The 104,929-nt window shown below is 40.5% G+C and overlaps 4 protein-coding genes across 5 annotated transcripts; 2 read left to right on the top strand and 2 right to left on the bottom strand.

The window, feature by feature from the left end:
* Positions 1–4,023: 4,023 nt before the first annotated feature.
* LOC104550521 (leukocyte elastase inhibitor) lies at positions 4,024–15,122 on the bottom strand. Its single transcript, XM_061995829.1, has 8 exons — positions 15,076–15,122; positions 10,577–10,757; positions 8,828–8,941; positions 8,335–8,466; positions 7,647–7,764; positions 6,332–6,474; positions 4,551–4,721; positions 4,024–4,428 (listed from the first exon to the last, which is right to left on the bottom strand). Exons 2-8 carry the CDS (start codon positions 10,742–10,744, stop codon positions 4,024–4,026), a joined length of 1,251 nt encoding a protein of 416 aa, XP_061851813.1. The 5' UTR covers positions 10,745–10,757; positions 15,076–15,122.
* Positions 15,123–20,603: 5,481 nt separating this feature from the next.
* SERPINB5 (serpin family B member 5) lies at positions 20,604–78,505 on the bottom strand. Its single transcript, XM_061995831.1, has 8 exons — positions 78,420–78,505; positions 56,703–56,774; positions 29,705–29,879; positions 27,133–27,270; positions 25,981–26,098; positions 24,553–24,695; positions 22,405–22,572; positions 20,604–20,996 (listed from the first exon to the last, which is right to left on the bottom strand). Exons 3-8 carry the CDS (start codon positions 29,876–29,878, stop codon positions 20,604–20,606), a joined length of 1,134 nt encoding a protein of 377 aa, XP_061851815.1. The 5' UTR covers position 29,879; positions 56,703–56,774; positions 78,420–78,505.
* Positions 48,220–69,246, top strand: VPS4B (vacuolar protein sorting 4 homolog B). Of its 2 annotated transcripts, none has more exons than XR_009818688.1 (11): positions 48,220–48,342; positions 51,593–51,704; positions 53,072–53,222; positions 54,564–54,631; positions 57,499–57,618; positions 57,852–58,008; positions 59,458–59,606; positions 59,783–59,864; positions 62,653–62,872; positions 65,009–65,212; positions 65,809–65,894. XR_009818688.1 is itself a non-coding variant. In XM_061995828.1 (11 exons), exons 1-11 carry the CDS (start codon positions 48,316–48,318, stop codon positions 67,842–67,844), a joined length of 1,326 nt encoding a protein of 441 aa, XP_061851812.1. In that variant the 5' UTR covers positions 48,220–48,315; the 3' UTR covers positions 67,845–69,246. The 2 variants fall into 2 exon arrangements, 1 of the variants encoding a protein (XP_061851812.1); XM_061995828.1 differs by lacking the exon at positions 65,009–65,212 and adding an exon at positions 67,743–69,246 and having other exon boundaries at positions 65,809–65,946.
* Positions 78,506–80,005: 1,500 nt separating the features above from the next.
* On the top strand, positions 80,006–104,642 carry KDSR (3-ketodihydrosphingosine reductase). Its single transcript, XM_061995620.1, has 10 exons — positions 80,006–80,346; positions 87,507–87,596; positions 88,696–88,752; positions 92,856–92,921; positions 93,054–93,149; positions 94,212–94,403; positions 96,209–96,292; positions 98,949–99,032; positions 100,840–100,941; positions 101,274–104,642. The coding sequence occupies exons 1-10, from the start codon at positions 80,239–80,241 to the stop codon at positions 101,391–101,393; spliced, it is 999 nt and encodes a 332-aa protein (XP_061851604.1). The 5' UTR covers positions 80,006–80,238; the 3' UTR covers positions 101,394–104,642.
* Positions 104,643–104,929: the final 287 nt, after the last annotated feature.

Here is a 104,929-nt window from a genome sequence, read left to right as displayed (position 1 = left end):
AAGCAGATGCACGAGAGGCTGGGAGGAAGCCTGGCCAGGACAGCTGACCCGAATTAGCCAAATGACTGCTCCATACCATAAGGCATCCTACCCAGTATAAATATGTGGGCAGTTGGTGGGGAGGGGTGGATCACTGCTTGGGCATCAGTCAGCAGGTGGTGAGCAACTGCATTGGGCCTCGTTTGTCGTTTCTTGGGTTTCATTTATCTTTTTTTTAATCTTCTTTTCCATAACTTATATCATAATATTAGTATTGTTTCTTTTATTTTACTTCATTTTATTTCATTTTTATTACACTATTTTTATCTCAACCCACAAGTTTTGCTTTTTTTTTTTGTTTCTCCTCTCTATCCCACCAGGAGCAGGAGAAGAATGAGTGCGTGGTGCTTAGTTTCTGGCTGAGGTTCAACCATGACAGTCAGCAAGAGCCAGAGAGCAGAGGGAGCTCACAATGGCCTTCAGCAACACATTGCAACCTGAGTTTTGAGCATCTTCCAGGCTGTGGGTCAGGAGGTCCCATGTCTAGCCAGCTGCTACAGGACCTGAGCTGGAGTAGCTCCTTATTTCAGACTGATGCTCCTTGCCCTTCCAAGGCTGAGTGTGAATTTTCCTCATGACACCACAGAGAACTAGACACTGCAATGGGAGCAGTTTCAGCTGAGGTGCTCATCTCTGAATACTTGCTTTTGTACTCTTGCTAGGGACTTAGCTTCCTTACCCTGAGGTCTAGCCAACACGTTTCAGCAGAACTGTGTGGGGAGCTTCAGGCATCAATGTTTTTGGCTTGGAACATTTTGGCTTGGAATGCATGGGGGACTCATGAGGCATTTAATGAGCTCCATAGTCATTGTCAGTCTGCACCCCTGGATGAGGCACAGGAGATAGACCAAAGCTCCCTGATGTGCTTGGGACTGCTTCATGCTAATATATTGCAGGGGAGAGAAGGGGCCAGCAACAGAGTGGGATGGAAAAGGAGGTGTCAGGGGTGGGAGGGGAGGCAGAGCTGCGGACGGTGCTGGGAGGCCACCAGCTGCATGAGTGCTGTGGCAAAAGCTAGCTGTGTCAGGAGGTGATGTAAAAGAAAAGGAGACTTCCATCAGGATATGCAATAGAGGTCCTTCAGCAGTGCTTTCCCAGCCTGTTTAAAACTGTCAGTAAGTATATGTAAAAGCCAGACTCTGTTTCCTAACTGCAGCAGTCAAGAGGAGGAGTAACGCAAAACAATCTTGGAGCTGTGCAGGTGGCAGTGCTCTCGTACAAAAGCTGTGAGGCACCATCTCATCATCAAGAATATATAATTTCGTGCCTGAGATGAAAAAGCTGCACAGCAGCACCCTCTGAAGCTCTAAAAGGAAGCTCATAATCAAAGTGCTTCATTCACTATTTTCTTTTCTAGGCAGGTACTAAAGAAGTGGGGAGAAATTCATGCTCTCAGAAAGATGTAGACCAGAATACTTTTTAGTCATTATGTTAGAACATCCACCTGCATATAGACACCTTTTTTGTGTGTGTGTTACTGGATTAAAACAAGAGCAGTCCCAGGAGTAGAGGTTGGAAATCAGAACTCATCTAAAATGCAGCTGGTGAACTGCAAAGTTGTTGGTTCGTGAGTTCTCCTGTGTCATTAAGCTGCATTCATTTGAGAAAGGGCTTCAAAAGGAAGGTGGGTAGTTTTCCAACCCATCCTATAGTAAAACCTAGTGCTTGATAGTGCTTGATAGTTTCTCCTGGGAGATACAAGATTGAATTCTGGATTTAAGGGATAAATTGTGGTCCTTCTCTCAGTTAATACTAGGGAAGAATTGAGTATCTAATTCAGTGAGATGATTAGCACCACTGGTTTGACATTAATAATATCTTCCAGACAGGGATTCTGTATGAGATTTAACAAATTAACATTTTCAATCTGCTTTATGACCCTTAAAAAGTTGTGCGATGAGCCCTACTTGGTGTAAGGGATGCATCCAGGCCATTTCTGGTACATGCAATAGCAGTAGTTTTACTACTGCCACAAGCTCATGAACTATTTTAAAGAAGACTAACCTTGTGAAGGAAGAAATGTCTATGGAATATAGTTTTTTCACTTTTTTTTCCCCCCTCAGTACAAACTTTACCAAAGGCAGTGCGTCACTCCACTGATCCTCACTGTGCAAACAAGGTCCAACACTTCTTCTCTCCCCACAGCTTGCAGCTCTTCAGAGGAGCCAACAGCCCCTCTACAAATGTCAGGGTTTGGATGTGTTTGCTGCTCTGCCCTGAGCCACTGGGCTTGGGCTACATGATCTTTAAAGGTCTCTTCTGACCCAAACCCCATTCTGTGGTTCTGCATCTTGTACATTAGTTAGCTAGATTTGGTTAACTCCAGAAAGCTCTGATTGGTTACTGATTTACATCTGGTCAAACCAGTTTCTAGTAACCACGTTGTATCACAAAATATATGAGTCAGAAAAACAAGAAAGAATTGTTAAGTATTGTGTCTTAGGCCAGAAACATACATGCAAATTCTAAAACCTCAGATTGTCCTGGTTTTAATAACCTGTATTACACTTACTGAACTGTGTAAGGTCTGCCTTGTTTTCCTATTTCTGCCTGCAACTGGAGGTGGGAGAAACTTGACTGTGATTAGAATAATGGTTATTGAAAAAAATTATAGCTTCTAATCTATAAGGTGAAGAAATACTTTTTTTGGTTTTTTCCCATGCTTATGGCCTGAGACTGGATTTAGAGATGAGTTCGGTGTGGAAAGTTTCACTTTTACAGAATCACATTTAGTATTTGTGTTCAGTCTGAGCTAACTTTGCATGTGGTTCCCTCTCTGTGCAAGGCAAGAGGTGGCAACAGTTGTTTATACAGCAAATCTCTTGAAAGTTTTCAAAGTACATTCAGCTTTTCAGCTTTCTTCTTCAAGTTGCAGGGCCAGAGCCCTTCTTACAGGATTCGTTAGCAGCTGTGGATGTTCTGGATTGCTTTACAACCAATTATAAGGCAAACAGCTAATGTAGGTTTCTTTTTCATGGGTCATAAAGCAGATTGAAAATATTAATTTGTTAAATCTCATACAGAATCCCTGTCTGGAAGATATTATTAATGTCAAACCAGTAAATTAGTAATAATGTCTCTGTAAAAAATAAAACTCTCTCAGCAGAGAGCTTTATTTTTCTCCCACAGACTAAAAACCTTCCCAGGTTACCTTTAACTGTGGTTCCCATGAGTTACACCACCCTTTACAAAACTTAACTTCACTTCTCAGAGCCTGGAGAGCATTCTGTCTTTCAGATTTGCATCTCAAATCATTAAAATTCATTACACCAGCACACAAGGAAGAAAATATATTTCTTGGAAGTTCATGGCTACAAGTTTTCCACATCAGTAATTTCAATGGGGTATTTTAGACCATTGTCCTCCTATTCTTTGAGACTGAAATCACTTGATTTATCCCCACATAAAAGGCAGTAGTCTTTACTATGTCAATAATTAACTGGTTTTAGAAATGTGGATTTTCTCATCCTATTCCTGCAGACATCATGCATACAAAATTCTCTTTGGAATCATTTGAGAACTTAAGACATAGTTAGGGGACATCCTTGGAGATATCCAAAACCCATGTCTACATGGTCCTGGGTAACTGGCTGAAAGTGGCCCTGCTTGAGCAAGGGAGGTGGACCAGCTGACATCCAGAGGTCTCTAACCTCAACCCTATCATCACCATCATTAATATACAGGAATGCAATTGAATGCATAAAAATAGGAATATATGTGAGCATCAAGGAAACAAAATGTTATTCATATCCCATGAGGTTAAGGCAAACTTTACTCCTCTCCTAGATTCAGATCAATATTTGCAATTCAAAGAATCTAGTGGTGGAGTATTCAATTGATGGGTTCTCAGCTACACTGGTTGTAGTGTTTCCTTTGAAATACAAACTAACTGTCAATAGATTAAGAATGCATGGGGGGGAAAAAAACCACAATTTTTTACTTTCATCCATATATTTCTCACAATGTTAGAAAATGGCCCCAATTTTAAGGTGAACAGAGTTTGCCAAAGAAAAGAATGGTATTGCTAGGATTGTGTCTAATAAAGAATAAGAAAGGATGGTCAGCCAGAAACACCTCTGTGAGAGGAACACATCTCCTCACAATGGCAGCTCCTGTACTAGCTGCTGCTACCGTGCCTTCTTCATTGACTTCCACATATGTCTTATGGACAACATTTGACAGGACCAGAGATTTTGAAAATGACATTGCAGAAAGATCAGCTTTTGATTCATTGAAGATATCAGTCATCCCCATCTCTTGTAATACCTCATTGAGGTTAAAGGTGCCTTCAAGCTTGAATCGAGGCAGGTATACCTCCACTGTTGTCTCAGACATGTGCTCTGAAGAAGCCCACAGTATTAAATTTTCATAGGTCATTGTGCTTTCAATCTAGAAGATGGGCAAAAAAAAGAGCTTAAAATAGGTGGGCAGCTTTGTAAAGTTGAGATCTTTACCCAGCCTTAATTGAAACAACCGATTGTTGCCATAGTTCAAGATATATACTGCCTTACCTGCCCCAGATCACCAGTAGATCCATCAGCCATGTCCTCTGGCAGCAGAATGATCATGCTCAGTGACTTCTCGGCATAAGGGAGTTCAAGGACCTGAGCACCCATCTCCTCAATGTAGCCAAATTTAAATCTGCCTTTCTGATACATCATCTGCACAGGTTTTTTCTCATTCTATGTAAAAGAAAAATTATACAGTCACTTAAGCAATACAGCTCTTAACATTTAAATTGATAATAAGTGTAATATCAGTCGTCAAGGTTGTAGCAGTAATTGTTATCAAGCTGAAGATTTATCTTTATTTTGTTGCATCAACAGTGAGTCACAAAATATCAGCTTTGCCATGCATAAATAAAGGGGATAATTCCTTGAAAAAAAACCAATTGTCCTGCAACTGATAAGACAGTGAAGTTGCTTAATAGCATCACACTTCTGAACAAGTGAATGCTGGTTGGATTTGCAAGTCCTAATTTGGAAGGTTACGTAGAAATAGCACTGCAAGAATCAGTCATTTATCAAACTAGTAGTATCCTCTTCTAGGTCTTGTTATCTTGCCTTGTTTGTTTGAAAGCTCTTTAAAGCCTCAAGTTTCCTTTCACAGTTAGCTAACTTCTAAAGCAGAGAAAGAAGATTTTTGGCAGATGACCCATTTTCAGCAAAAATCCTGATAGTATTGATTAGCATGTGAAGAAAAATCTTTACAGCTTCTCCCTGTCTCATGGTTTCTCCTACTGCAGTAGTGCAGCAAATGTTCTCAGCTTCAGACCATTGTCATTATCCATATTCTAAGATATATTTGAAGTCACAAATACAAGTGCACAATGTGGCAGTTTCTTACCTGTGTCTTAACAATGGAATGCAATACAATAACTACAAATAGATGTTTTTTCTGACCTTCTCCTTTGATATGTGAGGAATACTCAAAGATGCTTTTTCCCCATACAAAGCTCTGCAACTTAAGATCAGACCTAAATCTGTTGGGTTCTTTTTTCATGGATGAGAACTAATGGAATATTGGCACAATATATGAAAAGAAGACAAAACTACATGAAATGAAAGTAAATGGTTTTGATTATCTGTTTTGATAGTATCTGTTAGACTTAAAGGGCATGCACGACGCTTGGAGGACTATGCTTGTTAAAGAACTAACTTTGCATCCATATTGACAATACCTTAGTTAGAAAAATGAAAGCTTTGCTGATATTCCTATGGCAGAAAAAAAAGGCTAAAAAATAAAGTGTATTTAAAATTAACTTTAAAATGTTGCAAAAACTATAAATAATCCAAAATACCCTGTAAGAAATTCTCCATTTTCAAATTTCATCTATCTGTTTTTAGTTTGTTACTATCTGGCCTAGTTTCTTCGGCTTGTTTTAATCTCTGAAATGCATAGCTAATTTTAAAACATATTGAACATATAAACGGCAGGGTGACCCCCTGGATTGTATATGAAAGGAGATATTCAAATTTACTTCCATCCATGACAACTATCTGTAATGACTACCATATGCAAAAGCACTGGGCAAACACTTGTGTTTTGCCAGTCACCAAAGCAAAACTCTGAGTTGTTGCAGCTTCTGAGTCTTGAGTATTTTTTTCAGTAAAGATTATGGTTTTTGATGTTGAAAAACCCCTCCTGCCTCCAACAGGAGAAGCAGGCTAAGTTCCCAGCACACACTCACAAGGCAGCTGAGCCCTGGACATTGTGCTTCTTTGTAATGCATGCTGCAATACTCACAGTTTCTAGGGTAAATAATGTTAAGATCTACAGAATGCAGATGTACCTGATTCAGTTTAAAATCCCTCTGCACTGTTTTTTTTTCCTCAAACTTTTGCTGCCAGGATGCTTTGAAGTAGATTACATTCACCAGAACCAGCAATGCATGTCCATCAATCACACCAGGGGCAAAGAGTTCCTTGATTTTACCTGAAAGAAGTTTTGAAATACACAAATATTTGTTAGTTGTCATTGTCTGGACTAAGGCTCAATTACTTGTCTGTAAAGTTAATTTTAGAGAGAAACTTATAAATTCAATCCTTGGTTTATTGAAAGGACAGGGACAATATAGGCAAACAAGTAGTAGATTCCTCTGCACTGTTACCAGCCAGGGAGGACAAGGGTGAATGAAGGTTACCAAATTAGACAACTGTCAGTGTCAGTGACCATTTATACATGCCAAGTGACATTAACCATGACAAGGGAGGCAGCAGTTAACTAGCTGTGAGGCTTTTGACTTTCTGCACAGAGGCTGAAATAGGACTTAGCATGACCACAGGATTCATATGAGCACCTAGAGCAATGATGGCTCTTAAACCCATGCAAGGTGACTCCTGAACCTTGAGTCCTTTTACCAGGAGCCAGCTGGGGTTAACAGCTCTTTCCTACACCAGTCATGGACTGCTCTGTCAGTACTTAGACAGGTTTGTTCAGGAGATGAGAAACTACAGAAGCCTTCAAATGTATTTAGCTGTCCTCCAGTAAGGTCTGGTTTATGTTCAGCCAGAAGATTTAGAAAGTTTTCACCCCACTGCTACTGGCAAAACTAAAGGCAAATGGCATATATCATGGCTAGAATAACCAAGAGCAAATGACCCCTGATAGCCTGTTAAGGGTAAGAGCTGCTTGACTGTCACTTGTGATAGTGAGTCTCACTGGCAGTCACATCTCTCATCTTTGTGGGCATTGCTCTATGTAAAGCCAAGTCCTTAGTCATCCTCTCCCACTCTCTATCTGCCTGTTCCCAGTCTCACCATGAAGCTCACAGCTTCCATTCCCTGCTGTCCTGTGTCCACATTTGCGGTTATTCACGGAAGCTATTTGTCTGGTCAAGCCTTACAGGTATTGCAATTATCATGACAGGCATAACGGTGGGAATACAAAAGTATTTGCCAACAAACACATGTTTAATTCAGAAAGAATTCTGCTAATAACTTACTCTAATATTTCAAGAGTGGATAGGAAGACAAACTGTCTTTAAACAGCATAATTGAACAACCAGAAACATGAACAAGTCCTTGCTTTTCATAGCCTAGAATTTCTTTTGTTGAAGCAGTGTTAGAAGGCAGACATAGTAAGGCTACACTTTTGCTATATTTTACCTTGTGTCTCACTTTCAACCCAAGTGTTAATTTTTCTTCTGGCTGCTTCAACAGCACCATGAAAGTCCACTGTTTGCAGCATTGCTCCATACAGCTCTTTAGCACACATTAGAAATTGCTGTAAAGCAAAAAAAAAATCATGAATTGGTCAAATCTGTTAAGCACTTATTCCCTTTTGAGAGAAACCAGTGGTGAGGGACCATTCAGCAGAAATAATTGACAGGAAAGCAAAGATGAGATTAATAAGTTATTCATATGAGGTAGTCTAGAGACCACTCTTATTCAGCAGAAAAGGAGTAGGAAGTTCAGCACAGCAGCCCTACACATAAAACTGTATAACGTCTCAGGTAATAAGCCCAAGCTCACTGCTGTCTCAGCCACACCACTTGTGAGCTCAGAAGTATACAGACAGCATGGATAGGCCATTTTATTGGCTGAGTGTAGACTTACATCAAAAGCAAACATTTCTGCTTTGTTGTTGCTCTATAGCCACTGATATCTGCAGAGTGGGTTTTTAAAAACAAAAGAATGTGAAGCTGACGCCCTCGTCTCTATTCCACCAGCTCCAAGAGATACCACTCCAAGAAACAGACCAAGTCCCCCTACACGAGGGGATGAGAGCAATGCTCATGGGGACAGGGAAGCTTGAGGTCAGGGCCACAGCAGTTAGTAGATCCAAGTAACTTACCTGCTGGAGTTCAAATCCTTGTTGTATAAAGAGATTGTTGGCCAGGGATAAAACATATCTTTCACCAAGGTTCTGTAGTTGGACAAGCAGTGCCTGGAATGCTTTGTGGTTAAGGTCCTCATCCTTGTTACACTGGGAATATTACAAACACATCAGTTACAGTGATTCTTACACAAAGCTTTGGTTGTTGATTTGCATCCTAACTTGATGACACTTTAGGGCTAACTCCTGCTGTGATTTTTAAAACCAACTAGTCTAAGCATTGTAGCTGGATCCTCCTTCCAATATGATCCCTGAGGCTTTGGTGTTGACTTCGTGGTAGACTTGGCCCGTAATTAAACACTAGCCTGTATGAGGCATTTCCTAAGGTACCTAAGGCAGAGTCCATGTGTGTGATCTTGACTCCCTCCAGTGGCAAACCCAAGTGCTTTGTACCAAGTAGCTGATCGTGCAGTGAAGAAAAGGCTCTAGTGCTCCCCACCCAAGGGCACACCTGTGAGAGTGAAGGCTGTCTCTCCGGCCTTAATTCTGTGTCCATTCCTGGGGCTGCACTCCCATGATCAGGTCCAAAGCTCATTCCTCCTGCAGCTTTCCTGACATGGAGTACCTGCAGTTGGAGATACTGAATTATAGCAATTGTAACTGGGATAAAACCTTCTTCCTTGTTTAAAAAAATTGCTATGCTGACCAGGATAAATGGTGCAGGTTTATGAAAGAGATTTTCTTCACTTCAGTCAGGCTGAAGTTACAGGCTTGAAATTATACATATACTCATGTTCAAATTCACAAATTTCACATAGCAAACCAAGCAGAACTTGCACTTAATCTCTCAAAAAGTTACTCTCCATTACCTGGAAATGTTTGTATTTGTTTTTTATTCTGATTGCTACAGTTACCTGGAATTTAAAAACAAGAAGTTGCCTCAGGCAAAGAGATAAAAAGAGTTTTATTTGAAAACATCAAAACTGTCTTTTTGCAATCATTCTTAATATTTATATCAGTTTAGGGAATATATCAAAACCTCAGTGATCTTAATAGAAACCAGAATTTATTTCTGATGTGCAAATATCTCACTGAAAAAATTCCAGCAGCTTCTCCATTACCATAATGTTACGTCATACATAGACAATCTTTTTTTCTGGTGAGGATACTGAATCTCCATTGCTTTTTTTAAAACAAGCAAAAGCCCCTGTATACTTGGTTTGTGTGGCAAGGTTATGGTAGCCAGGAGGCTGCAGGAAGTGGCTTCTATGCAAAGAGACCAGGAGCTGCCCCTATGTCAAACAGAGCTGGTTTTAGCCAGCCAGACTCAAGTCTGTTTTGTCATGATGTCAGCTGGTGCATGATGTCCCTTGTCTTATCTCAATCCACAAGCATTTTTATATTGTTTTCTCTCCCTGTCATTGTTGAAGAGGAGTGGGCACCTGGCAGCCACCAGCCAAGGTGAAGTCACTACAGCCTGGAAACCTCATGAGGAGGGAGGGCACAGCTACCTCAACTGAGAGTGGCCTGGCAGTCAGACTATGCACACAGTAGTGTTAGGACATGGTGGATGAAGATCTATCAGCACAGACCCAGCTACTGACAAGAACCTCTGCCTTGGGATTTTTGGTCTTTTACAGCTCATGGGCACAAATAAGAAAAGAGAAGATTGCAGAAAACAGAACTTGTACTGTGGGGAGAGAAGGTGCAGTGATCAGAGAGATTCCTTTTCACCTCCTCCCTGATCACCTGGGTCCCTGTGAGCTCTGCAGGTGAGACATTTTGACTCTTGAATGTCATAAGTAGTAAGTGAACTAATGCCTCCAGCCACCCAGATACACCTCTCCTCACTAGTCACCCAGACTCACACTTTCAGGATTCTCATAACAACCACAAGAGGAAGCACCTGCCCGTAATTTTGAAACAAAGTCTGATATTCAGGCAGCAGGCTGGAAGAAAGCCAGAGTGCTCCACTATGATGTATCACCTCTTCTCATTCAGCTCTTGCTTTGTGCCCTTGATTCTGTTTGGTGCAACTCACACAAGCAGATGACAAGGATGATAGCGTACCAAGCATGAATTAAGGCAGCGCCCGTGCTTGTATTTGTGCTTGTATCCTATGAGACCCTTGCACACACATTGTGCTAGCATTGTTTCCTACAAGATCCTTGCACACACATCATGCCAGGATGCCCAACATTTCCATTAAGGAAACAGCAAGCAACACAGAAGCATCTCAGCATGTTTCATTAATACTTACTTTTTCTATCTGAGCAGCAGTGCTGTTCCTTGCACCTAGATGGACCAGGGCCAGAGCAACAGAGATGCTCACTGGAGAGAAGATGATGTTTGTGTCCTCTGCATTTCTGTTGAGTTTATTGTAGAGATCCAGGCAAAATTCGGTAATTGCTCTAGAAATGGAGCCCATCACAAAGCAGCTGCTGACTGGGAGCACAAAAGAAAGAAGAAATTTGACACAGCATATTACCCAGCTAGATCACATTGTGAAGCATCTCTCTGCCCTCAGATAATACCATCATTGCTTGCTAAATAATAAAGATCTTCTAATTTCCCAGAGTTCAAAACAGCCAGCCTTGCACACATCTGTCAGTCCATGCTACACAGTAGAAGCAAGGACACAGCAGGTCTGTAAAAGAAGCCCATGCTCACCACATATGCGAATTCTTCAGAAAAGACTCTTTTTCTGTCTTATCCCATGGTGTATCTTATTTCAGACAAAAAAAAAATGAAATTCAGAAATCAGACAACTGTGGATTAACATTTTCCTTCTCCAAACTGGTTTGATGTATACAGTTAAATCAACTCTTTTCTAACAACATACGATTGTTGACAGAAAAGATGGCAGAGATTAAACCTGTATATACCAATACCTGGTAACCAGAGCTGTGCTATGAGGGTTTCAAACAACAGGTTTATAAAAATAAAATAGTAATGAAATGTTTTTATGTATTAAAAGGGACATTAACAGCCATAGAGACTGAAGTACGTATGGAAACATGAACAGTTTTAAATACACTTTTTCCCTCTTCATGAGTTTTCCAGGAGCCACAGATTCAGGCAAGGTATATAATCAAAATTTCCAAACAGACCAGTAGCTCAACAGCCCTGAAAAGAAGTCCACAAGTCTTTGCTCAATGATATCATAAAATCTGTATCACTCTTTCCTTTCGTACTAGAAACATTACAGTCTGATACCTTTCCCGTGGGTCATTTACATTAAATCCACTCTGCTGCTAAGAGCAACTTGTGGCCAAATTCCAGTTTGGTCCTGGCAAGCAGAAGGCTATCTGACAAAAAGTGGTCTAGAAACAGCTTTCCTGTCCTTAGGAGAAGAACTGTAAAGCTGTTTTGTGGATACCAGTGAGCTCATGTGGGCTTTTCTAGAATCATTATACCCAAAAAACCCACATGACTTTCAATGTCAAACAATATTTTGAAAAGCACACCAGAAGACTGTGTGGAAAGCAAAACATATGCTCCTGCCTGCTGGCAGACATAGAGATGAGTTGCTTGGCTTGTGTTCCAAAAAGATACTTGCTTTAGAGGAAAACACACAGCTATAGTATGGAGAGAAGGCCATGGTGTCTCCCTTAGCACAGATCTGGCTGGCTCTGGCTCTCAGCCTGCACTGAAACAAGCATGGGTCAGGTCCACAGCAAGCTACCAGAGCTCCTCTCTGTTGAAGAGGTGATTAAGTGCCCAGCCAGTTATTCCTGCTGCCCACAGAAGACTACAGCACAGCAGACACTCTTTCTCAGCCCTCTGCTACCTGGCTGCTGCCACCTGCAAGGCCAAGTTATGTGAGCTCCAGTCTGTACTACCGAAAGGCTAAGAGTGGGGAGAGGGTGGTGCAAAGCTGAATTTCAGGATCTTTTGTCAGTAGAGTCCTTGTACAGCCTGCCCTGGGTTGTAGGTGTCCAGTAGCCTCTTTGAGGGGGATCTAGAGACTGTCTGGGAGGGGACTGCCTGGTGTTGGGGACTTCCATCCCCTTTTAGCCAAAGCTCTTCTACAGAGGCCCCCACTCTTCTCCCACAGCTACAGTCCCTCCTCACAGAGACCCTGCCCTTCACAGAGTTTCCTTTACTCAAAGACCTACTCAAAATGTCTTGCATTGTCCTCAAGAAGCAGAGTGCATGCTACATCTCCCTCAGCTATAAGCCAGACATGAAGTTTCCATGAAAAGCTGGGGCTCGGGTGCCAGAAGTTTTCAGGTCACTGGGAGTTGATGTGGCTCAGCTGAGATGCAGCATTTGCCTGCACAAAGCATCTTAGCCTGCAGTAAGTGTCAAACAGCGGGAACAAACTCAGCCCACAGGAAAACACGCTTAGCATGAGACAGATTGCTGCAGTGCCTTGGAAGAGCTGAAAAGTCAAGTTGATGAATACATGAAGGTGCCACACGTGGCAAATGCAGAAGTTTCTTGTCTTTTGACTAGCTTGAAAAACACAGCAATAATCAATGCTTCATCACTTTTCTGACAGATGCTCTGTGGAAATAACCTGTAGTACTGAAAGAAAAAGTTCACATATGTTTCATATCGAGACATTTGTTTTACTCTGAAGTCCAGAAGTACTTCACCTGAAGACCTAATACAAATGGGCAGGACAGAGGAGAAATACACAAAGGTTCACTGAGCAAAAACATCAAAGATGAGTTATATCTCATTAATTCTGAAAACAGCTGTTCTCGTTCTGTTGTTTGTGTGTTTGTGTGAAACACGGGTTTCATTTTCCTTTTAATAATACAGTCATCTTACCACAAGAAAAAGACATTGCACTAAGTAGTAATTTCTTTTTTCTTCCACCTTCATTACCTACTACACAGAACCTTCCAAAAACAAATCTCAATGCTTCTTTAGTGCTGAAGTTTGTATTGCTCCACTTCCACACCTCTTCAAAGATCTGAAACGGGGCTGTGAAATTGTTCACAACAAATGTAGGTCAAGAGGCATATTGTAGGTGTGCCCAACCTCAGAATAAGTCAAGGGGGAAAAAAAAGAGTTAATAAACTTCCTCATCAGGAAGGAGGCACCTCCACCCCACCCCGCAGGGAGAGGACAGACTGCCAAGCTTAGAAGAAGAGGCCAGCAGCTGCAAACAGGTTTTAAAAGTGAGTGCCTAGGTTGCTGAGGTGGTCACTTCTTTAGAAGAGGCATCAGGCTGTCCTCAGGGAGATGTCCAGGTGTAAATACTACAGCCAACTCCATGATTTTGTGAGTGTGAACTACCTAGAGAGCTGTCCTGGAAACTCAAACCAAGGGAGGGGGTGAGGTTTGAGGAACTTTCTTGCTGATGGGTTATTGAGTCTTAAGACATTCAAAACCCCCCTGAGTGTGTTCCTGTGTGACCTACTGTAGGTGGTCCTGCTCTGACGGGGGTGTGGACTAGATGATCTTTCGAGGTCCCTTCCAACCCTTAAGATTCTGTGATTCTGTGAATGAAAGGATGCAGTGACCTTTCTTAATCCAAATCAGGGCGAGCACAAGTGTATGACTGATTGCACATCCTGAAGCCATGTGTGTAATCTGTATAATCAGTCAATCAGTGAGATTTTTAGAGTTACTGTGAAGACAGTGGAATTTGGAGAACACCTACATGGTGGACAATAAATGGTAGTTACTTTTAAAAGGTCTTGGTATGATAAGAAGAGAAGATATAAGAACAAAAGGAAAATCATAGCTGCTGTTCTGCACTAACTGTCTGCACTGAACAGTAGTAATAATGCAGAGGCAGCAAGCAGAGTTGGGCCTTTACAGCTAAGGAAGACAAATGCTTTACTTGATGGTTCAGTAGCTTTTAACACAGTCTAGCAGATGAAAATCACTGGTGCTGTTATATGTGAGCAAGAAGCTACCCAAGAAAAGAGCTTTCTTCAGATGAAACCTCTGTTTACCTGTGACCTTATCAAGACAGCAAACTTCTTTCAGAGCTGTATGAAGAAGACTCTTTTTCTATAACTATTCATGATCTATTCTCTCTTTACAGTTTGTTTTTGTCTAAGGGTAGATGAAATCAAGGCAAAAACTCCCAGAGAATAAAAAGCTGTGCTTAAAGCTATCATAATTAATAGGTGTATTAGATTACATTATACAGTCAGCAGGAGGAGATGGTAAATAAGGTGGAGAGGCGAAGAGAGCTGTAGCCTTGTTTATAAGGTAATTCTGTATTTAATACAAGGTAAGCAAAAAGCAACCTGTTTTCCCTAATGCCATGCGATAATTCCCATTGCATGTTTTACTTATTCAGTCTGCCTCCCATTAAGGTGCTTTAGTGTACATTCATTTCTCATACACAAAGGAAGACAAAATTGGCAGAAATTACATGTGTCTACCCTAGAAAATAAGCACATGCCAGATAGTGCTGTATTCCTCACATTAAATATCTGTGATTGATAGAAGTTACTTTCTTGTTTTTCATGACCATTCATACAAGAAGACAGTTCCAAGCATTTCTGTGGTGATTTGGAGTGAAAGATACAAACAGCACATAAAAAAATGACATTTCCTCCAGCACAGAAATTCTAATCATCCCTATGTGACACAAAACACTTCCAAAGTAACAAGCTTTAAATTAAAAAACAATACAGTTCATCACAAAATAATTTTTCAAGGGAAATGGTGCCAAATTCATTTCCAAAAAAAAACTTAGCCTCTCAAGCTGCTACTTTTATTCTAGAAAGGGCTTTTTTTCTAACTGCTTTTGTTATTTTGCATCACTACTTGCAGTATTTTTTCTACCTCTTTCTTGGTTAATTATTCCCACATAAACAGATGTGAATGTACATTGGCTTGTTGCAGGCTGTACAGTGGCAAGTTATTTGCTGTGCCTGTATGCAGCTGCATAGGCTTCTTCCCCATTAAAAAACAACATCTGAATACCACTCCACCCTTCCTATTTTATATAGTCACTGTTTAATAACACAAACAGTCCCCTGGCAGCAGGGATCAGGGTGCAAGGGAAACGCCTAAGCATCCATTCAAAGAATTGCATGCTCTTGCTCTCATTCTCTCTCATCCAGTGAGTATTTCAAGGCTTTTTCTTGCATGACAGAAACCTGAGTAAAGAAAGGAATTCACCTGCATCTCACTCGTCGTGGGTGAATTTGCCCAAGTCATCAGCACCATCCGTTCACGTGAAACCCATTTCTGCCAGAGTGGGTAGAGGTGCTCTTAAAGAGCCAGCTCTTCAAGCCCCTCTGGAGATGTAGGCAAAAATCCCCATCTACTCTCTGGTATAAGCCACTGAGGTGATCAGACCTGTGGGAATTAGTGTTTTATGGATGGGCAGAGAAGTCCTGGGAAAATTTTAGATTCAAAAGTCTGTGAAATTTAGGCAAGAATCTTTAGATTCATTGGACATATGTTTCTAAATTCTCCTAAATCTATGTCCAATTGAAGACCAGCTCCCCTGGTGTGAGCTCGTGAGCCTCTTCAATTTTAGCAGTGTGGTTTTATTTCCTTGCAACCTGTAAAGGTATCTGCCCTTCTGTCCCATCTATAAACATGACGTTTACTACTCTGTTGACTGCTTTGGATCTGCCAAACAAAAGATCACAAATTATTTGGGGGGGGAGGAAAAAAAAAAAGAAGAAGAATTGTTTACCTTCTTGCTCGAAGAGGTTAAATGAAGAGCACAACAGCTGAGCTCTGGAGCATGTTCTTGTGAATACTGTATTACAAATACTTCCTTGCTCTCTTGTGGGAAAGTTCAGCCCCCAACCAATTGTCGATGATAACAGTGTGTTGCAACTTAATGCAAATGCCACCAACATGAAGTTACCTGCAGAAAACTGGGAAACCTATATCTAGCAATATGCTAATAACGTTTCTCTCAAAGCTGCCCAGCAAGTTTGGCAGGCAGTATGTGCTGGCAACATCTCCTAATTGCAAAGCCAAGTCATTCTTGGCTGAAGGACTGGGCATTAACCCTGGAGATCTGTGGCTGTACTGCTATGCATACTCCCTTTCAAATTTGTTAGGGTCTGGCCTGGACACAGAGGTGTGCAGAGTTCGTGACAGAATTCAGAGAAGCCTTGTTTGAAGCTGAACTTGCTTGCAGAGATAGGGCAAATTAATGGCAAATGCATGAGCTTTATGTTGCCTACAGCCATCTCTCACTCTCAGGTGAAGAGTCAGCTTTATGTGTACGGAAGGAGATTAATTAGAGAAGGGAAGAAATATTTCCTTCAACTACATCAGGAATCCCCAGCCAGGGGGTATTCTTTTAAATCATTGGAATTAAGAATAAAAGGAGGCCAAGAGTGGTTGATGTCATAGGTTATGTCTCCAGCATAAAGTCAGATGGCAGTAAAGAGATGGGAAGCACAGAGCAGTGTTTTACCTGCCCTAATCACCACTGCTGAGCTCGGGTGGATTATGGCAGTTGGATCCAGAGGTAAAAATTAAGACCTCTAGGGTGGTAGGTGGCTTTGCAACCCTGAAAATTTTGTCTTTACTTTCTCATCTCTTTTTTCTTCCTATAAAGCATAAAACTAGCTTGGTATTCATGGGATATTTGAAGGATCAGACATGGTGAGAGGAGAAAGAAAGGAATACGAAGAAGATTTCCCAGTACCGTCTTGCCCTTCTCACACTTCCCTTCTAGTGTTGAAGCTGAGCCACTCTCTTCTTCAGGCTCAGTTCCCATCAGTTTTGCTGTCCCCTGCTCCTCTGCCAAGGTTTCAGTCTAGTTACCCAGGTTTCAGTGCCCATTCAAAGAGAAGGATTTGTAAACAATGCAATGATAACATGAATGCTTGTTACCCCTGTTCTTTTCCATATTTTTTTGCTTCCATTTGCTTTTATTAGTCCTAGCTTCTCTTCAGTGACAGTCTAAGTAATTTTTAGTATCTTTGAAGTCTTTCCTTCTTCCAATGTCTATGCTTTGCTCCTCCCTGCTATATTAGCGTTGTTCCTTCACAGATTCATTTTATTTGCCCTGTACATGTATTCCCTCAGAACTTCCTTGACATCAGTTTAACTGCATTGCCTCAGGAAATGTCAATGTATGTGCAATTTCTGTCTTTTCTAGGCCCTTACAAAACTGTTCAAAAGTATCCTTTTCCAGTGGAGTCAATTGGCTCTATGTAGCATTTTTCAAGTTTCAAAACCAAACTGCTCTTTCCCACAACTTTTGTTGCCACAAGACATTAAGATGTACCCCTCCTTTTCTACAAAATGCTGGGAGCAGGAAGTGGGCAATGACTGTGCAGCTGAGCAAGTGATGAGATGACTAGCCACATAGCACTGCAGTTTGCAAGTGCCTGCAAAAGCCAGCCACAGCTTGCTTTTTTCCATCAAGGCCATCATCCGTCACTGGATAGTAATGCTCTGTTGAAAGGTGAGGTGGAGCAGCTTGGAGATCCGAACAAGTCCTCACCTATGTTCACTCTCTCCATGGTAACCAATACCATTCAGCACACAAGAGTTCCTATACACAAGCTCCCACACACATTTTCCCATGTCCTCCCATGCAATTTCTTGCCCAAGGCCCAGAGGCCAGCATGGGTGGAACCAGGCAACAGACAGTAACAGCGTTTTTCACACTGGTAGGAACCTTACTGATGCTTACTGAGGAAGTGGCCTCAAGTTGTGCCAGGGAAGGTTTAGATTAGCTATCTATTTAGTTTAGATATCGAAACATGATACTATATTTATGATTCTATGATTTTCCCTTTCATGCTGCAAGATGAATAGATTTCATACTGGGACTGGTACAAAGAAGAGGCAGAAGTGAAAAATGAACCTGAGCTCTTCACGGGCAAGCTATCCTATTCATAAATGGGTTTGCCTTCTGGAGACTAACACATCTTTGTATCTCTAACATCTGCTTGCCTTGCATAGGCTGGAATACCTTGACATTAGTCAGGAGATGAAGAAAGACAGGCTCCACCCTGAGGTAGTGTTTCTCTTTGCTTTCATGGGATCACCCTTCCTAGCAAAGCTATCATAAGGAGCTCTCCTAGAAGACATTCTTCCTTGAGTTTCTTCAAATGTGCTAAATGCTTTCATCAGCATTTAAACAGAGTATGACCTCCACTGAATGAATACTGGCTCCTCAAATGGAAAGTTTTCAGAACCTAAAAAAGCTGGAAAAGTGATGTCTCAGCTTTTCTCACTCATGAAATGTCATCCAGGCAGACAAGGAGGGATGGGACAATCTGCCAGAGGTTTTTAACAGCCTAATAGACCAGCAGAGATGTAGTGATATGGCCTTCTGGACAACTGGAACTACCTGACAGTCAGCGCCAACACACAAACAAACTGTACAGACTACAGCAACAAGTCCAAATTGCCTATGTATGGACTTGGACTGCCTGTGCAACTGCTTAGTCAGTCATCAGCCTCATGTGCAATGCCCTGACCCATCTCCTACAGAGGAACCAGTGGAAACCACAGTGATGACAGCTCTGGATAACCCTGACTCCAGCCTCCACAATAAATTAGACCATGAAGGGGTGTACAAAATGTTTACCAATAAATCAGCTATCGCTGAAGTTCTTGGGCAGTTAAAGATCTTTACAGGTAATTTTTTCTCAGACAGGGTGGCTGCAAAATAATTGTTGTATTTTGCATTCTTCTTCTGACTGCTAACCATGTATCAGGAACTCCAGAGGACTTCAGGATCTCACCTTCCATTGTTTTTAGTGTCCCTTCAGTACCTTCAAAGATTACTCCAGTTAACCCTCTGGTATCAAAATGTATTGGAGCCCATTAAAGATCCACAGAAAGAAGGAAAATGACAAAACCACTGAATCATTGTGACTAAAGGTTTTTTGTGAGTTCAAACAGAAATCCTGTGTCTAAATTCACAATAACTACTGTGCTGTTCTCTGGTACTAGAAGAGAAGTAAGAGTATTAGGGGTTTCATGTTCTCACTTAGAAATCTCTTTCCATTTTTTTTTAGACCTGAACCACCAAGAGGATTTCTCAAGTAAAATGCTTGCACTTTTTGAGGATACATCATTGAATTCTCTGTATATTGTGACCAGCTAGTAACAAAGTTCTTACTGGGGTCTGCCTTCATGTGTCCCAGAAGGGCCATCCAGACATTGATTGTTTTGACTTTGTGGCCTAAGTAAATCTGTTCGTTTCCATTCTTATCATTTATTGGAGGTCAAGAGTGAACACTGTCAGTGAACACACACTGACGCCGGAGGTACTGCACACATCTGATACAGATTTTGTAGTGCTTTATTCTGAACAGTAATTAGGTAAACCAGTACTGAACATATGCAGCAGGCAGTCTTAAATAGAAATGAAATCTTATTACCATATTTTCATATGGAATTTGAACACTGGTAATTAGAATGTTAATCTCACTCAAATTAAAGTCCTTATTTCTTTCTCATGCCTCAGACATTAAGTATGGAGTCTCCTTAATGCTGAATCCAGAACTAGAAATGGAAGATAATCTGTGAGTGAAAAGTGTGTCACTTCCATAATGAATCCAACTGTTTTCTATCCTAGAATTGCATAATGTTCTTTTTCTCAGGATATATATAACAAGGTTCCTTGTAGCTGCAGTGAACTGGTCCCATCTTCTATGTCTGAAGGGCTATGAGTCAAAAAAATCCCATGCGCCAGTCTACAAAGTGATGTAGCTCATACTGAAGAGTCTTCTGGGTGTACATTTTGTCACCATGATTATCGCCTCTTGCATTCATAGGCCTCAGTGCAGCTGCTGTTTCATAGACATGAGTTCTGATGGCCTGAATAGTTTAGCTCCACTGCAGAACTTGAGCACTGTTTCACTGGGCATTGACAGGATCTGGTAGGGCATCCTGGACCACCAGAGTGTAGCCAGGAGCAAGGGGACACCACAAGTCTACATTTTTCCCTTCTAGGCTGTAGGAACCAACGGGACGTGTGTGACGAGAGAGAGTGGTTTAGCTAGAGAACAGAAATGTAGCTCTTTCTCCTAGGACCCTTTTCCAGCTCCTGGTCAATCTATAACAGGCTCTCAGTTCACTTGTTTTGGAGAAGAAGATGTCACAGAAGAACAAAATAAACTTGCTGCTGAGGCTGGGATACTTCTCAGTAAAAGATGATGTGTTCTTCTCACAGTGCAAATCTTTCCACTTAAGGGCAACAAACATAAGGAGATCAACTACTTCTGCTGCATATGTAGAGTACATTGTATTACCCAGCTGATATATGAACCTCTTAGATTTCCTTTCAAAGGTGATAGTCAGGATGCCAAGCTTTACAGGAACATGCAACACCATAAATGTAATTGTGCATTTTCATCATGTACACGCCCTGCTTAAGGGGAACAGAATCGGCCTGAAAGAATCACATTGCGAGTTTTGTTGTGCCTGAACAAGAAGATGAATGGATGGTCAGCTTTAAATTCATCTTTGTGTTGCAGAATTCGATATCCTGGTACCTCCCGGGACTCTCCACCTTGTTCGTTTACTTCCAAAGAGACTTTATGGATGATCTTTGATAAAACCACACCTTTTGTCTCACACATCGCAGAGAAATCTGATGCACTCTCATCAAAGACATTTCTCATTCCCAGGCTTTCCAGAAGTGGCTTCAGGTCGTAATCACCTTCCACACTAAACTTTGGAAGAAATACATTTACTTTGGTGTTGGCCATCATGCTGGGATTGGTCCATTGTAATAATGTCTCAGGGGTGAGTGCCTCTTCCAGCTGAAGGCATAAAGGTAGAAAGGAAATTAATGAGCAGTCCAAGGAAAGAGATGAGGAAAAAAGACCATTCCCAAACTTCCCACTCCTATCAAGCCCCTCCAAAATAAAGGTAACCTTTGCTTTTGAATTCGCAACCATACCATTCAGAGTTAACACACTCTCAGTTATATTGATACAAGTATGATTTAATCCATAGGACAGGACTCTAGAGCAACTCCATTGTATGTGCATGCTGTGACTCTTAGCCCCTTACAGGGTTTTGATAGGCAATCACCTGAACAACCAGACAAAGGAACCTAAGAAAGACAACTTATGTCTGGCCTAATGGTAGATCCAAAAGTCTTCATTCCTGACTCTACAGAGTAATAAAATTGCTTGTGTTTGGAACAGAAAAAGACTCCCAATCCAGAGCCTGATTTCAAACATGCAGCTGTTTGAGCAATTTTTTTAAAATGGAAAAAAGAAAAGAAAGCAGAATTTGAGGCCACAACAACTTGGTATCAGGAAGGGCTTCACTTGCATTTTAAGATAAGTGTACTCTAAAACTTACTCCTACATATAAAAGTACCTTACAGCTGCAAAGGCAGATTCCTCCTGCCTTTAAAATTTATGGCCAGTTGCAGCAAATTACAAAGGAGAATTGTGTGATCAACTGTCTCTTAATCCTTAAATTCTGAAGAGAAGTGAAAATACATTCTAAAATTTTCATAGAGAAATGACATAAGAAATAGTTGTTCTTTTGGAAGTGCCTTACTCGTTTTCAAACTTACATGCAGTTGTAACAAAAATTGGCTTATTTTCAGGCACCACTGCTCAAATTTAGAACTTAGACAAGTGCAAGACCTTAGTAAAAGAAATCAAGCATACACATCAACTAGAAAAAATGAGGACACCAGAGTAAATAATTTCAGCTTAAATTTCAGTTTAAATAATTTCATTTTAAAGTACTGAGAACCCAGTACTTTAAACAGTTTACTATAAGAAGTACAAAATTCTCAAGATGAAAACTATTTTGGGGCTCCAGATTTTCAAATAGGTACAGATCCCTGAAGAGCACCACGAGTATCTCCTGCACTTTATACTGTCTGCTGAAGTCTATTTAAATAGATTATTTAATTTATCTATTTAATATATTAATATTTAATATATTATAATTTAATATTTAAATAGTCTATTTAAATAGACTATGTAGTCTATTGTTCCCAACCTCACACTTGGCCACAGTGGAAACAATGATGTCACAAGTATGAAATCAGGAATAGACAGGCAGAATGAGAAGGTAAATTACTTACTTTTTGTTTCCTTCTATATAGCATGTAAATAACAAAAACCTTTCATAAGCATATGGCATTGTAAGTAAGCTGTTTCCAAAGGAAGCATCATACCAGTTCTATTTTTTTTCTCTCACCTTCTCCAAGCCAGTGGTCTCATCTTGAATCTCCTTGGGGAGCAGAATGAGCATGCTTATATGTTTGTTAAGGCATGGAAGCTCAAGGATGGCAACATTTAATTCCTTTACATAGCCCAGGCAAAAAGTAGCTTCCAGATTCATCATTTGCACTGGTTTAGTTTCAGTCTGCAAAACACAAAGGAAACGATCTAGCATTCTGTTTAATTCACAAATAAGATGGCAAGAGGGGAAAGTTTGTAAGCTTTCATGGAAGTGGTTCACTGAATTACCATCAGAAGATTTGTTTGTAATAAAACCACCTCTAAGAGATCTTGTTGGCTTTTTGAAATAGCAGCTTTTGGAAGAAAAGTGGAGCAGAATTCTACTTAATATAATAGCAACATATTGGAGATGTGCCTTAAAAGAGAAACTTGCATAATATCAGTGGCATTTTGTGCCTATTTCACTGAGTTCTACAAACTATACTGTCTACAGGGCCAATAATGCCAGTAAGCATCAAGTACTGAGTAACAGTGAAGGTCAAGCTATTCATTCAAATAATTGATATTTTTGGCTCAGGAGCTGAAATAGAATAAGAAGAAATGTCAGGCTTACCTAAAGCCCTATGTCTTTGATTTTCATGAATGAAATAAAACAAAACAAAACAAAACTCTTTATAGGGAATGTTTACAAACTGTTCTGTTCACCATTTAAAATGGAAATTCAGTAGCAAAATGTTGCTTGAGAAAAAAAGCCTTGAGAATTTTCACTTTAAAATTTTAAAGTTGATTGTATAATTTTAACTGAAACTGTTAATTAATTGCTATTAATATTTTCAGTGGACTGAAACTCCAACTTTTCTCGTGCACATATATACATGTATGTATGTATGTACGTACTTGGACCATAATCCCTTTATCTCACAAACATTGCCCAGCTTTGTATCTTGGTTTAAAGCTGACTATCTGATCACAATACTCATCAATGGTCACAGATTCCTGAAGGTAACAGCTGGTAAGTGCAGCACTCACTTGGACCTCTTTGCTAAGCAGTACTGATGTGCAAAGGGTTGCAGTCTGCAGTCTGACTGCAAAGAGAGAAACTGAAGGGATGGTATCCCTGACAATGAAAGCATAGGGCCAGGAGCCTCAGGAGTATACTCAAAGAGACCCTATGGGTGTCAATGTTTCCCTAGCTCTGTGACTGTGAGAAATAGAATGCTTTGTGCTTCACTGCTGCTGTTTTTTTGGATGCAGCCCCTGGTACAGGCTGAAATCACAGAATTGCAGAATGGTGGGGTTAGAAGGAACCTCTAGAGATCACCCAGTTCAACCCTCTGTCAAAGCAGGTTCACCCAGATCAGGTCACACAGGAATGCATCCAGGTGGGTTTGAAAATCTCCGGAGGAAGAGACTCCACATCCTCCCTGGGCAGCCTGTGCCAGGGCTCCCTCACCTGAACATCAAAGAATCACAGAATAACAGAATCTTAAAGATTGGAAGGGACCTCGAAAGACCATCTAGTTAAACTCCCCTGCCAGAAGCTTTGCCTCATGTTGAAGTGGAACTGTGTTCCAGCTTGTGCCCATTGCCCCTTGTCCTGACACATGGCACGAGAGAAAAAAAGACTGTCCCCATCCTCTTGACATCTGTCCGTTAGATATTTATAATCATTGATAAGGTCCTCTCTCAGTCTTCTCTTGTCCAGGCTAAACAGTCTGAGGTCTCTCAGCCTTTCCTTGTAAAGGAGATGCTCCAGTCCTCTGATCATCTCTGTAGCCCTCAATCATCTTTGTAGCTCTCCAATCTCTTGGAAGAAGTTGCCCATGAGAATGTGCATCTCCTTGTAGGCAGTGACTGCTTCTGATCACCTGTACTCAGCTCCTGGTGTTTGAATATACTAACAGGATAATCCACTTTCACTCTGAATAATGGATGTAAAAGCATCAGCAAGGTCTTAAAACAATATGATAAGCAAATGGGTTTAGGAATCCTTGCAGCAGTATATAGGTTTAGAGAGAGACTAAGAACTTCATCGTAATAAGGAACATTTCTCACTCACTCTTGTTGGTATTTCCTTAGATCAAAGTTTGCATTTTCTTAAGTGGAAAGAGTAATCCCTTTTTTTGTTGTTTTTTTTTGTTTTTTTTTTTTCCCCAGAACATACCTTGTTGATTTTAAAAGGACATTCTTTGATCTCTGCCTCTGGGAACTTCTTCATCCAGTTTGTGACAAAATAAGCTGTGTTAACTAGGAGGATCTGAGTCTGGTCACTTACACTCTCCTCATTCAAGATATTCTCCATTTTGCCTGTGAACAGGTTTAAGATAGTCGTTAATACAACAATACATTATTAATTACTTCGTCCGAATATGGAAACATAGCACTGAATTACAAAATTTGTGTCCTGCACCTTATAGATAAAAGATTTTAATTCTAATGGAAAACGCTGCAAAGAAGCACTTACTTAAAACTGCAGCTTCATGTTTGAAATGGGATTTGGGATCAAGGTAAATCTTTCAAATGACTTGTTTCCTTGGCTTAGATAGTATGGAATCAAAAATATGTTTACTACTTTTGTTCACGACCTTAAAGAAGATACTGAATTTTCAGTGAAATTCAACAGATAAAAGTGAAAAGCACTTGTTATTTGGAGAGCGATACTTGAAGGGAAGTTTGGATTACCAGCTGCTCATTTCTAAACTGAAACATGAGAATAAAATAACCAGAATAACATAAGAATGCTGCTCTGATTACAGTTTGTGACCAAATATCACTATAGACTTGGGAAAGTTGTCCCTTCACACAGCATTAGGCCTGGTCAAGCACTGCTGTAAAAGACACTGAATTCAGAGCACTGGGGAGGCAAGTCCTACCTTCATGCACAAGTTGCACAGGTCGGGTGAGATGCTTCCTCAGAGGCACCTTTGCCAGTCTGGGAAGAACCAGACTCATATGCTCATGCTTACATATTTGTACTGCACGAAGGGAACAGGCAGCAACCAGCCCCAGAACCACCTCTGCACAGGCTGCATGCTTGTATGGGCCACAGCAGGACCTCTGTCCCCCACAGACTGGGCAGGCTCTGCCTGGGGACCCTCATGGTCACTGACCTGTGACTCGGCCCAGGAAGGCAACTGAGGCACTCTCCCGCTTGTGCTACCCTTGCTGGCAAAAGCTGAGCTGGTAATTAACAGCCTGGAACTCAGAGTCCAGCAAGTACTTCTCATTACAATAAAACTTCTAAAGGAAATCAGGCTCTAGGTTAGATCTCTTGATGTTAGATGTTTGTGAAGCTCCACAGCCAGGAGCTGTTGTTCTTCCAAACTGTCCTGCTGCATTCACATGTGAGCAGCTTTCCCCAGGGCTAATTAATGCAAGGTCAGTGGTACATTGCTACCTTCAGACATGCTGCAGTAGTAAAGTTAGTGATTTCAAAACATGCTGACATTGCTAATCCATTAATCCAAATAGCAGGTCTAGTACCATTGCTTTCACTGTGTATTTATAAAAGCATTAGTAAAGAGGTGTCATGAGGGCAAAGACTTCTTTCTCCAAAGAGGCAAACAGCATCCCCAGATTAAGCTGTACTCACCATCAGTTAGCTCTGAAAGAGATTTGTTGATCTTTTGCCGGGTTTCCTCAGTTTTTTCTTTGAACTCCACCAATTCCAGTTCAGATGGAAAAGGCCTCTTTGTGGAGTTGACAAAGTCCTGAAAAACATAAGGTACCAAAGTTGTAAATGCCACCTGCTCAATGACTCTTTACAGAGTCTGCAACATCAGCATCCTGAGCTTCACCACAGGGTAGCTGGGGAGTTTATTATAATGGACAGCTATCAAATAACAGCTGATGACAACCAGGAGGCACAATTGCATTCAGCACATCGCTCCATTGTCTTCAGTCCAGTGGTGTCAGCAGTGACCCTGTTGCCAGATTTTGAAAGAATAAAGCAACTCCAAGTCTAGTCCCAAGTAAAAGACAGGACTGAGATAAACGTCACAGGCTGTTCACATCATATCTCTCTGCATCAGATGAGACATTTACTGCACAGATGTGTACTGGCTTTTGTTACAGTAGAGGATGAACAGCTGGCAACCTGATTACAGCATCATTTAAACATAATGAGTTTTCTGAAATGTCACAGTTCAGGCTGATGTTGCCCTTGTTTGGGGCCTTATTCAAAGGCAACTTTGGAATTTAAAACCAAAAAAACCCAACCCAATATTTTTCCTCAGTTATTTGTGATGTCCATAAGTTATAAGGCCAACCACCAACTTCCTTACTTGTGTGGTTTCAATAGCCAGGCTTCTGATTCCTCAGAGACATTAAGAAAACTACAGCTTGTGCAGTAATTACTTGGGTGTGTGGACTGTGTGAACTGGACACTCACTTGCACTGCCAACATTTTTTAAAACTCCTCTTCTCTCATACTTAAAATGCAAAGACCTTGATGTGGCATAGAAGTTATGTTGCATTCAAAATCTACTGAGCTACTGACCTAAAGGATATTAATAAAAGAAGTGTTGTAATAGCTGGATAGCTTGATGTCAAGAGGCACACTCATCCATCCTCCTACAAACTTCTATGGCAGCAGAGAATATGATGTTGTTCATCTTCTGAGTCTAGTGAAGTAGCAGCCAGAACTGATAGAATTTATTTTAAATGACATTGCAGTCTGGCACCATAACCTGTCACCATGCTGGCCAAGGAATTCATAGCATCAGTGCTTTTCTGCAGTACTTACTGTGGTAGGGTTAAGAGACTTGTCTACAAAGAGCCGTTTGACCATTTTCAGTGCAAAGAAGGAACTGAGCTTGGAAACATCTGAAGTTACTGTTTGAAACCCAAAAGAAACATCTTTGACGTCTTGTAAATGGAGTACCTGTTAAATGAACATCATGAAATACTAAGCATCTTTATTTGTTATTGTTATTATTACCTAGACATTCCTAACAGCTTAGCAAAAAATAACGCTAGTTTCTGACCAGAGCTCTGGCTTTTCATATTTAAGCTAACAACACAGCTTCTCACTGTTGTTACTCAAAAATCATTTATTTATTTGACATCCTCATGTGAATACCTGATCCTACCAGAACTTTAACCATATGCATTTCTTTGCTGTGAGCAGTCCAAAGAAATCAATAGAGCAGTTCATGCTGATGACGTGGTTTAGTTGATTAAAACTCTTTAGTACAGAGTCATAAACAAAACTTTGTTTTGCTTAATGCTTTCACCAAACTTACATTCTTGTCAAAAAACCTGGAGTTTTAAAGTCAGACAAATGAGTGGCCCCAGTTGGTCTGCTTTCCAGAAGTGAGATAAGCCTTTAAGAATACTTAAAGGATCATCAAGTTTTCTGATTACTGTGACTGATATTTGACATCACATTTCAGCAAAAGTCAATCAAATAAATATGCCTGGTTTTGACAGACAAAGTATGAGCTGGAGATAGGGCTGTTGACCCCCACATGGCCACCTTCCAGCTTCCAGAAATAAGAAGTCCAGTTCTAGGAAGTGTTGGAATGACCTAAAATTTGTTGCTTTAGACAGCAGGGGAGAGAAGATGCTGCTGGTTTTGTTCAAAAATGAACCTGTAAATATTAATTGAACTTCTAATGCCTGCTTTATTACAGGGTCTTTGATGGTGGCTGTTTCGTTATATGCATCATGCCCAACCCTCCTCATCTGTCTCAAATTCACACGTGAGGGATAGCAGGCTCCAGCAACTTTCTTTTCCATTTGTCCCTCACTTTTGTCTCCTACTCTCCATTTGTCTCCTGCTCTTTCTTCTCAAACACATTGTATCTTCACAGACACAACATGTTGCTGCTCTGCCTTAGCCACCCCTCCATGTCTTCCCCTCACCTTGCAGAATGAAATAAAGTTCAAGGCACATAGCACCAGCACAGCTCTCAGCCAAACTCCACAGTCATTTCCTCAGAAACAACTTTCTCAACTTACTTCCTTTTCCTCCAACAGTTTTATTTCTTAGCATAAAAAGTTCAAAAAGCTTCTATGCCTGGAAACTGTTTGGAGAGAAAGTTATGCTATTGCAACTTCTCTGCCTGGGAGAGCTTTTGTCACAAATTTGTTAATTGATATTCCAGACTAAGACTGCCAATCTGCTCCTTTTTGTATCTAGTATTTAAAACCCAAGCACAAACTCCAGGGCATGCAGAAGCTAGTACAGACACAGAAAATAGGAGATATTACATTTAAAAACATACCAACTTGTCTTTGGTATCTGTAGTCAGCAGTTTTTGTATACCACTTGAGAAATACGAAACACAAACACATTTGTGTAACAGAACTCCATTTATGGATGTGTACATTAATTTATTGTGGGATAGTTCAAAGTAAATTGCAGACACAAGCGAAAACTAAATGAAGGGCAGGTTAATATTTTGAACTCTTCCACTGGAAAGTCAATGCTTGCATTTTGAAATGGTGAGGAGGCTGCAGGGTGTCATTTAAATTTTAAAAAATCTAGAGGTAATTTTCTCTTTTTGTTTTAAAACACAATGCTGTTTGGAAAAATCAGCCTTGCCTAGAAGATCTTCACGGATATACTGCTCCACAGTTCTGTGAATAGCACAAGACTGAATTTGCTTCTCATTCATCTTTAAGAAACTGCAGGAACTGTGAGGACTCTCACTGGGATAAAAAGGAACTATGCAAATCTCTGCTTACACAGAGGCAGCAGAAGAAGCTGCAAGGCTGCTCACCACACAGTGAGCTTGATAAACTGATTGCATTGTGACTGCCACGCTGCATCATGGCATTGAAAAGTCTTTGAACACCATGAGCTGCCTGTCAGGGGAAATGTAGCTGAAGTTGTGCCCTCTTCTACAGCATCCACCTCCTCTTAGCAGTATTGCGGGAGAAAAGGGGAAATATCAGTGACAGGGCTGCTAAGCTTACTTGCTGCTGACAGGTAACAGCAAAAGTATTTCCAGTTCTATAAAGCTTATGCATTCTTGAATAATGAAAAAACTATTACCCAGGAAACGTAGTGATCTTGACTGTGACTTGCAGCCACAATTAAAACCATGTTTGGGGTAGACAAGGCTTTAATGCAACCTGCCATGTCCCCTGCCACCTTGTACAGGCTTGAGAAAGCTTTTTCTTTATGACAGATCTTCAACTTCTTTTGCTATGTGGGGCCATGGAGTGTGGAATCATTCAGGAATTTTGGATAGATCGTTTGCAGCCAAGGGAAACAGACATCCAGGAAAATACTAACAAGAATAAATAAAAAAGCCACCTCTGACAGACATATAATTTCAGAGCCACAAAATAGGATGCCTACAGCTTACCTGTTTCATTTGCTCTGCAGTATCACCTTTGGTAGCTTTATATGCCAGAGCCAGAGACGTTGATGTACACAGTGGGGCAAAAATAATATTGGCTGTTTTGTCCTTCTTGCACAGTTTTTTGAACATATCAACTGCAAAGGCAGTGTTTGCTAGTTGCAGTGCATCCATTGTCATCCTGAAAGAGAAAAGGGAAAAGATAGATGACTCAAAGTGTAACTCTAGCCCCTGCTGTTGTAAGGCTGGGTCAGATCACTGAAGGACATCAATATGGGGGCTGGGCAGCATGAACCATCAGAGAGGGGAAAGGAGCGCCTGACAGAGCCCACTCAGCTTCAGAGCACCCTGGCAGCTCCTGAGAAGCAGGGATGGTTTCATCCATGTCCAACCAAACAAATGTGAGTTGGACTAGTAATAGCTATTATCTTCAAATGACAGCAGGCAATGCCACGTGGGAAATCTGGGTAGGTCAGGGTGACCCATGCATATTGAGTCAAATTGGATCGCATATGAATTTAATCTGTTTTTAATTGATACTCTTAAAATGTGCCAACTTATAAGGTGTTTTGCCTATGCTCTGGGCTCTCCTGGCTCTCAGATGGGTGTTTATAATCTCATAATCTTTTCTGTCTCTTGCTTCATGGCTAATTGTTCATTAAGGCTTCAGTACGTGTCTGGTCCTGTAGGTTGAGATGGTCCTGGAAACTTAAAGGAGGCTTCCTAAATAAATACTGCTGTGTGTGCCCACTCATCACTTTCACTGTCCCAACTGCAAGTATTTCCTAGTCATTCTTAATAACTACATTGCCACAGCACTGTTAGATGATCAGGAATGGGAAGGGTGGTGCCCAGGAGAAGCTACTGCAGAGTATTTGCAACCTCTAGACTGATTTCACATACCTGAAACTGTACATTTATGTTGTTTCAAGCTAGCAAGGGTGAACCACAGAATTTCAGTCAACAGCACAAGCTTTAAACCAGCAAACACACAGAAGACAACCTCTTTGGCATGGCAGGCTTGACACCTCTCTCCCCCCAATATTATGTATCCCTAAAAAAATGGCAATCTGTTTAAATTGGTGCTGAACCATTCCATCAAACCTATTGGCAGAGATAGAAAGGAAACAGAAAAGGTATTATGAGAGACTTATAATAAGACTTAAAGGCATAAGAACCTAAACATAGAACCTAAAAGGTAACTCCAGCATTTGCTATCTCCAGGAAAAAGTGACAAATTATATGTGATTAATAGAACTGATAAATTAGAGAATAAATATGATGGGGGGGGGTGATTTTAAAAGGTGCATTCTTATGCAGACACATACCTATCTACATTTACACTTCAGTCTGACACTGAAGATCTAGGGGTCCTATTTTATCCTGTTACAAAAAGGAAAGTCGTTTATTTCTTAAATTCATAGGAGGTTTGCTAATATTTTGAGAAACACCTTAAGAACAGGGATTTCTCTCCAATAATTCACTACTTAATACTGCAGTTTCAAACATTTACTTGCCTAGTTCATATTATTTTCATTCTAGCCTGGAAACATCTCACTGTGTGAGAGCAGAAACGTATGAGAAGTCAGGGAAAAGGGGAAGAGGAAACATACGGGCACTGAACTGTATCCAGCAAGGTACCTTTCTTTACCATTCACTCTCATCCCAGTTTGAAAAGGTGCTTTGAATTAGAACAATCTCCTGTTTGAAAGCACGTATCACCCTGCCTAAACTTAGCTGAACATCTGATATCATTGTACTGAGAGTTGTGGAGCAGTTGTGGTTCTTGACAATTGCAAATGACTTCTAAATAATCAGTGGGATTTATAAATTTTTATGGGAGTACTAGAATGCATGTATAATTTGCCTGTGGTGGAGAAAACACTTTGATTTACTCATCAGGCCCGCTTGATTAGAAAAGGCCTTTCACAAAATAAATGTCTTTATTTTTATTTTAATTAACTTACACGTGTTCTTGGATCTGTTTAGTAAGGCAACTGGTTTATTTGGCAGCTGATTTGTTTGGGGCTGGAAATTATGTGTAAAAGGTTACTGAAATGCAATGCACTGTCTAATTAAGCTTTTTAAAAAAATATATACTGGCTTAAAAAGATACTGGCATAAAACCAAGGCTTTTTAAATCCATGTTTGAAAAGCACATCTAACCAGCTTTGCATTCTTGCAAAATATTCTAATTGTTGGTATAAGCATCAAACTGTTTGCTAACAAATCCCCTCCCAATGGAAAAAAAAACAAACAAAACAAAACCCAAAAAAACACAGGAATTTGTCTTGAAGGGGGGAAACATTAAATATATATCACTGAAGAAAGTTATGCCCACATAAAACTATAGAGTATGCTTTGCAGCATCTAGAGGTTTTGTCAGAACCCTGAACTCAGGATGGGTCTGGCTGAATTTGTCCATCTTCCAGGAGCCTGGCAGTGCCCAGGAGCTGCTTTGTAAAGAGAGATTATCCATCTGAGGTCCCATTTTACAGTGTCAGCAGGCATTGAGCTGATGTCAGAGTAGGGTTCAGGAAATACATCTCAGAGATCTTAGGGTTGTAAAAGGTGAAGAACTTAGCGCCAGCCCAGCACTGCAACCATCTGTCTCATTGACGTAGTCACAATTTCTCAAGTATGAAAGCAGATAATTACCAGAAAAGTCAAGCTTGCCAGAAACCATGAGCTCAGCAGACACCTTAAAGGAGGATAGCTTTGGGCAGAATGGCGACCAAAGACAGTTAAAACAAAATTGAAGGACTGAGACTGCTGATGAGAGAGTAACTTGGAAGAACAGAGGTAAAGGAGCAAACACAAAATCATGCTTTAAAATGCCTCTCTGCAATTGTTCATTCCAGACATGCAGCTTTGTGCCTGTGCATGTCTTAAACTCCCTTGCATAGGCTACCTATCTTATCTTGCCTGTTGACTCAACCTAATATTAATGCATGAACACACAATACATACATATACTTTGTTTCTCTCTCTTCGTGTCCCCCCACCTTCACAAGACTTTGAATATTTGGGCAAGTACCAACTTCCCAGGTATTTCTTAACAAGGAGATGGTGGGAAATCACCCAGGGAACCAAGAATGTGTCATTTGACATCTACCATCCTCAAGAAGACAAACAATATGAAGAATCTTACAATGCAGAATGAATGATGCATGCAGTTCACCTTAAAAAAACTCATTTGCTAGTCAGGTAGAACATCATTGTTTAGTGCTAGCTGTCTTTTTTAACACTCTGGGTCTTCCTAACAAGCTGAAAATCAATATGCAACCATCATTTCTTAAAAATACTTCTTATTCCTTTCTGTCTTACTATTGCAAGCACTGTGCTGTCATTCTAATGTTAGTATTTTCAGTTGTGATGGCAAACCCATCATTTTATGATGTTTATGTGCTACCTGTGTTCCCATTCCTTGGGTTGCATGAGACTCAGAGTAAGAAAGTAAAAGAGAAAAAAATTGAAAAATTGAATAAAACTCTTCTTTCTCACTTCGGTGAAAAGATGTATCATGGCTTAAAGCCTCCTCTTTTCTGACCTCATTGATAATTCTGACACTTCTCATGTCGGATCATTTTCTATAAAGTTTTGATGTTCCTTATCAGTGAGGAAAACAGGACAGATTTTGTGGTGAACCTTTTATTTACTTTTTGTTCATCCAGTAACTCCTGATACTCTCAAAGCTTCTTTTGTGCTGAGTGAAATTCTTTCCAGTAGTGGTAAAGATCTCCTTTCTTACAATTTATTTCTTTTAGTGATATTTTGAAATAATACCCATTCAAGACATTTTCTTGAGAAAGAAAAAAAAATGCTCTGTTGCACCCTTAACCTTGAGTGATGGGCTGGATAGCAAAGAATAATCTCTATTTCATCAGCTTTTTCAACTGCGCCTGCCCGGTCAGGTTTTTATGTTCCGTGAATTAATGAAGTATGATATTTAGGAGCTTATGACATTCATATACTTGAAAAGCAATTACCATATTAAATATCACAAAATCTTGAATGTTGTTAAAGCCTTGAGCCTTCCAAGACTTGTGAATCCATTAAAGCCAGTTTCAGTCAAGAATAGCTGAAGATCCCGTCAAGAGGAAAGCCCCTGACCTGCCCACTAGCAGCCTTAGAAATCAGACACAGCTCCTGGGAGTCAGTAATCACAGGGAACCCTCAAACAGGGAGGAGTCAAAAAGTTGAAAATGAAATTTTCAAAAGACCTTGTTGCCGAGTGTCTCCTTTCCCGGGAAAGCCGTACGTCAGCATTTCCAGAGAGGCCCGCGGCACTGGGGCACCTTCTAAGCACAGGAAGCTTGTGATCCACCCAGCTTTGCTTGAAACTGCCACTCTGCCACAGCGTTGCAGAAACACTTTTTCAGGTACACAAGAGAGCTGAAAGGCTACTGAACCAGTTTACAAAAACCTGATTTAAACTTGTTTATTGTGTAAGATGGAATTTTTTGCGTAGTCACTCTTGAATGCAGCAACAACAACACAACAATAAAACAACAGAGAGGCTTTGTTGAATATCTGCTTACTGAAAGAAAAGATAAATATAGCTTATCTTTTAAAAAAGTAACCAGGAGAAGACCAAGGTCTGTGTGGAAACGTCTGACGAGGCAATTTAGCTAAATAGTAGGGATAAACTGATAATTCGGAACAAGTATTTATTTTATTCTTGTCTCAGTTAAGGAGTCCTTCCAGAAGACATCTCTGGCAGATAAAGTGTGGACAGTGCTGGCAAGAGGATAAATAACATGAAACAACCCACATACGTGTTTCAGGAAAGAAGCTTTAATATTTGAAAGTAACTCAAGCATTTAACATAACCCTACTTCATCTTTTACTCAGCAAACTTGAAACATTAAGGAAATAAAAGACTTCTTTGAGTGTTTTCTTCTTACTTCTATACAAATGATGACTCTCCACCTGAGAGACTACCTGGCAATTAAGCAAGGACAAAATTTCCTCTGAATTGAAATGCTGTGACGAACCCAAGATACCAGACTGATGTGTGACCACAGCGTCTCATATCGCTGGGGGAAAATCACTGTCAGCAATGTAGAAGGGAAAGTCACTCCAGAAAGAAACAAGCCACCACAATATGCTTTGTTGTGCTTCAATAGCCAGTGAATTCTTCAAACTAAATGGTCACAGTGAAAATAAATTGGTAATTACTGGACATAGAGTTCCTGCCTTTTGCTTTAAACAAGCGAGGATTAGTCACTTGATTAATAATTCAAAGCAAACAGAGCAGAACGTACACACCTCTGCAGAAAATGAGAGGAATACTCCTCTGTAACAGAGACTTACAAACCAGTCTAAGTCCTACTTTGACACATGGAGTATTTTCACAGCACCATACACAACCTGCTTTTTGTGACATGGGGAAAGCCATTTGCAATAAGCCACCATAATTTAGTAATTCCTAACATCCTTGACATCTCACCTGCCAGAACTTGTTAACTGCTTCCAATGAATCTTTTCAGGGAGAAGAAATACAGCGTAGCAAATGCTGCAATTTGCAGTGCCACTGAATTCTGCCTTTAATTCCACATGATCCTTTTTTTGCACAAATTTCCTTATCCCACTCCCTCTATGTGATGAGGTTTCAGGATGGAGATTTGTTAACTACTGGTTAGGCTTTAATTAAAGTATCAGAGGAAGAAAAGGGGGAAAAAAAAGCTGTACTTACTTTTCAAGGCTGTAATCCCAGTAAATGAATCAATGAAATGGGTACAGCAAGAAGAACTAGCTACCCGTAGTGAACCCTTGCTGAGCAGAAGACTCTGTTACCTTGCCTGCTCATTGACACCCCTCCCACTTTCCCAACCTTAATTTGTGCACACACACACACTCCCTCATGCTTTCTCTTTTTTTTTTCTCCCCTCCCTTAATCACTCTTCAGGGCAACTCCTACATTGGAGGAGCAAAATGATTCACACCGGAGTTGTCTTTGCCTGCCCAGCTACTGAAGACAACAACAAGCTCCGGCAGGAAAAAGACAGCATCTGTGTGTTGCCTTCAGCTAGCACAGTACAAAAGGCACCAGACAAGAAGGAACTAAGATGATGAATGAGAGAATACTGGAGTGGATGAGCAATTAAAAAACCTTCTGAGCAAAACCAGTACTCCAAGTGAGATTGGAATTGCCGCTATTTGCAGAAAAACTATAATTGTGTAAAAGATTCCCAGGAAGACAACTAAAATGTATAGGAGTGCCTGGCTTGGCACGTTGCATTTGTATATGCATTAAGACAGTGTCTTAACTCTGTAAGGGGCATATGTGTGTATTTGCTTGCCCAAGGCCAGACTGGAGTTAAGGCTCAAGGAAGAATATCTGTTCTTGTTGCTGTAAAGCAAGAGTTTCCTTCCATAGGCAGCCAAGTCCTCTGCAGAAGAGCAGCCCTCCCTGCTGAGACTTGTCCCCAGAAACATGAGTAGAACAGAAAGTGCCATGCCTTCACCTCCAGGATGGGGACCACTGCATTCATGTCATGTAGTCCATGTTACTCCTGATGAACGCAACAGGATGGGAGAAGAAAGCGAGAGGGAGATGTGATGGTGCAGCCCACTGGGTCTATTTTGATTTGAAAGATGTATGCAGGGAGGGAAAAGCTGGCCTACTCCTGCTCCACAGCACTCCCTAATCAGGCAGCTGAGCCCTGGCAGCAGACAGCAACAACTAATACTCCCTGGGAGGCCATGGCTACACTTCAGTCCCCATAGGGAAACTATGTTCCACACCACAGGCACAGCTCAGGTTCACACCTCAGTAACCCCAGGTGGCCCTGCATACAGGCCACAAAAGGTAAATGCAAGATAATTGAGTTTGCTTTCAGGTTTGCAGTACTGATGTGCCCATCTGCCCAAATGAAAGGGGTAGGAAACCAAAGGATCTGTTTTCCTCAACATGGTGTCTCCTTGGTGACAATGGGAATTGGGGAGCTGTTATCTCCTAATAGAATAACACATTCCTGTGTTGCTTTGAATACAAATCGTGCCACGACATGGTGTCTTGATCAGGTCCTACCCATGTTTCCTTCCAAAAGGTTCCCAAGCTCTTATTATCCAAAGGAAATTACATTTTACTTTCTGCTGTGATGAAGATGGGGTTCACCTTCCATCATTACCAGACAGCAAATTTCACATTTGTATGCTTTTCCATAAGTGAATTCATAACAAAGACAGGGTGTGGATATGTTTAAGCAATTAAAATGATACAGGCTGTCTGATTAAACTGTGCCATCTGAGCCATCATTGCTATGTATCTATGGCTTCTGTATGAGGGTTTTTTTTGTGAAAAATCCATAGTAATGTTGGCTTCCAGACTTTTCTTGGATGTCTGCAGGTAATCTAAAGCCAAACATTGCCATCTCTGCAGGAACAAACTTTCCTTCAGACACAGGTCTGTCAAATATGGTCATTGAGAATTAGCTCAGGAGTTTCTGGGTAAGCTGCAGGGAAGAGAACAGACAGACTGCCTTGACAGAGACAGTGCAACTCCCCAGATTCATTCTCTTGTTAGTGACAGGTGGGAAATACAAATATAAGTAGGTGCATCAATTTCTTTTAAAGGCTGGACAGAGGAAAAGGGGAAAGGAAATTCTACATTGCCAAACTGTAGGTATGTAAACATCACTTATCCTCCTCTAGACAACTGTTCAGTGATAGCTGATGTCCAGCACTACATAGCATTAGAGAACGCTTCAGCCTGACCCAGTTGCTGCTAAAAAATTAATCATTTCTGGTCACAGTGCTGTGAAACCAAGAATCACTGTTGTAATTGTGATGGTTCAAATGAAGGAGGCCACACTTGTGCCAGTAACGGAGCAGCTCAGAGAGCAGTCCTGTTTCCCCTGAGAACATATATTTTGGACTCATTTGCTGTTGGAGGTGACTTTCCACAAGCTTCTTATTCATATTTATGGGAATTTCTGACATATGACTGAGTCTTACTTATATTTCAAACAAGAAGATGTGGAAAAGCAGAAGGTGCTTAACCTCAGGTAGTTGAGGTTTGCAAGGGACTCCAGGAACATTATTTCTTAGTCTGACTGAATGCATCAGCTTCCCCCTCTCCTGCATTTACATTTCACTAAATTAACTCAGTTTAATCTCAAAGTATTTTCAATATACACCTGTTATCACCTGCATTTCTACAATCAAGTTAAAAAAAAAAACATAATAAGACCAATAACAGGATTTTTTTCCTCTTAAAAAGTCAAAACTATTTTTAAGCCCCCTGTGAGTTGAACACCTCCTACTGCGATACTCCCTCAGAAAATAAGGTAAATAAATCAAGTAGAAACAATGCAGGAGTGATGTGGATACTCTGAATAATAAAGTCTGAAGCCTTCTAACAAAGACAAGTTACAGTCTACTGACAAAGTAATTACACTCTTGTCCACACTCTTCCAGGTCTTCAAAAGCCCAATAAAAGACACAAAATAAGATGCTGCTGAATGCTAGGATCTAGCAGTTACATATGTGTGCTTTCACCTATGAAGTGACAAGTCAGACATACTTCATTGCAAAGAGATGCAACCAGGCAGGTGACTCCCCTGTTACTCAGGCTGCTTTTGGCCCTTGCTCCTCTGGCTCTCCCTGCCGCTCCCTCTGAACACTTCCTTGTAATACGGTTCCTATATGCTGCTGGAAAGGAAAGAAAAACAGCTGCCTTCTCTCTACTTTTTGAACAAGCTCATTTGTGGAGAGGGAATACTCTTGCTGCTCAACACAACATGAAGTACCATTTCAACTATTTAAAAGATTCAAAGTGTCCACTGAAGTCTTTTGGGGTTTTTTTTTCTTCCCCCAAGTTCACTAATGCTCAGTGCATGTCTAATTGCAATTAAAGCTGTTGTGCTTTGGAATCCATGCAGGAAATCATCTATAAATGAGACTGAATAATGAATAAAACAAACTGGTGCGTTCTTTCTATGCTGCCAGTCATTAAAAGTGCAATTGAGTTACAGTTTTCACAGTAAGATTTGGATCATGCAAGGAAGCCAATGATAGGTGGTCATTTGTACACATATATTTTGATTCAGTGACATACAATTTTAGCACAATTAGAAAAATTCAAAAGGGAAGATTGCAGTGTCTGTAAACAGGTATACACAGCAGAACTTTTGATAGTCCTCACATAACATGGATCTAGATCACCATTTAGCAACAGGAATAAGCCACAGCAAATATATCCCTCGTTTTCATAAGAAATGCTAGCAAAGATCAGACCTACAGTTATAAACCACAAGTTAACTTGAAATTAAAATAACACAACAAGAAAGCGTTATTCTATGGTTCCACTGAGAGAGACACAAACTGAACAATAACAAGCCATCTCTCATTCTTTTCTCTTTCTTCCCAAAGTGTTTGCACTGATAAGAAAAAGGGATGGTGTCACATAGCAACACGCTGATTCAACCCGTATGGTAGCAACACAGTTTTCTTCAAACATGTCTGCTGACGTAAAAGTATTACTCACTGGTGATTACTTCCAATAACAGGGAACTAATTTCTCATACTTAGATGTGCTCATCTGTGGTTTTTTGGGGGATTTTAGCAAGGCTGTTAAGGACAGGGATATGCATTTCCTTGGGGGGGAAAAAAAAAGTTAAATAGGCAAGCAAACAGCTGACATCATTCAGTAAGAACAAAGGCTTTAATCTGGTGAGTGGGAAATGAATAATCCCATGTGCTGGAATCTAGTTGTTGATCTGACTATTTTCCCTAACACTAGCTCCCAAAACTTAGCACTGGACATATGCTTGGAATCATAGAATCATACAATGGTAGGGGTTGGAAGGGACCTTTAGAGATCATCTAGTCCAACCCCCCTGCAGAAGCAGGTCAACCTAGATCAGGTCGCATAGGAACATGTCCAGGTGGGTCTTGAAGACCTCCAAGTAAGGAGACTCCACAACTCCTCTGGGCAACTTGTGCCACTGCTCTGTCACCCTCACAGTAAAACAGTTTTTTCTTATGTTTAAATGGAACGTTTTGTGTTCCAGCTTCATCCCATTACCCCTTGTCCTGTCGCTAGATACCGTAGAAAAAAGAGATGTCCCAGCCTCCTGACATCCACCACTTAGATATTTGTAAATATTAATAAGATCCCCCCTCAGTCTCCTCTTTTCTTGCTTGATGTAATACAAATAAATCAGCTTGATAAAGAGATGTATTTGATTCACTACTTGCAAGAGTCTGTGAAATAGCCTCACAATATGACTAGGAAGCCAAAATATAAGGGGAAATCCATACAAGTAAAAGAGACAAAAAACCCTGACAAGTTATTCTGAAAGCTTTTCTTTTTCCCTACTCTGCAAAGACTAAGATCAACTTCTGTGAAACAAAAGCTGAGAGACAATGCTTTGGATTAATTACTTCTCACCAAAGCACATGTGATCCACTCCTTCCAGGCAGAAAAAAGAATGCTGAACCCGTCCCTCTGTGTGCTGCTGGTTCAGGGTGCCACCTCATGGGGACACAGATATTCTTTTTTCCTTTGTCATGGATGCCCACAGTTGTTGCAGCAGCTTCCTTTGCCAGTCTGGAACTGTGACTCAAATTCATCTGCCTTATATTTGTCCCAGAAAAAGTGCAAACACACTCACATTTGTCATGTCTCCTCAGTCACTTTTTTTTTCCATTTAGTGGTATTTTCAGGTATTGGAAATGCTACTCTCGAGTGTTGTTTAGGTGAATAGATTCACCTTGTTCAAACCACCTTACCCCAGGTGTATCGCTACTAAGGATGCTTTCTCTGCACAACCATGATTTATTGTTCTTGACTATAGATCTATGCAGGACCTCAATTAGTGAATTATTGCCAGCATAATAATCCATCAGTAAATTCCTAACTGAGCACAGGAGCAGTTTTAGAATTATCTTCCTCCACCCAGTAAAATAAAATCTGTATGGGAATAGTATTGATCATGTGACTACATCAATGTGAAAACTCTACAGAGATCACATTGACATAAGGTAAATTAGCAGAAGCACCTCTCAAGAACAGTAAAGAGACCATGTAGCCCTCTCCCTCAGACATCAAACTAGTTTTAACTCAGAGCTCCAGCATGTTCTGGAAGAGATTACATGGCCCTCAATGCCCACCATAGCAGACCTGGACTCTGACACAGAGATTTCCTTCCAGCTCTGTGTATTTCTCCCTTATGTGTCTTATAATTTACAGAGGAAGGAGGAATAAGAAGTAGGGGTTTTTTTGCCTCTCTTTCTTTTATCCATTGTCATCAGTAGATGAGCCACTTTCTTCTATACTACAAGTAGTCATGCATCTCTGTGATTAATGTGGTTGAAGGCAAAGATTTTCCCAGAGTGTGGTTTCACAGCTGAATACATGTGCATTAAAGGAAAACAAAAGCTTAGATTCAATATTTGCTGAAGATTTCACAGCAAATGGGTGTGCCCTCCCTGGCTGAATTTTCTTCTGTGGTGTTTTCAGTGCAGGGTGGCATGAAGGCTTTTGTTTATCCCTGAATGCAGATAAGATGAGGTTCGAGCATGTTAATTCTTGTTTCTCCAGTTGGCATTTGGCAGATCTGTTAAACACAACCAAATCACAATGTACATTCTTAGGCACTGCTTGAAGGAACACACCCTGCACATTGTCTATATAACTGGTAAATTATAGAAGTTATACCTGCAAACCTATCTTGAATTCCAGATGTAGAATTTACAAATAATGGTCAAAAACTTAAACTAATGTAAACTGATTAGTGCTCATGAAAGCAAGGGAGTTATTCCCATACTCAGCAGGTTATTCAGCTTAAATCACCACTAACCCAGGACCACTAGACTTGCATCACAAAACATATAGAAAATAATATTATATCAGCCTATCATCAAAAAAGTATAAAAAGCTTAACTTTTAAAAATTATTCAAAAGAAAGTGCTAGGACATGGCAACAGAATGCTTCCTTTTTACTTTCCTGATTACTTTCACCCTGGTGATAGGTAATCTACTGAGAAGTAGCTCAGTAGCTCTCTTCTGAGATCTAATAGTCCCATTAAGCTCTATGGGGAAACTTCAGGAGTTATTGCATGCATATTCAAGCTTATTATTGTGCTTATTAGCACAGTAACATTAACATTTATATAACAAGTGTAGGGCATAAAGACGTAATTAGGAACTTGTGGTAATGCAAACACCTATCCATCTATCTATCTAATGTCAAGATTCAAAGCCCACTGCGAAGGTGGGGCTTGGGTAAAGTAGGGCAACAGACTTGTTAGTGAGAATTGTGTTGAAAGATATAGAGAAAGTATTGTACATGTGGAAAGATTACAGAAAGTTTATGGCAGAATAATAGCCTGGTTCAAAGAGCTTCCTGATTAAGATGGAAATTATTCTGCTCAGAGTGGCTTGGCTGAAGAGAAAGTTAAACTACTTCTCTGCTGAGCTTCTGCTCCTTTCCATAAAAGACCTAATTAAAAGTCTTAGGGATTAATAAAGAAGGATCTAGAAGAGAAATGCTAGCCCAGAAATTTAGTGCAGAGTAGATTACACTAGCTGCACAGCCTGCTACTCCCAGCACAGCTGCTGGCCTTCAGTGGCTGTGGAGCTTCCTTGTGCTCTCCTGAGCCTGTATAAGTGAGAGGTGAAACAGAAAGTGTCTTCTCACTGCAGTGCTCATCTTCTGGTACAATGCCATTTCATCTTCCATACAGTGGAAAGAGGGAACATATTGGTTGGAAGATGCCTTGGATGGCCCCATTTCTTCCTATCCTTCCATGAATTAACAAACTATGTGAGTTCTTTATTTAAAGTTTTCTGCAGTTTGGAAGCAGAGAAAAGGTTTAGATTTGTAGTTAAAGTATCATTTTGAAGAAAATTACAAGACAAACCACCATACAGAGGAAAAATTATTTGAAGGAGCTGCAGTATGGTCTAATCATGGACCAGTTCTCTTCCATCTCCTTATTTATTCAGGCTACAAGTCATTCAGACACATTGTAAACAGTGCTCTCTACAGTCAAAAAGGCAAAAAGCACTTTGAATTTATCATGAGAATAAAGCCTGCTGGAAGCATCAGAGGCAGCAGGTCAGTTTTAAAAGTTACTCATGCAGTGAGACTGTTTTGCAACAACTAAGTTCAGCTATTCTGCTGTACATTGGAATGGCAAGTTATTCCCCTGGCATTTGTGTAGAGTCTGGAAATACTTTTAAAAATGCCTACTAGAGTGAAACTGCTTTTCTGTTTCTCATTGCCTAACACAATTTGGTTTTCTGGTCTCTGGCAACAGTAAACACTACAGGCTTCCTATTGCACAGGGGAGCAGATTCCCGGAAAGAAAATCTGGGTCAACTCACAGATTTGTGTCTTTTTAAGACAGTAGGACACAAGCTGTGACAACCAGCTGGCTTAAACCCTGCATAACACAAGCCGTAGAACCTGATCTATTGATATCATGAGACCAATGATTTCTCTTTGGATTACAACATTTATTTTTTTAAAATCTGGCAGTGACTAAAAAAGACTCCCAGGTGATGAGAGTGTCTACAATATCCTTAGGAGTTGTTCCAAAGATTCTACAGGTCATCAAAATCTTACAGGAAGGCAATGTGAGGCAATCCAAAGTGCATGGGTTCAAGCTTGAATAAACATTGACTTGGGGAATGTTTTTAACTTTTTTTAACATTAAAAATCTCTGAAATGAAAAGGGCTGTAAACCTGTTAAAAGCTGTGGCTGTTAAGACATTTCAAGGACAGATGCTGCTACACCAAACTCAACAATGCAGAGCACAAAATCCCTCACTGAACTCATACATAGGTAGAAGAGTTGGCAGACTCAGCTGACAAAATTTGGTATTTTAAATGGACATGGGTCAACCAATACAGCCCTGAAGACACATCTGCTCAATAGTGCATGAAGAGATTTTATCATGAAGAGTGCATCAAAGAGATTTTATTCCATTCAATCTCAATGAGTTAGCAAATACGTATGAAATACTATGCAGAAAAGATCTAGGTGAAATGCTTATCCTTGGCCTGTATACAGAATGTCAATATGAGTTTGACTGTCTGGTAAATTCATGATAAAGAAAGCTTCAGAGATTCACAGACACTATGTAGAGCAAATATTACCTTTGAAGACAATATAGATCAAGCTAAGAAAAACTATTGTTCCAGATTTCATTTTTGTTCCTGACATGTTCTGGTATTCATGCAAAGGTATGAAAAAGTCCTGAAATTCACTATGCTAAATGCTGCTCAAAGAACTTAGAAGTAGTGATCTGTGTATTTCACAATTTAAGAAAATAAGCTACATTTTAATTACTGTGCTTTGTCGAAAGATCAAGTGAACGGTTTCAAAACACGTCTTCAGTTATATCTGCCATCATTTTCCCAGGCTATTTTCCTGATGTGCTGGATTAACCTCACCGTGAAGTACAAGCATATATACCTGGAGTCATTTCATTGCCTAGCATAAAGTAACTTAATCCAGAAGAGAACACATTTCATACATAGACACACCTGACTAAAAATTGTAGTGCATCTTCAAGTACTTAAATATTTTGTGTTCCCAAGGCTGAGAACTAATCAGAAAAGGAGTGAAAAGTAACATAATTAAGAAATCCAAAGAGTTTAGCTCAAAAGGTACAAATTCAATTTTTCTTTTCCAGGGAGACACAACTAGATCCATTACTATACTATGCCATGTGGCTTCATGTTCTCTCAAGACAGACTAAAAGTAGGAGATGGAAGAGAAAATGTGAGGTTTTGAATGCCAGTTTTTTAGAAACAGACAATCCATCCTCCAAACTTGGTTTAAATGGTATTCCTCTCAACAACCTACAGCCCCATGGCCTTGCCCAGCCATGCTAGGGCTGCGTCTGACCCTATTTACCCTCATAGGAGCTGACCCTAACTGTTACTCATGGGCCCACATTCCAGCCTGGCCTTGGCCTGTCCCCAGCTACCCTGCACCTGGCTGGGGTCATGGGACAAGCCATGGACATGCCCTGATCCACCCAAGGAGTTGTCTCAGATTTGCTAAAGAACTGATTGGTCTCACAGAACAAAATCTAAAGCCAGTGGCTGGTGGTGACAGTAGCAGGTTGTGCCAGTTGTGAGATAACAGCTCTGGTATGTGGGAAGGGTGGCACGTGGCTGCAATGTGTGACCAGTGACACTCAGGTCAGGGAAGAGCCAGGCATGGACAAAATCCATGCCCAAAGGACACTTCTCCCTCCTCTGTTCCTGTGCAGAGCCTTCAGGCTTTCCTAGAAGGGCTGTTTTTGTCCAGGGAAGCCTCTGCCTTTTCTACCCACTACTTCTACCTACACAGATACAGGGGAAGGTGAGAAGGGAACATATCAAATCCGGAAGGTCCTACTTTCAAAGCAGGGCTCTATTTTCCTTCAATTGTTGCTGCAGCTGCTGAAGAAAGTGGTGCAAAGACCAAGGACTCTGAGAAACTGATCCCTGACCTGTGGCGGAGATGCTTGGTATGGGATGGGATACAGAATCTGAGGACAACTTACTCCTTAAAATCCAGTGTTTCAAGTCTTGTCCCAAAGCTCACCTTTGCCTCTAGTGCCATAGATGTAACATGGCTTTATTTTTACTTCAGTCTTTCTGATCCCAAGTACAGTTTTTGCTCTTTCCCTCCTGGATTCCACAGCTGTATAACACCTTCTATACAACACCTTCTCTGCACCCAGACCCTTGAGTGCACAGCCCTCCTCTGCATTGCTGGCATGGTTTCAGTGCTATTGAAAGTGGTTATGGATGGCAGCCATCCACCTGGGAACACTCTGGGAATGCTAGGAATAGGTGCACTTGCACGTCTGTTAGAGGTCCAGTCTCAGGTATGTGAGCTCATTGCTTGTACACCAGACTAGATCAAGGTATCATAATAGGATTTCGACAAGCTGAATTTTTCTTGCTATTTTGTTACTGACAGCCTTCGTTACCTCAGTCAGATTGATCTTTTCACGGCATTTGATCAGGACCTTTTTTCTCTGCCTTATCTACCTGCATGGTTGAATTTTCTAAGGCAGTGTCATCTAGTTAATACCAAAGTCTCACACTGATACTAACATTAGTCATCCCTAGCTACCTCTCACCTGCCAGAGGAGGAGAATCATAGATAATGAGGATGTAGACATGACGTATTTCATTGATGTATCTATCTATTCTTGGCCTAAGGTGTGCACGCAACGTGCAGCATGGACCCCTTCCTTCCTTCCCCACCAAGAGATGGTATTTCTTGACTGCTTACTCAGCCTTAAGAAACACAGATCATGTATGCCTGTGCCACCTAATATCACAGCAATGTGAGTAACATTGCTGCAGGCAAATAGGAGATGGGCTTAGCTGAGATCAATAGCTACCTATATTAACACCTTTAATATGTTTTATTTCTATTACACTTGACAACAATCTTTATGATATGGATTCTTAGAGTATGGTAACACGGAACTTCAGTGCCAGAAAGTATTAGATAATGTGACAGTACTTGTCCCTCAAACTGAAGTAATGCTCTTGAAGTGACACTTCATCAGCTTCTCTGGAATTAATCCTGATTTCATTACTCAGCATTCAGATAGTCTTTCCTCAGGCAAAACCATCTGCAAAGTTCAATTATTGTAGGAATGCTGTATGAGTAAGACTTAAGTAAGGAGAGCAAGATTTAGCCTGTTATCTGTAGACACAGATGCTTTTCTGGTTTATTTTTTTTAAAATCTCAGTCACATTTGCAGGAACCAGATGCTTTTTTGTATGGAGTTTCAGAAGCCAGTGCAGAGAGGCTTTTACTACTTACACATGTGTCACATACTTCTTTAGTCCTAAGTCTAAAAGCTAAATATAACACCACAGATTTTAAAATCACAGGTACAGATGACACAGGCAGAAACTTTAGCAAGAGAAACGTGTCTGAGAATACTCAGTTACACTAACCAGAATGGAGAGGTACAGAAAGAAAGGGAATTATATCCTTAAGGAAGCAGGGTGTTTTAAACAAAAAGGAGGTTAAAAGTCGAGCAAAGGTTCCATGGTGGCATAATCAACTGTGAAAAGCTAAAAAGGGTATTTTTTTTCAACATGCTTTGAGGAGGGAATAAGAGTGGGAAAGAAACAGATATATGTGGTTTAACTTCAGCACTTCACACCACTAATACTATGCTTGAGCCCTGATGACAACACAGCTGAAAGGTTCCTTTAGAAAACATCATCTGTCCCGTTGTTGTGCCAATTTCAGTTTTCTCTTGTGACAAGCTCAATCTGCATTTTCTCCACCATCTCTCTTTACTATCTCATTTCCCAAAGCCTGATTACATTATTTAATCATAGGTACATCATGCCTTTTCACATTTGCAATTGAGCTGAGAACAGCTGTTACTGACCATGCCTAAAAATCGGCCAAAGCGTCCTCCAAAATGTGGCTATATGAAGACACCAAAATAACCCACCAACAAGACGACTTAAGGAAAAGATTACCACAACCTTCTCAGGTATAGGGATGGCTGTGGGTGTGCCTTTCATCCTCAGCCTACTGACAGTGCCAAAAAGCAACGGTATTTATTACAGAGCCAAACCAAAAAGTGACACTGAAATTGTTAAGTCAAACGTGCATTTGTGTTAGTTGGAGGTAGTGAGCAGAAAGGGGTTTATTAATCTAGTGAAGTTTCCCAGGTAGTTATTTTGTACCCTAAAGGAATTGCAGCAGCACAGGGAAGGATGGGGCACTAATTTGGCAGAACGTTCATAAATCCACACAGCAAGCTAACTCCACAGAACAGGTTTATAATTTACCATGTGTTCTGAGTCACTTCCTCCGTCGCCCTCTGCGGGCATCGCCCATAACCTGAGTTTTATTACTAACCCCCAGGTGAGCAACACTCAGCAGCACATGGCTTATTGCGAACACACTACGACGTGGTTCTGTGAGTAAAAAGCACTCAGCGCTTGCATCAGATTATGCGACAGTGCCAGCGATGGCAGCCGAACCCTGGGGGAAGGTGGGTGCAGAGGTGTCAAAAAGTTTATTGACTCTTAGCGTGAGAGGGGAAAAAGATGAATTTTACCCTAAGTACCCTGCAACCCCTCTACTACACACACCCCAGCAGCGCGAGCGCCAGCCTCGCAACTCCGCATGCGCAGAGAGACCGCGGCGCCGGGCCGGGCGGGGCTCCCCGTGAGGGGCGGGGATCCCGGGGATGGCGGGACTCCTGTGAGGGGCGGGGATCCGGGGGGCGGGGATCCAGGGGCGGGGCTCCCGGGGCGGGGCGGGGCTCCCCATGAGGGGCGGGGCTCCCGGGGACGGCGGAACTACTGTGAGGGGCGGGGCTCCCGGGGGGCGGGGATCCAGGGGCGGGGCGGGGCTCCCCGTGAGGGGCGGGGCTCCCGGGGATGGCGGAACTACTGTGAGGGGCGGGGCGGCGCGGGGCGCGGCGGGGCGCTGACGTCAGGGGAGGTGCGTGGGGCGGTGCCCGGAAGCGGAAGCGGGGCGGCCGGTGTTCGGGGGGCGGAAGCGCGCGGGGGAGACCGCGGTTCGGGGTCTGTGGGGGCGGCGACGGCGGTTCCGTCACCGGCGGGCGCGGGCCTGCGCTCTCTCCTCCATTCCCCGCCCACCGCTGCGCTATGGCGGGTAACTCCGGCAACCTGCAGGTAGGACGACGCCGGCCCTGGTTGGGGCGAGACGAGGCGAGGCGGGGCGGGGCGGGGCGGCGGCCCGCCGGCCGCAGGCGGAAGGGAATGGGGTTGGGGTCAGCAGAGTATCCTGGACCGGAGCTGAGGGTCAGGGAAGGGGAGCAGGGAGCGCAGGCGTCTCCCTTCTCTCCTCGGGGCCGCAGGCGGAGGGCCGCAGGCTGCCTCTGCCGGCAGCTAGGGAGGGTGTCGAGGGGGCTCGGCGGTCATGGATGCCGCAGGTTAATCCCTTCACCGGCACTGGTGTTGCCGGCGGCGAGCGCAGGGTTCCCGGCGAGCGACAGGGACCGCTGGCCAGCGGGGCTTCACGTCGGCCTGGGAAGCAATGTTGCCTCTTGTGGTCTGTACGCATAGTTGGGCCTGGGTTTCTTCTGAGGCTGTTCACTGTAGGAAGTCTGCTTGCTCTGTTTTTTTAGTAGCGTTAACGCTCATTTAGCCTTGTGTAATCAGTTCTGCATCTACTTGGCAAAACAGATCGAGAAATGACCTGTTAAAAGTAATAATTTTTTCTTCATCTGTTTTTGAACCATGAGACAGAAAACTACTAGAGATAGCCCAGTGGAATGGCTATGGGACCTAGGGCTGTCTACTCTAGAAAAGAGAAGAGAGGGGAGTTTATCAACACTTATAAATAACTGAAGGATGGATGTCAGGAGAATGGGGTGAAACTTGTTTTTGTAGTGCTCAGAGACAGAGCAAGGGGTAATGAACATAAGTTGGAACATGTGAAGTTACACTTCAACGTCAGGAGAAACTTTTTTGTTGTTCAGGTGAGGGAGCCCTGGCACAGGCTGCCCAGGGAGGTTGTGGAGTCTCCTTCTGTGGAGGCTTTCAAAACCCGCCTGGACACGTTCCTGTGTGACCTGATCCGGGTGAACCTGCTTTAGCAGGGGGTTGGACTGAATTATCTTTAAAGGTCCCTTTCAACCCCTAGCATTCTATGATTTTGACATCTTTTCTGTAAGCTCATTACATTCATGTGAATGCTTATACTGACAAAGCCAGGGGAGATACCATAGGATCTGAAACACAAATAAAACCTGTTTAAGCTGACATTCTTTTTGATGTTTATCAAACTGTCAAACCATAGCCCGAGAAATACCATTTGTGCCACATGGATAGTTAAAGCTGACCTTCTACACCTTAGTTTATACAGCTATCTGATAAATTATTTCATGTTTTGTCACAGAATTATAGAATGGTAGTGTTGGAAGGGACCTTTAGAGATCATCTAGTTCAACCCCCCTGCAGAAGCAGGTTCACCTAGATCACGTCACATAGGAACGTGTCCAGGTGGGTCTTGAAGACTTCCAAGGAAGGAGACTCCACACCCTCCTTAGGCAGCCTGTGCCAGGGCTCCCTGTAATAGGTTCGGACACAGCTATGCTTGATAGCTGTGTTCTTCATCACAGTGACAGGCTAAGATGCCAGCTGATGTAATGGAGTACCAGAGATGGGAATCCAATATCCAACTAATAGTCATTGGGTATTTACAAGTAGAGTATACCAAAACCAGTCAAAACATGAGTAGACTTCTTTCTGTTTCAGAGGAGCAGGGATGCAGCATGCTCTGTTTTCTCACAGTTCTGTGTTTATGTCATTTATTCTTTGATTTAGTATCACATACATCCCTGTCTCTGTTGAACTGTGTCCAGGAATCGTTAAACTGTTCTATGTTAATCTGAGTCATTAAAGGGACTTAAGCACTTAAAGAAGAAAATCATTTCCTCTGGGGGTTAATTTTTGCTCTTTTGCTGTGTTTGAATGGCGTGTAGAGGGGCCTAATGGAACCAACACAGAGTGAGCAGCAAGGAGGGAATTGCACCTTCCTACTTGGTAAATCAACTCATGGGGTTTTTTCAAAAAGAAAAGACTTAAGTTCTGTTCCAAAGAAACTGATGCTTTCAGTGTTCCAACACTTGCCATAAGAGCACTGGAGAGCCTGCTTTATTGGATCATTGGTTTTAAATAAATTACTCTTTGAATTCTGGTAGATCTGTTGAGGTGATCCAAGACAACAACACAGATAAAATTCTATTGCTCATTCTAGAGAGATTTTGCTGTGTCTTCTGTCATGGTTACTGTTTACTACCTTTGTTTTGCCTGAAACACAGACTATTGGGATAGTGGCAAGGGTATCTGTACTGGAATGTCTAGTGAAAACTCCTTACTGCAGTTGAAGCTCTCCACTTTGCTCTCTGACATAATCAACCAGAGCATACTGACAATGCTTAGGAAAAGAAGCTGACTGAATGTGGAAGAACGTGTGAGGAGCAATAGAAGATTTACTTAGTGTTGGTTAGCTAGCTACCTGACTGCCTTTTTCAATTTAACACAAAATGGTCATTAAAACTGACAGTTTTTATTGTCCTGAAGTGATATAAGCATTCCAAGGAGCAAAGTGTAATGAAAGGTAATAACTACTTCAGAGAAAAGGAGTTAGCGGTGACACCAAGAAATCCCCAGGCCAGTGTGTGCAATACTGTGGCTTAGGCCACAGTTCTATCTGGAACTAACTCAACAAATAATTTGAAAATCCAGCCATAACATCTCCTAGAACTTTTCTTGAGGCTTGTAATTTGGGGCCATTCTGTGGCTGGTGAGGGTTTTTTAAGCCCTTTCACTGGAGTGGTAATCAGAACCTGTCACTGAGAGACAAAGAACGGAAGTCATTCTAGAGAATCCAAACAACTAGTTAGTGTTTGAGGATGTCTCCCAGCACAGCATTGAAAGAGTGGTAGTGCTAGTTTCAGTGCACTGAAATCACCTACTTCCTGTAGCAGCTCTGCCATTGACAGGGTTTGTTGATGTCTTCAGTTATAGCTCAAAGTCTGTGATTAGAAAAAAAACCCCAAACTCAGAACGGATTCCCAAATCTTTCCATAGTAACTGCAAGAGGAAAAAGGAAAGTAAGGAAAACTTCCCAGAAGAACCAGCAGCAGTTTCAGCCCAGTACATTCTTCTCACACTTTTTCTGCACTAGTAAATTTCATCGGCTTGTTTATCAGTGTTCATAAAAGGATAGAAATACTGTGTCACCTTCAAAACCCCACCAGAGGCTTGCAGTCACCTCACGTTCAACTTTTTGGGGTAAACGTTGAAGAGCAGAAAAACTATCTGCCAAAAACCAGTCAGAGCAACAGCTTTAAAATGTCTCTTTGGTCATACTAAATGCTCTCATGCAGCACTTAATGATTTGCTTGTGTTACAGAAAGCAATAGACCTTGCTAGCAAGGCAGCACAAGAAGATAAAGCAGGAAACTATGAAGAGGCCTTCCGCTTGTACCAGCACGCTGTGCAGTATTTTCTTCATGTTGTTAAATGTAAGTGAAGTGTATTGGATGATTAAGTAGAGTTTAGTAGTCAAATTGCAGAGAGTAACCTCTTATGGAGACAGTAGTATTTAAATTTGTACTATCATCATCAGTTGATACTTGCTAATTGTAATTTGACTGAGATCATGTATTTTGCAGTTTTTGCTTTTATTAGGTTGTGTACTTGCTCCAGTCTCATAAGAAAGCAGATGATTTTTCACCTATGTTTTGTTTTAGGGCTTTTTAAGGCAGGGATTTGCTGTCTCTCTTGGATTTCTGTAGCAGTGTTTCAGGCTGGCCACTGTCCTAAGAGATGTGACACAAAGTACAGGAACCCCTGTATTTCTGTTGTGCTGAACACCATGTCACATAAGAAGTCCTTGCTGTATCTACAGAGACTTTTTTGCTTCTTAACTCACACCACTTGCCTTTCTACAACCTCTCTGCTGGCATTTTTTACCTCTTTAATGTCACAGTCTTGCTGTTCATTTTGGCCAAGAAAATGTATGAGATGGATTTGTATGTTGTAATTTTTCTTCAGTTTCCATATTCTCATTATTTTATGCCATGTCACACTTCTGTGGAGCTTTTGTCAAGTGTATATATGCAAGAAGTGGGCTTTCTTATTGTAGGTCCAGCCCTAATGGAAGTGACAAAAGTGCAGTTACAGATCTTCATGATTTGAAAAAATCCCACTATTTTCATTAGAGTTGCTTAGGATCGTTTTTGTTTACTCTTCCTATCCATTTATATCTTATGCACTTTACCAGAAAGCACTTTCTGTGCTTTTAACAATACTCATGTACTTTTGAAAGCTTTACACTTAAACTTAGCATTGTTAAGTTTTGAAATAGTGATTTGAAATACAGTGATAGTGGCTAAGAGAACAGTGTGGCTGTTGCACCACAGCTGACTCTTTCAGATATTTTATGGGTTTTTTTTCTTTATGAAGTGAACATCTTGTAAAATTAGCAGGCTTTGGAAAAACAAAGTTTGCTTCTAACTATAAGTTGCTTAGCACAAGCAGATTCTCCATGAGCTGTTTTAGAAAGGGTGCTATGGAAACAATGTATATCAGCTTGAAAGGCTGACAGAAAAGCTTCCAGTGCCATTGCCCTTAATGCTTTACGGTCCAATTTTAAGCCAAAGGTGTAGGTTCAGGTGTATGTTTGATTTCTGGTAGGTGGTGACACTCTTCCTGCCACTTCTTTTCATGCCTAGTATAGTGGAAAAACAAGTGATTGAGGTGGTTGGTTATGTGGTGAGCTCTCAAAGGGTATACTGATGAGATATAAAGAAGAGATTTAGTCTTGTTTTCTGATTGATGCACTTGTGTTTTGCTGTTAACAAAGCGTTGTTTCTCTTCAAACTCTCAGATGAAGCACAGGGTGATAAAGCAAAACAGAGCATTAGAATGAAATGTACAGAATACTTGGACAGAGCAGAAAAGCTGAAAGAATATCTGAAAAAGAAAGAAAAAACTGCACAAAGACCAGTTAAAGAGTCTGGTCCTACTGATGGAAAAGGGTATGTTTTTGGAGAAGGTAAAGCAAAATACTTTAAGAATTCAGCTTATTCTAAAATTCAACTCTTCAATTCTCCTTTTAAATAGTGTTATTTAAATGCTTCAGATAACTGCTAATGCTGAAATACAGTGGGCTAACAAAAGGAAAATAACATGAATTAGTATCACGGGCATTTCTGTGCTTTTTCTGTAAACTGTATGAACATGTGCATAGGAAATTCACCGAGGGATGAAAGCTGTTCCAGACTAACATCGGCACTTATGACAGTGAGCCCAATGACCCTTAAAAGTTTTCTGCATTTAAATACTTACAAACAAGAAAAGAAATTCAGACTGATGATTACTGGGGCCTAAGTCTGGGCTGTTTCTCCCTTGATAGGATAGGGTGAAGATCTGGAAGATGGACTGAATCACTCTAATGCCCCACTGCTGCCTAGTCTCTCTGCTGCTTTCCTTTTATTAGATTTGTTTTTCATTTTGCATGGGACCTGAACAAATAAAGCCACCTGAACAAGCAGAGCCTCTTTTGCATTTGCCACTGGCTTTATGGGGATAAAGGTTGAGAATGATACCTTCTGGTGGGATTGCCCTCTTTAGCAGTCCTGAACAGCTCTCATTCCTCAGTTGTCTCTTGATCTTCACTTAATTTTCAGTCTTCTCCATTGTCTACTTGTCACATCAATTTTACTTTTGCAGCTGTACTGTGTTATGATGGTTTATAACAGAGGGAATTGGTAATATTACAGAGGCTACGTGTATTTTCATGACCTCCGCTTCAGTTGTTCACCGTCTAGTCTCTTTTACTTTCAGTTTTCTTTGTTCTGACAGGATGGGGATGTAGACTTCCTTAGTACTAGATGGAACTGACCAAGTCCTGTTGCAATTCCAGATATAGGACAAGGGCCAATATCTACAAATGAACCATTTTAGCACTTCCATGTTGCTTAACACAAGAGCTTCTGTTTCTTAAAATCTAGGTCAGAGCATGTAGAAATGTGTTAAGAGGGCTCAGACCCATAAGAGGAAGTTGGGTCACAGAATCACAGGATGGCAGAGGTTGGAATGGACCTCTAAAGACCATCTAGTCCAACTGCTCTGGTCAAGCAAGGCCACTTAGATGAAGTTGCACAGGAAAGTTGAAAGGGTGTGGAGAGTGAATTAGAAAGAACGTGGCACAGAAAAGCAGGAGTACAGTGATGTCATTTGTAGATATCTGAAAGCATCTCAAGGTTTCTTTCGTTCCTCAGACTGGTGGTTTTTCTGCTTTTTGCATTCTGATTTTTATCCGGAGACAGCAATCTCTTTTATTGTATTTCACTATGTGTTTCTTGTTTCCCAATCAGGAATGAGAGCGATGGGGAAGGGGAGTCAGAGGATCCTGAAAAAAAGAAGCTACAGAATCAACTTCAAGGTAATTTTGAAGTGTCCTTCAAAGTGACTTCAATCAAGCAGACTCCTATATTTTTGCCACCTAAATGTTAGAGATTAATTTCCTGTCTTGTGAGCAGCTCAACTAGTGTGTACTCTTCACATACAAAAGCATGGTCTTTATGGAAGCATGAGTTTGTGTGCCATGAAAATATACAGTGAGGATGTTGATATGTGTCTCCTCTACCCTGTGCTTCATGTTAAAGTTGTACCTTTTATCAGGATAGCATTTTCCTGCAGGAGAAGTCGCAAGATCCCAGCTACACTGAGTCTATACTCTTAAGCACCTTGGAATGTTGCCTAGAGGCTAAGGTAACAGACATCATACAAAGAGTGTAAGCAGAACTGTTTTAACAGAAAAGCTTGTGCTCAAGTTTAGGAGTTGAGAACGTGGGTTCTTACCCGTTTATAGTAATGGGCAGCATTTTTTCATAATCAATAATGATGCTCTTCCAGCTGAGTAACAAAATAGTTTGAGATTTTGAACTGAAATGCCAAGTACGGTCAGTGATGCAGTGTATAACAGCTACCAGGAGTTTTGTACACAGCAAAAAAAGAGACTTTGTTTGATATTTATTAACCTTTAAGGATGAAGAACTGTTCAGAGCTTCCCTGTCAGAAGGTGTTCATAAACCTGAAGACATTTTTTTGTTCTCTCCCTTACAGTCTGTGTAATTTAGGAGCTGTTGTATCATGTTTGGAAATGTGCCATGCTTTTTCTATTTCTCCCCACATTTATTTAATTCAATGCACAGTTACATGGGACAGTTTCTTACATTTTAAAATGACAAAGTCCCATCTCACACTATAAAGACATTGCTTCTTGCCACATTAAGCAACAGTTCTTACTTAAATAAATAGTTTCTTGCACCCACCACTTCTTTAATACTCTATAAAATGTCAGTGTTTTTGCTTGTACATTTGATTGCTTGAAAGTCAGAGATGTGAGATTCTTAGTACTTTTAAACTTAACATAGGGCTGTTACTCAGAGAAGACAAGCTCTGGGCAGCCTTCTGAGTACTCATTTTAACTTTGCTTTTCACATCAACCACAGAAATTTCTCACATTTAATTTTGTTGCCTTTTTACTCCTATCTGACTGCCTTGTGGAACTTTCCCAAATCTGTGGGTATTTATGAAGATTTTCATTACAATAGCAACTTGGCTTATTGCAGGAGAAGAGATCAGTAAAATTCAGACTGGATAGCAGTTGTGGGTCTGTTGTTGAGTATTATTGTTCAGATTTTTAAAGGCTTCTTGCAGTTTATTGCTTAACCTTCCAACTATTAATTTATACTTAAAGAATTAAAAAGCTTACTATTCCAGTTCCGTTTGTACTCTGGTACAGGAAATCAGTGCAGTGATTTCAGTTACCATGCTATGTCTGGTGCAGGTATCAGATATTTCAGTTTTGAAGTAATGTCCTGTTCTTATCTGAACTGTTACCTTTTCTGCTAATTATTTTAGTGATGGAGCCCATAGTTCTGAGAAACTGAAATGTAATCAACCTTGCAAAAGAATTTAATATGTTGGTAGTGGGTGGTTGAATTAATTCCAGTATATAGATTGCAAGCTAAGACAGATTGCATTCAGCTTTCTCTATAACATTTTTAGCATCTTTAATAGTATGATGTTGCTTTTAGACTCTAATTTACAAATTATTAACAGCTGCAATTGGTAACCGAAATTGTTCAATCTGACTTCAATTGTTTCAATCTGAAATCTGTCAAATTTCAATCTGATAGGAAAGGAATGCAGCAAAAGAAAAAATCTCAAAGGAGACACTTAAAAAGTAAGCAAGTGTTGTTTGCTTTACTCATTAGCCAGTGACCAACAGTAATTTTTCGATCCTATAGAAGAGAAAAAGTCTTAAATAACTTCAGAGCTCTGAAGGCTGAAGGTGAAAGTGTCAAGAAAATAGTGAGTGAAAGCCAATTGTGAAATTACAGAAAGCTTCTTGTAGAGAAATGAGGCAATCAAAACTTTCAGTGTATTTCAGTACTTTGATAAGCATTGGGTTGTTTGTCTTTTGATCATCTGAGACTTTCTCTTACCTTTCGGATTTGCCTTGGCTAGGATTACATGATCTAATATGCAGTTACTTGCTCAGATCCAAGTTGTCCCATCTGAAAATAGTCAAGACAAAACCATTTTTAGTACATCAGGATAACCAACCTGAAGTCTGAAGAGAAGGCTACACTACAGCTCACTGGCTAAAATCAAGCTGATGTTCTTGATTGAGCAAGATGAGATTTAGTGACAAACTTTGAGAGAATGTGGCTAGACTAAAATGATATTTCTGCACCTAAGCAGGCTCCATATAACCTTTCTGATGTTTGCAGTCCTAGCTCTCAAAGCTCTTTACCATTAGATGATGATTGTTTGCTGCACATCTGGAGACAGCCAACAACTTTCTTCATCTGCTGGAGAATCTTATAAATCCTGGACTAGTGCAGCTATGTTGCTTCTCTTGTTTAAAATGGCATTTCAGATTTTGTGGGTGATTTGGTGAGGAGATGGTGCCTGTGTACCTATTAGAGAAGGTACTGCGCTGTGACTACTGAACATACTTGTGTTGGTCACTTATGGACTAGCTTTGACCATGACAGGACTTCTACAAACTCTTGAATTTTCTGGTTATCCATGCTTTGTTGTGGTAAAACTATGTGATAGATTTCTGTAGAAATAACATGTAGAAATGACAGTATTTACTGTTTATATCTACTTAGAAATGCCTTGGTTTTATTCAGTATGGACATGGACATTAATTTCTTCAGTATTTTGTGTTTTTTCAAACATTGATTGTGAAAAGATATGCACATCACTGATTTACACAGTCTTTTCTTACAGGAGCAATTGTTATGGAGCGACCAAATGTCAAATGGAGCGATGTTGCTGGCCTTGAAGGTGCCAAAGAAGCACTTAAAGAAGCAGTGATCTTGCCCATTAAATTTCCACACCTGTTTACAGGTCAGAATTACAGCATTTATTGCTACTTGGCTGGTCAGGACTGGCACTGGGGGCAGAGTGTTATGCTAATGTATTAAAGGCTCAAGCTGAGCTCTTAACAAAGAGTTCGTGACACATCTGATGAAGTTTCATGGTAGATGTGGAAAATCTCCTGAGTAAATCAGAGAGGCTTCATCAGAAAAACAAATTCAGTCTTTCTGCAGAATTTTGAAGACCTTATGTTTCTCTTGCAGGAAAGAGAACACCCTGGAGAGGGATTCTCCTGTTTGGACCACCAGGAACAGGAAAGTCTTACTTAGCAAAAGCTGTGGCAACAGAAGCAAACAACTCTACCTTCTTTGCAGTATCTTCCTCTGACCTTGTCTCAAAGTGGTTAGGTGAAAGTGAAAAGTAAGTCAGAGTTGCCAGAGGTCCAGGAAAACATTGTCATGAAGAAATTAATCTAGAGCTAGAGAAGTTGCTGTATAGAAATTGAATTTGAGGGAAGGGTCATGTCTTTTTTAAAGAGAAACTCCAGGTATTTCTATGCTTCATGCTGCAGTGCCATATAAAAGTGTCATCGTGTGCTGGATTTTGTGCAGCTGCAGCTGGACCTCTCTTCGTGATAGTTTTTCAAACTAGCACAGAAATTTCAGGAGTGCAATGGAACTCATTCCCTTTCTGAACTCAACTCTGGTTGCACACTATAGCGGTCTGAAGCGTTGGAGTACTCTTGGCATCTCTCCACTCATCTGTCACAGCAGCTGTGCTGTCAACGTGACATTTCTTTGTCCATACAGAGGTGATTTTTCTTTATCCCAATTTCAAACAAAATCTAGAAGACATAAGAAATTTGCAAAAAGTGAAAGGAGGGGAGCAGCCACAAAACAAAATTTCATGGTTCCCCATGTTACCTCTTCATTTGTTGTTACCTGATATGTGAAGAATATGAGGAAGTTACGTGTTGGCTGCAGTCTAGAAGTGCAGGAATTTGTCTGGCCTTCCAATGAAGATTTCCTGAGCTGAGGAAAAGCTTTGCCCTTGTTATACAGCAGGGACTTTCATTTCATGATGAGAATACTTGTCAAAACCATGCTTTAGTAGTTTGAAGTGTGGGACAACTGAGCAACACTATTTAAAGTTGACAGGATGAGGAAGAAAGACAATTAAATCAAGTGTTTGAACCAGAGGTTTTTTTCCCCCAAAAAAGCTGGAAACCTTAAGTTGCTTTTCTTCTGTTGCAAAAGGAGCACAGAACTGGAGTCTAGTTTGTCATTTTTCCTGTTTGACTTCATTTGAATCTATTTTGTGACCCTTAATGCTGTAATGTGAAGAATTTCCCAGCATGTTCTTCTTTCTTTTCCTTTTTAACTTCATAAAATGTGTTAATAACACATTTGTCTAGGTTTTGGAGGTGGCTTTTTTTTTTAACTAACTTTTCTGAACATACGAAAAGTATTCAGTGAAGTTGTATAAAGTCATTGTACATGTTATTTCTCACAAAATCTGGAGTTAGGTTATAAATGTTAAAGGAGAGAAAGCCTTGTTCTTTTGAATCTATCTAGGGTGGTGGATTTGTATTGCCCAGGCTGTCTTGTAGAAATGTAAACTGAGACAGGGCTTTTTCCTGCAAATCCCGTGCCTGGAGTACTCTAAAATGTTTCACCCGCCTTTATGCTGGGCCATCTCACTCAGTATAATGCTCAGTCTCAGAGCTGGAAGAGTGTTGTGTCTTTGAGTATCTTCAGGTTAATTCCTTTTTTAACTTTCTCCAAAAGGAAGTGACTGTACCATAACCTTAAGGTACATGTTTGTACTGGTGTAATCCTGAAGATAACTGAAACTATTTCCTTTTTTAAGGTTAGTGAAAAACTTGTTCCAGCTTGCCAGAGAAAACAAACCTTCTATTATCTTCATCGATGAGATTGATTCTCTCTGCGGGTCGAGAAATGAAAATGAGAGTGAGGCTGCCAGACGGATAAAAACAGAATTTCTAGTTCAGATGCAAGGTAAGTTTGCTTGCTTTTCGGAATTCATCCAAGGAATTAAGATATGTATTCTAAGTGTGGCTTCCATGAGAACACTGAAAGAGATCCACAGTTCCACCCTGCTGAATTCTGATGACGTTTTAAAACAATCTCTGTTTTATCATTTAAACGGTGAAATTATTTCTGCCCTGACACAGGGGTTGGTGTAGACAATGAAGGAATCTTGGTCTTAGGAGCAACAAACATACCCTGGGTTTTGGATTCTGCAATCAGGAGAAGGTATGATGACATTTTTTTCATGATGTGATGAAATTCACAACTGTTACAGGGGTTCTGAGACTACTTGAGGTAGTAAATCCAGCTCATGTTTGCAGGGTGGTGTTCTGCATCTCAATTTCATGAGATGGACTGAGTCAATAACAGCCCTTTGCCTCTTTAAAGAGGGAGGTTGTTCACTCTTATTGGCCCTGTAGTTGATTGATGTCTTGGTTATATGGTTGTGCTTGAACAAGAAGAAAATTCTTCTGTTTCCTTCTTGGTTGGTTTTCTATGGGCTTAAGGGGCAAATTACAAAGCATGCACCTCAGAAGGGCAAGAAGGAGTGCAGCTTTCCTTTTCAGTTGTTAAACCATTGAGTGGCCTGACTTTTCATGGACATTTAACCTTATGTTACACAAACACCTTGTTTTTCTAATGATCAGGCATACTTGTGATTTTTTTTTAAGCGCATGTTTTAACCACTGTTTGTAGATAAAGGGCTTCCATGCCTGTATCTGATTAGCTGGATCTTTCTTTGAGCTACAGAGGGCAAATACAACTATGTGACAAATATGATTGTGATGAGGCCACAGCTTGGATAATGACCATTGTTGTAGGCTAAAGAAACAGTACTTTTTTTGTGACTATCACTGACTTTTCTTTCTATACTTAACTCAAGCTGGCCATACTTTAGGGGTTGGACCACATGACTTCAAGAGGTCACTTCTAACCTGTATGACTTTAGTTTTGTGTGAGACAGATTTAAAAGTGAACGTGTTGCTTAAAATATTGAGCTAATCTTGAAATTCCAGCTCTGGGGTCTACCGTACATGCCAGATAGACCTGACAGAGTGGGCCCAGATGGAGACCATGAAAATGAGCAGAGGACTGGAACACCTCTCCTGTGAGAGAGTTGGGATTGTTCAACTGGAGAAGAGAAGGCTCCAGGAAGACCTTATTGTGGCCTTTCAATATGTAAAGAAGGCTGATAGTAAAGATGGAGAGATGCTTGGGGTTTTTAACCTGTAGTGACAGGACAAGGGGCAACAGTTTTAAAGTATAAGAGAGCAAGTTTAGACTGGAGTTAAGGAAGAATTCTTTTTTATCACGAGGGTAGAGAGGAAGTGGATCAGGTTACCCATTGAAGCTGTGGATACTCCGTCCGTGGAAGTCTTCAAGGTCAGGTTAGATGGGGCTTTGAGCAACCTGGTCTAGTGAAAGATGTCCCTGCCCATGGCAGGAGAGTTGGGCTAGAGGGTCCCTCACAACCCAGATTGTTCTCTGATTCTCTGCAGTGGCAAAGAGGAACTCTCTAAGCCTCATAAGACTTGAAACTTATACAACAGTCACAGCAATCAAATTAATTTTTCATGGATCTGGACCACTTTGTCTTGTACGTCAAATTAATTGTGTTCTACAGAATTAGAAGTTACTCTTATTTTGTTGGTGGGAGGTAATCCCCACTGTGAGAACAAATGGTGCTTCAAGGAAGAACTGCAGTTATCCACATTTTATATACTGACAACTGTATTGAGAATATGACTACAAATTTGCTTCCAACTAAGAAGTTTTCTTTAATTTAGTTGGAGGCTTTAGAAAGTGGTTATGTCAGCTTATCAGGCAGTTCTTCCTTTGTGTGTGAAACCTGTTCAAATATACTTCAACACTTAGATTTTATTCCCTGTTTTTTCTTTTAAAACAAACTCGGCTGCAGAGAATCTGGAAAAACTTCAACCTAAAGAGAAAATCTGTCATGAAAAGGAAGTAGTTATTGGGTACTTGAAGTACATGACAGTCTCAACTGTGTAGTCTGCTGGGTAGAGGATTGGACAAACTAGTTTGGAATGCAGGTGATCTAAGGAATTCTTGTGTCCATGTGCCAGCTGAGAGAGGCACTTTGAATTAAAAGAGGAATCAATCTGATTTATACTAGTTGGATATGAAATAATACTTGGAATTGATTTGATTATTTTTCAAAATAGGGTGTTGGGGTTTTGTTTTTAAAGTGAACAAACACCACACTTCAAATGCAAACCCATGGATATTCTCCTAGTGTTATTAGAATTTATTAGATCAGAGTGTTCACCTTTATAAATACATAAAGTAGTCTTCAAATTTTTTGTCACCAATGTGTCAGGCTTTTTTTAGTAGGAATTATTATCAATTTTGTTAATGTTTAAAAACAGTCCTTTTTTTGAAATCAGATTTTCTATAGTAAAATAAAATACTTTAGTGAAGGTTCTTGTAAATCTCTTGGATATTGGAGATCTTATTAACATTTATAAATATCTAAATGGTGGGTGTCAGGAGGTTGGGACATCCCTTTTTTCTATAGTAGCTAGCAACAGGACAAGGGGTAATGGGATGAAGCTGGAATACAAAAAGTTCCACTTAAATATAAGAAAAAACAATTTCACTGTTGAGGTGAGGGAGCCCTGGCACAGGCTGCCCAGAGGGGTTGTGGAGTCTCCTTCCTTGGAGGTCTTCAAGACCCTCCTGGACATGTTCCTATGTGACCTGATCTAGATGAACCTGCTTCTGTAGGGGGATTGGACTAGATGATCTCTAAAGGTCCCTTCCAACCCTACCATTCTATGATTCTATGTTCTGGATGTTAGCTTTTGCTAGCTACAGTATTATTTAGGAAAATAGGTTGTTAAATATTTGCTTTAAAATGTTTTTTAAAGGTTTATAATACTGAAACTGCTTCTTTCTAATCTGTTAGGAACAAACTCGGTTCCTATTTGCATAAGCTTCTTTCCACTGTGCAGCTGCATGAGCGTTTGGGTTTTTTTCTTTCCTAACCCAGGTTTGAGAAGCGTATTTATATTCCTTTACCTGAGGACCACGCCAGGGCTGCAATGTTCAAACTTCACCTCGGCTCAACTCCAAATGTCCTGGAAGAATCAGATTATCGGGAGCTTGGAAGGAGAACTGAGGGCTATTCTGGTGCAGATATAAGCATCATTGTACGTGATGCACTGATGCAGCCTGTTCGAAAAGTGCAATCAGCTACTCACTTTAAAAAAGTAAGTAGGAACAAAAAAAGAATAGAGTTATTTCATCCCTGAGAACTATATTGACCCAAAAATTCCTTGCAAGCAAACTGAATTTGGTTTTGGGTAATACCCTACACTTAGGAATGTCCCCTTTATCAATCAGGACAGAACTTGGGTATTCCTCCTCTTTTCTTGTTTTCCTTCCCCCATTTCCCTACCACCCCCACCATAAAGTCTGGTAGAGCTAGTTTCTGAGTATTCATGCTGTGCAATCCAAGATCTGATGGCACTTCACGTCTCTAGATTAAAAGCTTGCAGTTTGAAGTTTCACTTTAATGGGAATGTTACAGGGAGGCTCTTTCTGGATCAAGTTACACAGTTCTTCACATTTTCCCAGCACGTTTTTAACAAATATATCCCTCATCCACGCAGGAACAGATGGATTATAGTGATGCACATTCTGCTTCCTTGGCATATTGTTCAGACTGAAAAAATTAAACTTCTTGCAGTGTTCTGGTAAAAACATTGAATCAGTGTTACTTGTAATAGTAGTAAAGGTCCAAGACAACTAACCAAGGTCTGTGTTTCATTGGGCAACTGCTGTAGCGTGAAAACCTGTTTACACTTACTTGGGTGCACTCCAAAGACTATTGTATCTGTATTGTTTGGCTTGCAGTTATCTCTACCTACAATGTGCTGACTTCAGAAATACTTCTAAATGTTTGCATATCAAAAACTCTGACAAAGAACCAACTAGAGTTCTTTAGCACCAATTTAAATCCCTTAAATCTGGGAGCACCTTTTCTGTCCAAAGGATTCACACATATAGGTCTTGTTCAGTCAAAGTAATTGTTCTCTTATAAACTATTAAGCTCTTCAAGGAAATAAAGAAGTGTCATAATGTTATCAGTCGTTATGAACAGTTCCAAATATATAGAGTTCCAAATACTCACAACATGTATATTGGTTAAGTAGAATGATATTTTTCCTGTGTAGGATATTTTTTATGGGTAGACTCACACTACAGGTATTTTTTGCTTATGTTTTTACTGCAAACTTAGATTCTGGAGAAATTTGTATCTTGGGTGGAGGTGTTCTGCAGAGGTTGTTGCTGCTGTGAAGAGAAGCTTTCATTTGTTGCTCCTTAAAAGAGCAGGTGTGGGGTTGGGTAAGGTGGGAAAAAGTTTAGATCCAAAACTGTCAAGAGATACATTCCATACAGTTTATGTTGGCAGCAGCTCTTTCTTTTCTCAGTTACAATTTCTTTACTAGTAACTCAGCCTAACATAAAAAGGTTAAGCGCCCTAAAGTGAACAGCTACAGTTATTTAAAACTGAACATAAGCTTTTTTTCCATGTAGTTTCTTCCAAGGGAGAAATTCGGCTTACCTGCTTCTGCAGAGGGGTTGGACTAGATGATCTCTAAAGGTCCTTTCCAACCCCTACCATTCTGTGATGTCCAGTATGGTGCAGTGTATGAGAAGACCTATGTAAGTTTCCAGAGTCTGCATTGAGGAAACCTTGGTCAATTTTGTAGTTATTACAATAAACCTGCAGCCTGTAATTTCCATAAAGGGGAATAAACCAAAACCAATCCACAACATTTGAAAAGAGGCTTTGAGGAGCTCATCCCATTTTGAAAAGTAGTATTTTGAAACTCTGATTTGATAAATTTCTTCTAAGGGCAACTCAGTAACACAAAAAAATAAGCAGCTGTTTTGATCTAGATGCTTCCTTCCCTTAAGCAGAGATGCCTCTAGTATTTATCCATCGTTGACTCTAAGTGACAATGACATTTCTGGCTAAAGAGCTGTTACCTTTTAGCCTTTCATTCAGATTTTGAGCCATCTGAGACACATCCTAGACTACCACAGAGCAATGAAACATCCTCAGTTGTCATGATTTTCAGAGCAACACAAAAGGAATTCTTACCTCTTTTTGCCCCCTAAAAAGGAAGAAAACCCCCCCCACAACTGCAGTACTTTGAAGGCTCCAACATAAGCCAAGTTGATTCCACTTGTGTTGTTAAGTACCTATTTTTGTAAGCAAAATCTTAGCTTTAGGAGTTATTTGCATCATAACAGACAACTTGCCCCAGTGAAACAATGCTTTCCTCCATTATTGCTAACTCACTGTAAACCATTTCTTGTTCTATGTGATAATACAGATTTGTCAGAGTGCATCTGGAATATTATACTCTGTGCTCTCCAGCATCGTGCTTTAAATACTGTCGGGAATCACAAATCCAGTTCTCAGCTGTTAGAAATACCCAGTTAGTGTGGTGTCTTTCAATCTTTGCATATGATTTGGGCTCCTCTGGACATGTGATGCTGCAGATAACGATGAAGGAAAATAAAACTTTGGCTCCCAGGTAACATGTTGGAGAAAGAGACACCTTGTGCAGCTTTTTTTTGGATCTGTGCATGTGTCTAGAAGAAAAAAAAAAGTGGTTTCTGGCCTCTCACTACATTGTCTGTGTTTTCTTCAAGTGCTTATGATGTGAGGTCAGAAAAAGTGCTCAGAAATTTGTCCTGCAGTATGTCAAAGACAGACAAAGGCTTCCTGACTTGAGACATGCTCAAGGATAATTATTGAGAAGATTTTTAGGAAACTGTTAAGCAGTGATAAATTGACTCCCAAAGTGAGCAGGGACTAAGAAAGGTGGCCCTCGCCAACTAGATTTCCCAGCGTGTTAGTTTTTCACAGAGACCTGTAACCTTAGGAAGAGCTGGCTCGTTGGATTTGACCTGATGTGAATTTAATTATCTGGCTGCATCTGCATGTTTTCAAAGAGAATGATGTCAGTATATTGACACAGTTTGTCTTTCACAGGACAGGTCTTCCCAGCAGGTGGGGCATCTGCATAAAATCAAGGAATGATTGCTCTAAAGATGCTGCTCAGCTTCTAGTTTTTAAGTTTAAAATGATAACTCTTCTAAACTGAGTTGTTTTGGTTTGTTTTTTTAGGTAAAAGGACCATCAGTGTCTAATCCAAATACGATGGTAGATTTGTTCACCCCTTGCTCTCCAGGTGATACTGGAGCCATAGAAATGACATGGATGGACGTTCCAGGTGATCAATTACTGGAGCCTCAAGTTTGCATGGTAGGTATTCTTTTGTAGCATTTCTTTCTTACTGTACAGAACTCTGAAAAGAGCTGAAGGTAAAGACTCTTGTGCAAGACAATTAGATGAATTTGCTTTCAGAAGTGTTGGATGTACCAGGTAACATTTGAATTCCCAACACAGAGTGTTGCAGTGTGGCAGCCAGCCGTCTATCCCTAATAAGCATCCCTTTCTTACAGTTGTAGTCTACTGGCATGCAGCTGCTGACCTTTCATCAATAGACATCTTCTGGCTCTGCCACTGTTCTTTCACTCGTCTTTCATTCTTTTAAAACCTTTGGGACCCCTGCCCCATGATTTGCTTCCTTCCCATCACTCTGTAGCATTGATACTGGCAAATGGAAAATTATAGTCAGTGTAAATTGGGAAATTATGTGCTGGAGGTAAATATTGCTCATGAAATAAATACAAGCATAAACAAGAACATGTAAAAAGACTGTGGATGGAATGGTAGTTTAGGTTAAATATAATCACAGGTGATAAAGAGTTCTTTCAGCTGTTTTCTTTGTGCATAGTAAACTATTTGCTTCAGTCTAGGGAATAAAATGTCATTTCCAGACAAACCAAAACTTTAGTTCGCTGCTTAACAAAAAATATTTGCTGGACAGTCATTCTGTCCCAAGAGCCACAGAAGATTCTGAATTGAAGTAAAGTGTTTGAGGGAAGGACTTGATAATAAATCTGTGCTGTTGTCATTTCCTGTGTGCAAACAGCCTTGTCTTGAATGAAAGGAATCAGTGGGTTTCATGGGGATCACAAACCTCTAAAACAGTAGGCACTGCTGTGTAAATGTAACTATCACTGTATTTCAGAAAAACCTTGTCTCTGCATATTTTTATAATGAGGAAGCACAAAAGGATGCATGCAGGTGCAGACCTGCTCCAAAGTTCTGCCTGCATCATTAATCCATCTTTCTTGGAATTCAACAGCACAATTCCTGCTGTGCTACTAATTGTACCTGGGCTCTGCTGCATTGTACTTGCATAGGTGGTTGTTTCAGTGTCCCAGATTGGTTCTTGTCCTTAAAAAGATCAGGCTTTAATTCTTTCTAGGCAGAGTACCTCTAGTCTGAGACAAAAATTAAGTCTAGAAAATCATGATGGTAGCTTTTGGGTTTACCCAGTATTTTATGGTAATATGAGATCTTGGACATTTTTTTCAGTTGCCTTGGTCTAGGATTTTATTAGTTTTCTTGCCCCTTTTTATTCATAGAGTGTTTTAACTGCTGATTTCAACTTCATAGACCTGCAGTTTTTCTGAGCTCAGTTTTCTAGTATTTAAATATTAATGTAGGGAATTAAGTGAATCCAAGAGACAGAAGTTACTGGTCATGAACAGTAACACTTTGCTAGAGATGAATCACAAGGTACTGTCCTATACGAATGAGTGCATGGGAACATCTGATTATTTTCAGCTTAAACTGCTCTAGTTAAAAGATGAGTTGAAACTGTCAAAAAAAAAAAAAACAACAACAAAAAAAGAAGAAGTTCAGTTTTCAGTAGAAAGAGATGAATAAAACTTGAATGGATGAGTAGCTTAAACCTGAACCTGAGGTTGTGGTTCTGTTATTGGAAGACTCACTGACAGTTGTCTGTCTGCACAGGCTTAAAATGCTGCCTCTGCGCAGAAGTGGTTAGGCTTAAAGTTTTCTACAAACAGGAGCTCCAACGATCATCATGTTTTCATGGGCTTTTTAATGCATGTGTGTCTTGGCAATGAGAGTGTGGTACAATCCTTGTTTCTGAAAACCCTTGCTTTGTGTTTTTTTACTGACAGAGTGATATGCTCAGGTCACTGGCAAGCACAAAACCAACAGTTAATGAACAGGACCTGGAGAAGCTAAAGAAGTTTACAGAAGACTTTGGTCAGGAAGGCTAAACCAAAGATACATGTGGAGCATTAGAACTGGGGTTTTTTTTTCTTTCTTAAGTATTCTTGTGTCTTTATTGATGGCACTTCAAATAAATGCCAATAAAATCACTCCCTTCTTACTTTGCAAAAGGAACAGAAGATACCTTTGCAAAGTAGGTTTTTGTATTGTATTGTTTTCCTCAGATGTCTATGAAATGTCTTCTATTGAAAAATATTATGAAAATACATTTTTAGGGTGAGACAGCAAAGTGATGTGGTAACATCTATTAAATACTAGAAAACTTTAAATGATTAGTTCAGTTTTAGGTATTACATTAGACCTGGGTACCAGTGAGTTTTAAACTGCCAGTAGACTCAAAGAACCCTTTTTTGAGGGGTGGAAGAGGAGCTACTTGTTGGGTGTTTTCAGTTATCAGTCAGTCAGCCTAGATATTAATCGCTTTCCTTTCCTTCAGAACTGTTCCATGTCCAAGACAAAACTGGCGCATCAAGCATACGGCAAGTGTGGGTTCGCTGTTAAAGTAAGGAGGAAAACACTGTGAGGGTAGAACTACACGGGCCAGTACTTTGTTTCAGTGATGGAACTGGTATTTGGCTGCTTCTGCTATGCTGTGTTCAAATTTTGCCTTAAACAGCAAGCTATTGTTTTTAACTCTTTACTAGCTGATACACACTGGCACTATGCAATTTAGCAAAGGTATGTTAAATTCAAGTATGTTGGCAGGTGTTTTGCTGGATGTCTCTTTTTGCTATCATTCTTATGGGTTTTTTTTAAGTCTGGATTTACTTTCTGACAGAGAAAAAAGCATCAGTAATACCCTGTAAGATTCCACATGTCAAATCTGGCAAGACATAGGTAGTAGATATTTTAGGAAATACTTCCACATGAGAGGAGAGTACAACAGATGTTTTTAGACACAGACTTTCCCAGTGAGAAATGAACTATTGCATACAGGTTACATCAATTTAGTGCTTAAACTTTGAGAGAAGGCTGGCACTTTAGTACAGAAGTAGCACTTCCATTGATCTTTTTTTTTGTTTTTTCTGAAGAACTACAAATTGAGATGTGCCTGAATGTAACTTACAACACTACAGTGTCAGCATCGAGTTCGTGCCTTGTAAGTTTGCACTGGCTGTAGATAGGAAACATCCCTAGGGTCCCTAGCACAACGTGTCCCATTGTCATCGTGCAACTCTGTCCTGCGTTTGCTTTATTCAACTCACATTAAAAGAAATTTGCACATTTTGTGTGTGTGTGTGTGTGTGTTACAGCTACACATACACATCTTTAATCATCTTTTGATGGGGTTTAGTTTCCTTCATGTACATTTTTTGTGTACTTTACAAATCATAGGACGGGTGAAATTTGCTGTACCTTAATGAAGTAAAAAGTTATAGTACAACGTCAGCTATGTTTGAGTATTTCTTCAATGTTCAAGTATTTACAGCTTGATTTTTTCTTTCCCTTTTTCTATTTTTTAGACTTTGGTTTTTATGTTTAACAGCTAAACAAAATATTTAGTTAAAAATTCTCTGACCTGCAAGGTGCTGAGCTTTTGTTTACTAACATGATGAAACACTTCTGAAATCGTTGCTACACACAGCTTTACCTTTGTCTAGCATTGGAATGTGTAAATGTGAATCAGTGGACTGCACAGCTTTTTGTGGAACTTTTGGGGAGGTGTGGAGGGAAGGCAGGAATTAGTAAACTTAATCCTCATTGCAACAGGATTGCTTTCTGTAGTTGCCTCTTGAGAACACATTAGAAGTGAGCCACATACTGGGCAGGGCTCTTGCTTAGAGCTTTGAAGCGACTATCTGAGGTCCTTGTCTCTTGACCTTTTTTAAAACGAGAATCCTTACTGCAATCCTAAAATTCTCAGGAACTTTGGGGGGGGGGTGTTTTTGTGGTAGGTTGATTTGTCCTATGGGTTTCCATAACCTTAACTGTGTCATCTTTTATGTAGAATAAAAGTATACTGTTATGTTTTAAATTGACATCTGGCTGCTTGCTCAGTTGTGGGATGACATCTGTGATAGAAACATTAATGTTCAATGTTTAAAGTTGTTCTTAGAAATATATTCCAAATAAATGCTGCTTCTTTGAACTGCAGCTACAAGGACAACGTTTTGATTTGCTGTCTTCGTACAATGGGAATAAATTAATATATACTACAGAGCTTCCTAGCTAAGTTATGCCAGAGTAGATCAAAAGCCAAATGGGAGGGGGTGGGGGGGGTTTTCAATGTCACTTTTTAGTTTTCAGCAATTATCAGAAATGTGCTAAATTATAGAATTTATGAAAGGTTGTGTTTGCTTTACATAATGAAAAGCTCTGTAAATACTTGATAAATTACTTGTACATTTTTTGTAAGGTCTGATGTATGACTCATCTTTGGCTAGTTAACTTACAAATTGCTTTTCCTGACTTCTGGTGTTACTGCTTATTCTGACTGCAGTATGAAAAAAATGTCATTTTCCTTCCTGTGGGTAAAATAGTTTTTCAGTTACATCAGTTGTATATGTGCTTGGTGTGTTCTTCACAGATGGTTTCTCCACATTGACATTAAACTGGATTTCCTGTCCCTGGTGGTGTACATCTCAATGCACGTACTCATAGGGTTAGAAACACTCAGTAAATTAATTTATCTTTTTTTCCCCGTGTCACCTTCCTGACCTCAAATTCCAGAGCCTTGTTTCTCCCCTGATTTACCTGTCAGTTTGGGTTTGTCATTCTCTGGCACAACAAAAATGTACAAAATCTCCTTTAACTTTTCTGTTTCATCAGTTTTGTTTTTCAAATTACCTACTGGTCTTCTAAGATGTTTTTAATTTATGGAGCAGAACACGTGTAACTGAGGGGAGATACTCTGGAATCAGCTTTTGTTCCTGCTGTCTGTTAGGGGTGTCTCACCATAGTTTGTTCTTTTTGTCAGCTGAAGAAAAAAAGTTGCTGAATGTTCTCTGGTCAGGCATTTGGATCTACTTTTTGTGTTTGCTTAGTCTTCTTCCTAATAAAAATATATTTCTTTTTAAAAATGTGATTTCTGAAGATTACCTTGACAGGAAGCCATCCAGTAGTTCTGAACTTGTTGGAAGTATGCAGCAACATCTTTATTTTGCTGTTTACTCTTTCCTTCCTCAAGAATGGCAAGCTTATTTCATGATTGCCTTCCATACATGTTTTTGGTCTTAACCAGATTCATCCTTGTAATTGTTGACTTAAAGCCATTCCCATAACTTACATAAAGTATTGCATGGATTGTTTGTTTCCCACTGTGCTGGTTTTCCAACAGGTACTTAATTCTTATCAAAACATTGTTCCTTTTATTCTCGAGCAGGTAACTTTTGCTGTAGCTCCTGTGACATAGCTCCAGTGCTTTCCACTTCCACTTTGGGAGGGAGGCTTTTTATTAACAATATTTTCATCTAATGATTTTTAATTATTATTTCATAAACCCTCTGTCGTCATAATTAGCTCTATAAAAACTCTTTTAATTGTTTATTCATCCCCCGTCGTTGCATTTGTGTACTGATGACAGCCCAGGTATTAGATAAGCTTGTCCTGTTGTCTTTTGGTCCTTGTGACCTAATTATAATTCTTTCTCTCCCTCCCCACCTCTCCACAGACACACACACCCTTCTTATGGTTGGTTTTTTGGCTAAGTCACAGGTTTGGGCCATTTTCTGTTTACTCCTCTTTGCATCCTTTATCATAAGGGGCTCCAACTGGATGAATGAATGCTCAGGGATCCTCTTCATCACATTGGCTCAGTTTGGGGACGCCAGAGCCCATCTGTCCATACCATCTGTGCATGGTACCTGCCCCCTGCACAACCTGCCAGTCTCTTGCAGAAATACTTGACACTTCAGGGATCATTTATTCAGTCTTCTCAACCAATACTCATGAACACATAAGGCAATGAATGTCCTGTCTGCATTGTGGCAGGGGCTAAGTTCCCTTCTGAAAAGGCTTCAGTGGTGTTTTAAGACATACCCAGGAAGTCAGTAACAGAGACCTCAGCACAGGCCCAGTGTTGGTAACGAAAGCAGGGTTTTCTTTCCTGTTTGGTGACCTCGCCAGGCACCATGCCATGAATTGGCAAGACTTGCTTTTGCTTGCTCTCCCTTCTCTGCTGCCTCAGCTAATTTAAATCTCAGCTATTCAAGGCAGGGACTTTGCTTTCAAACACGCTCAGTGTCACATGCATTCTGTAAACCAAACAATAATTTCCTCTGACTCACTCTGTTGTCGGCCAACCACTGTCCACAGGCAATTTGTTACAGTAATCTCAGCTGGAGTAGTTGCCTCATGCTGCTGCTGTGTCTATAGCTCAGCAATTGAGCTAGGGCAAGGGGCTGAGAAAGTTACCATAAATATCCCCTCTATGGTGTAAATCTCATACAGGATGTATAATGGCAAATGAGGACTGTTACTCACAGCTGTGACTTGGGCTCTGAAAGAGTCGAATCATTTGCCCAATACAAAGCTAGCAAAAAATGAAAATTAAAACTGAATTCAAATGATCATTTCTCCTTCCTTACCCCTTGAAAGATGAAACGTGGGCTGTATGTACAGGAAGGCTCTGACCCCTCAAGATCTTTTTATAGATATATATCATTTTTTTTAGGTAAGATTTTTAGAAAGATCTGGAAAAGCAGCTGACTACTGTTTTCAAATGTGCCATTTAAAACACCAGTGGTAATGCTCATTCTCTTGCCTGGCTGAGCCTGAGCTCACTTGGAATTTATATGATGTTTTAATGAGTTAATCACAGCCATGAATGGTTCCATACACAACCAAATAGCAAAGCAATTACTGGGGATTTTTTTATTTAATCTTTCCACCTGCTCTTGTTTTGATGTGGATTTGTGTGTGTTGTCATCCAGCCTTGTTCTGTCTCTCTAATTTAAAAATCCTTGCTTTTTTTGGTTTGTTTTTACCTGCCCCAAACCCTCACACCCATGGTACACATGTGCACTGTCAATATGAGAACAGGCCGGAGGTTTGTGGGCCTGACAGCAAACTCTGCATAGCTGCAGCACAGCAACAACTGCCACGGGAGCCACAGGGCTTCCTGACAGAGCCTTGAATCTTCAGTCAGCCCTTCTCTGTCCTGAAGCTGGTGAAGGGATATGTATGGAAACAGATGCTGCCATTACCTGAACGCACACAGTGGGCTGCAGTGCGTGTACATATCCACAGCCACCAACGTTGCTTACAGTCACCTCAGAGAAGGGTGTTACCCACCTGTGGGACCAGCCCCTGACCCCACGACAAGCACACACTGCAGGGGCACCTTCAGACAGCATTGCGAGTTGCCTCTGCCTTCCTGGGGTTCACTCCTGCAGGGAATGAACTCCTGTGAGCATTTGGGGGTTGTTTTTTGGAGGGAAGGCATAGTGGTGATGCTGTGGTCTTCCTGCATCTACAACAAGGTTTGGAGGGTGAGAGGGACTGGTCTGTGCCTCAGATCTGCAGCAGGCACAGGGGGGAAATCCACTGGTCAACAAGGGCAGCAATACTGATGGCTCTGGGCTCTTACAGAGTTTTGTCCTGGTTTTGTCCTAACTGTCCACTATGTAAAATGATTTCCACAAGCTTTGTGGCTATTGGGTTCATTCTCTTGGGCCTTCTTTTATGTAAAGCGTGCTTGTTTCACCACAGGAGACAGGGGAAAAGCAGGATGCTGCTTAGAAGAAAAAGGTTTTGATCAGAACTTGCCTTTGATGTGAGATGTTAATTGGCAACCTGTGCCTGCCTCTTTCTTGTTGCTTTTGAGTAGTAGTCTCCTTTTTTTGCTGTTCTCTCTAATTTTGGTTTCTCTTTTTTGTCTGTCCTTCACACCATTTTTTTTCTTAAATGGAAGATAAGGCACCGATTTATCTTTTTTTAACTCTTGTTTCAAAGCTCTTTATGTTCCTGTATTTCTCCAGTGTTTCTGCTAAAGCCAGCTTGTATGCAGCAAAGCAAAAGCTGAGGGAGTGTCTCTGATTTCCATCTTCCCTTCAAGGCAACAGGGCCCATCTGTACACACTGTCCATTCCTTGCTGGCAGCAGGGTGGCAGTGGGCTGTGCTGGGGACAGACTTGGAGGAGCACAAGCAACTCTGATGGATTTGATAGCATGCAAAGCAGATAAATAGTTGAATTGCTCGTTTTCAGCAAGCAATTTTGCACTTGGGTTAGAGGAGGAGAACTGAGCTACGTACAAGAGATGTGCTAAATTTCCATTGCATAACAGCAGCTTCTCTGCAGTGTATGCCAAAGAAAATTTAACAGGGACTGATAACGAGGGCAGATGTTGTGTAATTGCATCCAAGAAACAAACACCAGCCTCTGGCCAATGCAATGTATATCCAGGGTGGTACCTGGAACTGGAAATAATTCATGTTAAAAGACTGAGGTAACCCAGTTCTCTGACCTGCGTGGAAAGAGAACCTGGCACCAACCTGAAGGAGGTAATTTCAGTTCTTCCATTTTAAGAGTGCAGCTACAAAGCAATGAGTTATGGGAGAATACGAAGCTCTCCCACGCAGCCATGTGGGGTAGGGCAAGCAGCTCCAGAAATGTGAAATGTTTGCCAAGGAGGGGCAAAGAGAAGATGTGGAGAGCAATGTGGCAGCTTGACAAGCACAGAACCTACCGAAGATCACCTACAAAAGGTAGGTTTTTTGAGAAACCAGAGGCCAACCATGACTGTAAATCATTAACCTGACCTTTTGTAAGAAGACTGAGTCACAGGCATGTGCACATAATGGACATGGCTTGGCTGAATGACTGGGAGTGGTGGAACTCTTAGCTTAATCACAGAGCAGAGCAAACTTGTAAAAGTTTAGGACCTGTCAGTCTTCAGAGATTACCTAAAGGTATGTGTCCCCAAAGGCACGATAGAAAGCACAAAATCAGGCCTGTCTTGGAAAAACAACAGGAGCAGTTTGGGTGGGACCAAGCAACTTGATCACCAAGTTGCTGAGCAGGAATCAAGTAAAGTGAAAGAAAGAGGTCTGAAGGATAATTACAAAAACATTCCCCATCTGGCTAAAATGTGAAAGCATTCAGGAAAATAGGACCAAGAGGTGACTGCCCCCCTGTACTCAGCACTGGTGAGGCTGCACCTCGAATAGTGCGTCTAGTTCTGGCCCCCTCACTGCAAGGACATGGAGGTGCTGGAGCATGTCCTGAAATAGGCAATGAAGCTGGTGAAGGGTCTGGAGCACAAGTCTGATGAGGAGCTGCTGGAGGAGCTGGGGGTGTTCAGCCTGGAGAGGAGGAGACTGAGAGGAGACGTGATCACTCTCTGAAACTACCTGAAGGGGAGCTGTAGTAAGGTGGTGGTTGATCGCTCCAGTAATGAATAATAGAACACGAGGAAATGGATTTAACTTGTGCCAAGGGAGGTTTAGATTGGAGATAGGAAGAAATTTTTCACTGAGAGGGTTATTAAGCATTGGAACGGGCTGCCCAGGGAGATGGTGGAGTCACCATCCCTGGAGATATTCAAAGACACATAGGTGAAGTAGTGAGGGATATGGTTTAGTTTAGTGATGGGTCTGGCAGTATGAGGTGAATGGTTAGACTTGATGATCTTAAAGGTCTTTTCCAACCATAACGATTCTATGATTCTGTGATACATATCTAGGAAGATAATAACGGTGAGAGACTGCTTCTGGGGAAAGGCAAAGCATGATACAAACATTGCTCAAGCAATGTGATAACTGCAGTGGTGCTTCTGAAGGATTTAATTGAACACAGCCAGGAAAGGCTTCCTCCCTCAGCTGTCCACCTAGGACTACTGCCTGAAAACCTACAAGCATCCAGTGCCCTAAGAGCTGACTTCCCCACAGATGTCATTCTGCCACGGTATCACATTCCTGAGCTCAGGGATGGTACCCGCAAGCTGCAGCAGCAGTGGGTTTCCTGGAGAGGGAGGGAGCAAGGGCAGGTGAAACTGTGGTAATCCTCCTGTTGGCCGTTCTCAGAGTCTGTTGAACAAGAGCTCAGTGTTCTCTTATGTCTGTGAGACTCTGCCCTTTCTCTCCAGCAGAGAGATGCAGCAGGAGGCAGGTGCCACTCCACCGTAAGCGCAGCACTGGCACCTTCTCCTCTTCCATCCCACTGCAGCACAACTTCCCTGTTGAAGCACAACACCTTTACTCTGCCCAGGTGGCAGATCCTTCTGTTATGCAGGCAGCAGTTCAGCTCTGCCCTGGGACACGGGGGAAAGGGGGCAGCTGCCACCAGGAGGGAGAACAGCATCTGATTAGAAGAAAAGTTCACGTTTCACATCTTGAAATTCCCTAAGAATGGCTCTACAGACTGATTTTTAGGACTGGGACCTTCAAAATACAGGGACTAAGGTTTTTGCAGTAACGACTACAAGCATGTGTGCTGTTAGGAAAGCAATCCCTTTTTATTAGGAATAAAAAACTTGTCTTACCCAGCATTCCCTGAGGTAGAGTAAGTAGTGGAGAAAACCCTACTTATTCCAGCTGAGAGGAAGGCAACATTGGTGGAACTGCCTTTTCAAACTCACCAGGGCGTTGCTGCCTTGTAACGTGAACTTCTCCAAGAAATGAGGGATCAAGAGAGTTGGTTGACAGGAACCACCCATCCAGGCTGCCATTATTTCAAAACCTGGAGCATCACAGCAACCCCAGAATTACTGACCTGGCTCTAACCTCTGGTAACCATTAATGCTGCTTTCTGAAAAGGGCTGTGGGATGCCATATCTATGCTTGCTAAAAAAACACAACCCAAACAGGGAGGCTGGAAAAGAAAGCAAGCTAATTTGGAAGAATAAAAAGTTGTTTTCCCTGGCCATGCAACTTACTCTTTCACTGCTCTTTTATTTTCTAAACGCAGTAGGACAGAAGTCACATCAAGAAGTCTCCAGCTTGAGCACAGTGTAGCCTATAGATGCTGATTTCCTCTCCCACTTCCCAGTATACACAAACACAACCAAAATTCAGCAGGTGAACAGCTGGTTCACAATACAAGTGACTCCAGAGGCTGGAGGCTGCACCTTCCCTACCTGCTCTTCCAAAACCTCATCCCTTCTCCTGAAGGCACCTTAATCCAAACCGTACTTCTTTTTTGTGTACCTGCCATGTTTTGGGAGCATTTATCTTTTCAGAAGAGCCAAAGGACACTTCTAGCATCAGTCCTTTGTGCTCTAGCATCACTGACTCTCAGATTCGTTTCTGTGTTTAAATGACTGCTTTGATTCTTCAGTTGCCACATTTCGGTTCCTATCCAATATCTCAACCCACAACATTGTTATTGCAAAAGGCTGCTGAAAGACTGAAATTAACAAAACTGAGGAAGCAGAAAACCACATCTGCAACATCTCTGGTAGTCTGGCTGCTTTCATTTGCTTGTATTGTGTTCCCTCTCCTCTGAACACACAGCTGTCATACTGCAGCTTCTTCTAAAGATGAATTATCAAAGCAACAAGCATGTTTTATCCCTTCTTTTTCCCTCCCCATCCTCAGGGTATATACAGACAAGGGTCAGCTTGCTCTCTGAAATCGGACACTTTGTGACAGTATTCAGCAAGGTCAGACAAACTGAGTGTTGCTTTATGAACAACCGCAGCTGGGAGCGGAGAGCACTGATGTTTACCTTCGCAGTCAATTTCCAGTCCCACAGTCACTGATTTATAGTAAACAATTCCTTTGTGCCAGGAATGAATTTCCTCCATGAATGAGGTCACATGAGATGAATAGAAACGAGATAATTCAGGGGAAGGCAATTTTTTGTTTCTGTTGCCATACTTTTAAAAGAATCGAAGAAAAAAATCTGCTGGGGAATTCACTGGTGAATTGCATGCAGTTGGTTAAGTATTTAGGTATGTTTTTCACACAGAAATCAGTGAAGCTTTACAATCCAGAGAGCAGACATTATCAGAGGTGCATTCTCAACCTCAAGGTTGTAAGGTGATGTCCTGCATGTATAGAGTTCTCCATAAAATCTACTAGGAGGGAACTCTACCTTAGTCTAGAAGGGCTTTTAAAATGTGGTTAGTAAGATGCGATCGTAACTGTGACCAATCAGGACCATACCATGTGTTCAAGGCTTTTCAATCCCCCCTATCACTATGTTTAGCCATCATTTTACTAGGAATTGAGTGCAGATCATTTCTTGCACCCATGCCCTCACCTCACCTTGATTTTGAAAGCGGTATTACATTGTGGAAGACGGATTTATCTCTGTCTGCTTTGCTTTTTCTGACATTTGAGCTTTGAAAATCTTACCATCTTCTACAGTGGAAGTCTATAGTCTATAGTTACCATAGAATCATAGAATGGTAGGGTTTGAAGGGACCTTTAGGGATCATTTAGTCCAAACCCCCTGCAGAAGCATATCACCTGATTAATCTCTTCTCCTTTGTATTGTTGGAAAGATAACACATATGGACTGTCCTATGTGTAAAAGACGAAATGAACATATTTGATTGTTGCTTCTTCCAGTTCACCTCTTATCTCGACTTCTGCTAACAAAAGTATTAACATCCTGTCTTGTTTTAGGCGGATCCCTAATCTGCTTCCATTATTGTCATGGTAGGAGATGGCTTCTTACCTTCCATGATTTCTTCCTCATACCTCTGCAACAGTGAACTCAAATTGCCACGCAAGATATATTCCAGGTCTCCATCCCATTTCAGGGCTAATTTCTGGTTCCTCATCATTTTACTGCACCAGGTTCTTTGTTCTCACCTTGAAAGCTGCGTAATCCCTGCCCACATCTCTGTTCCCATTTACGCCTACTCATTGCTTCTAATCTCTTCTACAGTTTTATTTCACACCCTTCTGCACACCCTCCTGCCTAGGAGGGTTTGGGGTTTGTTTTCTTTTGGGTTTTTTTTTTTTTTGGTAGACTCTTCAACTGCTGCACAATAACCAGTGAAAAAACAGTAAAATCGAGGGAGTTTTTCAGTTACAAATTATACCATATTTTAAAAAAATCAAATGCAGACATTTATACTAAATCAGTATCTAAGTCAAATGTAGGGAATTATTCTATTTAGGCTACTCTGGAAGTAGTTTTTGTTTATTTGGAGTTTTTTTGTTTTAATCTTTGTTTATGCCTTAAAGCAAAAAAATATGCTTTTGTCTTTGTTTTATTAATGTCTATAACACAAAAACCCTGTAGTTTCATCCAGCAGGGAACAGCATTCTGGAAAAACTTTCTGGTTGAGATCTGAGAAGAAGGGAGTAGAAGGGATCTGAGCAAGGGATCAGAAGAAATGTAGCCGGCAGAAGTCGGTGGAGCTCAGCTCACCAGAGGTCTGAGGCTCACAGAACGCACAGGTTTTTACCGGAGGCGACAATGTAAAACCGGCTTTAAAACCCACCCGTGATAAAGTCAGTTAATGACCTTTGATAACACATTTAAGTCTTCCACCTCCCCGACACAGGATGTGTTCCCACCAGGGGATTGCTCTCTGCTTCCATCCCTCTCCGAGTGCGTGTCAGGGACAGAGCCTGACACATCGACACCACTTCAACCACGTCAACTGGTGACCTCGGGCAATGTATTAAAGGAGTTAGCTTACAAACTGGTGCTTAATACCCAAGACGTTCCTGTAAGCACACGAGGAAGCCCAGATAAGTGCTTAATATGGCCGTACTTAACCAACACATCTTTTGTTTTCAATTCCCCTTTCAAAGCTGCCGTTTATTACCCCACGAGAGGGGAAGGGCATGCAGGGCTAAGGCTGAGCACACACGACTCCAGGGACGGCAGCGGCGTACCCACGGGACGGGGCCGCCCCAAAGCCAAGCAGGCCTCTCGCTGACAGCCGGGCCCTCCGCAAGGCGGGCTGTTCTGCGGTCACCTCTGGGCAAGAGCTCCCTGTGGGGCTGGCAGCCCCGCTCCGCTGCCAGGCCCGTCACCCACCGCCCGCCGCCCTCACGGCGCCGCGGCGGGAAGCGGCCGCCCGCCCCACGTGACGCGGGCCGGGCCCCTCCCCGGGCACTGGGGCCCGTAGGGGGCGCCCGCGCGGTGGCCGCCGCCTGGAGCGGGATTCTCCCTTCCCCGCTGCCTCCCAGCCACGGCCCTGAAAACACCCGCGGGCTCCAATCTCCGAGCCCCGTCCCGCCCCTCACCCAATCCGCGGGCACCTTCCGCAACCCGGCCGGCCAATCCGAGCGCGGGGACCCGCGCCCGCCTCGGCAGCCAATGGAGTGGCGGAGTGGCGGCCGGACTCTCCTCCTCTCACCATCCTCCTCCTCGCTCGCCCCGTGGCAGCGCCGCGTCCGTCCCGCCCGGTGCCGCGGCGCAGGCGGGCGGCTGCTGCTCCGGGCTGCGCTCCGTGTCCCCCGTGCCCCCCTTTTCCCTGCAGCAGCTGCTGCCTGACGGGCATCGCCTTCCCCCGGTGCTCGTCGCTCTCCGAGCCATGCTGCTCCTGGCGGTCGCCTTCATCGTGGCCTTCGTCCTCCTCCTTTACATGGTCTCGCCGCTCATCAGCCCCAAGCCCCTCAAGCTGCCCGGCGCGCACGTCGTGGTGAGTGAGGCGCGCCGTGAGGGGAGCGGGCCGTGCGAGGCGGGGCTGGCGCTGAGGGAGCGGGGCCGTCGGCGGGCCGCCGCTCGGCCTCGGCGCCTTCCCCGGCTCGGCGCGGGGGCGGAGGGGCTGCTGTCCGCAGCCGTGGTGTCGGGGCGGTGCGCGGGTCGGGAGGGAGGCCGGCGGACAGACAGGCGACTCCGTCCGATGTGGGCGCGCAGCGCTGCGGGAAGGAGCGTCCCGCTTCCCGCCGCGGGCTATGGCGTCAGGGGCCCCTGCGGGGAAGGCCCCGCGCCAGGGCGGGTGAGCGGAGGAAACCTCTCGGTCACGGGAGCGGCGGTGGGTGGAGGCGGGGGGAGGCTGTGGCGGAGCGGCCGGCCGGTACATCCCCCGGGCTGCTCTCCAGCGGCACCCGGAGCGCGGACCGGGACAAAGGCCCGGGCTGGGGAGGGTCAGCGTTAGGGGATCCCGCGGGTTTGGCAGCGAATTTTGGCGGCTCACTGCAGCCCCCCGAGCTACCAAAACATGGGAGCCGCGAGTCCGAGCGATAAGGAAATGACCTGTAGTGATGATTCTGACAACCGCTGTCAGGCTCACTTAGCTTCAGGCGGTCCTCTGAGTCACCAGAAATGCGAACTGTCTTCCAGTCTTACTGTTGTCATTTTGAGACGTTCTTTTTGTACTCTCGAAGTTACCGGTTACCTTGAGTTTTGTTTTCTTTTTAACATCTCCCAAGGTACTTAAGTTATGTGTTTATAAGCAAAAGGCAAAATCCGTGATTTCCTTGGTCTAAAAACCAAGTCAGACGTGCGGAAATGGGAAGACTAATACAAAAGGAAGTAGCCATGTGACATTCATGCACCTTTTCATCTTTATGTACATAGATGTCAATGTTTATGAACAATATTTTGACTGCAGTGACAGAACATACAATTGAAACAGTTCAAGAGTAGAAGTTTTATGGTCGTGTGACTTGGGGAGAGGGTGAAGGTAAGGGAACAATACCCACAAGCTTTCAGGTGGGTCACAGAGCAGTGAGTTTAAATGCATGAAAGCTAACGAGTAAGGGGGGCCCAAGAATAAGCTTTTAAAACTTACCTTTAAATCCCTAAGGTGGTTGACAGGTTAAATTTGCTTTTAAGAGGTAGGTAGCACTTGCAGATGCCCTGAACTCTTCAGTGGAAATTAGGATAATCTAGAAGTTAGACCTTTTATGTGCAAGTGAATTTACATCTGCCTTTTTTTTTTTAATAAGCTCTACATGATGCCTTTTTTTTGTTTTGGTTTGTTTGGTATTTTTTTTTTGCTACTATTTCTGGAGCTCCTCTTTGGAGGATGGAGCTGTCCCCAAAATAAGTTACACCTGTCCAACTTGCAACAGTATTCCCAAATTGCTTTATGCAGTAGGTGTTACTTGAGAGCTGTAACTGGCTTTACAGCATCATATACTGTGTGAGGTGTGTTCAAGCTTGCGTTAAGGTTTGCTGATTATGGCTCTTCCCACAGAAGTAACACTGGTTAAGGAGGAACCTTTTGATACAGTGTAACTTTTATGCAGAATTAGAATAGCAAACAACTAAAAGTTTAATGGATTTTTTTCCAAAAAGTTGCTGTTTTGTTGTTGTTATATCCACATTTTAATAAATGTTCATATACATATGTATATTTGTATATATAAAAAAACATTTACAGAAACTTTTCTATGGTATGTTTGTGTGTATATGTAGTGAGCATCCCAAGTTTTGTCTGCTCTTTATGGGGTTAACTTTTTTAACAATTACTGTGCTGCTACATCTAACCAGAATAGTACATTTTAGAAAGTTGACATTGAAAGTGATGACACTATTCTTGTTGGAGGAACCTCCGTATAACCACTGACAATAGTTATGTCAGCAGTTTAAGCTCAATTTGACACAAATGGAAGTCTCAAACAGTATTCCTGCAAGTCTTACAAAATTAGGAGTCCAGCTAGAGAAGTAACTATATTGATGGAGGAAAAGGCTGTAGATATATTTAGCTTGATGATACAAAGCAGAACGTGCAGGTAAACAGTTTTGGTGGTTTCACCACTGGCAGAACTACTTGTTTTGATTTTACTTCAGTTATGCTCTTAAGGTATTCATGCAGACTAATACAATGTGGAGCAGTTGTTTGAGTTCACTAATTCTTAGTTTGTAGATGCTGTTGAGTAACCTTGGACACTGGTACCTTTGGATTTCAAATTTTCTAGTGTAATGCATAAGGAAAAATATTGGATGGATGGTCCTGTAAATGAGAAACTTTGTTTTAAATTATATATACTGGGAATTCCCTGCTACCAAAAGGACAGAGATTCCATGAAAGTATTGAAGGACCATAATGTTATCCAAGGATTTCAAAGAAGTCTTCCTACAGGGAAAAAAATACCAAAATAAATAAATACATAAATTCATCATAGTTTATTACCTGATTCAGATAAGACTGTAGATTATGATTTGTTAATCTTTCACGTGCCTCAGTTAAACCTGGTCTTAAAGAATAAAAGAGTAAAGACCTGCAAATGGCATGTTAATCTAGTTAAGCCTTCTGAAGAGGGCAGCAGATTATCACTGAACAATAAATATAATTTTTACAAGATCTACTTAAATAAATTGTTCTTCTGAAGCAGAAAACATCAGTCTTATCTAGAAACTCTTCTTTCTGGGACCTGTTGAAAGTATAGGTGACTTCAACAGGTTATTACATACCAGTTATTGACTTTTTAACTTAAATCATCATTCTTTTTCCTTCATTAAAGCTGTTTCTCTTTACTCCTAATGATTACAGTTAATAGATGCTTGAGTTATGGCTAAGCGTAGACTTTATGTGCCTTTTGGGATAGAAATTTGAGGCAGAAAACTTGTGGGTATTTTCTCTCTGTCCTTTCCCAGAGTGATTTGCATGATGTAAGCGCTTGCTGTGTCAGATGAGGCATATGTTCTAGAGGAATCCTCTAGAGGAATCTTTGAGAAGAATAGGACTGTGAATCAAAGTGAGAGTCTACGTAACTCCAAATTATTACTGGTCTAACTTTGTGGATTCCCCTCACTTTTCTTATCTGCTATGTATTTTTGTGACCCTAGTGAGCACTGTTAAATAAAAAGGACTTCTCAGCTATCAAATTATTTCAAACATCAGGTTTAGCTTATTTAAAACACAATGCTTTTTAACTGTTTAATTCTAGCCTGACTAGGAACAAGTAAAGGCTGTAAAAGTGGGTTTTGTTCTGTAGAGCTGCTGCTTCTTGTGCTGAGATTCTCCATGCTTTGAAGTCTGAAAGGCTGTTTTATACAGCTTTTATTTTTGCATTGGCTTGAAGTCTGTCCTTGAGTCTCAGGCTGTATACTGACATCTATCATCTGATCTTTGAGCTGGTTGTAATAATAGACAGGAAATGAAAATAGGATGAAGCGGTCATCATTGCTTCACGTGTACTGTGGTCACCTGCATCAAATTTAACTGTGCTTTGTCAGGGATGTGACACCTTCCCTACACTCATTCTCCCTGCTCTTTATTTCCATTTCTCTCAAAGGCACTCTTCTTGATGGAGCAGAATGCAGCAAAAACTTAAGATGTTAGGGCAAAAGCAGCCTTTTGTGAATTTCAGGAGTGATGTTTAGAAACTGTCTTTGCTGAAGTAGCAGTGCTAACCTTTCCCCCTCATTTCCACCTTAATCTTTCTAAAACCAAGTTGATGTTTCTGTGAAAAGGAAGCCTAAAATCTCGGTGATACAAATAGTTTATTAAAGCTTGTATACTAGCAGTGGCAGGAAATGTAAAGATGTTCTCTACTTGAGACTGTCTCCCATTCCAGTTGAAAAAAGGCCTTTCACTTGGACATAGTTGAGGATGATCATGCCAAATCCACACATATAAGGTGTATCTCTAGCCCAGAAGTAGTTTCACCACTTTTGTGTAGAGCTCAATTTGATAACCCCTTTCAGCTTCAAGGATGGCCAATCTTGGTGTCTCAGTGTTATAGGTCTTGTGTTGGGAGCAATATGATATGTGGTTTGAGTGCATCCGAATGGTTTGACAAGAGGTCGTTTTGAGTCTAGTCAGGCATGCTAACCACTTAGAGCAGATTACAGGGATGTTCTGTTTCAGGGGAACTGAATACCATCTGTCAGAGCACTGTCTGAAAGCATGAAAACATCTTGCATCCCGTGCTAAGTGAAAGTTAGTAAGCTCTGCTGGAGATACCATATCAGTTTCATCATTCCTGATGACAGTTCTGTTAAATTGAAGTTGGATTGTTACATCAGTTGAAGCAAATTTCCCATATCTCAATCTCTCTGCACCTCATCCCGACATTTCCATTTGTCAATGGGAAAATAAACCCAATGATCTTTGGCAGCTGAACTCTGTTATCAAGGATCAAATCTCAAGGAGTTGGAGCCCAGCCTTTTTGGGAATAGCTGCTTTGGTACCTGTTCTTCTCAAACACGGAAACAGCTCAATAACACTGCTGGTAGTATTGTGTTCCGAACAGCTGAATTAATACTAGGATTTAATTATCACTTTTTGTCAAAAAATTTCTCTGTGTGTTGAGCTGCTGTTACCAGATTTCTATTTTTTTTAAACTCAGCTGAGGCTGAGTTACACTAAAATGGCATCAATGGTAACTAATGAAATGCAGTAACATTGCAAAACTGTTTGCCACAAGGCTCAGTAATCTTAATAACATCTTGTTTAATGGAGTAGATGTGTGTTCTTCTTTTAGTTCTGAGCAGCTATGTTAGTAATTTACCTACCTAACAGACTTCATAGATGTGTATAGACTGACTATATTGAAGCAAGGTTTTTACTAGTGTTGAGGATTTTTTTGGTTACATTACCATTCATGGGGAATGCCCCTGAAAGATGTGCGTATTGGTAACCCCCCACATATAAGTAACAGCCTTCTAAAGTTCCCAGCTAATTGATAATTGCCTTCTGTCGTTGACCAATGTGCCATGGGCTCTGTCCAGCATTCTGGAGTGTGACTGTGAAGAAAAACTTCCTTTTTCTTTTCTTTGAATGACTCCAGAACTTGCCTTTTCAAAATGAGCGTTAGTGTTGTCTGACAAGTCAGAGACTTGGTGCCTTCACCTTAAAATAACTCCTCAAGCAATGGTATAGTTGATCTGTTACTGATACTCAGTAGTCTGTGCATGGATTAACTGTCTCTTGGTACTGTGCTAAAAAATGGAATTGCAAATTGATTAGTTCATGTACTGGTGTACTTACTGCTCTTGAAAATCTGTAGAAGCAGACCACGAGCACTGTGGAACTGAGGTTTGCCTGGATGTATCAAACTGAGTCTTTTAATCTTTTCAGAGATGTGTTGAAGTCTTGCAAGCTATTTTGTGAACACACTCAAATTGTTAAATTATTTTCATCCTGAAGCATTAAGTGAATTCTGGGGTTCTGATAAAGTCCCAAATTGTTAACTAACACTCATACTCTTACAGACTTCATTTACTTTGAAAGCAGTCGGCCATGATTCAGACCACTACAGAGCAGATTTCCCCTTTCTGGGCGAGGTTAGTGTCTTGTGGAGAAAGTCAGTCAGAAGCTAGTCTGAAACAGCTACCTCTAATAATAGTGGAAGTCTAAAGAGCTGAAATTAGTGTTTGTGAATGTTACACACATTCTTGGTCTGTTTGTGACTGCAGACAAACCAGTCAGAAAACATGGGCTATGTTACAATTCTTTCTTTGCTGGGATTATTTGACTTAGAGTAAGCTATTTTTGAAGGTTAGTGATAAAATACTCATGTGAAAGAAGAGTTTAGTGACTCATGGGAATGTAATTCTGACTCCTCTGACTTTACTGCCTCCAGGAGTGGAAAGAATTTCAAGAATAATGCATGTCTGAAAACAAAACTGAGGCATTGGCAGATGAGACTTTGGAGAGGGTGTGTTGTTACGGGTTGGAGTTCCAATACCTCAATTTTCTCATAAAATGGAGGGGATCCCTTACTTTCTCTGAAGTCTTTTGAAGGGTTTTGATAAAGGATGAAAAATTACAATTTCCTATGCAATGAGAATCGCTTATTTTCGCAATTATTAGGAAATCTGTATTTCAGAACTTACTTCATCAATGGGATTTTTTTACAGTAACTGCTTTTAGGCATTTTATTGCAATAATTTATCAATTATAGCTTCTTAATATGCTGATGAAAGAAAATCAAAGCAGTTTGGGTAAGGAAGATAACAACATTTAAGGATCAAAATCACATGCAGAGTGAGACTGGGCTTAAATAAATAAGTCATCCAAAGGCAGTGTCAACCAGGCAGACAATTTTAGTCAAAAAGAGAGGTCAGGGTTGTCATCTACATCTTGTTGCACATGGAGTTCTGAGGTGGGTTTATTGAGGATAGTGAGAGAGGTGTTAAAGTGATTTTAAGCTGTATGTTAGTATCTTTTGGCAGTGTGTCCTGCAAATTGCCACACAAGGCTGTAGTCACCACCCTGCAATTTGTCTACAAACTACCAATTTCCTGTTTGTGCATAAGGTTATTCATTGTCACCTTTTAGAGGAAGAAGAAGAGGTAATGGGAGTTTAGGTGCTGGCATCCCCCCAAAACTGGAATTGCAGGATGGCACAGGCAGTTCAAGGCCCAAACTGGTGTACTGAGGAATGTACTACTGAGGGCCAACTGATGAACTAATGGATTTTTTTTAAAAAAGAAGGAATTTCTCTTTATGTTTGCATGATGGTATCTTCTGCAGGCAGTCTACAATTGTTAACTTTGCCAATAATTTCTAAAGTGACCAGGTATGGAGGAGTGCTATTTAATTGTATCATTACAGCTGTTACTAATAGCGATTTCAAACTCTAACCTGCTGCTTTTAGTAATAGCATGCAGAACTTAGTCAGAAGCATATGAGAGAACTCATGTGGGAGAGAAATGTAAGAAATGAGAAAAAAATAAAGACTGGATTTGGGGTAGAAACAAGCACTCATTGATCTATTCAGATCTTAGTTTTCGTATTGAGTATGAATGAAAAATAAGTTTAGCATATCTTCTGCATCCGTACCTCATTGGATGGTATTCTAATCTCAGCATATTATTACAATTTTCATTTGATATGATTCATCATATGGGAGAAGGGCTGAGAATAGTGGACTAACACTGCCATTTTCAAATAACTTCTAGGTAACTGGAGGGTCCAGTGGAATTGGAAAATGTATTGCTATTGAATGTTACAAGCAAGGTGCTTTCATAACCCTGATTGCAAGGGATGAGGTAAGTATATGTGTATTTTTACTGGTTAAGCTCTTCACAAAATCTGTATAGATGGGGAATAATTTTGGAATTGACTCATGCTGTCTGCAGTGTATATTTTATGGGGATCCTAAGCATTTCAAATTGATTCATTTAAATAGCAGAGGTGGCTGCTTTTTGAAGAAGTGTAGCCCAGCATGGAATGTGGGCTTAGCTTGTCTCAAAACTCTGCCAGTGCCATCACTTTGCTAATGGTATTCATTTTTTCACTGGTGACATTTGTGTCAGAGGACAAAAGCAGGAAAACTTCCGTAATCTTTAGAACTGTAGAATTTCTCTACATGAAATTATAACAGAGGGATTAAAGATAAGTTTAAAAATTCACAATATATTTTGGTGTCTAATCAGGATTATATTCTACTGTTTGTGAGAAACTGGCCATCAATATAACTTCAGAAGAAAAAAGGTTGCTTTAGGGTTTTTTAACTGAGAGATGTTCTTTTAGTTGGAGTAGTGAGTTGTTATTTGTAGATGAAAACCTATTTATTCATGAAATAAAAGCACTTAACTTTCTTTATGAGGCCTTAGTCCAAGCTGTCTTTAATTTACTTACACTTGAGTACTTATTTTGCATAGCCTTGAATGCAGCCAGAATTAACAGTTTTTCTTGAAAGAATTGTGACAATTTAACAAAATTTTAGTTTGTTACAATAATTCCATAACAGTGATTGTTCTTCAGAATACTTTATATCATGTTACATAAATACAAAATAGAACCAAATATACATGAAAATACAATACCTATGGTCTTGTATATGGGTGCCCTGTATAGTTGTATGGAACAAAAGCATTAAATCTATTATAGAAGTCATTTCTGACTTTACAAGATGAGGTGAAAAACAGGTGAGTGAGTTCTAATAGCTTGATGGATTTCATGTTTTCATCATACAGTCATAAAACTGTAAAATGCCAATATTAAAGTGTTTATAACTTGCTGAGGATAACTTTTGGGGGTTTTAAGGAATGTTTTTAAACCTTATTGGAATACTAAAGACTTGAAATACTAAATGCTTCTACTTTCAGAACTGCAGTGCTTTAGCTGTTCTTGTATCCATTTCAGAACAAGCTGTTGCAGACAAAGAAGGAAATAGAAAAGTATTGTGTTAATGACAAGCAGGTAAGATCACTGCTAATCGTGACTGGTTTGTGTTTTGTTAAGTCACTAAAACATAGTTCAGTAGGCCTGTCTTTAAAACAAAGCAGACTGATAAGGAAAAACTTCTTCACTATGAGGGTGAGGAGGCACTGGAACAGGCTGCCCATATGAGTTGTTGAGTCTCCCTGGGGACATTCAAAACCCACCTGGACGAGTTCCTGTGTGACCCACTCTAGGTGGTCCTGCTCTGGCAGTGGGGTTGGACTAGGTGATCTTTTGAGGTTCCTTCCAGCCCTTAAGATTCTGTGGTTGTGTAAGAAAAATGAAGGAGGACTCAGGATTTAAATTCCTAAGTACCAATCTGTTCACGTGAGATGTTCTCAGCTCTGCTATGGTTGCTGTTCCTTAGCTAGCACATTAGCCTACTTTTCTTAGAGAAAAACATTGATGTCTTCAACTGTAGGTGTAGTACATTTTTTTGGATAGCTGCAATTTGACAGTCACTCAATAAGTGTTTGTATTCTTCAAGATCAAGTGGAAGAACCACTTTTTTAACATCTCTCACATTTTTGCAATTCATAAATACAGCGATTGTCTTGGGAAATAAGTTTAGATAGTTGTTTCCAGGTTTAGTTCATTACATCATACTTGTATTCCTTTTTCTGGCAAAATACTGTAACAGATAAGTTAAATGTGTAAAATTCTGAGACTTCTAAACACCAAAGCTGCTCTGTTGAATAGATAGTGCAGTTGTGCATAAAGGCACTGTTTTACAGCATGCAGAGGTACTAGCTTAAAGTAGGTGAGCTTACTGTGTTCAAAATTTGCAACTAATAACTTCAATAAAAATGCCAAAGTTATTTTTCTGCAGTACAAGGACAGAGAGGAAGCAATTTTGAGACTATTATCTTTGACTTCTCCTTTCTCGTGTTCCAGAACTTAGTTATTTCCATGGTTACAAATGCAAGCAATTTATTCGTCTGTGGAAAGGGTTTTAAATTAATAAATTGGATATTCTGTTGAAAAGAAGCAATGGAAAATGATGAATATATGGAGGCAATAATGTTAGTACTAGCCAATTCAAAATTTTCTTAATACCTCCATCTGTAAGATAAGATTCTGTCTTCACTTCCTTACATTTCTGACAAATGGCTGAAGCTAGGGTTTCTTGGCTGGCTGGTTGGTTGGTACTTTTGCTGTGCATGCTGCCTTACTCAGAACCACTTCATTTGACAAACAGCCATTTGAGGTGAGGAGAAACTATTTCCCCTATTAAAAAAGTAAAAAAAAAAATCAGTCCTGATAACCATTTTCTTTTAGCTGATCTAGTAGTTTCCCAAGCTTAGCTTTGAAGTTAATCCCTTGTCAAACACTGTGTCAGAGTGTTCTTCTTGAAATCTGTCCAAGCTTGATAGATGCAGGCTTTTTCAACCACCATTACTTGGTTCATGTTCATAAGAATTTCAGTTAAAATCTCATAAAGTACTTCCATGGTTGAGCAAACTCTAGCACATCTTTTGCAGAGGCAGCTTTACACTTGCAGCCAGGTTAAGCATAGGCAGTGGGAGTGATGGGTAGGCTGACTATTCGGTAGCTATTGTTGGGTTGTAGACAAGGTCACGGGAAAGCCTGCCTGATCTAAATGCAAAGAACAGAACTGGAAAAAGCAGGGATTTGGGGGCTGAGCTGACACTGGAGCAGCAGATCAGAAGCTGAGAAGTGAGGGTAGCCGGACTGAGGGAAGCAATACAAGAGAATCACTCTATGGAGAAAGATGCAGTCTAGCATGGGTCAGGCACAGAGAGGCTGTTATATTTATTAGATGTTGAGCTAAGAAGCAAAGATCCTCAGAAAAGATTACTTTGACAGCATATGCAGTCACTGTTTAGCTCTTGGATATATACATGAAACCAGGTTGCATTGACAACCAGAGTCTGACATCTACGCACATTGCAGTGTTCAGTGTTTGAATGTGGTTCATTTGGAGTGCTGTCAGTGTAGCCTTTATGGCACTAGGGATGCCAAGGAACAAAATCCTTGCCTTTAGCATTGTTTTTTTCAATACTGTTTTAATCTCTTTCCTACTATGTTCCCATTTACTTCACTGGGAGTTGTGCTGGTCTTTCACAGTGAAAGCTTTATTAATTATCCAACACCATGCAACATTTAGAATAAAAGGTGAGGAACAGGACTGGGGATATTAGACTATTTCTGGCAGCATATTCTGTGTCCCAGGTGTGGACCTGTAGTGCATGCTGGAGAGTGAGGGTAATCAGTATGTTGCGGTAGAAGAAAGGATGTATGATAATAGAAGCAAAGTGGTAAATTTTGTAATGTGATAGTAGTCAATAAAAACTCTGGTAGTTCCTGAGTGTATTATTCACAGTATGAATACATCTATGCTCTCTGGTCTATTAACCAACTGTTCTAGTTTTGATACAGAACTGACTTTTTTAACCTCCTCACTGATCTTGCAAAGACGTCCAGATAAGTCAATGTCCTTTTTTGTTCAGCTGCTATTTTGTTCTCAAACTATGTAAACGAGAAATATTTCTAAAATGTAATGAATGCCCTAAGAGGAGGTGCACGCCAGACCCACCAATAACTTGCACCACAAGTTTACTCTGATGTCCAGCTACACACAATGCTGGGAGGCAGGAATAGCCAACCTGCTATACAGGAATGGCAAGCAGATTCTGTTTATGCAGATAAGAATTGTTGCGATCTGGCCAGAGGCAGAATTAACAAATTACTAGGTGCCAAAGCAGTTGGTTGCACCGTGGTAAGCTTTTTGTGTGTGTGTCTGTGTCTGTCCACATGCTCCATGACAAGTGGACATGAGAGTTTTTACAAACCTGTGGTGACTTTGGTCAATTAATTTAAACTCAGTTTAAGGTTAAATAAATCAAAGTAAGAGAAAGGATAGCAATTGAAACTCAAATATGGGAGTCTCTCCTTTTATTGTATTATGAGATGGCTTTTCCTTTCAAGGTGATGAATTGCCCTAAAGCTCTTCCGATTGCTCAGCAGAGAGGGTAGCATATTTGTCAATATCTGGATAAGCTGGAGTTTGTAGCAATCCTACAGTTCGTAAATGGTAACACAAAAGCAGCAATTCCTTTGGCCAGACGTTGGTTTGAAGGTGCTTCAAAATGTAGATCATCTTGCTGAAAGTAATTAGTAACTCTCAAGAAAAATAGGGCCTAAATTTTGGCTGCAATGAAACTTAGATATCACTGTCATCTGATTTTTGTCATCCTGTCCTGCCTGCCTCACCCACCCCAAACCAATACTTATTTTCATTGTTTCTGTATCTTTCAAACTAAACCCTGTAATCTCTGGTTTGCAGACCAGGAGTAAACACACATTACTTCACTTTTTAGATGTCTATGACACAGTGCAACTAGTCAATTTCTCATAGAATTTTAGTTTTAGTTTTGTCTTTGACACGTTCAAATGAAATGGTATGCAACTAAGTTTACTACTATTCCTCCAAAAATATCTTATGAAAAAAGTGGATAGCATGCATTGCCAGTACTAAGGTTAGCAGGGCTTTGACACTTCCTTCATACATTTTGGAGAAGTTTTGGATCTGCAGTGCTAGTGCTGCAGTTTCAGAGCAACACTCTACAGCTAAACCTTGCTATGATGTGGGGGGGGGGGAAAAAGGTTTTTCTTAAGGAGGAGCCTAAGCCACACAAATGATTTGACTCAGATTTAGCACAGATGAGTTAAATGTAGCACTGTGCAATTTTGACTGCCTTAGTTAGAAAAGTTTTTGCTGATTTTTATGTGGATAACTCTAGTCATACTGTGTCGTCAGTACCGTAAATTAGAAATGATACTTTACACACAAGTAGCTGCTTTGAAGATTCTGAAGTACTTCTTTGTTCTTAATATTATACTGGAGTGTGTGTGTATGTGGAGGGGCAGGTGCTCCAAGGGAGCTGAGACTGCTTTCTCCAATGTGGGAGAAGTGCAAACTCACCTACCAAAAAGACTTCTTATTTTTTTTTCTGGAAAAGATATGTCATTGTGTTTTTTGTTTCCTTTTGGAAGGCTCAGATTCAACAGTTACTGGACTTAGTGTGTTGTAAAAATATTCTTTGATTTTCCTTTTATAGGTTGTACTATGTATTTCAGTTGATGTATCTAAAGACTATGAACAGGTGGAGAATGTTCTAAAACAGGTAAGGAAAAAACCAATTCACCTGTATATCTTAAGGTGCTTATCTGTGTGTGATGTATTTCTAATGGAAATAGTTTCTTAGGAAGAGGTTTTTCCTGCTAAAGAGCATCTTAACCTCTTTCCCCTCTTCCAGGCTCAGGAGAAGCTGGGGCCAGTTGACATGCTTGTGAACTGTGCAGGAACATCAGTTACAGGAAAATTTGAGGATATTGAAGTGAATTCTTTTGAAGTGAGTGAACATACTTTTTAGTTTTGTTACATGATGATTACTTATCCAACCATTCTAACAATTAGATTGCGTACCTGTGTCCTTGCAGACTTTGTATGAATAGTGATACACTTATTCGTGGTAGCTGGCAGAATTAGAATCTAGATTTGTGAGGGTTGCCTCTAATTTCTGACCCAACTACTGGTTTGTTGATTGATCAGAACAATGAATTGTTCCTCTGGGACTCTGGAGAGAGTCCTCAAGATGGCAGAAAACCCTGGCATCTTGTGTAAATTAATGCACCGTGAAAGGCACTGAAATTCACATGATCTCTTTTTTTTTCTGGTGCAGATTTCTTTTTTTAATATACATATTTAAGCTGTTTAAGAAAAGGGCAGCTTGATGCTTCAATTTAAAAAAGCAAACAAACATTTTGATTACTTTATGCTCATAGCCTCAGGCCCCTGGTTATCTATAGGTAGCATTGAGTAGTCTGGAAATACTAGATGGGCATAATTTTATAATAAATTTGAATTATCCTTTCTGTCATTTGTATAGGCCATCAGTTGTGCTTTGGGGCTTCTAGAGAGTGAAATTAAAAACTTTTCCTTATCCTGCCAAAGATTAAAATCTCTGAAATGCATAAATACAGAGGGTTTTTTTTTTTCCTGTTTTAGAAAACTCTTTAAACTCTCATTTCAGTCTGTTTTCATACATCATGTATAAATGGATTGTTTCCTGGATGCTATTTAGGTTAGATTTTTCCTAAAATACTCTTTTTTTTTTTTTACCCTTGAAGGCCATATGGTTCACAGTATTATCCGTATCCTGGATGCTATTCAGACTTGTAGACAGACTAGATTTCTTTTGGCTTGAAGTGAGATTTTTTTGTGTAGCTATAAAACAGTTTATGAAGCTGTAGAATAGAAAACAATTGTCTCTTTTTGCCAGCTGATAGAACTACAAATCCAGTGAACTTCATTGTTAAAGCAGACCAAAATAGGGATTTGTGATAAATAATACCAAACAGCTGAAGGATTCTGAATCTGTGGCTGAAATACCATATTAATATCATTTGTACAGAGATTAATGGCAGTCAATTATCTGGGGAGTGTTTACCCCAGTCGAGCAGTAATCGCTACCATGAAGGAAAGAAGAATGGGAAGGATTGTGTTTGTATCCTCTCAGGCTGGGCAGTTAGGCCTGTTTGGTTATACAGCTTATTCTCCAACAAAGTTTGCTCTTCGAGGATTGGCTGAAGCCCTGCAAATGGAGGTATGTGTGCACTAATTAAAGTGGTTTTGATTGTAAACAATTGTTTTGTTTTAACTAGCAGCACAGCACATTTTCATTGAAATAGTTCTCTTTTTGTCTCGTGCAGCACTGCCAATATCTGTTTGCTATGTTGGCCGTTTTTTTGGCAGCAGTACAATCCTGCTGCTCTGCATGGAGCTGTAGAAACGAAGCTGATTTCCATTGCAGAAGAGCAAATAGATAGAGTCTGTTCCTAGAACTGAAGATGACCACACACACAGATAACTTTCTAATCTTTTATTTTAACTAAAAGGACTTGAAGTCTTTTACATTCAAATCTTCAAGGCTCTCAAGTGCAGAATGATATTTAAGATCCCATCAGTGCACGAGATTTGAGTCACCAAATTGTTTGTGAGGCCATGATGTGGTTTGTGAACCATGTGAAACAGAAAACTTGCAAACTAGGATTTGATGACTGTCCACTCAAAAAAATTGAGTAGACAGTGGTTCAGTCTTCTAAATGTTGGTATGTATGAGCTTTTGATAGTGCAAAGATCTAAGCTGATCCTTCAGGCAAGACTGGAAAACAGAGTTTTCATTATTCAGTGGAACAAAGTTGGTAAGTACATTGTAGTAAGACAAGTAAAATTGTTTTAAAATTACTTCCATTATTCTTCTGTTAAGAATGTATATTTTAGTTGTTAAATGTTTCTGTATGAAATACCTGTGTTTGCTTCTAGACCCTTGCACAGTCCCTCTTGTTACTGTGTTCTGTTCAATGTAGTTGTATGCCTTGATCAGGATAAGAATGTGGGGTAAAACTGTCTCTAATCACTTCTGGCCTGCCAAATGGAACAGCGTGACTGCAGGGTCTTTCTTTCAGACTGGTGATGGATATTTTTGTGAAAACTGAGTTATTCAAAACTAAAAATAGAGTGTTTAGGGACTTGTGATGTGGTGTTTCAGTAGATGTTTTCAATATAGAGTGTTTCATAATATAAGTAAAACTGTATAGCGCTTTACAGCCCTCTGCTTTGTCTTGGCTCTCTGAATATCATTAAAAGCTTCTTTATATGTATTGGAGTACAGATTTGCATTGTAGCAGTTTCTGAATAGGAGTACAGTAACTTATGTAATTCTATAATGCATACAAATACCTAACTAAATTCAGTCCTTGACATGAGACTTCCAGTTTTCCACACGTTTTGTACTGATTTATTTTGACTCCTTAGGCTTTGACCCTTTACAAATTTATACCATGGGTTGGAAAGCCTTGTGACTTGAGTCTCCTGTGTTGAAAATTCAAATTTGATATCTTTATTTTTGTTGTTGTTGTTTTTCTCCTATTTGTCCAGCAGTGAGAATGTGTTGACATCAACAACAACAAAAAAGCATGCCTGTAAGCCTCAGCAAAAGGATTTTTTTTGGCCTTTTGTTTGACTGTTGGGTGCTGGTGTTTGGCAATGTCTTAGTCTCTTTTTAAAATTGAAATTGGTAAAATTATAGAGCTAAACCGCTTTCATGTTTCTCCTGTATTTCTTAAAAGCCACTTTGATTCATCAAATAATTTACATAAAATGCAATGGTTTCGGTTATTTCTATTAAACAAAACAATACAACCACTTGCTAAAAGTCTTTGCTGTTTTTTGCTTTATCATTTGACAAAGCCCAGAGTCTCGCAAGTGCTGAATATGAGGGTGACTTAACACTAGAGGCAATTTAAATTCATGCTTGATGTGTTTCTTCAGGATAAGAGAAGTCAGTGAAGTTGAGGGACATGTAGAGGCTGACAGTATTAAGATAACACTTACTTTTGTAAAATACAGGTGAAACCATATAATATCTACGTAACGGTGGCCTATCCTCCAGATACTGACACACCTGGTTTTGCAGAAGAAAGTAAAACAAAGGTAAATCGCCTTTCAGTAATACCGTAATGTTTTTAAAACTTCACTTTGTAGTAAGCAATTCGTTTGAGATTTCATTCACTTCAGTAGTGCCTATCAAGATTTGAAGAAGTACTTTGAAACACTTCAGTTTTACCGATGTAGCTACTTGGAGTTAAATACCTTGTAGGATAATTTTGTGTAGTTTAATCTTTTGGCTTTAAATGGAAGAACTACCTACCTTTAATATCTGAAACACTCTGAAGTCTTTCTGTTCAGTCAAAATATTGTTGTGGAATGGTAAACTGTAATACCTCTATTTGTTTTGGTATCAAAGCTTAATGAGCCCAAAACAATAGTCCCGCTTTGTCTCTTTGATTATATGTAGTTGTTCTGATAAAGGTGACAGATCCAAATACGCCTCAGTTCCTTCAGTGAAGTCTGCAAAGTAGCCACGCTGTGTGACTATATGTTATGATACAATCAATGGCAGCTGTTGCCTAGTATTAAAGTAAGGAGGAAACTCTTGCGTTGTGTTTGTAGTGCAGATGACAGTACTTTTCAGAAGGCTGTGTCAGCACTAGGCCTTTTTCATTTGGCTTACTTGAAAAGTGAAAGTGGTGACCTTCAAACGTTTAGTCACCTTCCATCATTTGATGTGTCCCTACACTTGAAGTATAGTTCCAAAAACTACATCCAAGCCCCCTGTCCAGACTGTGAAGTGTTAGGTAACCAGAGGAAAAACGTGCCTTATTTCTTGTTCGCATGTAGTGAACTAGAAACCTGGTATCTGAGATCAGCCTTTTCAAGATGCTCCATTATGTATAATAGCAAATTTGGATTGAATTCCATGTTTGCCTTTCACCCTTTGTGTAGGAATCAGTAGGGATTGTGTAACACCATTCTTACTTCATCATTTCTTGATATAGATAGTCTGTATTAAATGTGTACTCCCACACATCCACAGCAAGTGATAGAATTAGACATCTGCAGACACTTGTACAGCTTGCATGTTCTCTGAGATTTTTGTCTTTGTAATAGCCTATTTCAGAGAAATACAGTCACCAGCAGTTCAAGTAAGCTTTCTCTTTAAAAGAGATTCAGTGAGATTTTTCTTACTTGTCAAAAAGGTGTTGACTTTTAAGTAGAGACTTGTGCTTCGCTTGAGTATACCTGAAGTCTTTGGGTGACTTGCTCATATCGTGGTAGTGCACCTTAAACCTCTGCAATATTGCTTTGTTCTGACAGTTCAGATACTCGTTTGTTACTGTTGCATGTATTTAATACTACTTATTTTAGAGCATCTCTGTTGTTTTCATCTCTTTAGGACTAGGCTATTTTACTCTATAATCATTGAATATAGGAAAAGAAAATGTCAGGAACTAGAATGCAGCTTTCCTGTGGTTGATTGTTAAGCTGCTTTTATTAAAGTTATTGTTGAGGTAACTGCTTTACAAATGACACTTGTGCTTTTACTGGCTCACTAGCCAGATCAAGCTTTTAATGGCTGATTTCTGCCTGCCTCTTTTTCAACGTCATTAACTTTAGTTATTACTTCTAAACAGCTGTGGTTTGGGGTTTCTTTCCCCAAACTTAGAATATTTTAATCACTGTTGGCATCCCTGTATCTCTTTCAGATTTGGTTGGCACTGGCCAGTAAGGTCAAAAAGTGCATAAGGGTTATGAGATAGACATGGGATGACATAAGCTATATCTCTGTAGGAATGTGTATGTGATTTCTGCTGGCAAAGACACCGATTCCACCCTCACCCTCCCTTAAAACACACTTCAAAAAAATAGAAGTTTTCAGTGAGCCTTGTCCATGAAATTAGGACTCTTAATTCTACAGATATTTGGAAATAGGCGTGTTTCTCTGAAATGCAGTTTTTGTAGTGCTTCGGATCGACAATGAGAGACAAACCTGTAGTTGCTCAGCTCTTCTTTAGAAGTGCTTTTTTTAAGGTATTGATCTCAGAATTGAGCTAGCTCCAGAATTTGACTAGACTAGCTCCATGAAACGCGCTTCCAAAGACTCTGAAGCATGTTTTTGCCATTTGTTTTTGTAACATACCAGACTTGTTTTGAGTTTTTTGTTGTGAAACAAAGAAATTTTGATTGCTAAAGAAACTACCATTAACTGCTTTCTTCTAGTGAGGTAAAGTACCATGAATGCTCTGAAGCATGAGGAGTTAAAATTCAGTGATGGATTTTGGCAGATACAAGTGTGTGATTCTGTGAGTTTTGGGATTTCTTTGAAAGTAATTTTGCAGGATCCTAAAATATTTCAGGCCTCTCTTTTACTTCATTTCTAGCAAGAAAACCCCGTAAATGAACTAATACAAATGTTGAGGAGACATAGTTTACACATTTTGATAGCTTTTACTGAAAACAAAATATGTGGGGGGTGAGAAAAGGCCCACCACTTTCTCATAGTTTGTTGGTAATAAACTATCAGAGAAATATTGATACTCAAGGAAAAAATGTCATTTCCCTTCATAAAATTAGACTACTATTTATAAGGTGTTTTTACTTTAAATGAATGCTTTAGGGTGACAGGATGATACTACTTGCTGACAGTGGTGTCATCCACGAGAAAAGCCAGAAACCCAAAATTTGACATTTGTATTTTTCTTTTCTGTGTGTTGTTAGTCAAACTTATATTGGTATTTTTCTACTAAAGCCTTTAGAGACGAAGCTAATTTCTGAAACCTCATCTGTTTGCCAAGCAGAACAAGTCGCCAGAGTTATAGTCAAAGATGCCATAGTAAGTAAATTACCTTTTCAAATTAAGTTCTTTGTTGGAAGAGACTAGGATGTAATGCTTGTTTAAGACTGTAAGACAATGTCTAAGCCAAATGCAAAATCAGTTTACACAAAACAATACTCTTTGCCAGTTAATCTGGAGAGAAAGTATTTTCTTCTTTTGCCATTGTGCCCACAAAGTGATTTTATGCAGTCTCTTGGAAATCAAAGATGTATGTTAGACAAAACAAAACGATGCATCAGTATGATGCAATGTCTCAAAGACAGATTATGGCTGACTTTAAGGCACTGAAGTCTACTGGCTTTTTATGTACCAAATACCATTTATTCAACCTCAAAAGCATCTTTGACCATTGTTTCTCTTGAAGATGAGTTCATATAAAAATAGTTTTACAATAAATGAAGGCAATGTAGTCTTTTTAATGTCCTAAGCACGTGATTTATGAGTGATTACAGAAAATGCTGTTCTTGGTGCTTAAAGGTGTATTAACTTTCTGAGGAATATTTTACATGTTTAGTGCTATGGAATGCTTGCATGCTTAATAAAGCCCCTCAAAATGGAAACCAACATTATATTTTGTGTTCACAAGGCACAACAGTTGAACGCTAAAGTCTGTAACTATTTTGCATTTCAAAATACTCTTGCTCTTCAACATGATTTACATCTACAGCAAGAGTTTGGTTGTGAAGGTTCTACAATATTTTCAAAAGTACAGCACATCAACACAAAATGATGTCTGATTCAGGGGCAATGAGTTTTAAAAGCAAGTACAACCCTACAGAGTACTCTCCTTTGGTGCTTATGGAAAAACTAATCTCCTCTTAAGCATCTGGTATTTCTACAACATGTTATCCAGCACTTTGAAAGATATATCACTAAATATATGGTCTTTATGGTCTCAAGCCATCAGCTGAGAGACTAAAATAGAAATGAAAAGGTAGCTCTGTACTGTAGGAACAAGTATGTATGGGGAAATAACCAAATCTCATATCCTTACTACTCTGCTCCTAACCCTGAGTCATGGAGACCACTTTCTCATTTCACGTCCACGTTCCATAGATTTCATCCTGTGGTGTTTCAGGATTTCTTGTTTTCCAGCAGGAAATATACTGGAAACAAATGGGAGAAGCCTGGGAGGCAGAGAACTGCAATTTTCCTGATGAGTAGTTCAGAACCAACCAACCAACTTTTCCTAGTGTCATCTCTCCTCTTCTGCCAGATAATTTGCTTAGCAGACTGTGTATCTCAGTTTTGAGGAGAGCAGGTTAAAAATCCTTGATGCAGATGAATGACGATCTGTTACTTAGCATTTGAAATGCACCCCCCTGCCAAATATCATGTGATAGCAAATTGTAACAAAAAGCAAGCAGTAATTTCTTCTTTAATTATAGTAGCCATTGGGCATCTGACAGAGTTGGGGTGTAGTTCTGTCTTGGAAATACGTCTACAGATGGGGAAGACCATTGTTCACGTCTTCCACCAGTAAGTATGCCTCAGGAAGAAATTTAGAGCCTATCTATTTTGTAAGGAAATCTACAGTAGTGTAGCACACCTCTCTACAGCAGGGAGATTACCTTTCATGTCCATTTTTAAGTGAATGCCTTTTGGAATGTTGCCATGTAGCACCAAATATTTTCGACTATTTCCATTCTTAATTGCGTTAATACTTTCTTACACAAAAGTGTTTGTTGTTAGTGATGTCAGTCAGCTGTGTTCATCAAGAGTGGCTGTTGAAGTCAGACAGGTCATGATTGGCCTCAGGTGGGTGAACTTTGTTGTTCTTAATTGCTGTTTTCCTTCTCTCCAGCAAGGGAACTTCAACAGCTCTGTTGGATCAGATGGTTACATGCTATCGATACTGACAAGTGGAATGTCACCAGTCACTTCTATTACTGAAGGTCTTCAGCAGGTAAGATTTGGGACAGCCCTGTAGTCATGATTTCTTACAGTTTAAAATACTTCAAAACGTTGTGAAAACATTGCTTATTTTTATTCATCAAATAGTTTTAACACTTTAGAGACTTGGATTTAGTATTTCCAAGCTGAAGCAGCAAGTTAGCCAGAGAGCTAAGACCTGCTACTCAGTCCTAAACTGTTACATAGTTACAATGGTTTCCATGAGTTTGTTTTCTCCAGACCATATCACATGGCTGCCTGGAATGGTTTTGTATTTTACAAGTAAATAATACACTGCAGTCTGGGGTCTTAAATGAATTGAAAGATGTTTCTCTCTGTTTCCAGGTGGTTTGCATGGGCATTTTTCGCATCGTTGGCCTGTTTTACCTAGGAAGTTTTGACAGCATAGTTCGGCGCTGCATGTTGCAAAGGGAAAAATCTGAAAGTACAGATAAAACTGAGTAATCTTTACTTTGAATTGAAAGAAGAATGTCAAACAGTCCTGGACAGCTTGCTGCTTAAGTGGGACTCATTTGTTTTTTTCTTCTGAAGGATTTAGACTGGAAGTACTTGCATACGTGACAGATGAGTCCTATCAAAAAGCTATGAATGAAAACAAAAGTACAACTCCAGAAAATGCCAAACTATGCAAAAGTGTGAACAAGGATTAGACTTTTTTATTTTGTGATTTGAGTGGGAGAGGATTTGAGGAACTTATAAGTGACCTGCAGAGTAGAACGGACTGTGTGCGGTAATTCTGGACAAATGCTTACGTTTTCTCACTTTGGTGCTTGTGGACAAAATAAGTACCGGGACAGAGTGGGCTGAAGTAGATTAAAGTCCCCTGAACAAGTTGGTACCTTTTCTTGCTAACGTTTTGGGACTGGTTTTAATTTCGAATGTTAACTTTTCCTTTGGCCAATCTACAGATCCTCTGTCAATGACAGCTTTCCTTAGTCTATCCAACGTGCAACTGTGGAAACCTTAAGATAGCAGGTACTTCTGTATGATCTGAGCTTTCTCAGTCTGGGAGTAATTAAGAAGTATGATTTAATATATGCATACTTTTTAAAGGGAGATGAAGAACCCGTTCCCACAGAGAAATGCTTGGAGATGCGATCGGGTCTGTAGCTCCTCTGGCCTTTGAAGTATATTGTGAACAACAACAATGAAAATCAAACCAATATCAAGTGTGTTGATTATGACTTTGAGCATTTTAAGCCATTGAAACAACGTACAGTTTTTATAGATACTTTTCCTTATCTGCCAGTTTTTCCACTGGAAAGGAAAATAGCTTAATGCTACTGTTATGCACGTTATTTTTCAAAGCTGCAAATGATGAGCCAAACCAGTAGTTGAGGATAGAATCAATTGTAATTAAAATGCCAGGCTCTTTCAGTAGCAGGAATGTAGCTTTTTGAGGCAGAGGGGTCAGGAGGGAAAGAGGAGTGTGTCAGAACAGCATTCCGCACTTAATTTTACCACTACACTGAAGAACTTTCACATGGGAAGAAGTTATTTCAAATACTCTCCTTCCGCGCCCCACTTGTAATTTGTTTCATTTGCGTTCTATGAAACAAGGCTGCTCAATAACCACTGCAGAACACACAGAACCCAGTGATTGTTCCTAATAAATCTTCACACTGAAAAAGCTTGATGTGTAACAATGATGTTTTAAGGGTGCACTATATAAACTGTTTATTTAATGGACCACTATAGCAAGTGCCTTGTGAGCTGCTTTTTTTTTCCCAAAAGCTGCATATTTTGTATTTGTTAGCACTGCTCTGTTTTCATTGTCATCTTTGCCATTCTCAGTCAGTACTCCGAATCTAAAATGACTCGTAGAACTGGACACGTTGACTTCCTTGAAAGTAGTGTTTAACAATAAAATAGGCCAAATCCATCCCTTTTTGTGGAGATGTTCTGTCCAGGCATTTAAGAAGAGGTATTAAATTAAAACCAAGATGAAAAGTAATAGGTGATTAACTGAAAAACTTTTGAAATGTAATTTATTGAGGCTATTTATTTTTCCTCTCTGAATTCAGTCGATCACCATTCAGGTTTTCTTGGCATAGAACAAACTTACTTTAGTACCTGGTTTACAAACATATTTTGGCGGGAGGATCACGTTGCCACTCTCATTTTGAGTAGTCAGACTTTCATTAGATTGCAAAACATAGAGGCACTGAGGAATTCTTCACAAAGCCTATGTTTTGGGCCCTGCCTCCTAATTTTCTTTAGATGTGAAGTTGTGCATGCCTATAATATAATACAATACTAATTTTGAGAACAGAGTGTACTCCTGCATTTCCAAACAGCTGGGCTTCAGTGCAAACAAATGTAGTGTGCATACATGTTTCCTGTGCTGCTTAATGTGAATGGCATGATGGAGCATTTATCATACACCTGTTGTCAACATCACCGTGTTCCTTAAAGCAGCATAGCGATTCTATTTGGGCCCTGTCGTCTCTGTTAAATCATGTTTTGATGCAAATACTCCTTTGACCACCTGCAAGAGACATCAAACAGGGTGAATCGGGTGGGCAGTAGTTTGAAAAGTGCTCATGTAAATGGCTTGACATCCTGAGCTTTGAAGGTCAGGACTTGAAACCAGTAACACTTTTGGATACTTGAATTTTTGGATCTTGCACTTGAAATGTTCAAGGGTTTGCATTTAAGAAACATAATCTGGAAGGTCAGAAGGTACACAAGACACTATGGCAGTTGGGCCTCTTTAAAGTACTTCAGGTTGGACATCTTAGATCACTAATTGCTCTTTCTTAACTAGAGAGTCCTCCAAATAATGGCTGATAGAATTCAGTACACGTGTCTGTAAAGAAGGAGTTAAGAATACTGGATGAAAGTTATGGCCCTGATCTACAGAGACCTCACACCTGATTTTTGTGTGGTGTAAGTGGTTGTGTTCATAGTAAAACCGTAGGTGGAACCCCTCAGCAGTTGTGGGAACTGGAGCGAGGAAAGTTGTTTTTTCTGAAGGAACAAGTAAAAGAACCACCTTTTTCAATGTTCTAGTTTCTGCTGCTGCAAGTTAACGCAGTTAACTTTATCAGTTAAACTTTTCAACTGTTGTCAAAGCGCAGTAAACTGTCAACTGCAGCAACCTGTGGTGTAAAGTTTGTTTTCTTACGCACATTCTCTGTTTACCTATGTACCCATTTTAAGGTCCAGTATTAAGTGAAGGAAAATGCCTTGTAATCTTGTGGAAAAATGTTTAGCAGCCAAAAAGAAAATATTTTGCCAGTTTAAATGTTACAAAAATCCTCTGCATTGAAATGTTTCATCAATGTATTAGATCTGTGAAGAAATTCAACTACGCTTTGTTACTTTCCTGTCAAATTGTCAATAATTTAATCACTTGTGCCATATCAGTCCATGCCTGGGTTTTTTTTCCCTCGTTTTCTTGTTCAGCCTTCAAGATTCAATTTGGGCTTTGATAGTCTTTTCCATTCCATGTAGTTTCTAATGACCATCTGCTTTAAATACGAACTTGTTGTAATTTTACCTGTAGTTTACTTCACCGAGGTGTTCGTGTGCAATTTAAATAGATTTAATATTTTACTAAGAGGAAAAAAAGAGATATAGGTAAAGAAACTTTATTTGCTGTGAAAAACTCTAGGCACTTTTAAATGGTAAAAATATATAGCATTATTTGTACAAAAAAAAAAAGAAGAAACTTTGTGCTTATTGCTTCATCATTTTTGTGCCAGAACTGTAAAACTAGTTTTCATATTTTATATTTCTCAAAATAAAAGGAGAATCAACAAAGCCTGGAACTTTTAAGTTCTTTTAAGGGGTGAAGAGCAGTGCTTGGTGGGTTTCTCTCCTTTTACATTTGGGATTAGTTCAGCAAGATCCTCTTAATTTTATAGGACAGCAGAGGGGGCAATGCAGCCTTCCACGTTAGCAGTTTAGAGGTGTACGGCAGGTGAAGGATGTAAAGAATTTGACCAAATGTTGTCAGCAGACCCAGTGTCATCAAA

The sequence above is a fragment of the Colius striatus genome, chromosome 4 (assembly GCF_028858725.1).
Source record: "Colius striatus isolate bColStr4 chromosome 4, bColStr4.1.hap1, whole genome shotgun sequence".
In the NCBI taxonomy this organism is placed as follows: domain Eukaryota; kingdom Metazoa; phylum Chordata; class Aves; order Coliiformes; family Coliidae; genus Colius; species Colius striatus.
The sequence above is the reverse complement of the archived record's forward strand: the minus strand, read 5'-3'. Positions and strand labels throughout refer to the sequence as shown.

Excerpts from the sequence above, each read along its gene's own strand:
- SERPINB5 (XM_061995831.1), bottom strand. The coding sequence starts at position 29,878 with ATGACAATGGATGCACTGCAACTAGCAAACACTGCCTTTGCAGTTGAT. Across the intron at positions 27,271-29,704 it reads CTGCAGAGCAAATGAAACAG|GTACTCCATTTACAAGACGT; the intron begins GTAAGCTGTAGG and ends TTCATTTAACAG. Across the intron at positions 20,997-22,404 it reads AGACCACTGGCTTGGAGAAG|CTGGAAGAGGCACTCACCCC; the intron begins GTGAGAGAAAAA and ends TTATGCCTTCAG.
- VPS4B (XM_061995828.1), top strand. The coding sequence starts at position 48,316 with ATGGCGGGTAACTCCGGCAACCTGCAG. Across the intron at positions 48,343-51,592 it reads GTAACTCCGGCAACCTGCAG|AAAGCAATAGACCTTGCTAG; the intron begins GTAGGACGACGC and ends CTTGTGTTACAG. Across the intron at positions 65,947-67,742 it reads TGGAGCCTCAAGTTTGCATG|AGTGATATGCTCAGGTCACT; the intron begins GTAGGTATTCTT and ends TTTTACTGACAG.
- KDSR (XM_061995620.1), top strand. The coding sequence starts at position 80,239 with ATGCTGCTCCTGGCGGTCGCCTTCATCGTGGCCTTCGTCCTCCTCCTT. Across the intron at positions 94,404-96,208 it reads CTGAAGCCCTGCAAATGGAG|GTGAAACCATATAATATCTA; the intron begins GTATGTGTGCAC and ends TGTAAAATACAG. Across the intron at positions 99,033-100,839 it reads TTATAGTCAAAGATGCCATA|CAAGGGAACTTCAACAGCTC; the intron begins GTAAGTAAATTA and ends CCTTCTCTCCAG.
- LOC104550521 (XM_061995829.1), bottom strand. The coding sequence starts at position 10,744 with ATGGGCTCCATTTCTAGAGCAATTACCGAATTTTGCCTGGATCTCTAC. Across the intron at positions 4,722-6,331 it reads GGGATTTTAAACTGAATCAG|AATGAGAAAAAACCTGTGCA; the intron begins GTACATCTGCAT and ends TCTTTTACATAG. Across the intron at positions 4,429-4,550 it reads CTACTGGTGATCTGGGGCAG|ATTGAAAGCACAATGACCTA; the intron begins GTAAGGCAGTAT and ends CCCATCTTCTAG.